The 109,272-nt window shown below is 41.9% G+C and overlaps 7 protein-coding genes, 2 long non-coding RNA genes and 5 pseudogenes across 13 annotated transcripts; 4 read left to right on the top strand and 10 right to left on the bottom strand.

Annotated features, from left to right (window-relative positions):
• Positions 1-14,636: 14,636 nt before the first annotated feature.
• On the top strand, positions 14,637-16,162 carry LOC148906405 (uncharacterized protein KIAA1958-like; annotated as a pseudogene).
• Positions 16,163-20,724: 4,562 nt separating this feature from the next.
• On the bottom strand, positions 20,725-21,769 carry LOC148906404 (uncharacterized; annotated as a pseudogene).
• Positions 21,770-26,438: 4,669 nt separating this feature from the next.
• On the bottom strand, positions 26,439-28,577 carry LOC148906403 (uncharacterized). The gene has a single exon (XM_089038021.1). The coding sequence runs from the start codon at positions 28,575-28,577 to the stop codon at positions 26,439-26,441; it is 2,139 nt and encodes a 712-aa protein (XP_088894147.1).
• A 567-nt stretch (positions 28,578-29,144) lies between these two features.
• LOC148906402 (uncharacterized) lies at positions 29,145-30,768 on the bottom strand. The gene is made up of 4 exons (XM_089038260.1): positions 30,637-30,768; positions 30,313-30,564; positions 29,915-30,086; positions 29,145-29,814 (listed from the first exon to the last, which is right to left on the bottom strand). Exons 1-4 carry the CDS (start codon positions 30,692-30,694, stop codon positions 29,628-29,630), a joined length of 669 nt encoding a protein of 222 aa, XP_088894386.1. The 5' UTR covers positions 30,695-30,768; the 3' UTR covers positions 29,145-29,627.
• Positions 30,769-30,813: 45 nt separating this feature from the next.
• Positions 30,814-31,758, bottom strand: LOC148906401 (uncharacterized; the record flags this gene model as incomplete). The annotated part of the gene is made up of 3 exons (XM_089038020.1): positions 30,814-30,819; positions 30,927-31,124; positions 31,270-31,758. Coding segments are annotated over 3 exons (693 nt in total), but the record flags the coding sequence as incomplete, so codon positions are not given.
• Positions 31,759-45,754: 13,996 nt separating this feature from the next.
• On the bottom strand, positions 45,755-49,833 carry LOC148906400 (uncharacterized). Its single transcript, XR_016121364.1, has 5 exons — positions 49,748-49,833; positions 47,328-47,561; positions 47,100-47,174; positions 46,864-47,006; positions 45,755-46,701 (listed from the first exon to the last, which is right to left on the bottom strand). It is a non-coding gene; the product is annotated as an uncharacterized LOC148906400 (long non-coding RNA).
• On the bottom strand, positions 49,486-59,169 carry LOC116294044 (uncharacterized). 4 transcript variants are annotated; one of them, XM_089038212.1, is made up of 6 exons: positions 58,590-58,638; positions 57,866-57,964; positions 57,614-57,777; positions 50,325-50,404; positions 50,045-50,243; positions 49,486-49,917 (listed from the first exon to the last, which is right to left on the bottom strand). In XM_089038212.1, the coding sequence occupies exons 2-6, from the start codon at positions 57,876-57,878 to the stop codon at positions 49,900-49,902; spliced, it is 474 nt and encodes a 157-aa protein (XP_088894338.1). In that variant the 5' UTR covers positions 57,879-57,964; positions 58,590-58,638; the 3' UTR covers positions 49,486-49,899. The 4 variants fall into 4 exon arrangements, with proteins under 4 accessions (XP_088894338.1, XP_088894336.1, XP_088894337.1 ...); XM_089038210.1 differs by lacking the exon at positions 58,590-58,638 and having other exon boundaries at positions 57,866-58,034; XM_089038211.1 differs by lacking the exon at positions 58,590-58,638 and having other exon boundaries at positions 49,486-49,894; positions 57,866-58,034.
• Positions 51,000-57,114, bottom strand: LOC116294997 (uncharacterized). The gene is made up of 3 exons (XM_089037609.1): positions 57,105-57,114; positions 55,670-57,022; positions 51,000-55,582 (listed from the first exon to the last, which is right to left on the bottom strand). Exons 1-3 carry the CDS (start codon positions 57,112-57,114, stop codon positions 51,000-51,002), a joined length of 5,946 nt encoding a protein of 1,981 aa, XP_088893735.1.
• An 81-nt stretch (positions 59,170-59,250) lies between the features above and the next one.
• LOC148906399 (uncharacterized) lies at positions 59,251-60,473 on the top strand. Its single transcript, XM_089038214.1, has 2 exons — positions 59,251-59,489; positions 59,659-60,473. The coding sequence occupies exons 1-2, from the start codon at positions 59,284-59,286 to the stop codon at positions 59,885-59,887; spliced, it is 435 nt and encodes a 144-aa protein (XP_088894340.1). The 5' UTR covers positions 59,251-59,283; the 3' UTR covers positions 59,888-60,473.
• A 3,293-nt stretch (positions 60,474-63,766) lies between these two features.
• LOC148906398 (uncharacterized) lies at positions 63,767-69,216 on the bottom strand (annotated as a pseudogene). The gene is made up of 5 exons (XR_016121422.1): positions 68,652-69,216; positions 67,484-67,605; positions 66,350-67,380; positions 65,211-66,254; positions 63,767-65,117 (listed from the first exon to the last, which is right to left on the bottom strand). The product of XR_016121422.1 is annotated as an uncharacterized LOC148906398 (transcript).
• Positions 69,217-72,425: 3,209 nt separating this feature from the next.
• Positions 72,426-73,593, bottom strand: LOC148906397 (uncharacterized; annotated as a pseudogene).
• A 1,700-nt stretch (positions 73,594-75,293) lies between these two features.
• Positions 75,294-76,582, bottom strand: LOC148906396 (uncharacterized; annotated as a pseudogene).
• A 351-nt stretch (positions 76,583-76,933) lies between these two features.
• Positions 76,934-84,268, top strand: LOC148906395 (uncharacterized). The gene is made up of 2 exons (XM_089038019.1): positions 76,934-80,291; positions 84,213-84,268. Exons 1-2 carry the CDS (start codon positions 76,934-76,936, stop codon positions 84,266-84,268), a joined length of 3,414 nt encoding a protein of 1,137 aa, XP_088894145.1.
• A 16,250-nt stretch (positions 84,269-100,518) lies between these two features.
• On the top strand, positions 100,519-100,989 carry LOC148906394 (uncharacterized). The gene is made up of 2 exons (XR_016121336.1): positions 100,519-100,624; positions 100,703-100,989. It is a non-coding gene; the product is annotated as an uncharacterized LOC148906394 (long non-coding RNA).
• The last annotated feature ends 8,283 nt before the right edge of the window (positions 100,990-109,272 follow it).

Here is a 109,272-nt window from a genome sequence, read left to right as displayed (position 1 = left end):
TTTACGTCGCTCACGAGTTCTACTGATGGCACCGATTTCAAGCCGTCGTCAAAGTTACGGCGCTAAAGCTTTGCTGCTTTTGTTCTGAGGCTGTCTTTATTGTCATCAGCTGTGGTCTTGAGGGCAAAGTTCGCACAACCCGTGATGATAATTGTAAATTTTCATTCATTTAGTTTTTATAATGGTTAAGAGCTATTTATGGCTTTTTTATGGAAATAGGGCTATATAAATAAAGTTATTATTATTATTATTTTACTTGCTACATAAGGCAAACAAATGTAATTCTTGAAAAATAAGTTTGTCCTAATGCGATGCATATATCTTTTGGCTGATCGTTCAGCATTTTTCCGCGCAAGATCTTGTCCTGCGTTTTGGGGGCACTGTAATCACCTGACGGCGGCTTCTGTCACTAACAGCTTCTTCTTTGGAAGTTTCACGAACCCAGATGGTTGGAATTGCTCCCATTTCGAGGTGGCGCCGACTTCCATCCTGGTGACAAGCTCTCGAAAAACAGCTGTCTTTAAAATGATCGGAACAAATAACAAATCTTGTAGTAGGATTGAAGTTCATGCGATAAGTATGCACGGACCGCTTCCATTGGTCACACTCCGGTTTACCTGTCGGTGAGTAAGTAAAAGTTTATGATCGAGAATGGAGGCAATAAGCCATATACATCCGGATACAGGTCCGGATATCCTATGGTATAACGTAAGAAGATATACACGTGAACTTGTTGTTCACGGGAAATAATATACAAAGCCTCTTCCTTGAAAACGTAAAATTTCTATTTGCCAGCAAATATTTTCTTTGCTACACGGCAGGTGAGTTTTTGAATTGACCCAAAATAACTCAGAGTTACTGCAGCTAGCCCATATAACCAAACTATAGGTGACGGAAGACAAGATAACACTAAAATGAAACTTTTCCAACACACTCTTGGGTAAGAATCTCGTTTTTCTCAACAAGTTGAGTTTATTTGCAAAACTCTTTTTAACTTCGGACAAATGTGGTGACCATGTCAGCTTGTCGTCCACGGTTACTCCTAACAAACGTGTTATATCGACCCATTTGATAATGCGCAATATACTGTTGTCTATTATAATATTATAGTACAACTACTAACTTGCTTTTCTCTTCAAGATAACCAAGAACAAGGCTATGTAAATCTTGTTTGTCAAGACAGTCCAAACGTACGTGAGTTTCACAGGAAGAACAAGACACCAGGAGGGAGCACAAAAGGTTTAAAACTAAACGGGAAACTTTAGAAAATATTTCAACACAAACATGGTTTTTGCAAATGGGGCAACTTGATGAGTTTCCAGTGTTCTATAACCATTTGGCTATACATTCATAAAAGAAGTGGCATTTTAAAGCTTGTCAAGAACTTCTTTACAGACTGAACAGACAAGTTCTTATAGTGGCCAGGTTAAATGCTCAAGAGCTGGGATTTTACTAGCAGTGGCAACGGGAATTATTTCCTTTGGTATAACGTTTGTTATTTCTTCTAACTAGTTAAAAGAAGTTTCAGTAATTTATTTTTTCTTGTCAGTCTTATCCCTTGATTTCGTAATTTTTCTTTTTCTTCATCCATTCTAAAATGTTTGAAATACTTCGCAGATGTCGCATGAGTTATGATGAGGAAACCAGTTAAATGCATCTTCGGAGACTTTTAAGTTCTGATGTGTTTCCCGTTTGAAACACTTAATGTAACATTTAATTTATTACACATTTTAGTTGGATAAATACGGAAGCCCTGAAGGGACTTTCGACTTCGGACTTCAGGTCACTCAATCCACGAGTCAAACCACGATCGAGGGAGGGTGAGATAAACCTGGGTAAAGCTAGAAGCTAACGCCGTTCCGTTTCGCCACCAGCTCAAATCTAAATGAAATTCGGAATTAAGTCGATTGGTGTGACGGTGATTCCTGAAGCAGGACAGGATGTTGATCATGCGTCAAATAAAGGCGCGACTGCCCAAACGACTTTTTCTGCGTGGTGGAGGTGACCGATTGGAGACTCCAGGTTGCTGTGGCGGTACCATCGACGACCGGCCCAGGAGTCTAAAAGAAGTCGCAAACGTGTAAGCTTTTTCGTTGGGAGGCGGGCAATTTAATTGCCGGAGTTGAGATACATCCTTAGCACTACCAAGGTTGAAGACGGACCCTCACACTTCTTGGGATGTAAAGGTAAGGCAAGGCGAGAGTAGACCTCTAATTGCAGCTTTATAGATCAGTAATACTGCACAATATATTGCCACCGAATCGCCCTGTAAGGCTCGCACGGCCAGTTGCTATCGAATTGCAAGATACAACGAGCGAAGTGTCAATTCAGAAGGAATGTGTAATGTTCATCCAAACTAGCGAGATGGCAAGCCGTTTAGTAGACAAACGAACAGCTGCGGCATAGGGCACCATGATAGGGGAAACGCAGGAATACTATGCGAAGCGAATGGACGAAGTTTAAGGCAAAGCAGCGCTACGCGGAGAAAGTCGTGGCTAAGTAGTACAATGCAACATGCAGACTATGGAAGGGAAGGGGAACGACAATCAACAAGCAATATGACAAACAAAATTACTTTGCAAAGGCGATGGTCGTAGCGAAGGCAATGTAATACGACAACGAACTGTTGTAGCGATGTAGAAAATATTGAAATACTGTATACAAATAAGTAAGACGCCATGCAAACTGTTGTATCAATAGAGAAGCATATTATCAATGATGGATACATCGATGAACGACAATCAAACCTAGGGATATGGCGACATAGTAAGGGAATCATGTGATAATAATAATAATACGACAAGCAAACTGTCGCAGCAATGTAGCAACAATGAAGAATGCAAATAATAATACGACAAGCAAACTGTAGTAGCAATGTAGCAAGAATAATGAAGAATGCAATAATAATACGTCAAGCAATCTGTCGTAGCATTAGGCAACGGTTGACGCAATATAGAAGTGTCAAAAGTGATGGATACCATAATTATACGACAAGCAAAATAGCCGTAGCAATAGATAAACATAATGATAAGTTATAAATGCGATAATAATTCGACCAGGTAAGTGTCGAAGCAAAAACAGCGACAATAAGTGATGAGTGCAATGGTCTTACGACAAGCTAAAGTGTCACAGTGATAAGCAAAACAAGAGATGACATAAGGACTTACAAGAATGTTTGATTTCTACATTTATGCAAGTAACGGCAAGGAATGTATTAAAGGCGACGCACATCTTCCCTTGTTCCACGAGAATGCAGACTAGTTTGGTTGTAGTTCTCGAAAGGCTTTACTTTAATTGAATTTACTTAGAATGGAATGGATGTCACCGACCAGTAGTCAAAGTAGACATGCACTTTTCTACTTACATTGGGCTTCCTGATGGATAAGCTGTTTCTCACTTGAAATATCATCATCTAAAAGAAAAAATAATAATTTACTTTTAATTAATTGAATTTACTTAGAATGGAATGGATGTTGCGGACCAGTAGTCAAAGTAGACATGCACTATTAATTTCTACTTACATTGGGTCCCTTGATCTACACATTGTATGTTTCTTTCTTGCAATGCCATCACCTCAATGCATGATCATCAATAATTGGTGTGTAATTCAAAAATTAAACGAGTCTTACCCGTAAGGCGAAGTTTGATTGGAATTCTACAAGTGATTGGTTGGGAGTGTAGGAGTAACGGGCGAGAGCGCGCGATTCCGGGAGATCAATATTTAACTGAGAGTAATCATGCAAAATAGATAAAGGGTGGGCATAAAAACAGGTAAGTCTCGTTTAATTTTGAATTCTACTTCACCATTGGTCATTGGTCGGCGGGAGTCACGTGAGGCTTTAAAGCTGTATGATTATGAGCTGAATACCATGCAACAACAATATTAACTGTATAACAGACAAATATTTATTTCCGTGAATCACAAACTTTAAGTAATCCATTACCAAAGTTTTCAGTATTAACAACAGTCATATTGTAGAACTTTATTTACTTAAATAAAAGTTAATCAATGCAAAGTCAAATCATATTAGAAAAAAATATTCAGAGAAAAATGACAAATATTTATGTTGGTGACTGATGTGTAATTAGTAATTATGAATTGTTCTTTTGAGATATTCAAACATGTAGGTAACTACGCACAGGCGATTGTCTGGTTGGTAGGCAAGGAACTCAACTGTGGAGAGATGCCTTCCAGGCCTGGATGTTTTTAGCAATGTTTTGAGTACGAATGTGCACTTCTCAGTGGTTAAGTGCGTGTCAGATACTTTCAATGAATGTAACGTTTGGCTTCTCTGCCCAGATAGCAGTGCCATTAACATAAGTAACTTGTGGGTCAAGTCTTTAAACGTGAGAGTTTCAGGGGGATGTAAAGTCCTCAAATAGTCCATAACATGTTTTACATCCCAGGTTCTTGAATATTTAGGAAGAGATGGCCTGCATTCAAATAACCTTTTCAGTAGTCTGCAGACTAATGAGTGGCTTCCAAAACTATTGTGGCCAGTTGTCTGTATGCAGATAGACAAGGCGCTCCTTGCAGTGTTAACTGCACTAAACCCCACACCTGAGTCATATAACTCTGCAAAGAAATCTACCCCTTCCCCTACAGATGCTGAAAATGGATCAATTTTACTTTTATGACAGTACTTTTTCCATCGGTCAAGGTATGGACTGTACTGCTTTCTAGTGCTATTTCTCCATGATGACATGACCAATGAGGTAGCTTTTTCTGAAAGTCTTTGACCTTTAAAATGTTCCCTGATACATGACATAGGAGCAACACCATTTTTTCCTGTAGTGGGTGGGTTATAGTTGGTTGACTGGGTTGGAAGAGCTTCCCTATTCTCCTGGGAAGTTCCAGTGGGTCTTGAATTAGCATTCTCATAACAGTTGGCCTCCATGGTTGAGTTGGCCACTTGGGAATCAATATTAGACCTGTTGCCTTCTCTTCCTGAATTTTCTGAAGAACAGTTGCCATAACGCTGAAAGGAGGGAAAGCATAAAATAAATAGGACTGCCATAATAAGCTGAAAGCATCTATTGCAAATGTTTCCAGATCAGCTTGGTAAGCTACAAACGGTTTTATTTTGTAATTTAAACTTGAAGCAAAACGATCAATGGTCTGCTTCACTTTCAATTTATTTAATGGATCCTTGAATAATTTTGGGTCTAATGCCCATTCAGTACCATTATTGACATTTCTAGAGTGCTAGTCAGCCAGAGTGCCAGTGAGCAGTAGACAACCACACATTGTTGTCAACACACCAGTCCCAAACACAGCGGGCTAAGTTAAGACATGCCTCTGAATGACTAGTGCCCATATGGGCTAATGTTGGTACAGCAGTCATGTTGTCGATCATAACTCTAACATGCCCATGATATGGTTCCGAAATGCTTTCAGGGCAAAGAATACTGCTAGCATTTCTAGGACGTTTGTGTGATAGGAGGCTTCGGATGGACCCTATTCGCCCTTAGCTGATACAGTGGCCATTACTGCCCCCCATCCTAGCATGGATGCATCTGGCTCTCCATGCTGAACAACATTGTATGCACTACTCTCAGAATCTCGCCATCATATTATATATGCTAAGGTAGCTTCTGACAACGTCATGGAAATATCAAAATTTCCTTTTGCATACTTCAAAGAATCAGTTTTTTTCTACAGTATATCAATGCTTCTAAAGTGTAAGGGTCCCCACATGACTCCTGGCAAACTAGCAGTCATACGTCCTAGGAGTGAGGACACTTCTCTTATAGAAGGATTGCTGCTAGCCAGTATATTTTGGCATGCATCCTCGAGTTTGTTTGATTTTTTTCTTATTGAGGTAAACTTTTATTTCTAAAGAATCGAGGACGAAACCCAGGTAAATGATTCTCTGTGATGGCACAAGCGTTGACTTTTCTGGGTGAATTATAAAAACCCTAATGAGTCAAACAATCTTACTGTGGCAAGGACACAGTCGAACACAGTCCTCAAAGTCCTCACCTTGGAGGTACAAATCATCTTATGTAAGATGATGACAAATGACCAGACTGTCTTAAGGTGGAATAAACAGACTTCAGTCATTTTGTAAACTTTCTTGGACAAAATGCAAGACCATTTGGGAATCATGTAAACTTATAAAGATTCCCTGACCATTTGAACTTTAGGTAGTTTTGGTCACTTTTTGCAATACTAACCTGAATAGTATGCATCTTCTAAGTCTACCGAAGCCATGTAACAATTTGATCTCATCATACTTATAGCTGATTTGAAGGTGTCCGTTTTTAAAATGCTTGTATTTAACATGCATGTTTAGCCGCTTCAGGTTTAGGATTAACCTGTAAGAGCCATCTTTTTTCTATATAGGTGACAGATATTGTCCTTTCTTATGCCAACTATAACACCCTTTTTTAACTCGTGGATACGCGAAGCGTAGAAACGAGTTATTGTGAGGGGTCTGAATATGCAAATGTGTCACTCGCTCACTCACTCACTCACTCACTCACTCACTAAGATGTTAGCAGATCGATAATTAAACGTTTGTCGATCGTCGAATGTTATGAATGTTACACGACACTAACAAGCACAAAGCTCTTATACCATATAGATTACTTTGATATTTATATGAGGAAATGAAATGCTCATGTTCCATGTGGGATACATTTCTATCATTTGTAGACGCCGTGGGGGTCCACTGTGTATGCGCACACTCGCACATAGTTTTATCTTCGAATTATTCATATTAAAAGAATCAAGGAAAGATGCAAGTTGAAGTAAAATTATACAATTAACGCCTGAAATAAAATTTCAATGAGTTAGACCTTTTTTTCTGATGTATTTTAAAAAAGTAAACAAAAACGCTTATTAGGTACGACGTCAACATTTCGATTTCAGACTGAGACTCGTAGATCGAGCCGGTTATCGAAAAAATTAATTAGAACTCAAGAAGAGAGTCTGATTTCAAGCTCTGGAGGACTTTATTTTCCATAGGGACAGCTCAAAGTTACGGCGGTATTCAGCAATAAAATCTCATAAACTCGATCGAGAGAAGTCTCATTATTACTGATCAACAGTTGTATTTACTAAATTAAACTTCTTAAGAAAATAATCAATGTAGATGTATACGTAGATCGTAGAAAAAATAACAAAAGACGCAAAAAAGACCAATTCCAATGGAGTTTTGAAGGAAGTTCGGCCAGTTTTGTCATTTAAATAAGCCGTTCTGAATAAAAAGTAGATTGATCGCCACGCATTACAAGATTACAAACAGCCGAAGCAATGCTCAGATCGTATGTTGAAATGTGCGAAGGTCTAACGAGAATTCGCTACAATAAATGATCATTAATTTACCGACTTGGATGAAGGCAAAATAAATAGCATTTATAAACGCATTTCTATAAAATATTTGCTCAGTTCACAGTGTAAATAAATAGTTTCATCCGAAACAAATGTAGGAGCCGTGACCATTGAAGGTCAAGATAAGTAGTAATGTAAATCAACACGCATAACGCAACGCTTTATGTTTATCGTCCCGATCGACCGATTATCTTGTATATTTAGTTTTTGAGCTCGTAGGTCGAATGTTTGCTGGAATAAAACATACAGCCCGCCTTTGAAATTAAAAACAGAGAAAGCGTTTTCAAATAAATCTTTTTCAATTATACTCGATACTTGACTCAGTTGACTCTATCGAAGTCGTAGTCGAAGTTGTCTTTCATATTAATTGAATCGAAGTTCAGACAATTAATTCATCACAGAAATCGCTTTCAAACTCCACAAAATAGCGAAGAACTAGGTGTTAAAAGGAAACTAAAAAGAACGATTACTCATCTTACTAGATAAATTGAGTATTCAAAATATTAAATCGAGCGAAGTATTTGGAATCCTTTGAGAATGTCAACAAGCTGAGGGCACAGGAAGACCAATCTAAATATTCGAAAAGTGCAACAAGTATCCACGAGTTCGCCTAAGGGCCTTTGATTATAAGTTTACATATTTTGACAAGTTCTATGATTTTGACCTCTGAATTTTTTACAGACTGTCCTAGGGGTTTTCCCTGGATGGGCACTGAATTAAATTCAATCTGTTGGACTCTGACCATTGACAATATCTCAGGGTCTGAAGTTATTTTCTTCCATTTTCCCAAATAGGATACCAGTCTGCCGGCCTTAAAACAGTCTGCTTTTGGAGTGAAATAATCTTTTAGAGCAGCTATGAGCGACATAAAATTATTTTCATTTACCTGTGTCGTCAAATTAATCATTAATCAATCTTTTTCTGGCTGTTGAAGTGGGGATTCCTTCTCCCCATCTGGCCTAAAAAAAGGCCTTTTGCCTCTATTGTTATTGCCAGATTTATCTTGGTGGCGATTTTAGCCGCCTCCAGCTGCCTGGTTACTTATTTTGTTTGAGGCCTTGATGCTGCTCAGTTGAGACTGCAGTTCGTTACCACACAGCATCCCAGTAATTGGGATGTGGGGAGCATACAGGGTGCTATAATTTTTGTTTAAACAGGGTCTGATTAAGTCCCGTCTTTGGCATAGGAGTGCTATGGCATCAATGTTTAAGGTCAGCAATTCCTCCAACTTCAGTGTGGTGGGATCAGCAATGGCTGTCATAATCTTACTGACTGAGGTAGTCAAGATAGCTCCCACTTTCGTGAGTGTTTTTTGGTTACTGGCGACTTGGAGGTCCCTTCGCCAGGTCAAGTGGTCGAGTTTATCCCATATTTCAGGGTTAACTGTGGGCACGACATGCTTGTCACAGTTTGAAGGCCTGGCGTATCTTTCAAGCTTGTCCTTAAGTTTTGTGTCCCCAAGTTTGGTCGAGAAGCACTTATTGCCAGTTTATCCGACACAGCGTTGGTAGTTTTTTCTTCTGTCATAATCTTGTGAAATTGTGCCCAAAAAACTAGTCAAGGGGTCCTCGATTTGGTTTTTCTGGCCGCTTTCCTGACTCCCTTCGCAGTCCGTTGTTGTGTACAAGATGCTTGAAGCAACTTGACTTAGGCTTCATTCTTCAAAGTCGACTTCTTCAAGGCTATAAGGGGTATAAATAGACACAGCAACAAACCAACGCAATTGATCTTCGCGCATTCTCTCACGTGACTCCCACCGACCAATGACCAATGATGAAGTAGAACTTTTTTAAGAATGAGTTATGTCTATATATTAGTACTTAAGGCCCGAGCAAACGAGCGCAACATTGTTGGCCAACAACTTCCAACGTTGTTGGGCCCAACATTTTGGGAGCGCTTGAACACCATGTTGCGTGTTGTTGGGACTTGGTGGATGTTGTTGGGTGAAGTTTGATACTCGTCAAACTTTTGAGCCAACAGGTCCCAACATTTCTTTTGTTTTGCGGTCATCGAAGCGTAGCCCAACAATGTTGCGTTCGTTTGGACAGCACGTCCAACAAAAGAGTGCTGGCACACGCGTACTGCACGCCGTATCCATGGAAATTTCAAACAAACAAATGCAAAGCACAAAAGTTGAACTGAAAAAGCCATAGTTTTCGTTATGGCGTTAGAGAGAGAAGAAGTTCCACGACACTTTTTTTTTTTTTTTTTTGCTTTCTTCGCTTAGGACATCATTTATAACCATAACTGCTATGCATTTTCGTTTCTTTGCGCGTTGTAAGAATGCAGCCATAATGATTTCAAGCAAAATGGCGGATAAACAAACACTAAGTTTGAAAGGTATTGTGGGTATATTTAGTCCAAGGATCCTTTGTATTGTCTTCATAATGCCCAAGATGTTGGGACTTGTTGGGACCGTTTGAACCCAATCGCCAACATTATCCAACAACTGCCTACAATGTTCGGTGTAGTTGCGCGCGTTTGCTCGGGCCTTTACATTGAACTTTCTGATCTTTTCTGCGTTTCTTGTTTCTAAGACTAGAGCCATCACCTACAATGATTAGGAGAACTATTTATAGATTGGTTATTATGATTGCTGGGTAAGGATTAGTCTGCTGAATAAATTAACAATTTTAACTCAGGAGATTTGCAACTTACACAGTCAAGTGAAAAGTAAAAGAAATGCCAATCTTACAGTACCTTTTCCTGCTATTGGCATTGGAATTTAAGCTTCTTCCAATCTTGTAGTTTCTCATTATCATCGTTTACTGTAGAGAAAGTTCAAACATCAAAGGTACATAATTATTTATCAGTTCTGAAATCAGTTTTAACCCGAAATAGTTTTGCATAACATACTTAATTACTGCCTGGAAATTATTTTTGTTAAATTGATACCTTGATTCTAAAAAAAAGTTTCTCTGCAATAGCAAACAGCTCTTTGATGTGTTGCAGAATTTTGAAGGTGACCAGAACCTCTGATCTGATAGCTTTCCTAGTTGCAACAGAATTTAAGAGGCAATGTCTGTAAATATCAAACATCCCACGGCCACGATTTTGTTCATATTTGGTTCAAAGATGTGGAACACCCTCGAAATAAACATCTGACCTCTTACCAATGACATTGCAAAAATTTTCTTCTTGTCTTGAATCTTCCACCAAACAAGTGTGTTGTGGTAAGAATGTCCTCAACCGCACGCAATCCCCACCACAGTTGGTGAGAAACTACTTGGGTTCATTTCATTTTTACTCAATGCTCTTTTAACCAAAAACTGTAAAATATCACATTTTTCATGTTTATTACTTTGTTATACCAAACATCCGTGGTAATAATTGTAATGACTATCTGTAATTCACTACGTTGAAAACAATGGTACCTGCCTACTGAATTGGTCTTAAAATGTTTTAAAATTTCCAAGGACATTTAGCCTACGGACATCGTTAAAACTTACTGCACTGACTGAAAGGATCTGAAAATAGAGTTTTAGATTGACTTTTTTCCTTCCAGCAAACGGCAAAGGTGACCACGTTTTCATCGTTTTCCTGTATTTTACTTAACCTCTTGCAAATTTTCATTTCACAAACAAATATTCTTTTGTTTTTCTACTATTTTGCGATTCCTTTTCAGTTATTTAAAAGATTTTTTCACTGATCAACTGACGTTACACGTTTGCCGTGAACGTCAATCTAAAACTCTCTAATGTACACAGAAAATTCCAAGGACATTCAGCCTATGTACATAGTAAGAATTGACATGAACAACCAACAGGGTCTCAAAATGTCCACGGAAATTTCCAAGGATATTCTACTTATGTATATGGTAAGAATTCACATGAACAACCAAAAAGGTCTGAAAATGTCGACGGAAATTTCCAAGGACATTCTACTTATGTACATGGTAAGAATTCATATGAACAAATTACTGGGTCTGGCTCGTAGTAATTACTGCCTACATTTTGCCTATAGATATACAGGGCAAACAAGGACACTATTGGCAGAGTATGTATATTAAACGGTCTGATTTCATTTTAGTGTTCTAAGGTATACAATTAAACATTTTCGTCAGTTTCAAAACACAGGAGCCAAAAAATTATCAGAAGCAATAAGAAACCGCCTATTGTTATTAAAATTTCTTTGTTTCTTATTGTGAGCGAGTTTCATTAAAGGCCAAGAAACCTTTCAAGATACCTTTCCTACTGGTCAAACGGGGACAAATTGAAAACCGAGACCATTGTTTTACTATATTATATGAGAAAAAGGTTCAACTCTCAAGCTGTCCACGAAAAAGTTTGATGTGCTTTTTTACTTACCGAATTCAGTTACCGAATAATAAATTTTATACTTTAATGTCTACTTAAATATTTGAATTTCTCCTTAAGGAATATATTTTGACAAAATAATAAAGGAATCTTTGAAGTCAGCCATTAATCTTACAAACCAGATGTTGAAGGTGGATATTTGTTAAACGTGCTGGTAGCCTGCTGTGGATTTGGGGGCAAGGAAGGGAATGGCACACTTGGACATCCTTGCATTTCTTGTATAAAGGATGGTCTTGGCTGCTGCTGGTGGTAACTTGAAGCCCCTGGATTGAACATTGAACTTTGGGACAACATACTAAAGAGCTGTGCTTCATGTTGGCGCTGCCTTTCCATTTCATCTTTCATAAAGTCCAACAAATGTTTTGTTGGATCATTGGTAATGACCTCCTTTATCATGCTTAGCACTTGTTGGTTGGTATCTTCTGCTGTTGCCTTCCTCTTCCTACCTGACTTTACTGGAATAAATTGCTTGGTTCCATTTTGTTCTTCAGATTCGCTCTCAATTGTAGCTGATGGTTCCCTGGCCATTTCCGGCTGGCATGAGTCCCTAGACCTCACAATCGGGTAGAGCTGGTCAAACCACTTACCATAACCTTTGGAATCAGCAAATCGCTTGACTCCTGTGGCTGTTTTAATTGTGAGTGCAGCCTTCTCACACTCAGCAACACATTTCTTAAATTTGTTTCTTATTTGAGTGATGTTAAAGGAAATGTTTTCATCTCGCTCCAAAGCTCTCCTCTTCAGCTCCCTCAGGACTGCCTCATATACTTTGCTATTCTTCTGGTTTTTTACATTGACAAAGATGAGGTTCCTCTTGTAGTTCTTACTGTTGACGATGATATCAATGAGGTCATCCGGCCTTATTCCCTACTTTTTTACTGTCAAACTCAGGATCATCTGTTTCTTTCTCTTCTTCTGATAGCTGATCTAACTCGTAATCTACCTCATCATTTACTTCAGTCACAGAACTGCTAAGGAAACATAACAGTATAGAAAAGTGGTTTGTTAGACATGTCATATGGAGTAATCAAAAAAACCATGAGAATATTGTATTGTACTAACTAAACCCATACTACAGTCTCTTTATGAATGAGTGCTAATTAGAAGTTGATTTTAGTATATAGATCTTATAAAGATGTTACATTACATTCGCAACTTGCAAAATATACACCTGTATTACACGAAAAAAAATCTTATGAGCTATTTATTATACAACAAAGTTTTCTTCAAGATTTTATTACAAATAAATAGAGAAGAGTGAATGCTTTTTTAAGAAAAAAATTTTAAGGAAGCAAATGTAGTGCTGTCAAAAGGTGTAATATGGCTGGATATTTGCACTCTACTTTGACCATACATGGTAAAATGATGTAAAAGTCGTATAATAATTGCACTCTACTACAGTGTGATGAACAAGAGGGAAGTATGTCTCCTATTAGGCATTAACAAATCATCCCAAAATGTAGTTCTATATAGTGAGTGGTAAGTGACCAAATATGATTATTAACCATTGTAGTTTAAAGTATCACTTCAATGAAATGTTAATGTATCAACATTGCACCTTTTACACATGTGTAAGTGGTATACAAAAGAAGAAAACTGACAGTTATGCAAGTGATTTTTTTTTTTGCAATTTATATTCATTTGATAATGCAGATTATAATTTGGCAACTTTAAAAGCTCATTTGGACCTGCCTGAACTAAAAGTATCCCAATCCAAACTTAAATTTAACCTAATTATAACCATTATCATTGAAGTATACTATGATGTTGAGCTATTGTGGAGATTATCCTAGAAGAAGAAGAAGAAAAAAAAAGAAATCAGAGACTTAAGTTATTGATATATGTTTACAATATTAATGTTGTCAAGCGTAACAAAAAATTTTCTAGATTTACACACATGTCGTTTAATCGGCTCTTGAGCACAGATATCCTTTAGATTAGTTGTAGTATTTATTTTGTTTCATTTTGGATGGTCATGTAAAATATTTTCACTGACAATTTCATTCATTTGTTTTGATTCTCCCGACTCCAGAAGAAGTTCATGTTTAATAAGTTTCCTTGATTTATCTACATGGAAGTTTAATAAGTAAATAAATAACACGACTCGTTTTGGCAGTGCTTACCTTCCAACTCCAGGTTTGTCTTTCCTTTTCTCCTCAAAACAGACCTGACAGTACCCTACCGACTTTCCCATTGTCCAAACGGGTGTGTTTTCATCATTCTCGAATAATGTACATTCACAGCAGAAGGGCATAGCGCACGATAAACAAAAATACTTTGTGCCCTTAAAGCACGAAGAGCACATATCATCCGCCATCTTAGATCTCTCAAGACCGTATCGCGCATACTCATTACCAAATACCGTCGCTTTTTAGGTCCGGGCTCACCTTATTTTAATGTATGCATTTGATTTGGCACAACAGGAGCTCGACGTTTGAATCAGTGTCGAACTTTTGCCGTGCGGCTCGACTGGCACGGTCGAGCTCAGTACTGTGTCAAACCTAATCCTGTTGTGCCGAACTTAATTGATTCATACGTCGAGCCTTTTATGTGCCAAATAGATACTATTAGGTTCGGCACATGAAAAGCGTGACGTATGAATCGGGCCTTAGTGTTTTTATCGAGACAGAGACATGATCAAAATACAACATATTCTTTGCTACGTCGTTATTATTTTATCTAGCCTTTATACAACTTAAGCGTTGGTTTGGGAGCCGTGAAACGTGTGATGAGTCTACTAAGAAAATATGGAAAAGATAGTGGCATTGCCATATAGCTGAAGGAGAATATAAACTCTAAAGACTGCATGGGTTCGAGCTTTGGTATTGTTACTGTTTAAAAGACCACATTATTGGATGTACGTTAGCATCAAGTGGAAACGTTGATCATACACTTGTATACAATTTCCAGCAAAATAAATTGAAATGATAGATTTCCCAGTAATGGAAATGAAATTTATTTCATACGTACTAAGATTTATCCACGATAAAAAGCCCGCGTAAAATTCGTACCAAATATGCATTCAACCAATCAGAAAAGAGAACGACTATTTTTCACTCTCGTTCGTCCAATCAGAAGCGTGAACGATTGTGCTTCATTTTGGCATCCGAAATATCAATCAAAAGATACTCAGCGAGCGCGAGTTTGCACTTGAATGACAAACATGGCGGAGGAAATGCCGAGATTTGCACTCTTAGAAGGAACGGTAGACGACTTTATCTATGAACAAGAAAACAAAAACACACAAGCTAAGACCAACAGAGATGTAAAATTGCTTAAAGTATTTCTTCAATCCAAGAAAGAGCACAGGGAAGTTGAAAACATTCCTCCAGCTGAGCTCAATGAGTTGCTGAGCGAGTTCATACTTACCGTTCGTACAGTAGAGGGAAAAAATTATGAGCCAACGTCCCTCCGAGGCATGATTGCTAGCTTTGAAAGATTTTTAAAGCGCAAAAACTACCAAGTCAGTATTATCAACGATTTGGCATTTGAAAAAACCCGTAAAACCCTGCAGTCTAAGCAAAAAGAGCTAAAGAAACGAGGAAAAGGTAATAAGCCAAATGCATCAGTGGCATTGACAGAAGATGAGATGAAAGTCCTCTATGAAAAAGGTCTCCTTGGAATTTCAAGTCCTGAGGCGCTTCTTAACTCTCTTTAGCTGAACAATACTCTTCATTTCGGACTTCGTGGGATTCAGGAACATCACAGTATATGCTGGGGCGATGTGACTTTGAACAAAACAGTGGGTGGCGTCGAGTATCTAGAAGACAACGAAAGGCAAACGAAAACACGTACCGGCGCAAACGCAACTGATGTCAGGCCGTTTCCACCAAAAATGTTCGCCACGGATGGCAGTGAAAAAGATCCCGTCAAAGTTTACAAACTGTTTGCACAGAAAAGGCCCGGTAATACAAAAGAACGAGACAGTCCTTTTTATTTGGCCGTAAATAACGTTAAAGTCAGAAGCGCTTCCTCAAGCAAACTTTGGTTCAAAAGCAACAAGGTGGGTGTAAACAAACTGGGCGGGTTGATGAAAGAGATGACAGAATAAGCTGGCATAGAAAATCCTAAACTTAGAAATCATAGTGGAAGAAAAACTATGGTTCAAACATTAAGCGACAACGGAGTTCCACCGGCCCATATAGCACAGCTTTCCGGCCACAGAAATCTAAAAAGTATAGAAAATTACAGTTCGCTTTCTACAAAGCAACAACAATCCATGTCGAATATGCTGGCAAATATATCCAACGAGAAAGTTTTGAGCCTGCCAAACGCAACTTCCGTCCAAAATCCAATCGAAAATGCTGGATTTAGTTCCCTAGCACAGCCTCAGCAATCTAGCAGCAATACAGGTCAACAGTCAGTAGCATTATTTAGTGGAGCCGTTATCCAAGGAGGACAGTTTTCAATCACAATAAACACTCTGAATCAATCGCCAACCATACCATCCCAAGAAATCCGTCCACAGAAAAGAATTCGTGTATTATATAGTAGTTCTGATGAAGATTAAATTGAACAAATTGAATTGTAAATTGATTCTACTTTGTGTCTGTTATTTTTACATCAAGATTTAAGCTAGCTTTTAGTCTGTTGTAAACGAGTTTTCACTTGAAGCTCATATATAGACTTCATTTTCAAACTTGAGAAATTATAATTTCAAGGACACTTCATAAATAAATTAAATTTATCTATATTTATCTATTTATTTATGTATAAATATTTACTTTATTTCATTTGTTTGCTTCATTCGTTTTTCTAATTAAATTGTTAAACAGAAATTGTCGTATTTTTTGCATAATGTCAGTGTGTGTTATTGCACTTGAATGGCTTCCTGCCTGCGGCGCGGCCGTAGATGCACGTATGTAAAAACCCAGAAAATCTTAGTATGTATGAAATAAAAAAATTACACCACGAAAAGTGCCACGAACGATTTTTATTCACTCGTTGCTACGCACCAAAAAACTCACTCGTTCGTTGCGCTCACTCGTTCCTTTTTTTGGTGCTGCGCAACTCGTGAATAAAAATCGTTCGTGGCACTTTCCGTGGAGTAATCTCTATCTCCATGTACAATATAAAAAGAACTACGTTTCTCAGTAGCTAGCAAACAAATTGACTAAAATGTTGGACAAAACCACGCAGTTGTTATTTTTATTTCTGTTGCAGTTGTCATGAGATTGTTTTTGCCTATTCTCAATGCAGTTTATAGTATTAGATGTTTTTCATATTTGTTGAAACTCATTAAAATGATGCTTGAGTCGATTATTACATTTATGGTTGAGTCGTCATTACATTTATGGTTAGTATCACATTTATGGTTAAAGATTACTACATTTATGGTTAGTATTACATTTATGGTTAATTTGTTATTACATTTATGGTTGGTATTACATTTATGGTTTTTTTTTTTGTTTTTTTTGTTTACCTTTTTTTTATTACATCTATTATTTTTTTTCACAATATTTTTTTTACAACATTTATAATTCTTACTTGAAAACAATACAAAATTTTTTCTTTCTTTACAGAGGGTCGTCTAATTTACAATGCTACTAATTTTTTAATTTATTTATTTAAACTATATTTTAGATATCACTATTTCATCTGTTCGATATTCCAATCAACTTACAAAATCACACTATTACTCATCCAGAACCTGCCTTATACAAAGGGAAATGCAAATTAAGATACCTTTTATAATAATTCCTCACTCCTTTGTGCAATATAAATGTTCTGATTGAGAGATGTTTCTCATTAACAACTTTGTTTTAGTGTAATCTCTCTATTAGTTAGCTTATAGTTTCTCAATCTATTCCTTCTTGCCGCAGAAGATTATCTTAAATAATTCAGTAACTTTTCATTTAAGGTCAATCGTTTCACTAGGTGTGATTATTGCACTACTATTGGTATAGAAAAGAGGTCAACCAGAGATAAAGAAGTGGTCAACCATTTTGGCCGGCTGTTTACGTTCCCCAATAATCTTCAATTGTATGTAGAACACATAGTACAGATAACTCTGATAAAAAAAAAACTTAATTACTGGGACACAGATATTATGTATGTTTGCTGTACTGCTTGTTTTAGTATTGATAATTGGCAGTTTTCCTATGTTTTAATTCACAGAATGGGGAACACACTTATTTTAGGGATGCATTGAAATAAAGATCAAATCCAGGGTTTATTCCGAAGTGCATTAAAACACACCCATCATTCGGCCCTATTGCTCTTAAATTATGCATGCCATTCTTTCATGCCATTCATTCTCTTGAGATAACTGAAAGTCACTGGCATTTAATTTAGAACTGATCATAGCAAGAGACAACTCTTTAGATCAAGGCTCTACACGGCACTTGTTGAGCGATTTTGTACGACTAGAAAAACTAAAAATAAAACTAGGTGAAACTACAAAGTAAAGGGTGGTGAATAGCTGTTAATTCAAGTAAATTAAATTAAGATTAAGTCTTACAAGAAGATGAATTAATATAAATTTGTTATATCAGTAAGCTAATGCAACATCAAGTTTGAATTTATGTGAATCGATTGGGTGAAGAAGCCAGTTGTTTTATATTACGTTATTAAACGCCGTCAGTTTTAACCAGTTTTCTAGGCCCATCTGCTCTTGAAGTATTTCCATATTTCAGGAATATTTTATCCACACTTGCACTTTGCACAATGCATTTGTGGGCAGGAGAGTGTTCAGTATCTTTTTTAAATGAGTCGAAAGTGTGTCGTCATGACTTCAGCCATTGTGCATATGACGGCCTGCTTCAAACAGCCAAAACGTTGAAAAATGACGAAAAACTGTCCATGTTCAGCGAGCCGTAATTTTTCAAAGCTTCTCATTCACTATTTCTGGAGAGATTTTGAGTTTTGCAAAAGAAAGCTTCACTTTTGTTAACTAGTATTTCAGAACTTTTCAAAACTTTAAACTATAGATAAATTCATTCAAAATAAACTAAAACTTCTTTTTTGGTCAACTCAAACACTACATGACTTGTGGCACGTACAGGAAGCCCTTCCGTTGCAGTTCTCGTTTGACATGCCTTTTTCTTAATTTAATCTCAGTGCCCATATAATAAATATCTTACTAACCTCGTTTGCCAGGTCCGTGCCGTAAGTTATGCATCCCGGTGGTGTGGACAAATAGTCAAAGACAGATTCGAATCATCTGATTGAAAAACTCCTTCAATTAAAATTAAACACGATTAAAGGTTAGCTTTTGGGGTTGCCGTAGAGTTTCCATGCTAATAGCGTCTCCCGTGGATGAACTCTGCTAGCAGGGAACCGGAAAGTATGAAAGTTATGAAAGAAACAACATCGGTTACCTGCTCTTGCAAGTAGAAGTGTTTGTTCGTCTTTAACAAAATCATCAGCCACTAATTTGCAGGTCTTGAGGTGCTGCGTTATGTCTTTGTCACACTCACTCAAAGCAATACACTGTATATTGTCAGTATTCCTCCAGCTTGCTCCACAAGGTGTAGGATCTTGAAGCAAGAGAGAATAACCGCACGAAGCCATTTCACCAACGCAGCAACCAGCTAGCTCGACATCGCGCAATGGTAAGAAAGTTCCCTATTTCACAATATTTGTAGAATGGAGCCGTCAAACATAACACGCGTTTATTTCTTACGACACAAACGAAGCCGCTCGTCTAGACAACTAGCAAGCTTCACGCCTTGGACAATGCAGTAATGACTATAAGATCACACATAACATAAGATATAAAGCTTGTTTAGTAAATATAAATGTGAACAACGTAAATAGTTTCATCGTAACAAACAGCTGTCATTTTTACTCACATTGGATATGGCCTTTATTATCTATAAATGCAGTATCAATTTTATATAATTTTGAGTTTCAGTTTTGTTTCAATATTTCCTCTTTTGAATTGGTTTTGTGCAAAATTATCATATTAGGCCTTTGTTGTTATTGGATTGCGTTACTGTAGGAATGTAACTTGTAGTCCATTGTTGCAGGTCAGTACCTAGATTCTCGAATATTATCATCTTAATATTATAAAACGTATACCTCTGCTGTCGAATAACAAGCAAAAATTAATACGACAGTCATCTATAAGCACAGAACATTTTTTTAGAAGCCGCTAAGGCCTATCATCTCGGTAACGCTCAAGTGCGAGATTGTGTTACAATAGGTCAAAGTAGTGCTTAGAACTCTTTCTCTAGAAGTAAGGCTTTTAGCGGGCCAAGTTAGAAATTTTGTGGTGACTAACTATGATAGTTGGGCTTCAAGGGAAAATTATTTTTTCTGTAAAACTGTATAGCGCATTGGAGAATTATTGCATTGAATTTACCCTTAATTCAATGTTTTCTCTAGCGGCTCCGAACTGCCCTCAGCATAGTAAGAAAATAAAAATAAATAAAACGTCTTTATAGCTCAAATTATATGTGTTGATAGCTTAAACGTAGGTAAATCAGTTGTGGGATTTTCAGTTTCCAACGGCCTTTCGTCAGGTCGTGAGCGATCATCAAAAATGCTTCATTTTCCACCCATTTGGAAGGCCGCCAGACGCCGTCGTACGGGAATTTCAACTTTTCTCAATTTCGCCAAAAATAAAAATCGGCCAAACTTTTTAATGCTATTTTCGAAAATAGTTTACCATAAGGGTCTTTTGGGCAAAGTATGGAGAAATTGAATTTTTCACAGTTGTCCGACCATTCTCGATTTTTACAGACAGTCGCTCTTAAGGTCCAGTGTGGACATAAAACAATTTGGTCGTATGAGTTTTAATATTGAGTTTATAGTATCCATTTAAAAATGCCAGTGAGTAATACTCTTGTTGAATGACTTTAGATTGAGTATCATTCGGTGTGACCCAACCTTATCTCTGAGGAATATGGATGAAATGTAGTCATAGGGTTCTTGTTTACATTCTTTAATAACCTCTTTAGATTCCAAGTTTTTGATTTCAGACTCAATATATAGATTTTCCTTCTCACAAAATTTTTTTTCCCTTGGTGGGATATTTTGCACTGGCCTATCGTTGAACTCTATGGTTGTACCAGTCACCATATCTAAAATTTCACTGTATGTGGTAATTGACTTCCACTTGGAAAGAAATTATGCAATATTACCTGCCTTAAATGTCTGAGCATTTTGCTCCAGGCTAGCAATAATAGCAGGCAGGTATTTATCAAAGCTACTTACATCAAACTTTGCTTTGTCCAAAATGGTTTGGAGGTTCACTTCATGTCCTCCTTTCTCTGTTGTGGGGTCCACCATTTCTTTCTGTACTGATATTGATTTTTGGTGACCTAAAAAACGTTTATTGTCACCGTATCTCTTGTAGTTATTGTAATCGTTTGATCCTGAGGATCCTGATTTCTCTTGTTGGTGAGTAACAGAATTTGCAATCTTATTACATTCCCTGATAGACTTAGGGCTATTTTGGACATCATCCCCAAATAGGGACTCGGAGACTGGGATCTGTTGGTTACACAATGATCTGAGCTCCTTATTTATGGCTGGTCTCATGGCTTCGCGCCTTCGTAGTGACATGTCGTAGGTCGCGTGGCCTAATAAGGTCATTGCATCTGTCAATGAGGTGATGATTTTTGCTCTGTTATCGAGCTTCCCCTTGAACTTAGTTATGTTTTTGGCCGCTTCAGTCATTGCTACTGTGGCTTTAATCATAGTCTTTTGTATATTTTAAAGTCTTGTGACTTAGTTTGGGTTTTAAGTTTACCCCATATCTCGTGGTTTATGAGTGGCACTTCGGGTTTTTCGCAGTTACCTGGTCGTAACTACGACTCAAGTTTTTCTTTGACCTTTTCGTCTTTGCGTTTGCCAGAAAACCGCTTGTTCAAGAGTGTTCGTTCACGTTTGGCCCTGTTTTGTCTTCTGTATCGTATTCTTCCTCGATTTGTTGAAGTAGACTGTCATCGTCGTCGCCGTGTTGTTTATCCTCGTCTTCCACATCAGCATGTTCTCGTAGCAGAGCATCCACGTCTGAATCATCGTCTGAAATATCCTCAGTTGGGACTTTAACCCTTTTTGATTTAGGTTTCTGATTTCGGTCTTCTTTGGACCCGGATATTTGCGATATTTTTCGCTTCTTTGCATCGTTGATGCTCATGTGTGCGGAATTTCCCGCCAAGTCTTCCATTTTCTTGTGTAGACTTCGAACTACGTACCAAACGGTCTCTCTCTCCCGGTGGAGGGTTCACCCTGGTCTTCATTGTTTTCGTTTGTTTCTATGATTTGTTTTGAAGTTTTTCCCGTGGTTTCACTCAAATCCATGACTGAGAGCTCTGAAGTACAACTGTACTGGTCGAAAGCTACCGCACACTGGTCTAGCTTGCTCGCGCAATCTCACGTTATTCCTATTGTGACGTAGACTATGATGAAGTAGAATGAGGATATCCAGTTAAGAAAAATGCTACCAAAATTTCTTCTGGATTTGGTTAGAACTTTCCAATTTAATTGTTCACATGATCCTATTTATCAGTCCTAACATCTTGGACAGTGATAAGGGATTCAGAATGCCAGTGACCAGTTCTGTTAGATGTGTCTAAAAATTAAAAAAGAAACCTTTCGAAACACGTGCATATATAAAGAGCATAAACAAAGAAATACCTTTTCAAATTGATTTTTTTTTTTCAAAACTCGAACAACTTACTAATCATCTTAATACCAGTACCAATCCCTGAATTGGTATTGTGCTGTTTTTGTGTTGTATATAAAATTTATGCTAACATTCAGCATTTAAATTAGTCCAAAACCAACACCCTCTACCAAGAGTTTTGTTGTCATCATCACAAATTAAGGGGCGTGGATCCAGTCCACTGAGACATGAAACCCAACAATGGCATTGTACCCATGGCGCAGAATGCCCATTGTTTTAAGGGCATATTCAAATTTGGCGCGCTGAAACCAAAGGAGTCCAATGGCATATCGTGATTGGTTATTGCCGTCACGTAAACTGAGCATGACTCATACTGAATCTTTTAGCATATGTCAATCATCTCATGATTGACAAGATACTTGTACTTTAACAAGGTAGGAAAACCAGGCATTATTGTAAACGAAACAACACCAATGATGGCAATTTACAACGCCGGGCAATATTTGAATAATAATCAAGAACCTGAATAACTGCTTCCAAACACTCACAATTCCAGTGATTCGGCTTTGAAACTCCCGTAGGATTCTGATCTAGAATAAACTCGAATACGGCATTTTATATTTTCTTCGCCAATGAAATATAAACTATCCAAGCTTTTGAGTCAGTAATGATAAAAGGATAAATTTTACACCGTGAAAATATGAAAAAACTTACTGACGTTTCGGACGCTAGTCCGTCATTTTCATATTTTCATATTTTCACGGTGTAAAATTTATCCTTTTATCATGACTGTTTCATTAGAAACACCGAAGCAGCTCACACTAGTTTTTAGCTAGTTATCTTTTCTTTTCAAGCTTTTGAATCTTTCTTTTCGCTGTGTGATATTTTTGTGAATTGGTTTTTTACGGCTTTTTAAAAAGACCGCTTCAACTGAATTTAGTGGCAATCTATAAAAGTTTACAGAAGGTTAGACTTGTAAGTTAAATGGAAATATACTTAAAGACTTAAATTCGAATTTAGATTCTGACTACACTTAAATCGACTCATCAAGGTGACAAACGCAGAATAAAGACAACCACAATCGCGTCGGTGCGGCTTGATCATAGAGCTCAATAACAATAGGATTTAATGTGTTAGCGTCGCTGTTTCATATAAAAAGTCTTGATTTATAGCCTTTCGAGTCACTTTTGATATACTACTCTATCAGCGAGAATGTCATTGAAACGCGTAAGACCAACTAAAGGTTTCTACGAAGAAACTACAAGCCTACCGCGACCGAGCAAAGTACCAAGAAGACCACCGGTTCTTGGTGAATTCATTGTCGAAAAGATCCTAGCTAAAAGACGATAGATAGATAGATAGATAGATAGATAGATAGATAGATAGATAGATAGATAGATAGATAGATAGATAGATAGATAGATAGATAGATAGATAGATAGATAGATGATAATAGATCGATAGATCTATAGATCGATAATAGATATATAGATAGATGATATTAAGATAGGATAGATAGATAGATAGATAGATAGAATAGACTCCTCGCTCGCTCGCTACGCTCCTCGCTCGCCTACTCTCGCTCGCTCGTCGCTCGCTCGCTCGCTCGCTCGCTGCTCCTCGCTCGCCCTCGCTCGCTCCTCGCTCGTCGCTCGCCGCTCGCTCGCTTCGCTCGCTCGTCGCTCGCTCGCTCGCTCGCTCCTCGCTCAGCTCGCTCGCTCGGCTCGCTCGCTCGCTCGCTCGCTCCTTCGCATCGCTCGCTCGACTCAGGCGTCGGCTCGCTCGCTCGATCGCTCGCTCGCTCCGCTCGCTCGCTCGCTCGCTCGCTCGCTCTCTCGCTCGCTCGACTCGCTAGCTGCTCGCTCGCTCGCTCGCTCGCTCGCTCGCTCGCCTCGCTCGCTCGCTCGCTCGCTCGCTCGCTCGCTCGCTCGCTCGCTCGCTCGCTCGCTCGCTCGCTCGCTCGCTCGCTCGCTCGCTCGCTCGCTCGCTCGCTCGCTCGCTCGCTCGCTCGCTCGCTCGCTCGCTCGCTCGCTCGCTCGCTCGCTCGCTCGCTCGCTCTCTCGCTCGCTCGCTCGCTCGCTCGCTCGCTCGCTCGCTCGCTCGCTCGCTCGCTCGCTCCTCGCTCGCTCGCTCGCTCGCTCGCTCGCTCGCTCGCTCGCTCGCTCGCTCGCTCGCTCGCTCGCTCGCTCGCTCGCTCGCTCGCTCGCTCGCTCGCTCGCTCGCTCGCTCGCTCCTCGCTCGCTCGCTCGCTCGCTCGCTCGCTCGCTCGCTCGCTCGCTCGCTCGCTCGCTCGCTCGCTCGCTCGCTCGCTCGCTCGCTCGCTCGCTCGCTCGCTCGCTCGCTCGCTCGCTCGCCGCTCGCTCGCTCGCTCGCTAGTCGCTCGCTCTCGCTGCTCGCTCGCTGCTCGTCGCTCGCTCTCGCTCGCATCGCTCGTGCTGCTAGCTCGCTCGTTTCGCTCGCTCGTCGCTCCTCGTTCTTGTCGTGTCCTCGCATATGTCTTTATTAACGTGTCCCGTTCTTTAGCTCGTATCGCAATTGGGGACACTATAAAAGAACCAAATATTATACAAAACGAAATAAATAAAAGAAATATACAATATTTAAGAATATATGTATTCTAAGATATGTAACTATGTAAAGTAGTGGATAACATTAAGTACTATCTACAATTTTCCCTACCCTAACGCATATCCCAAGATCCAAGCCCAACCCCAATTCTCATGTAATTAAAATATAACTTCAGTAGAGAACAGACGATCTCTCGATAGATTTCTGGATGGATAGGATGAAACTGAACAACCAAGTGAACAACATGCTCAACCATAAGTCTCTAGGTTGGGCATGCTATACACTTACAGGATCCATCAAACAATCCCGAGACATCAACTGTTCTTATAGCAGTTCGAAAGGCATTTATGCTGGGTTTGTTCCGTAAGTCCTTACTAATCTTACTCCATAAATATGGACCTAAATATCTGATTGAATGCTTACCATATCTAACTGTACTAAAACTTGGAATAGAAAAATCAGAATGACGTAAATTATACTTATTTGATTGACTCTGAAAAATATTATCTACATAATCAGGAACATATTTGTTCTTCACCTTGTACATTAAAATTAAAATGTCCTGTAGACGCCTATTAAGCAAAGTTGGTAATTTGGCCCATTTAAGTAGTTCATTATAATTTGCACTATGATCATTAAAGACTGCTCTCAACGCCCTTTCTTGTACCCGCTCTAATTTCTTACAGTCTGTAGCCTTCCCAAAATGCCAAACATGACAATATGTTAAGTGAGGTAAAATGGCAGATAAATATAGTAATAGCTTGGCTTGTGTTGGTATTAGATTTCTTAATCGTGAAAGTATTCCAATCTTCATTCCCGCCTTCTTACAAGTAATGCTTATATGAGCACTAAAATTTAGACCGTCATCTAGAGTGACACCTAATAACTTCAATTCCCTTATGGAATTGATATCAACCCCATCTATATTTAATGTTAAGTTAGTTTTAGTTTTATCCCCAATTAGCATAGCATTATACTTTTCATAATTTCCTTGCAGCAAGTTCTCATTATACCATTTAGATATAATTTGTCCTTCTTCATTAAGTGTTCTTTGTATATTGTCAATAGAATTTCCTGAGGTATATATTTGGTGATCATCCGCATAGCTTGAAAGGTTGGCTCTTTTAACTATATATGCCATGTCGTTTGGAAATAAGTTCCATAATAGCGGGCCAAAGGAAGATCCCTGAGGACAGCCTCTGATTGATGTTTTCCACTCACTGTAGGTATCTTGCAGTTTGACTCTGTTCCGTCTATTTTGAAAATAGGATCTTATCAATTCCAAGGATCTATCAGAGAACTTGTAGGCTTTCAACTTATTGAGCATCAGTGATGGATGAAGAGAGTCAAAGGCTTTTGTCATATCTGTTGACAATAGACCTATACATTCCTTTCTATCAAGCGCCATTCTCCATTCTTCTGTTAGTCTAATTAGTGTAGTTTCACAACTATGCCGCTTGCGATACGCAGATAGAGATGGATTCAATACAGACTCAAAGTGTTTGTTGACTTGACTACTTAACAAACTCTCGTAGATTTTGTCTACCGTATTAAGTAATGTAATGGGGCGATAATTCTTCTTGTCTAGCGGATCATCCTTTTTGAAGACAGGACACCATATTCCTTTTTTCCATGAATCAGGTCATATCCCTTGCTGTACGCTTTTATTATAAAGTTTGGTCAACGGTGCTGCTATTCCGTTAACTGCGGATTTCAGTATCATAGAAGTTATGTCATCGTTGCCACACGCTTTCCTTGTGTTCAACTTCCCAATGATAGACTTGACTTCATCGGTGTTTACTGTCTCAAATTGGAGTTCACTCCAGGTAGCTTTACTTGAGAGTACTATACTTCCAATACTTGGATGATTAGTAAGGTCTTGTTCCGTAAGATCGTTAGCATTTGGACCTCCTATGTTGTTGGCCATAGTTGAAAAATAATCTGCCAAGATGTTCGCTACATTGGTTTTATCAGATTCAATGGATCCGTCTACATCATTTTTAATACAAATCGCGCTTTGTCCTTGACTTTTGCCTTTGTTGTTCATAAATGGCTTAAACGTTTGGAAGAACTTGCGAGGTTTGGTTTTCAATTCTTCAGATTTCTGTAGCCAATATTGTTTAATGGCTTTGTGTCTTAATTTCGTTGCATTATTCCTCCATTTCTTCTTCAGATCCCAATTTTCCTGAGAGCGGTCAGCAGCATACTTTTGTGCATAAGTTCTTTTAAGCTTAATAGCTTGTTTCCATTCAGGTGTCATATATGGTACGTCCTTTTCTCCAAATCTCATTTTCTTCAATGGCATATGTTTGTCAACTATCGAATTAAACAAAACCTTCCAATAATCAGATGCATCATCAAGGGTGTCAAAGGTATCCATAACATCCCACGGGGCATTTTTCAGCTCTTCTTGAAACTCATTTATATTCACATTCTTTGTACTTCTAAAGGTGACAACTTTTCTTCTATAATAAACTTTTTCGTTCATTAAGCCGTAAACCATATGATGATCGCTTATCTCTGGTTTTAAAACCCCACTATCCTTAAAAAGTTCATTATCATTAGTTAGGATGACGTCCAATAACGATGCTGTAGTATTTGTAACTCGAGTTGGTTCACTAATGAGACAATTTAAGTTAAATACATCTTCTATATCAATGAGAATTTTACCCCCTTTCTCCAAAGGTTTGAGTCTATCAAGGTTAAGATCACCAGTAATGACAACAGAGCTACAATTTATAGTAGCCCAAATACCAATTGTGTTCAATTCTTCTTCCAGCTTATTGTAGTAATCTTTACCTACCACTTTTGGAGGGCGATAGATGCCAACAACCAGAATATCCCTATTGCTTGATGTTTTTATTTTTATTGCTAGAGTTTCTATAAGGTTGAATTTTCCCGGAATCTTGACTCTAGACTGAGGTGTTATTGACGATGATACGTATGCCATGATACCACCACCTCCCTTCTTTTTATCCTTCCTGTAGATGTTATATCTTTGAAGAGCAAATTGATCGTCGGAATAGGTGGAATCTATCTTGGTTTCAGTAAGGAATATAATTTGTGATTTTAGCTCTTTGTTAAGAAGTTTCAGCTCTTCAAACTTGTTTTGAATGCTGTTAATATTCAAATGCACAAGTACAAGGTCACTTTGATTCTTCGTTCGTTCTAATAGGATACTTGGTACTTGTCTCGATGGACTAGAGTCACTGGACGAGACCCGGACATCATTTTCAAGATCATCAGAAGCTATACTAAGGTTAAATGGCAAAGCATTCAGTAAACATTTAGAGGACATCCAAGATAAGGACGGTTTATAGTCCTTCGGTAGTATACTTGCACACTTCATGTGAAACCAAAGCTCGCACGTTTTACATTGGACAGATCTATGATTCTTAGCAATTGTTCTTGTGCAATGCTGACATTTCGGTTTACGTAATCCCTCAGTTTGAATATTCTTCTTAGGTGGACCAGGATTTAAGGCTACATCACCGCTTTTAGCGATTCTTAAGAGCTGAAAGCATGAATCACTATTGGAATAACGACTTATCTTCGCTCCAAAATACTTCTTCTTTCTTGTATTGCTACTCGATAGCTCTTGGAGTAACGGACGAGACTTTGGTGTAAATATCTTGTCACGAATAAATTCTGGGCCATCCAAAAGTAATGAAGATTCTTCAGTTATATCCAAAGGACTTTTATAGGACATTACAATGAATAAAATAAGTAGTATTAACCAAGCATTTCTAAATTTGGCGGGAGACTCAAAAGGCACCGCCATCTTGTAAGAAGAACATGCGCATGGAACATGTCAGGGCATGTCAGGACGAAGTGGAACGAAGTATGAATTCCTTGTTATCTGGAAAGGATACTCTCCAGAAGACTTTACATGGGAGCCAGAGAGTCATATCCCATCCACTCTGATATACGATTTTGAAAATCCAGCGACAGAAGAATGTATGATCGACACAGCAAAAGAGCAGCTTTCACTGATGTTTGAACGCAGCCTGAAAGTTCCATTGATGACCACACAGACCATAGAGATACGGCATGACGTAATACGTAAACTTTTTCCATCGTTATCTTCCACCGTTGGTCGAGATTACCACCACCTAAACGAAGCTGATCTGGAACGAGCCGGACTTTCAATGTATACAGAAAGAATTATTTCCTTAACACAAAAGCGATGCAAGATTGTATTCCCGGTCCTTATCAAGCTAAGTCTGGGGAAGGCGCCCTATTTCTACGACAGCCAAGGCCACAAGACGAAGACAAGATACATTCAAAGAGTTTCTTTTCGGTTTAGAAAAGAAAGCTTTTAATTTAACTGAATAAAAAAAGTGAAGGCTTATGCAATGCTTTTACAAAAACGGCTCTTTTAGGAGCCACTATATGCCAAAATGTCATGACCATGTGCTCTGCGTGGTAAACTATTAAGCTTGAAAATGTCATAGCCTAGCATGACACCATACAAATATATAAATGAAACAAACAATTATTCTTTTGATTTTTGACTTTGAAGTCTTGGCGGGAGAAATGGTGGTGAGAGTTGAAAGTTAATAAACTCCCGAGCTCTCTGCAGCATTTCCTTCCTATAAAAAATATTAAAATCGCTTATCAGTTTATAAAGCTTTGAGTTGTTATTAAGATTTTTGAAACTTTCTGAACCTAAACTTACGTTCTTTTGTTGCTTTGAAGACTATTTGGATGCTCCTTAAAGTGCATATCAGGGTTCGCTGTTTTTTGTCTAATATGATAGTTTTAACCCTTAAGATCATATAATCACTAAAAATTATTTGATTGTGTTGCGATTTTATTATTATTTTTTCGATCAAAGTTCCCAAAAAACAGCAAAACGCCGAGCGACGTGGAGGCCTGGGACTAGTTTCACATTCCTTACAGTTGCCTCTCCATTCTTAAATTTTGGAAAGACCACCACAACCTGTTCAGAGCCATCTGATCTTCTTTTCAAGTCTCTGTGAAGGTTGCTGTTAAAGTGAAGGGCTGCGATGATGTGCCTGAAATCATAAATAATTGAAATGTAGCTAAACAGTTAACTTATTGGAGTGAAATTGGTAAACATCCATAGAAATGCTGTGATGATGGTAATAGTCAAACCTGCATAACATTCCAACATATGAGAATCCAATCATTTTAGGAGCAAAGTGGTTGACCACAGAATGAAAACCTTCTAGGCAGCTAGTTTGGTCTTCAGTTGATGCCTTCTCAATTGCTGCAATCAGCCGTGGTTTTGTAAGAGCTTTCTCAATTTTCTCATAAACTATGGAATCTAGGAATAAAACAGACAAAATATTCAATGCTCCCATGATTCTCCTTGAACAAAATTCTGGAATTTTTTATACTCTTTGTTATTATTATTATCATTATTATTATTATATCTGCATAACTCAGTTTTTTTAAATTATCTGTAAGCAGTCAGAATTGCAGTATCATTACAGCTTCAGTTTCCATTCTTTGCAATAACTTTGTTTTGGCTGTATTTCAAACTGTGATACCTTTTTGCAACCATTTCCGTTGTGGAATATCTCTCCCATATGCACACTTATTAAATAATGCGTCATCCAGATTTTCATGCTTGTTAATGATGTGGCTTAGATAGGATCTGAACTTAGCCCAGATGACTTTTCCGCTTCCAGTTATAGTCGTAGTGACGCTCCAATAGAAATGGTTAGTGCATGGCTTTATCCAATCAACCACTGCCTCGCACTTGCTCTCCTTTGAGATTTTCAACAAAACCTTGTGAATTTCTGAAGAGAGAAAAAAAAACATATATCAAAATATTTCACTATAAAATATTTGTTAATACCAGAACAGCTTACTTTTTTTAATATGCCATAAATCAAAGTAGTGCTTGATATGTCCCAGTTTTTCTCTCATGTGTTTGGTGATTGAGGTGTGCCTGTCAGATATGAATGATGCTATGGCTATTCCACTTCCCAGAATGAAAGTCATGCGTGTTGAATGCCATGTACTCCATAGCAGTACTACTTCCAGCTTCATTTCTATGAAACAAAATAAAAAATGGATCTACACATTAGGAATATACAGGTATATAATAATTACCAAACCAAATGTTATCAAATATTTTATCAAACTATTATATTTGTACCTGCACCAATGTGAAATGTAAAATGAAAGGCAATGTACAGCAAAATAGTGTGTAGGCACAGTACTTAGCACTGTGCCCCATACTATCATGCCTTCCGTCACCAGCTATTACAACACCTCTCCCAAGAGCCTTGAGTTTTTCAAATAGGGTTTGCTGATACTTCTTCCAGTGGATATAGACAGAGGGAAATAGAATGCTCTAAGATAGGTAATAAATGAAAGAAAATATAATTACATGACTCAAAATTGGTAAAATCTTCTGAAATTATAGCAATATGAAAAATACCACTGTATTACTCCTTTCTTTTGCTTGATGAAATTGCAAGTATTGATATTTTACTTACTTGTTGATGGTGGAAGAAAGTAGTGAGAGTAATGCAAGAAAGTCCCATGTGTCTAAAGACTTGGAATACTTTACTCGCAGAACCTCCAGCCAAAAGAATACCAAAACACAATAATAGATTTCCAGCAGCAATTCTTGTTCCTGGGAAGTTTGGTTGGCTTTTCCATGTGTAGTCTTTCCGGCATTTTGTATTTGAGCATGTTGTCCTCACTTCTACCATTGTTCCAACTTCCCTTGTCTCAGTTAAAGGATTGCCACTTTTGCAAAAGTGACAAAATTGGAACAATAGCAAAAGTTGAGACAAAAACACAATATGCTTTGGTTCATGCCTCAAGTTGTCATCTTTGATGTAGACTTTTGATCTATAATAATTGTACCGTCGAGAAGTTAGCCCGGGATTCAGCCCGGGATTCGCCAGCCGCCGATTCAATGAACGTAAACCAGTTTTAAATCCTTTTTTCCAATTAAACCTCTTCCCTAATTGTCCCAAAGTTGTTCAAAATACACCATTACATTCACCTCACTCAATAAATTGGTAATGCGATGATTCACGTTGGCTCTACATAATAGCGCCGGCGACACTTCGAAAAATTCACACTTGCTGCAGAATTTCGAGACAAATTCTAAGTTTAATAACTTCGCCAATTGTTATCGTCTGGCCTTTAAACTTCACAAACCGGTGAACCTCATGTTCTAAAACCCATTGCAAAAAAATTTCCAGCTCGTAAGTATTTTAGTGTTCCTCTTTTCGAGACGTCTTTTCGGTGATTTTCGCGCCAAAATTACAATTTCGAACCTTAATAACATTTACGCTTTTTACTCTAGAGTCACGAAACTTCTGCAGCATAAGTCCTGTTTACTACTTAACCCATTGCAATGCTTTTTGTGTTCCTTTAATCCGTTAAAGCCATCCAAAATTTGGAAGAAATCCCTTCGTGACTGACCCCATCGCCGACCCGGGCACTTAGAAAAATTCACACTTGCTGCAGAATTTCGAGACAAATTCTAAGTTTAATAACTTCGCCAATTGTTATCGTCTGGCCTTTAAACTTCATAAACCGGTGAACCTCATGTTCTAAAACCCATTGCAAAAAAATTTCCAGCTCGTAAGTATTTTAGTGTTCCTCTTTTCGAGACGTCTTTTCGGTGATTTTCGCGCCAAAATCACAATTTCGAACCTTAATAACATTTACGCTTTTTACTCTAGAGTCACGAAACTTCTGCAGCATAAGTCCTGTTTACTACTTAACCCATTGCAATGCTTTTGTGTTCCTTTAATCCGTTAAAGCCATCCAAAATTTGGAAGAAATCCCTTCGTGACTGACCCCATCGCCGACCCGGGCACTTCGAAAAATTCACACTTGCTGCAGAATTCAAGTAGCTTCATTTTGTTTTCGTAGTAAAACGAATTACTTAGAATCGTTTCAGTTGTAGTTGGAAGTCATATGCTCGTTGTATCTACTGTGCAGAGGCTGCATGCGAAGCCGTTATAAATCTCATACATAGCTAGTAGGGTGCAAACAATCAATCCGTGAAACACTAATAAGCCTGAAGTGAGATGACGTTCTAGTACCCCCAACTCTGCACCATAATAGTTTTTAAAATTCTTTCATATTAAAATTTTTGATTCCTTAGAGAATACAGGAACAATATTCATAATTAAAGATCAAAAGCAGTGTGAAAAGGATTATGGTCTAGAGACAGGGGTAAAACGTCATCTCGCTTCAGGCTTATTCATTGCCCCAAATAGTACAAAATAGTGCTAATTAAACAATAGCAAACAATGGGATTGACATGAAATTGTGCTATTTAGTATTACTAAAGTTTCACTGTTATATTGTTTGCACTCTATATATTAATAATAATAATAGTATAGTTGTATATTTTCATATTTGCACAAAATTGTACATTAATTGTGTAAAACCCGCTTGGGAGGAATGCATATCGCTCATTGTCGTCTGTCCAGTCACTGACACGCCAATTTGTTAGCGATCTGGTAACTACATTTCTCCTTTTCCATAATCAGTTTTATTATAGCCTCGGTGCCCAACACCAAATAAAGATATTGAAAGCCCAAGATTTTGGGGAATTCCGGTCTTTCAAAATCTGACGTCCCTTCTTCGTATAAATTTTGGCCAAATATCTCTCCTACTGCATTTCGAATGGCTTCAACTGTTTCTTCACCAAAATAAGTCTGCCCAATGTTGTCTGTACATTCCTTCAAAAAAGCTTTCTTTTTTCCTTTCGAAATAAAATACTGGTGTCGTCTGTATTGGTTGTGATTGTTTCTGCTGGTTTCCTTTGTACAAACAATATCAAGAAGATAGTCTTTTATTGAACTGACCTTCTCCCAAACTTCGTTTTTGTTAACATCTTCTTCCTGCATTTCCTCTTTGCTGGAAAGGTTTCTCTTCATCATCCAGTACTTCTTAGCCCTGGCCATTAGACTTGCTTTGCAACCAGAATGGACATTGTTAAGAGTTACAAAGTCGGCCAATACTGTCGTCTCGACGATGTCGGTAAATGAAATATTACCGCTTGAGTCTGTCACTTGGCAGTAAAGCTGCATGTTAACTCCTGGGCCATTAACGATTTCTGAATAGCTTTGCTCGTCACTTCGGCTTCCTGACAGCTGAAATCCACTACTTAAGTCATACCATTTATACTCCAATTTTCCTTTACCAGTTGCAACACATTTTAGGTTAAGTTGCTCCTTAGGCAGCAAGAACAGACGCTTTGGGGGGTGCACCACAATGCCAAGATCCTCTCGCGGCTCCAGTTTGAGGAATGACCAGTCAATCTCACCATTCAAAAGGCCTTTTGCTATTTCTGTCCTTGCCCTTGTTGTGTCTACTTCCCTTGCACCGAAGGTCAACAGAGACGTCACCACCCTTGCGTATACCATGCAATACACAGCACAACTACAGCGATCTACCTGTGTTGGAAAATCCTTCTCAGTAGTTATTGAAATTTCTCTGTATGTATCGGAAATCACTGGTTTGCTGTAAAACACTTGACCATAATCTATGTATAAGGATAATAGTTTACAGAAATTTGCGTCTACTGTTCTCTGACCTAAAGGGTCGTAGAACACAATTTCCCGTAAGAGCTGAGTTTTATCCTTAACAATAGTCAAAGTCCAGTGACAGCCATCAACTAGTTGCGGTAGTACAAAATAATTCACCAATCCTTCCTTGCAACTTTTCATTCGGGTTGTTAGCTTTATCAAGGCGATGCCTTTTTCTTCAGGGGTCATGTCGCGACTGCTTTGAATCCCGTGAAGTTGCGCATTCAGATTGGTATCAAACATCTTTACTGTTAGGCCAACTTCCTTTGCTTCTTTTGCAATTAAAGACAAGGATGCACTGAGTATGTTATCGTTGACGTATCCTGTCGGTGACACTAAGGAATAACTGTGGTCAGTTTGGGGGTACTCCAGAGTTTTAAGGTCTTTTCCAAAGATTTTAATTCCAGCAATTTCAGCAAACATTTCATCTCTACCATCTATGTTCATGCATCGCTTTAGCTTTGCTTCACAGGTAAGCGCTTTTTCACAACCATTTAGTGTTTCCTCTTGAAAGTCATGATGGGTGTTTTGTCCGGACAAATTAGCGTCCACGCCCGACAAAGAAGAACATTCCTCCACCTGCGCATCCCTCTCATAAAACAATATATAGCAGCTTGTTTCTACCAGTTTACTGGACAAATAACCTGGCTTCAATTCTCTGACTTGATCGTCATCCACTTCTACTAACTTATCGTCCGCATCTAGGCCTAAAAGTGCCTTGTAATGACCTGTCTGCAGATGCTCACCCACATGCAAGACCACTGCTTTCAAATGATAACGCTTTGTTTTTGATTCTTCCACAGACGTTGTGATATACCTAGATCTTAATTGTATTGTTCCGTCTATTCGAACCCTTTCCGATTTCTTTGTCTGTCCACCAGTATACCTCTTCAACGTCAGGGTTAATACTTCTGGGGCTAATGCGATATTGCTGTATTTCAGGTGGTCTGTTTCTCTTTTACAAGTATCGCATCGAACTTGACACTCTTGCTTTCCTAGAATTTCAGCTTCAAAGAATTGATCATATATGTTTTGTAATCGCAATTCCTTGTGAACCGTCTCCTTTGCATCTGGAATGGTAAGTGAGAAAGAATGCATTGCTTCATCTTGAATATGACATTCCGAGTCACAGTCGAGGCATTTTTTGAATGTGGAAAGTACCGAGCTTGCACGCTGGCACGCCAAACTTCCTCGCCCAGTACAAGATTCTTTGAGGTCGTTCATTAGCAGCACAAGTCCTTCCTCTGCATCTTGTTGCCCCGTACCCCACTTGTGCCTCCTTAAAAATTGGTTGTATAAACCCTTATGCACATCAAGTGGTCTTGAACGGACTTTCAGTTTTCGTAACGTTGTGGCGGCTTCTCGTCCCACATTGCTGCTGTTGAAATTGTAGGTATCGTCTTCGATGTTTTGTGAAAGGTTCAGTTCACAGATACATTGTGAAAGGGAATTGAGCCAGCAACTGTTACCAAAATTTTGAAGACCTTCGTAACCATAATTGGACCTAGGACAGGTTATAGAAGCTGATGATATCGAGGAAGAATTTGCAAATTGCGAATTCCTTCCACACTCTGTTTTACATTCCATTGGCATCTTTTCTCGTTCTGCCTTCTTATTCTCTTTATTTTTCCATTTTCGTTTCACTTGTTTCCTTTTCTCGTGCTTCTCAGTGGATCTTGGTTGTTCGTCGCACGAACGAGAACTATTTAACGCTTTGGCTTTTTCTCTCCAAACTTCTCGGTCTTCAAGAGATAATTGCTTCCATTCCCTCGCACATGCTTTTCTTATCAGATTTTGATTATTCTTGTATTTCTTTTGCATTCTAGAATTAATGCTTCCAGCGAATAAGTTGAATCCGTTCGTTGTGTTAGCACCTTCTTTAGCCTGAACCTGTTTTTCTGGTGTTGGCGGCATACTCTGCTTTGGAGCATTTTGGTACGTCCCAGTCTTTTTGTGGACGGTCTTTGTTGGCTTGCACCATTCCTCTTGCGCCATTTCGTATGATTCATTGAGGATGGAACCGCTATCGTACTCCTTCTTTTTTCGTTTTAATTGCTTCTTATTAGCCTTCTTTGTTGTCCGAAATTCTTCTGCGAATCCAACAAGCCGACTATCAAGGAAGTCATATTGCTGCTTAATAAATTCGTCCACTCTTAACCTTTTTTTTCCCCCGAAGTCATCAAACTTCAAGAGTTTGAAATAATTCTCTATATGACCCTGGGTTTTCGTGGTCACAGCTTTGAAAGTGAGCGGATTCTTGGCAAAAGTCTTTCCACCACAGTATCTTTCTAACGATCCCAAGAGCATTCCTGTCCAAAAGGGACAGATGGGAAGGATTGACTTTATATACTCTAACAGATCTAAATTGAAACATCCGTTCTTTTTGGTTTCGAACTGCATCTTCTGTTTACGTGTAATGACGTCATCGTAAACTTTCTTGAAATGGGCTTCAAAAGGTCCTTTGTCCTTGTCTTGTTCTTTGTCCTTCCCTTTTTGGCCCTCAGTTTTTCCACTGAGTTTCTCCGCGTCTTTCACATCCAACTTCTCTACGTTGACATCTTTACCAAGTGTCTTTATTTTAGCGGACAAGCGATTGTAGGATCCCCTTACGTCATCATTTAAGTGCTCACTTGATAGTAGAAGTACTATGTCCTTATAGTTGGTGGTAAGGTCATTTAGAGTACTTGAGTTAACCATTAGGGAGCAAACATAAAGGAAGAAGTTTGTGAATTGCTTTTGGATCGCTGTCTTCTTGATTATTAACTGAAAATCTTTCATCATGTGGCTGCAACATACATGAGGCACCATTTTGTTGTGGTCGGACTCTGTTCCCTTCCCCGTTACTATTCGATGCGCCCGGAGCAGAAACGTTGGCATGTCTTCCGTGTTAAAGGTTTTAATTACAGACAGCATGAGAGCACGTCCGCGATCCGTGATCACTTGACGTGGAGTCCTTGAATTCCCATAGCCGTATAACTTCAATTCATGGTATCTAAAGCTGTCAAGAAAGTTAGTCAGATTGGGCACATTATGAACAGTGGTCAACATTTCAGCAACAGGTAACGGTGGCATATTCTGCTTTGGGTGCTTTACCACCAAGGCGTAGTAGAGGACCTTTTTACCTTTCCAGTTACCCACAACAGTTCCAGTTGCATCAAGGAAAGAAGAATCTTTCTGACACAGGTTGTGCCATAGACGAACTTGTCGTTCAGTCCACATATGTACAATAAGATCATTGCCGGCAGAAAGGTTCTGTACATATCCCTCTACAGTCGAGCCCATAGGATTTCTTGTCTTTTCTTCAAGGATCAATTCGTTTTGTAACTTAGTTAGGGAGATGTTTACATTGTGATCCGATCGGTGCTGGGTGCTCCTTGCCTCGGTCGCTATCTTTCTTAAGGTGTAAATGGTTGCACCCGCACCAGTTCGGTTCCCAGAAGCCGAAGCACCTGGGGTTCTGTTGGCTAGCCGCTTGTTAAACTCTGTTGTTGGTTTTACAGCAGTTTTTGCGAAATAATGCATAATCTCTTTTCTCTCTACTCCTGATAAATTGTTTGCGTTTCTTTCTGAGACAGAATGTCTCACATTTCCTGTGTGGACTACTTCAACAATATGTGATTGCGTTTGGTGGCTTTTCATTTTTAAATGCACCTTCACAGGGCAATCCTTGAAACTGCACTTCCCCTCAGCACTGAATACAACATCGACAGATTTCTTTTTCCTGCTCTTATACTTTGTCACTCTGTGGCGTTTCATTTCCAAAACGCAGAATTGGTTACACACTTCGCTGATTTTTCTCTTCACCAATGTGGTCCAGTAAGGATTAAGTTTTGTCTGTCTGCATGACGTAGGCTTCAAATAATTCCATTCTGCTTCAGTAAGAGTAAACTGAGAATATTTTGGCACAGCTGCTTCGAAGTATTCTCCAGCGGGTAAATCTCTACACCCTGTCAAGTGCCTCAGCGTATCAAGGGATATTTCCTCACTCTGAAACAAAAAGTATATTAGTTTGTATCTGCTTTGTATTATGAAATAAGTTTGACAACGCATACGAATGATATCATTTCTCCTTGTTTAATGGAATCAATCAAAATAATGTTATTATTACGGCAACAAAAAGGTATGCTAAATTGTTTCTAATGCCATTGTTTTGTTGTTGTTTTTTTGTTTCTTTCTTTTTTGTTGTTGTTGTTTCTTTATTGTTGTTTGTTGGTTTTGTTTTTGCATTTTTAAAGGTAGTTTCGATAGATTAAAGGAAAGTACTTACCGTAGTGTCTGATACACAATCTTCTGCTACCGTTTCTTGGTCTTTTGTTACAGATAATGTATCCAATAAGGTGGTTGCCTGTACTTCTTCACCATTTGACCTCAGGAAATTATTCTCTTCTTGGGAAACCATGTCTTCCATCTACAAATAATGAATATCATTTCTTAAAAAAACATGTTTACACGTGAATGTTTTGAGATAGCTGAAACACGTCACGTACCGTATTTTTAAAGTCAAGATCCTTTTGCGGCTTTTCCTCCAGGGATGGAGTTGAAGGAATATTAAACGATTCATTCTCATGTCCCTTCGCTTCGATAGTAATACCACACTACAAAGAATAATAGTTTGTTTATAAGAATGTAATAAAATTAAATTAAGTTAAATCCTTAATGAACTTACACTGTTTAGGACGCTCACACATATAGGACAAACGAGCGAATCGCCATTGGGGCAGTTACTGTAAGATTCTAATGCCTCGATACCATCGATAGTGCTTAATCCAATGCAAGACGGGTGGTAGAACGTTAGACAATCCTTCGTCTGTAGATCGCAAATAAGGTATTCACCTGACTCGGGACCTTTGCACAAGCAAAATTCTGTTCCCTGCATATAAAAGCACCAATAAGTATCGTTAACCATAAGTATAGTATAGAACACACAGTTACGTATACATAGAACACATACTTCGGTTTTATTCAGTATAAAACCGGAAATATCCCATTTTAACCGAGAGGAAAGGTCAATAAAAAACCGAGCTATACGAAAGTGATATATGGCGATGCACTACATAAAAAGACTAAGAGAAATATAAATCACATACCTGTTCTTTCCTTCTCCAAGAAAAGGCATCCCTTACGTATTCTTTTAATCGTAACGGTGTCTAAATGCAATAATACGGAGGGTATAAGAAAACCGGTAAATAACTAATGCATCAGTGTCTAACATTTTTGCTCTGTTTGGTATGCTTATTTGTTTATTTGTTTTGTTTTGCTTGTTTGTTGTTCGTTTTTTTTGTTGAAATATACGAATTACTTCGATGACTTTGTCGACAAACCTTGGAAAGTACTAATCGGGTTTGCAAATCTAGAAGTACATCACTCCTTGCGAATCTGATACAATTGCAATTGTTCGCCAACCCAGCACGATATGGAAAGTCTTAATTATGTATTTCTTATAAACGTTACCGAAAATTGCTTTGCAATAAGTACCTTTATGTTTCTTCGAAGCAGGTGCTTCGATGCCCCTTGAAAAGTTGTGATCTTCGCAGAAACGGGTACCTTAATACGGTCATTGTTTACTGCATTGCCAACAGTGGGAGTTTCCTTTGCGTCGTTTCCTTTATTATCTGGACCATCTTTGAGGGAAGGGTTACGCATTTCGCCGCTTTTTAAAGCACAGGTTCGACGCGTGTGCATGTGATCGTGATCACGAGAATAATCTTCCAAGTCATTATCAATCAGGTCATCGTCTTCTGGAAAATCACAATGTCCTTCGCAGTTATCAGACGTTAAAGCAGAGTTTTGAGAAACAGAATTAGCTTCTCTCCCTTCAACATCATTTCTTATACTGCGATCCCCGCGATTATACTCAACAATTCCATTATTATCATCCTCATCAACGCCATCAGCATCAGCATCAGTATCATCATCATCACCATCACCACCATCACCACCATCACCACCATCACCATCACCACCACCATCACCACCACCATCACCACCACCATCATCACCACCATCATCACCAATATTAACACCTTCATCATCGCCGTTTTTTTGATCAACACCGACATAACCTTCCTCGTCGGAATTGTCTGTAACAATGTTGATTTTACTGTTATCCACACCGTTATTGTCTATACAGTTGATAGTAACAACGCAGCATTGTTTTCTGGCATCCCCTTCGTAAGATTGAGGTGTGTTGGAGGAATATTCCTTAAAACAAAAACAAAAATAGCATTTAGTAAAGTAAAAAAAATTTCCGGTGTATGCTCAAAAATTGAGCGCTCTGATTGGCTGTTTCAGCAGGCGGTATTCTCTCAGTATCTGCCCTGCGGTCCGGTTAGCTGACGTAGAACGCGCGCGCGCGCTCGCATGGAAAAACGGATTGCCAAACAAGTCGAAAAGTTAAGGGAAAAAGTTATTCACTATCCTAACGTCTGTACTGCTGGGATAGAGAAGAACTGTGCCCTCGGTCTTAAAAACGTATATTTAAGGCCTAGCTCGGGCACAGTTTTTCTCTTTCCGGACCATCTGGCTGGTAAAAAACATATGTTTACATAATACTTATACTTAGATCAGTAATTGATAAATTAAATAAATAATTCTTAGCGGCTAGTTATTTAGCTATTTATTTATCTATTTGTTTATTTAATGGTAATAAACTGGCTTGGACGCCTGTTTATAGATTGCCAATTAATAAAGATAAAGAAGACGAAAAAATAAGGGAATATAGCAGGCAAGAAAGAAATTAAAAGAAAAAAGAAAGAAAGGCAAAAGCAAGTCACTAAAGTTTAATTACCTCAAACATTGTCCGTACTCCCATACGATTACGCCACCAGCTATCGTATAACATCTCCACTTGCCCATGTGACAACTTGTTCCTACCATAATAGGACACAGCTAGCTGCCACCAGTTCCCACCTTCTTTCAGAGTGTCTCCACGGACAGGTTTTAAAGAAGGCCTCTCTCTTAAAATACCAACCAATTTCCAGAGGTCAATTGAGCGGTTTTTCTTTTGCTATAAAAGAAATTATCGGGATCAGTGCCGATTACTTGGTAATGACATTTATAATATGACTGAGAAATTGCAATTGACTTGTGCCCTTATTGACCATGAGGAGATGTCGAAGACATTACGTGTGAAAATTTGACGTGTGTCGATGGGTACTATAAGGTTACTCAACCAATTGATGATATATAATAGAAAACAAGCAAACCCACAAAACTCTAGGTAAATCATTTTAACAATAGTCTGAACGAGCCCAATACCAAGAAAAACGGAAATTTTAAATTTTAGTGAATGTTAATGAATTTCACTTTTTACGAAGAGAATACCCGATAATTGTCCCCTGGAACCCCACCCCCTCCCTTTTTTCTCCTAAGCTTACTTACCTTAACACGGGGCATCTCTTCCAGATCACTTGGGTCACATCGTTGCCATTTGTTTCAGCAAGTGGAAATTAATTCCAGTAGCTTATATCTTGATAACCTGAACAACAGCTTTGTAGCGTTCTGATAAGGGCTTATTTGAGCCGCCGTAGACACTAGTGCGACTTCATCGTGTGATGGCACTATATTTCAAATGCCGCGACAGCGCGAGTTCGTTGAGTTAACGCAGAGGAATGAGAACGGAGAGTAACTTTACCAAAACAATTTATTGAATCGCACGACTGAATAATTTTAACTAATACAACTTGAAATCGTAAATATCACACGCTAGGAAAATAAATATCACTAAGTAGCCAATACCAATCACACGTACTAAGCGATTAAATATAGGATATCACACTTCTAAATGAACTCACTATTTTGGCTACACCCCACACTCGGTAACAAGAGAAGAGGTGCACTCATACCTTATAAAGTTGTTGGAAGCGTACCAAGTTGTTGTAGCATTCGGGTTCCCGACTAACACACCAAACTAGCGTGGTAACTCTCCTTTTATAGTCCAAGGATCTTGAAGGACAGCTGCCAGTATAGCTCGGTTTTATCTTAACAACCAGTATGTCGTGCACGCCCCTTACTTAGCCTAGCTGGTAACTATGCAGTGAGAAATCTTAGTTTTCTTACCACTTCGTAATGAAGTACATAAAAACGTACATACTCCTAAAAAGACTAACTCTTTGTTTACCATCTTATGAAAAGAAATCAAACTTTAACTCAATTTGGTACGGGAATAACTTAGTTAGAATTTCCGAAATGGTAAACAGAAAATATCGTAAACAAGTCATAAACTAAGCTAAAATATTAAAATGATATTTAAGGACAACCCAGATTTTAGCGTCTGTGGCAACTGCGTATCCAACAAAACTAAACTAATTTCTAAAGAGATCGTAGGTTAATGAAGATTTAGCGCTAATGAGCACATGGCTAAACAATACGCGAACTAACCCGAATATTCCCGTGAGATCGTTATAATCGGAACCGATTTGTTAGCGCATTGTTTCAGCCATGCACAATCTATTGCTGCGGATTAACTCGTTATTCTTTGTAGTAAGAAAAGACTTCCTAAAGTTACTATAACTTTTATCCTGCTATTATGACCAACTGGGCTTGAATTTGACTTATTGACTAAATTGAATTAAATATTGAACGGTTGAGCTAATCATTAACTCGGATAAAATTCTCTGTCGTCACAATCGTAAGAAGGTTTTTCGTATTTACAGTGTTTGTAACTCCGAAATTAACTAACTTCGCAAGAATGGCAGACCTATATTTATACTCGTAGTGAGCTATTTCAAGAAACTGATTTCATTACTCAATCACGGAATCATTCACGTAACACTTACGTGAGTTCTACACCCATAATCGTAATCATCAGCTAACGCAATCGCATGCGTAAACTATGATCGCTATCTTGGGAGCGTCAAATCGTTGACAGGTATTTAAAAGATACATAGCGAGATATAGCTGATAAAGAATATCAATTATCAGATAAACAGCAATGAAACATAAATGATTAACCACCATGAAACTTGTGATCCTGGCCACACGCATTTATCAGAGTTTAGTCCAGATAAAATACTTACGAGCTGGAAATTTTTTTGCAATGGGTTTTAGAACATGAGGTTCACCGGTTTGTGAAGTTTAAAGGCCAGACGATAACAATTGGCGAAGTTATTAAACTTAGAATTTGTCTCGAAATTCTGCAGCAAGTGTGAATTTTTCGAAGTGCCCGGGTCGGCGATGGGGTCACGCACGAAGGGATTTCTTCCAAATTTTGGATGGCTTTAACGGATTAAAGGAACACAAAAAGCATTGCAATGGGTTAAGTAGTAAACAGGACTTATGCTGCAGAAGTTTCGTGCCTCTAGAGTAAAAAGCGTAAATGTTACTAAGGTTCGAAATTGTGATTTTGGCGCGAAAATCACCGAAAAGACGTCTCGAAAAGAGGAACACTAAAATACTTACGAGCTGGAAATTTTTTTGCAATGGGTTTTAGAACATGAGGTTCACCGGTTTATGAAGTTTAAAGGCCAGACGATAACAATTGGCGAAGTTATTAAACTTAGAATTTGTCTCGAAATTCTGCAGCAAGTGTGAATTTTTCGAAGTGCCCGGGTCGGCGATGGGGTCACGCACGAAGGGATTTCTTCCAAATTTTGGATGGCTTTAACGGATTAAAGGAACACAAAAAGCATTGCAATGGGTTAAGTAGTAAACAGGACTTATGCTGCAGAAGTTTCGTGCCTCTAGAGTAAAAAGCGTAAATGTTATTGAGGTTCGAAATTGTGATTTTGGCGCGAAAATCACCGAAAAGACGTCTCGAAAAGAGGAACACTAAAATACTTACGAGCTGGAAATTTTTTTGCAATGGGTTTTAGAACATGAGGTTCACCGGTTTATGAAGTTTAAAGGCCAGACGATAACAATTGGCGAAGTTATTAAACTTAGAATTTGTCTCGAAATTCTGCAGCAAGTGTGAATTTTTCGAAGTGCCCGGGTCGGCGATGGGGTCACGCACGAATGGATTTCTTCCAAATTTTGGATGGCTTTAACGGATTAAAGGAACACGAAAAGCATTGCAATGGGTTAAGGCCATAAGCAACGACTCACTCTCAAAATGCAGAGTAAAATATTGTATACAGTACCTTCGTGATCAGTTGCAAACTTCTGTTGTTGCTGCTCCTCTCTCCTTAGTTGAGCTCTGCATTTTCTTAATTTTGTCTTCGCAGAAATCCATTGATTTCGCAGCTGACGATTTTTTCTCTGGAGGGAAGTACAACTCGAGCATTCCTGAACTGGAGTTTGAGTAAACTTACACTACGAGAAAGAAAGAACGCGTCCTTACAAAAAAGCCGTAATACGTAAATAACATGTTTGTAAAGTTTTTAAACATACCAAATCGTCCAGTTCATTCATTTCTGAGACTTCTTCTAGAACTGTTTGTGGATCTTCTACTGGGCTCTGATCTGTCTCATCTGGGCTTTGATCCTTCGCTTGCTCCATATCCTCGGCTGTATTTTGTTTTTCCTGGATGTTGAATGACCGTAAAACTTCCCTCACGACCTGTTTATCATTAGATAGATGGATAAATGAAAGTTAATCGTCTTATTTTACTTAGTTTGAAAGTGGATGGTATTCTTACCATTCGCCTTGATCGTTTTGCAGCCGACTCAGATGCAGGTTTAGCCTTCTTGTTTGTAGTAATGGATGGTATGGCAACGATACCGATGTCATCTCGAACAAGTCTCTGACTGTTAGGCGCTGATTGTCCGTCAATCGCGATAAACTGTCGCGCATAATCTTCCGCTCTAAAATGGTCGGAACAAATCGCAGATATAGAAGTCGCACTCCATTTCTTTCTTGTGAGAAGAACGAAGTCAACCCACTTCTTGCGGCGTCTCACGGCTTCTGAACGATCATCACCAAAAAACGGAATTCTGTGCAACGAGATGCCGTTCTTATGGCTGTTCTCATTACCACAACCTCCGACAACACAACGGTCGGGCATCTTAATAATAAAACTTAAATTTATCTTCAATTTTCAATATTTTCAATAAGCTTCTGTAACACTACGAACGTTTCTACCAGGAAAAACCCTTGAACTGTTGATCAACAAGTCCCGTAAATGACGTCACAGCAACTCGGTACCAATCCCTTTCAACAGCTCCGAAATGTTTCTAAAGGGAGCCCAAATCATGCTTTTTTGCCAACTTTGACCCCCAAAAAATTACACACGAAAAATAATTTTTGAAATTTTAATACCTAAAATCCTCTTTATACAACACAAACTTTATTTTAGAATTGAAACCAGCGAACCCTGATATGCACTTAAAAGGAAATAATAATAAAAATTTTAACAGTAATGATAAAAAGGTAAATTATACACCGTGAAAAGATGAAAAAACTTTCTGACGTTTCGGACGCTAATCCTTCGTCTGAGGGCTAGCGTCCGAAACTTCAGTAAGTTTTTCATCTTTTCACTGTGTATAATTTACCATTTTATCATTACTGTTTCATTAGAAACACCGACGCAGCTCACACTAGTTTTTAGATAGTAATCTCTTCTTATGAAAAGTTTAAGATATACGTATGACATTTATTGTTGTTTCTCTTCTGACAATTTTAATATTCATAACGCTATACCTGGTCCCACTTGAGAAGATGTCCAGAGAGGAAGGACGATAGCTCCTCGAGGAAGGGCCCTAAATCGGGATCACTAACATCAATCTACAATACGGAATTTAATTAATTTTAACAAGGAAGTAAGCAATTATACCTCGTATATAAAAATACATTTTGGATAACTTACTGTCATTTCAGTCATTTTGTAGCAGTCACCGGAAAGGCCGTTCAGTGTCGTGCTAATGTATTGGACCTCTGACCATTTTGCGCCTGCGATACATCGAAAAGACCTTATGTGTATATCATCGTGGACCGTCAGGAACTGAACTAAATGTACGTATAAATTACGAGGTAAGTTTTGTATTTTATTAGCTATTATGTTGCCTTATATCTACTTTGCAAAGTTGTCTTTATGATGTAATGAGTTTTTATGGTTTTATTTGTTTTGATTTTACTTCAAATAGTCAGCATTTTGGTCATGACTTTTTTCCATGTGTTGGCTCTTAAAAGAACCGTTTAAAAAAAATGTTTTTTGTGTTTTTTCTTTCCATGTTTTCTCAACGAGTGTCTACTGGATGCGGGCTGATGAGGAGGAGGTGGCTTGTAATCTTTTATACTTTCTTGCGACCTCTTCTTTGCCGCCTTCGAACGAAAACCCGTTGTCTCTCTTTTGGTATACTCGCTTTCGTGTGGCGTAGTTCTCGAGGACTTCTTGTCTTTTCTCTGTACACAGTATAGACCGGCATGCGTCCCACCTGTTGGACTTTCGATGGAAGAATCGTCTCACGTCATCATTTTTCTTTTCAACTCCTGAAAAAAGGTATGAAAAAACACAACAAAGTTAATATTAACTGTTGCTTTAAAATTATTTCTAATAAACTGAGACAGCGAGAGAAAACTATAGAGCTTAACTCATAAGTGTAAGCTTATAATTTTAATTTGTTTGTTAAAAAACATTTTAAGCTGAAATACCTTGACCAGTAAATGTCTTTATCGTCTGGTATTCGTTCAGCAGGGTGGGCACATGATAAAAAATGTATGTATGGAGTGATTGGGCAGGATTGTCTATATCCAGGGCCATTCATCTCAAGGAGCCTTTTCCCCCACTCAAGTGCCTGTACAAGGTAAATAATATACAGTGAATATAATCTTATAAACTTTCAATTCATTTATGTATATTATTATATTATTTATTGGTTAATTTTTACCTTAGAATGAAATGAAGTAATGTCAGCAGCTTTAGGTTCCCAACTATTTATAATTTGGTACAAGTTTCTGAACTCCTGAAATATATAGATAATATTTAAAATTAATTATCTGATAATGATCATTTTTCATTTTTCATCTTCCATCCAGTTAAAACCATTTGATAAATACTTCGGTACACCATTTGCACACCATTGTTATCTTAATTAGTTAATGCTATTTTTCCTTACCTCCCACAACATTCTTGTTGGTTCAACATTTGCTGGTTTTAGAAAAGTAGAAAATTTCTCTACCAATTGCAAGAGCAGTCTTTTCTTGTCGGATCCAGACAATGATGTCCATTCTTGCTTGTTATCTTTCCCCTTCCACAATGAAAACGAAACACCACATTCCTTGATTGCTTTGATAAGGCTCTCTTCGTGAAGCTTTGTATGCCTGGACTTTGGCTTGTCAAAATTGTCACTCTATGATATTAAACAAGTTTTGACACGGGAAAACGTGTCAAATGTGCTGGGCACATTGGATACTTTGAATAGAGTAGAAGACTATTTGGGATTTAGTCATTGTAAGACAGAAGAAAGTCCGTGGATTCGGTTTGAATATTTTTTTACGGTCAAATTGAACCAGCATAAACGAGTCTTGGTCGCAAACCCCAAAGCAAGCCTCCGTCTCTCTGAGAACCAGTGTTATAGTGGCTCCATCGACTCAAAAACACCACACAAAACATTATTGAACAGAAGATTCTCCATCTATAGAAAAAGTTTGGTCTCGAAAATTTACCTCAGAATACCCTGCGAGCAGAGTCTCCTTTCTCTCTTTCCTTTCTCTCACTCGGGGGAAGGTAAAGGGGACTTTGCTCGCAGGGTAACCTCAGAATGGAAATATTACGAAAAACAAACGTATCTCTTTCCCCACGCTTCTTAGTAAATTTGCCCCCCAAACAATGTGGCGTCGGAAACCGTGAAAGGAACTATAAATAAACTAATATAAAACTCGTGTGAGTACTCTTTTATGTAACTTATGACGCAGTAAATTCCTCGTCCACCCACTCGTTGAAGGTTTCGGCATGAAAATCCCTTTTTCATAAAAATAGTCGACTAGAAAAAGATACGTTTAGCTAACCAAACAAAAATCATTACTTTAGTTAATGCAATAACATATAACTCGTGCGGGTACTGTTACTAAAACAAGGAACGGCCTGAAATCACCTGAAACGACCTAAAACGACCTGAAACGATCTGAAACCGTCTTGAAACCAGCCTAAACATTGAATCTCCATCGAGTTTGTCGTCCAGTTTGAGTATTTTATTGACTTAGCTATGATCGTCCAGTTTGCGTATTTTATTGACTTATTAGCTATGATCAACCGTCCCTACCTATGATCAACTGTTCCTAGCTATGATCAACTGTAACTAGCTATGATCAACTATCCCTAGCTATTTTCACCATTCTCTACTAATGGTTTCCTGTACCTATATATAGATTAATTTCCCCTTATATAGTTTAATGAACTTAAAATCTTGCAGGCAACATGGCTGAATTACGTTAAGGAGGGGCTTATCCAGAATTTGTCATGGGGGGCGTGGGGGTCACACCATACCAAATTGTCACTATGACATCATATCACATACTGCATCAACGGTCAGATGATTTATCTTTGGCTTTGAAAATGGGGTCACAGGCACCCCTGAGCGCCCTAGATAGGCCTATGTTAAGTTTAACAAATTTACACGTTAAAGTATGTAAAAAAATGTTCAAATTGTAATCATAGCTAGGGACAGTTGATGACAGCTAGGGATAGTTGAAAATAGCTAGGGACAGTTGATGACAGCTAGGGGCAGTTGAAAATAGCAAGAGATAGTTGAAAATAGCTAGGGATAGTTGATCATAGCTAGGGATAGTTGATCATAGCTAGGGATAGTTAATCATAGCTAGTGACAGCTGATCATAGCTAGGAACAGTTGATCATAGGTAGGGACGGTTGATCATAGCTAGGAACAGGTAATCATAGCAAGGGAGAGGTGAGGTATAAGTGTGGAATACTTCTATGGGAGACTATACGTATGAGCGACTATATGACATTCTACCATGAAGTACATCCCTTCCAAGGAAAACAAACACTTGATCGATCGATAAAAGTCAATAAAATACACAAACTGGACGACAAATTCGATGGAGATTCAATGTTTTGGCTGGTTTCAGGTGGTTTCAAGATGGTTTCAGGTCGTTTTAGGTGGTTTCAGGTGGTTTTAGGTCGTTCCTTGTTTTAGTAAATACCAATAGTACTATTTTAGATCAATGACGTAGTAGAAATTCCTGGCCCGCCCCCATTCAAGCTTACGGCCATGAAATACGTTTTTGTCATAAAAATATTCGACTAGAAATAAATATGTTTTGCTAATCAAACCAAATATCATTTTTCTTGCTAATAAAATAATATAAGTCTCGTGCGAGTACTATTTTACATCAATGACGCAGTAGAAATTCCTGGCCTGTCCATTTACAATCTTTTGTTTACGTAACTAATTCGAGTTGTATAAAATAAAAATAAAAAATCGCACTTAAAGTTTCTAATTTAGCTCCAGTTTCTAATTATCTGCTTAGAACTACCAAATTAAGTTTAAAGTAAGTTGGATTAAGGCACTCTTACCACGAAAACCACATATGTTCAACCTCTTTCACCTCCTCCGTGTTCCGATCTTACAGATCTCAACGTGCATTTTCACCTCGTGTTTCACCAATGTCAATCATGACGAGGTCCACCAATGGCATTCGTAACACTAAATTCCGATCATACCTAACTCAACAAAAACAAATGTACTGTGCCCATAGGCCCAGCACAAAAACAAGAATAATTTCAATGATTAGTTATTTAATTTATGACTGCCAACAATAAATGAAAATAACCAACTGAGATGAGCTGATCTGGATGTAATAAAAGTCACACCTCATCCCAATCCTGAAATTCAGTTATTATTCCATTTTCCAGTCGGTCCATAACTCTCATAAGTAAGTGCAACTCGTCAATAACAATGTGGTCCATTGGGATGTCGAACAAAGGCTTTCCTGCACATCCTGGCTCTTTGTGCCAATTTTTACACAATTTTCGTTTCACGAAGAAGTCCATGGGCTTGCTCAGATCAGACCTTCAATTATAAAAAACAAATATCTGTATAATCAAGGATCACAAATGAGATCTGATTCTTAAAATCTATTACTTATATTACCTGCTACTCTTAGGCACTTTGCAGTAGATACGACTGTGATTAGATGTTGCAGCCTTCATTCCAAGAGCAAGGAGTAGGAACTACAATTAAATATATTTATGATATAAATAAAATGAAATGTCTTCAAGACATCAATGTTTATACTTAATGACTGTGATTGTAAATGCCGACACGGACGAATGATACGACGACTTTATCGCACGTGAACGGGCTTACGAGTAATTGAGGAGATTTCGGGAATAATTTTACGGACAGCACTTGACGACGAATTGAAGTTTATTACAATCCAAGAACTTGTCGTAAAATAACAGTCCCGCTTGCCGAGGTTAAGATATAGGTTATTGCTCCAACAAAGATAACTAAAAAACTACTCTAAACTCTTTGATCACGAATAGATGTGTTCTCGTCGACTTCATACACTAATACTAACGCTAAGTGGAATTGAGACGTGTTGTAACTAAGTGAAACGTTAAGGATATGACGTAACTAATAATAGATACAAAAATAAAGTGTTCGTGGGCGGGGCTGATAAGCCTTCCTTTACATGGCTCCCCTGAAATGTTTACATTTCACAATAGGGACATGCAATGTTCATTGTTCATAACGTTCTGACTAAACTATCTACGGGTACTTATCGTATGGCTCCTCGACGGGGAATTACCCGGTCTCAGCGTTCTAGTTACAGTCTTGTTTAAGGAGAACTACCAGTTTCTGGACAGGACGTTCCAAGCATCGAGGTTGGCTGATCCGCTTTCCTTTGCTGTCACGATCCCTTTCAGCGAGGGACACCTTTGCTGAGCGTACTCGTCCGTCATGACTCCGGTTAACGCACATAACACGACCTAGTAACCATAAACTGCGGGGCAGGTTTTCGTCTTTGATGATGACGATGTCGTTAACTTGCATTTCGCGACGGGGCCTTGTCCATTTTTGACGTGTTTGGAGTGAGAGGAGAAATTCTTTTCTCCAGCTACTCCAGAACTCGTTGGCCAGGTGCTGGACACGCCTCCACCACTTTCTTGAATACTGATCTGCAGGCTGATACACACCAGGTGGGGCCATGAGTACTTTGGTCTTCATGGTCAGTAGTTGGCTTGGCGATAAGGGCTCGAGGGAGTCTGGATCATTCAAATTGTCCACTGTTAATGGTCGACAATTAACAATCGCTTCCACCTCACACATGAAAGTCCGAAGTGACTCGTCATTCAGTTGCTCACTGTTGGCTTGTAGGATGGCTGATAACACGTTGCGAACCGTCCGTATCTGCCGCTCCCATACACCGCCCATGTGGCTTGCTGCAGGGACGTTCATCTTGAAGGTGAACCAGTCGCAGTTGTTCTTCATGAGCTGCTCTTTGACCTTTGACTGGTCCATTTCTGCTAGGGCTGCTGCGAGTTCGCGTCGTGCTCCCACGAAGTTAGTTCCTTGGTCGCATCTCAGCATTCTGACTGGACCTCTACGGCTTACGAATCGTCGGAAAGCATTGATAAAGGAATCGGTTTCCAGGGTGTTAGCTACTTCAAGGTGGACTGCTCTGGATGCAAGACACGTGAATAGAACGCCGTATCTTTTCATTTCTTTGCGCTTTTCCTTGATGATAAAGGGACCGAAATAGTCCACAGCACAGTTGGTGAATGGTGGTGCTGGCTCTAGACGATCTTCGGGAAGATCGGCCATCTTTTGCTCTTGTACTTTAGCTCGGAGTCTGTTGCACATTACGCAGTTTTCGATTGCGGTAGCAACAACTCTTGAGCCACCAACTACCCAGTATCCATTTGCACGGATCTCGCTCAGAGTAAGGTTGCGACCCTGATGCTTGACTTGGTTATGGAAATGACGTACGATTAGTGTGGTCACGTGGCTTCGACCAGGAAGAATGACTGGAAATTTAACCTTGTCTGTTAGACTTGAATGTCGGAGGCGTCCTCCGACACGCAGCAATCCATGAGAGTCGATAAACGGGTCTAGCTTGCGAAGTGGGCCTTGCGAGTTTGATTGTTTTGAATCTTGAGCATCTTTACTTGATTTCAGTTGTGTTATTTCATCGTTGAAATGGTTTGCTTGAACTGCCTTTATAATCTGGATTTCTGTCACCTCTAGGTCACTGACATTCACCTCAGTAGGCTTTATGTCCGATTGTCTCCCTTTCACTGCGTTGCGGAGCCTTTGAATAAACTTTATGCACAGGGCCATTACTCGCTTAACACGAAACCAGCTGGAATGGCGTTGAGCATCATCTTCGAGAGTAGTTACTGACTTTGCTGGTTCTGTTGACGTGGTTGCTACGCTTGCTGATTTCTTGATCTCTGGATCATTTTCTTGTAGATCATATGGTTGTGAGGTTGGTGCTTCTTGCTCTTCATCAGTTTTCCACAGAAAGGCTGGTCCTGACAACCATTTCGAATCTTTGAGCTGATCTGCACGTAGGCCTCTAGACCCTTCATCTGCTGGGTTATTCTTGGTGTCGACGTACATCCATTGGTCCACCGAGGACTTGTCTTGGATTTCTTGCACACGGTTAGCTACGAATATATGAAACCGTCTGACTGCATTTGCAATGTAACCGAGAACAACTTTACTATCGGTCCAGAAAACTTCCTTTGTTATTTCGATGTCTAGCTCGCGCCTTAACTGTTCACTCACACGAACCGATACGACAGCTGCGGTCAGCTCTAGACGAGGGACCGTTAACTTCTTTAAGGGGGTGACTCGTGCCTTTCCCGCCAAGAAAGAACAATGGACTCTACCAGAGTTGTTGACTAGTCTGAGGTAGCTGCACTGACTGTAGCCTTTGAAGCTTGCATCGGAGAAGTGGTGCAGTTCTGCCTTGATTACTTCACCGAAGTCTTCTGGTTTGTAGCAGCGTGGTATTGTAAAACTTTCCAGATGTGGAAGTTGAGATCTCCATTTACGCCATCTATCGACCATGTCGTCAGGAATTGGATCATCCCAACCGATGTCGAGACGGCATAGGTCTTGTAGTAGCGACTTGCCTTCTAACACAACTGGGGCGAGGAAGCCTAGAGGATCGTAAATGGAACTCACTGTAGAGAGGATGCCGCGCCTTGTAGGTGGACGATCTTTCAAGGAGATTACGAACTTGAATGCGTCTGATTTTGTACACCACTGCACCCCAAGTGCACGTTCCATCGTTTTTTGATTCAGCTCTAAGTCCTTCACATCTTTTGCTCTGTCAGACTCAGGGATTTTTTCAAGCAAGGCTTTGCTATTCGATGTGAACTTGTGAAGGTTGAATCCACCGCGTTTGCACATCTTTACGTCGCTCACGAGTTCAAACGCTTTGTCTACTGATGGTACCGATTTCAAGCCATCATCAACGTAGAAGTTACGGCGCACGAACTCTGCTGCTTCTGTTCCGAGGCTGCCTTCGTTGTCATCAGCTGTGGTCTTGAGGGCAAAGTTCGCACAACCTGGTGACGAGGTCGCGCCGAACAGGTGCACTGTCATCCGATACTCCTTAGGCTCACGAGAAGTATTGCCATTCTCCCACCACAAGAACCGCAGCAGATCTCTGCAACTCTCTGGGACCTTTACTTGATAGAACATTGCTTCGATGTCGCACATTATTGCAACGGTTTCTTGTCGAAATCTGTATAGGACACCCGTCAAGCTGTTCGTCAGATCAGGCCCTTGCAGCAGGTGGTTGTTCAGTGACTCTCCTTCATAGCAAGCTGAGCAATCGAAAACTACCCTGAGTTTGTCAGGCTTCTTTGGGTGGTATACTCCATGGTGGGGAATATACCACACTTTCTGCGAGTTGCTTTCGTTGGTTTCGGGTGCTAACTCAGCGTAGCCCTTATCTAGCATGGAATTCATGAATTCTATGTAGCGTGAGCGGTATAACTCATCAGCTGCGAATCGTTTCTTGAGGGACTTCAAGCGAACGTAGGCCATCGAACGGTTATTTGGCAGTACGAACTTATCATCCTTGGTAGGTAACGGCATTTCATAGTGACCATCGGGAAGGTAGTTAATGCCGTTTTCGACGATATTAAGGAACTTCCTATCCTCCTGAGAGAGTGAGACGCTCGTTTGCTCTCTCTCGCAAAAGTCGAGTTCAAACATTGCTCTAATGTCACATGCGTTGAGTATTTCTTTAGTTTGCGGTTTCGTAGCAAATTTGACGCTTCGACGTGAGGATGCATTAGCTGTAGTGACGACGTGATGACAGGTGAATGTATCGTCCTTCAAGGTATGTTGAAGCTCCGGGGTTGCTGGTCCTAGTACTCCCCATCCCAACAGAGTCTTGATTGCGTAAGGATCATCCTCCCCTCCTAAAATGACATCTCGTGGTTTCAGAGCCTTAGGACAATTACATCCGATCAATACTCCTACTTCCATGTTTCTTTGTAGGGGGAGAAGATGATGTTTTATTGCCTTTAGGTGCGGCCAATTGTCCGCTGACTCTGGGGTAGCTATTTGGTTGGTGGACGATGGTATGGACTCTCTCGTATATGCCTTGGGCAACTCTATTGCACTTCCATTGTTGTCAAAGGGTTTTGCTATCAGACCTTCGATTTTCTTGACTGGTATGTCTTGCTTACCGTGCATTGTATTCAGTCGTAGAGTAATCTCAGGACCGTCGACTTCTAACTGCTTCAAGATAGATGTCTTTACAAATGTGGAATCACTACCATCGTCGAGGAGAGCATAGACCTTAACTTCAACTCCTGGATTACTACTATGACTAAGCACAATAGGCACGATGAGGGAGGTTGTCGTTCCTTCACTAACTGGCGTAGGATCACAGACGTTTGCGTTTGTGTTCGCCTCTTCTCCAGCTGGTTCGGATGAATCATTTTCAGTGGTCGTTGCCGCGATGTTGTTCACCTTGCGTCTGGGTCTAGGCTTTGGTTTTGGCTTGACACCATGTAGTGGGGTCGGGTGTGGCTTTCCGCACTCGTCACATTGCAGTCTGTTCTTGCAAGAAGACGACAAATGTCCAGGCTTTAGACATCCAAAGCAAAGTGCCTTCGATATGATGACGTTCCTTTTTTCAACTTCGGACATACCTTTGAACGACTCGCATCTTTCCAGGGAGTGGCCTTTGTCGCACGCTGGGCATGAGGATGTACTCCTTTGTTGACTTGATGATGTGGTTGTTGCGAAACTGCTTGAGAGAGGGCGAGAGGGTAGTTCCCTTCTTTGCTTGGGCCTAGATTCTCTATCTGCATTCCTTTTTCGTTCTCGTCTTAAGGCGTCGGGTGAAAAGATCGGATCGTTCGCCAATTCAGCTTCTGCCTTAACATATCGTACAAAGTCAGTGAATGATACTCATTGTAATTTTGACTGAATGTCATATGCGTGACGACACCATTTAGTACCACAGTACGACGGAAGCTTTGCACTTAATCTTATAAGAGTTTGCGTACTATCTAGCTCGGCAAGAGATCCTACTATGCGCACTGCTTCTGTACAGCGAGTAAGGAAGTCTGCGAATTCCTGGAGTGCGTTGCTGTTGCCGTCTGGGATGTTTGGCCAGTTGCGCATGCGTGATATATAGGCTTCAGCAACGTGGATCGGATTACCGAAACGTTCATCTAAAAGCTTGCGTGCTTCTTTATATGAGTTCTCACTTGTTAGCGAAAGGAACCCTTTTATTACGTCATTGGCCTTGCCTTTAGTGTACTTCTCCAGGTAGTAAAGTCGGTCCATGTCAGATGTAACTTTAGTGGAAATAATTGTGTCAAATGCCGTGACAAAGCCTGGATAATCGAAAGGATTGCCGTCGAAAGTTGGAGGCTCCTTTGTCGGTAGGTGACTTATTGTTTGCTGGTTTATTAACAAAGCGCTCAGTTCCGTTTGTTTTGTCTGCAATGAAACTATTTGTTTTAATGTTTCGCTGCCGATGCTATTATAATTCCTTTCTTGTTCCGTGGGATCAGGTATTTCCCTTTTGATCCGTGGAGTAGGGATTGGCTTGTGTGCTTGCCTGTTATTTGTGCGGTGTTCATAATCTCGTTCCGTTTTCTCTTCCGGAAGTTGAAAGCCGTCTTTCACGAATTGCGTGACGTCATCACAAAGAGCGTTTTGATCATCGATTACCATTTTCATTGCCAAATTCTCGGCTTTAACGATTGAAATTTCTCTTTCTAGCTCCAAAGCCCTTGCTTGCTTTTCCCTTTCCAAGTTTTCGATTTCGGCCTTAATTCTAGCTTCCTTTGCCGCGGCCTGCATTAACAAACAGCGTGCTGAGCCTGACGATCTAGACGTGTTGTCACTTCGTTTTGAGGATCGACTATAACTAGATCGATTGTCTAATATGTGTCTCTCTTCTAGAGATCTTATTTTCTCTGCTAATTTAATGCGACATTGATTATATTCTAGGTCGCGAACATCGAACCACGAGTAAGCGGCTTGTTTTTGTTCATCTTCTGCAATTTTGGAATGAAGACAAAAATGAGCTTGATCTAGCTCTTCCTTCAGTAGATCTAGCCTGTCTCTCTGCGCCTCGAGTGCTCTAAGGTCAACAGTCACGTCGCTAATTGAGTGATAGGTGGCCTTGATCTCTTTTGATAGATTGCGGGCGGCATTTTGTCGTTTTTGGTTGAGAGTATCGATAAGGTATACTTTTCCTTTCTCAGTCAATTTCCTGTCACGTGGTTTTGGTGGTGAAGGTGCGGTTTTACAGGTTGTACGCCCATCCGAATTCCGAGATTCTGAAGTCGATTCCTTCTCTACAAGTGAAATCTCAACATCACCAAGATCAATGAGTTTCAATGAAAATGAGTTTCGAAACAGTTTCTTTTTGTGACTCACTGTCGCTCATTTTGGAGATAACTAACCTCTTTTCGATTCTGTAATCTCAGCAATATTTGACGATGTTATTTTACTGTAAATGCCGACACGGACGAATGATACGACGACTTTATCGCACGTGAACGGGCTTACGAGTAATTGAGGAGATTTCGGGAATAATTTTACGGACAGCACTTGACGACGAATTGAAGTTTATTACAATCCAAGAACTTGTCGTAAAATAACAGTCCCGCTTGCCGAGGTTAAGATATAGGTTATTGCTCCAACAAAGATAACTAAAAAACTACTCTAAACTCTTTGATCACGAATAGATGTGTTCTCGTCGACTTCATACACTAATACTAACGCTAAGTGGAATTGAGACGTGTTGTAACTAAGTGAAACGTTAAGGATATGACGTAACTAATAATAGATACAAAAATAAAGTGTTCGTGGGCGGGGCTGATAAGCCTTCCTTTACAGTGATGTCATATAAGCATTGTATCATATAAGCATTCTTAGTGACATACCTTATAATCCCCACCAAGAAAGAATTCAAGTTTGACATTGTTGTTGCCAATGAGGATGGACCCTTCCTTAACTAATGAGTTTACTTCCTTCGTAAGATTAGAAAGGCCTGTTTCAAGACACTCATAATCCTCAGATGTCTTGATAACAGCAATTGTGTGGTTTCCTAATAAAACATGTTTATATTAATATGAATCATACCATTGGAATTGCCTCATTTTATCATCTTCAACTTATTATCTTATTATTCTTACCACTGCTTCCCATTACTTTTTGGCTATCCTCAAGCACTGAGAAAGAACAAAGAGATTGCTGCTTCTCGAAATCTTTGCACCATCTCCTTATATTTTGATCTAAGAGCCCAAAACACAGGAATTGGAGTAAATAAAATTTAACCATCATTAGATACATTGTTTTTTTTTGTTTTTTTTTTTGTTTTTTTTTTTTGTAGTTGCATACAATGATGCCTTTTCGATCTAAACAGAAATAAAGAAATGTATTTTAACTTTAAATTATAAAATTTAGATATAATTTTTTTTCCAGTTCTACATTTTTCTGAACAACTCAGTAGGTAGTGGTAGTGGTGCTAATATGAATACTTATCGCTTTTTTAATTCTTTTTCCAAGGTGGTTTTGAAAGATAGTTCTGCTCCTGGCATTAAACCTGGCGTATGTGTTATGCTATCATGCCATTCAGCATCAATGACTTTTTGACAACCTTCCAGGAAGTAAGACCGTGGTAGAGAACTATTTACCTAAAAGAAGCAAATGAAATATAATCAATATATTTTTAAGTTAAAATAGATAAAGATACCTGTTTGCAGAGCATATTTGTTGATGCAATATGCCTTCTTAAACAGGTGCTATCCAGAAACTATTGGCCGTTGCCAATGTGACAACTTATGAGGAGCAAGTTGGTGAGTAAAATATGTATTAAATGCTCTGTGTCTTCATGTTTCCAATTACATGGATTCTAACCTGTGAAAGTTGATGATAGCCTTCAAATGAAATGGAGAAACGGTCTAGGATACACAGGAGAGTTTTGAATTTGTATATTTCATCCTCAGGAAGAGCATTGTATGAACTTTCTTTAGAACCTAGTATGAAAAAAATACATATATTAAAATTTCACAATTTTTTTTAGAACAGAATACTTTCAATTAAACATGATAAAAGCTAAAAGCTGAAAGCAATTATAATTATTCATTTTAAAATAAATTTATTTGACAGATAATAATTAATAGATAACTCACTTTGATTATTTTCTTCTGAGTGTGGAGCTGAGGCAGAATGTTCTGTTTCTTGATGGTTACATGTTACTGAAAAAAAGAGATCCAAACCTTGTGAATACAAAGTTGCAGAATCAATAAACATATCATATTTAAACGAACATTTCAAGTTAAAGGGCAACACCACCTTGAGAGAAGCGCTTGTGGAATAAAAGTTTATATTATACTCAACTTATTCTTAAGGTCTTAAGTCCCTCTCTTTCGTAGCTTTCGAGAAATCCTGCCTGAAAGTAGCAATAAATTGAATCCCAGGAGGCCGCCATCTTGAATACGACACTGAGCCTGCAATAGGTCAGCAGATGCCCTGTGTGACGTCACTGCGTGCTTCGATCATATCAGTGATGAGAAAAAAGTTCAAAACAAAAAAGAAAAACACAAAAATAATGAGTTCTTCTTCCGAGGAAAGAAATTCTAGTGACACAGTCTCATCCAGCGATGGTTCTGAAGAATTTATAAGTCTTGAAGTGGAAAACTTCGGTACAGAAGGCTATCAATTTCAGCCAACACGTGAAATATCTTCTTCAGAAGGAGATTCGCCGTCTGATTCATATAGCAGTTCAACACCTGAAAGACTTAATAATTTAGACTGGTAAGCCGAAATGATTGATTGATTGATTGATTGATTGATTGATTGATTGATTGATTGATTTATTTATTCTTACATTAGCTTTAAAGTTAGTCAGCATTTCAATCTATAATTAATTCCGCTGTAAAACGTGTATAAATTCAAAACTTGATTTCACCTTTTCGACCTTCAGGTGCAAATGTGGACATTGTCAAATCATGGACAGAGAGCTAGAATGCATTTGTTGCCACGAAATACAAGAGAAAGTCGAAAACAATCGTGAAGTTTTTGAAAAGGAAAATTTGGAGAGTGACATTACCTGTATTACGGACAAACCTGGATTTAAAGCTGTGTCTAAATCAATGGGTTTTGGGGGCTGCTTGGCTCCAGTATCGACATCAGTATGGCAACCAATGCCATGAAGGGCCTGAACATAAGAAAAATAGACACACAGCTTACAGACAGTTAGTTAGATGGTGTTGGGGAGTCTTGGGGAAAGAAATAAGGGTTGTTTTGCCGTCTTGTGCTGTCATGTGTATACGAGCCCACTTTCCACCTCCAGGCTTAGAAGAAGACTTTGAATTTGTTGGCTTTCGTTATTCAGATGAATAAATAGATGTATAGAAATAACAGTTTGAATCGGGGTTCGACACTAGTGTCACAGTGGAGCAGTATATTCCTAAAGTCTTTTTTCTTATCCCAACTTCACAATAAGATATTTACTACTGGTCAGAGTTAAACTGGCAATTTAAAAAAATGAGCTTCACTGGTAGTCAGATGTTGAAAAGCTTCTAATCCAGCAGGCTAGTTGATTTTATTTGCACTAGTTACAGTCAAACTACCTAAAGTGTGGACATGTAAAGCTCATTATGATTTTATTTTTGGAATATTGATTTGATTATGTCTTAAAAATTAAAAAGTAGAATGATAAAAAGATAAATAACAATAATAAATACATTAGTGTCAAGCCCTGTAGAACTAAATTAATATACAAAGCAATTATTTTAATTTGATAAGATGTCAGAATTTTTTGATAAATGTACCAAAATTGTTGAAAGAATACCTTGTACACATAATTATAAGAATTAATGATAATGGTATCACTTACCACCAATATTATAATTAATCATGGGAGGCTTTGAGTTTATTTTTTCCCATTCTTGACTTGTGGTTCTTGATCACCTCTTCCTTTGGTGGTTTTGGTGCAGTTGCAATATTTTTTGGTATGTTGATTGGTTTTCTTGTTGTGAATTTGGTCCCAGCTTCATGCTCATCAATCACCTGTTCCATTATTCTTGTTGTGACTTCGTATGATTTATCTTCTAACACTGGCTTTGCTACCCATGTTTTTCTGCCTTTTGGAAATACCACTTTGTATCTGTGGCTACCTTGGTTTTTCCCTTTTTTGACTGTAGCTTGTCTTCTGCTGCAGTTGTTGTTGTGATCTAGAACTGCTAGTTGCGTTCTAGCAATCATTCCCTGGTAGGAAAAATGCTTTCTCTTAGGGGCATACTTCAATAAAAGTGAATGATACACCTCGAGATTTCCTGTGTGATGAAAGTCTGTTAACTTAGTGATGTCTTTCAGCAACTTCTTATTGTACACAATCTCTTCAAGGGCCACATGAGCAGGTGAGCCAGCTTTTAACCAGAGGGTCTTCTTTTTCTCTTGCCTTGTAAGTTTGGGGTGCATACATTTTTGGGTTTTTCTTCCTTCCTTCCAGCTGTGCTTGTTAGCAATATGATTAACAATAGATACCCACTTACTCTTTAATAGCTCAGCATCTCCATTGCAGGTTTGTACGCTCCACCACAAATGGTTGGAAATGGACTTTATCCATGGGAGAAGATCTTCATTTTGCTTTTTTTTAGATTTCTGAGTTAGCTTTTAGCTTTTTAGTCTCCCACTTAGCTATGTGCCATACATCATATTGATGTTTAATGGAGGGATTGTTTTTTTCGTAACTGAGCAGTAATTTGGGTGTGGCGATCTGTTGTTAGGCAGTTTATTGAAACATTTTGAGCTATTAATTTGTTAAGAGATCTCTTGCACCCTTCATATTCCATGGCATGCGATGAGGATACTTGAGAAACATGGACCATTGAAAAATCAAAAATTCTCCCAGATTTTTCATCCATCAAGGTATAGGTACCGTACTTGGCACTGTGCCCAGGGCTATCTGAGCGACCATCTCCACACAAATCGACTGGTCCTTGGGATTTTGTGTCATTGATTATTTCATTTCTCTGTTTTTCGTATGCTCTGTTAATGAGTGGGAAAATTATTTTATTTTGAACATTGTAAAAGTGTGTAGAGCTTATGAAACACAGGTTTAGAGCATCAGCAAAATGAGAATATTCCTGAAAAGTTCCTCCTGTCAAAGTCACTGCTGCAGGTATTAGAAGATTACCAGCTGGTGTGTTGCGTATAATTGGCTGTGAATTCCACTTATATGTATGGTGTCCAAGACATGTGACACTTACTGTTGTCATGCTTCCAGTTTGAGTCTTAACTACTTCACAGACTGGAGAACCACAAATTTTACAATGAGTAAATAGCTCATTTAGTTGACTTTCAAACACAATAAATAACCGATCCTTGTTAAACTTGGTGTCCTCAGACTCAGATTCACTCTGTTCTGACTGTGAATACACAAAATCACTATCACAGTCATCAACACTGGTACATGAATTGCTGGCATCAATCATTTGATCATTATCTTCAATATGAATGGAACCTTCTGGGGCTTCAGGTTCATTTACCTCAGTTCCTAAGTGCATTCCATGGTCAGGCAGGCTAAAACTAACAGCATAATTGTGATCCAAATCAATATGTGTATAGTCTTGGTTTGAAATTTTCTGCTGGTCCTCTGCTCTCAGATTGAAGGTGCTGTAACCTGTTCAGTTGTTACATTTGGAAGTGGAGAGTGTCTGAGTGCCAATGGTCCTTTTTGGTAACACTGTGCATTGTGTCTCTGCATCCACTTTTGTTAAACAACTTTTGTTTAAGAAGTTGATGTCTGGCTCATACTCTATTTTCTCAGTTATATATTCATCACAATTTTCTTCCATTTCGCTAGAAGAGGTCACACTTGCTGCCAATATGTTTTCAAGCTCCTTTAATTTCAAAAAGAAAATATTTATAAGCATGTAAAAGCAAACTTATATGTATTCAATGGTATAAATTTCACAAGCTATTTGTACCCTTTGCTTTTCATTTCAGTTAACAGTAGGACATGACTTTTACTCACCTCGTTTTTCTCTCTTTTTCGAAGTCCTTCAAGTGTTTTTTGGCGTTCCTTTCTTTTACTTGAATGCGGAAAAATCGTTGGAACTGATTCAGATTTTAGGGTTCTTTTGTATCTTTGGCCGCATAAATTTTTAAATGAAGATTGAAAGCAGTCAGGAGTAAAGTGCTCGATGCAAACATAGCTGTATTCAGGCTTTCTAATGTTATGTCTGCGAATTTTTGAGATCCACACCTTTCTTAACTTTTCATCGCTAGGCAATCGATGGTAGGATATTCCTTGAGTTTTTCTCGAACCATTTGTACATCCTGGGACCATACAATGAGGCATAATAGACGTAGAAATAAAACCTAAGAGTGAATGTCAGTAAAAATCAAACAAAATTTGAAAGTTCGCGGACACGGCCAAAAAATCGATTCGGCTTACATTTTGCCTATTGATAGGACTGGATGAGTAGGTAAAGGAAATAGGAGGGATTTGATCAAATATCTATTATTTTGAGAAATTACGAGCAAAAACGATTTCAGCCTGACTTTCGCTCAATCCGACCCAAAGCGACCTCGGTATTTAGGCGTTTTATAAGTGTTCTGTACAAACGCTAAAACAGCAAATTTATTGATTGATCGCATCTATGTTAATTGGACCTAGTACAATCAAGATTTAGTAATTTCAACGGATATGAATTATTTTTGAGAAGAACGGAGGCCTTTTAAAATGACGACATGCATAGGGTGATAAATTCACCTGTAAACCACCTATCATTCGAGCAAAGAATAATGTATGTGGTATTTCATCAAAACTCTCAATATTTTCACCAGATATCCTCGAAAGGAAGTTCTTTAAGCTAAGTAAAAAAAATTCCGGGCTCTTTTTGATTTTGGCAGCATAAGCCCCCTTTAAGTTTCGAAAATATTGAGTCTTACTCCACGCACTGAAATCGACAACAAACTGCATGCGAGAAAGAGGAAGTCAAATAATTGTTTTTCTAGACCGACAAAATACTCAAAAGTACTTCTTCATACCTTAAAACGATTCCTTGGTATGTCTAGCTACTTTATATTTAATTATTTAAAATATTTTGGGAGTCAAACTGGAGTTTGAAATCCGCGCGCGGCTCGACTTTTTGGGACATAATTACGATAGTTAACTAAGTATGCTTTGGTGTATCGTAAGGTTCTGAAATGGCACATCGGTTGTGCTATAATACTAAATGAAAATAATTTATATTCAAACGTTAAGTCAAAAATTTATTTCAGTGTCGTTTGAAGGAACTTTGCCGAGAACTTTCACCATACGACTTTTGATAAAATGCCAGTAATAATAACTTGTAGATTTCCAATTTGAATATTTAAATTCAAATTCCTTTTTACGTATTTGTTCAGTATTCAGTGCGGATACGTACGGATTCAGTATTCTCTTCCTGATTCCGTGGTTTTATGCAAACCTTTTTGGTGTCTTGTTTCAGTACGATCAAGCCGCTTCATAATCCACTCTTCACGAACTCCCGACCTTTTACACGCCGTCGAGCATAGAACACTATTGTGCGGATTGAATAGAATGCAGACTTTACGCAGTACATGAACAACAGTTTTTGACAATATTGTTTATTCGTTCAATGTAGGGCTTTTTCCTTCTTTGGGAAAGGTCTTCAACATCTTCTCCAAGCTCGATGCAAACGTTCCTCAACTCCTCTACACATAGTTTTGATAACTTGTTCTTCTGAACCATTTCACAGATATTGAAATCGAAGCAAATAATCGGGTGATTTAACTGCACCGCCATCATTACATTGACACACAAGGTGGAAAATTGTGTTTCAGTTTCTGCTGCATATATATCTTCATCGTCATTTTCCATTACAACTGGGCAATTGAGACGCTTCTTTGCAGAGAGGCGACTAAAGAAACCGGATATTTGCTGTTTGGTAAGCACTTCATCTGGGGGAAATAATCGGGCTCAGTCGGTACGTCGGGTTACAGCCATTGCCTTGGAAACTTCTTGGGGGTCTACTTTTCTTCCGCTGACTCCTCCTATTTGAAACTGCTCAGTTAAGAAGGCAGTCTGCTTTGATGTGAAACGCTTCTTTTTCTTCGCAGACTTGAGGGCCCAGCCCATTGGAAGAGCAGTTAAATCTTCTTTCCCACCAACCGCTTCACATTGAACGTCTGGAACTCGAGTAGCTCCCTCTGTCAGTTTAAAGGCGTATTCTTTAATTGCTTTATCGTATAGGGTTTCGTGCTCAGGCATTCGTTTGTGCCTTCCTGTATCAAGATGATTTTGAAGAGAAGAAAATCTGCTGTATGCTTTTATACAACCTTCTTCTGGACACGTAAATAACATGGCTTCATCATCATCATCATCATCGTCATCTACTTCTTCTTCTTCTTCTTCTTCTTCTTCTTCTTCTTCTTCTTCTTCTTCTTCTTCTTCTTCTTCATATTCTTCTTCCTTCTCTTCTTCTTCTACTTCTTCCTTTTCTCCTTCTCCCTCATTTTCACCTAACTGAATTGCATTTGAAGTTTTCTTGGTGTATCGGTGTCTAACAACTCGAAAGGCGGGGTTAGATGCCAAAGATGTTGAATTCAGGGTTTCTAAAGCACCGAGTTTTTCAGTAGATACGCCAAAGGTATCCCAAGGCACTAATCGGCCTGGACCAACATTGAATGCTCTCCATACTCGAATACCATTCATTTCGTATTCAAAGTTATTTAGCAGGCTTATACCTTCCCACTTCAATGAAAGTGTGCTAGCAGTTGTAGCAGCAACATAGGTGGCCTTAACTCCAGTTAGTCCTTGTCCTGATTCAATACCAGTTTTGAGTTGTAAAGCGTTGTTTACATCATGGCCTTCATTTACATACCTTCCAATTGCCCCCTTAATTATGGCTGCTTGGCGGTCGCACGCCCCCTTTCCTCCCTGGGGATCCGAAAAGTCATTCCTTATTATAGTCGCGCCAGCAAGATCACCAGCCAGCTTAGCAGATACAATGGAATTTCCGCTATGATAACAGCCAGCGTTGTCTTGTTTATAGTACGCTTTTTCCAGGTAAGGCATTTCCTTTTTCAGCAAACGAAGACAATCTACCATTATGCCAGACACCGTGCTGCTGTCTTGTGTACAGCTTTGAAACACATGAACAATGTTTGTAGACTCAAGCTGCTTGTTATCTTGTGACTTCCGAACAGCAACCGTAATGTGCCATGGGAGACCACGCTTGGCAAACCAGTCAGACTGGGCTTCTCTGAATTTCCGTGGTATATACTTCATTGCCCAGTCTTGTACCAAGAGCACAGATTTGTTATCAAGTTTGTTTAGGACGGAATGCTTTGCCTCATCTTAGTGGACAGATCTTCTCCATCACTACATGATGTAGTGGCGCATTCATTTTCCAAGATGCGAAATACGTTTTTCAACTGAGAGCATTGCGCACGTGAATCAAGGTGGAGATGGTCACAATCGCCTTTGAAGTCTGCGTCGTTCGGGTCACTAAGCGCATAAACGCGACAATGATCTGAAATGGTCGACGATTCAGCAACATGCAACTAAAAAAAAGAGATTAAACGGATCAATTGATTAAATTAAGGTTTCAGTAAATTTACACAGGCAACGAATGTTACTCTATTCGGTAGATACCAACCTTATAATCACCCTTCAGGTACTGTTGTGATGATCGTAATTGTTGCTTGATGTCTCTGCCCCAAATTTGAGTTTTTCCACAATCAATTAGTTTGTCAACAAGGCTGTCAAGCTCGTCAAAGGCGTCACTTCCCTGTGCTGAAAAATTATCAAGTCCTTGGAGAGATGTACGAGTAGAAGCAGAACAAACGGTCAAAACTCTCTGTAGTGTTCGCTTGCTCATGGGCTTAAAGGCTGTTTCCTTACAGTATTGCTCATACTGCTGCACAACACGTTCTGGTATCATTGTCCTGATGACGTTGGGAGTTTTGACGATCTCACCAGTAGATAATTTTAGAAGCCTCTCTCCAAAAGGAACATCCTGGATAGCGTGAGGGCTTGTAATAAAAGAAACAAAATGCTCTGAGACGGATCAATTCTCATTCTTTTGTTTTCCCAACTTGGAAGCGGTGCTGCTCGGCCATGTAACAGTCTGTGCCGACGAGCTATGTTGTAACGATATCGGGTCAGCATAGGAATATGTTGCTTAAGTTCTTTGAAGGTAATTTTGTCAGCCATCATTGACAGAATTTGTCGCCGCGTGCTCCAATGCTGTGCTATTGCATAACTTTCAGCATAGGCTTCGAGCAGTTCTAGTTCTTTATCACCTTTGGGTGTGATTTCTTCTTCATCTTTGCCCACATTGTTATTTTCATACAACGCCCTCCAAAGGCTTATGGAATCTTCCGGAGTAAGAACATCTAACACAGCAGAAATACATTGCTTCGCTTTTCTTACGTAGCGTCGCTTCGTTCTTTCGTGGGCTTTATTCCAGGGTACTAATAGGGAAACGCGAATTGGACTTATATCTCGAAGCTGTAAAAAACCATTGAGCTGTCGACGGGGCTCATCATCATCATCATCATTATCATCATTGTCACATTTAGAAGCTTCGACGCTTTCATCTAACTCTTCCTCTTCTTCTCGAGAAGGCACATATACGCTTTCTCTTCTACACTTTGGAGTAATTGGTGAATCTGGTGTCACACGAGTCTGTGAAACAAAGCAATTCCAAATCAGTGTGATAACAAATAAGAAAAAACATTCGAATCAATAACGTAATTCAAGACTGAAAATCGAAATCTTTCTCACTCACCAGTTTCAGGGATTCCATATTAGTTGTCATTTCTTCTATATACTCCGTCACTTCTACCTTGGACTTTTCTAACTCTTCAGTCTGTAGTTTATCCAGCCACATACGGCATTTTGGACAAATTCCTATCAACAACAAGTAGGGAAATATACCTAAGCAAATTTATAACCGACTTCTACGGATTTTGCATGCGCAAATCTTCATGAAAAGCCACGTGACTGGACGGATTTTTAAAGTCAGAACAAAGAGCCGTATGTCTGGCCCAGTATGGGCCTTTTTCACGCGGCAGCCATGTTGGTTTACACAATAGATTCCACTACGCGTATTCTGGAATTCAGAATACATTTATGCTAATGAAACAAGATTTTTATTCTCATAAGAATAAACATGGCTGCTGAGTGATAAAGGTCCTTAGTACCCGGGTCTTATAGTTTGGTAACCACTAGCTGTTATTACAGTTGACCCCACAATGAGAGAACCTTATTTGTTTTAATGATCATTCAAGCGAGACTACTGGATCGATACAATGCATAATGAGTCATTGCAACCGTAATGACAGCTATTGACTGTGTGGGAGAGCTGAGACAATGGGCCTTTTTTTTTGCAACAACATGTCACGTGACCCTACCCCTTAAAATGAACAGTTGTGTCAAAATCAACATCAGAAATGAAAAGAGCACCTCGATATTATTAAAAGGGCAAAAGTTTTAGCTCATAACGATGACTATAGGAGAAATGGCATTAAATTGCCATTTCTCCTGTGTTACATGTTATAAGCTGAAACTTTGCCATCTTGCTAATATTGAGGTGCTTTTTCCATTGCTGATGTTTATTTTGACTCAACGTCTCTTTTAACGGGAGTTAGGGTCACGTGACCTGTTGTTGCAAAAGGCCTATTGAAAACTAAATAAATAAATAAAATTACCATCAAATAATTTAAAAATTTTAAAGTCTCAACGATCACAAATTTATTAAGTGATATTCTTATGAGCATGACATGCACAAACATATTGGGAGATACCCCTGTCATGAACACTTAGTAACTCATTAACCATTGACTTAAATCAGTATATACCATCGCCTAACAAGCCAACACTATAAGAGCAGTAAACATTTCATAACAGCAACAAATTATAACATCCCATAAATAAATTAGTTTTTCATTGCTTACCAGAACCAACAGGGATAAGCTCGTTTGTTATCTCCATTATTTTGCGAGACTGAAAGAAATTGATTCCCCTTTGTGCCAATGGAGCACGTCTTGAATCTCTTGCGTGTTTGGAAATCGAGGGGGGCATACAGCATGACTTCCTTGTCCTTCTCCAACCAATTCCTAGCCTTGATCGATGCGACGGACAAATAGTCATCTCTTGAGTATTTGAACCCGATGAATTGAACATTCCACATCGAGCAAGTATGAGGTCCACCTCAGTCTCTATACCGAAAAAATCGAGCGATTTCTTATGATTCGCTATTTCTTTACAGCAAGACACTAATGGAATTACGGTTTCAGCTTTTCTCGCACGATTTTCTGCGACGCATTCTCCTCCGCATATGATCTTGAAGGAACACGACATCTTGTTTGTAAGACGACCAAGTGAAAGTATTCGGGGGGAAATTGAATTTAAATATTCACGAAGGTAATTGGAAATCTACAAGTTATTATTACTGGCATTTTAACTAAAGTCGTATGGTGAAAGTTCTCGGCAAAGCTCCTTCAAACGACACTGAAATAAACTTTTGACTTAACGTTTGAATATAAATTATTTTCATTTAGTATTATAGCACAACCGATGTGCCATTTCAGAACCTTACGATACACCAAAGCATACTTAGTTAACTATCGTAATTATGTCCCAAAAAGTCGAGCCGCGCGCGGATTTCAAACTCCAGTTTGACTCCCAAAATATTTTAAATAATTAAATATAAAGTAGCTAGACATACCAAGGAATCGTTTTAAGGTATGAAGAAGTACTTTTGAGTATTTTGTCGGTCTAGAAAAACAATTATTTGACTTCCTCTTTCTCGCATGCAGTTTGTTGTCGATTTCAGTGCGTGGAGTAAGACTCAATATTTTCGAAACTTAAAGGGGGCTTATGCTGCCAAAATCAAAAAGAGCCCGGAATTTTTTTTACTTAGCTTAAAGAACTTCCTTTCGAGGATATCTGGTGAAAATATTGAGAGTTTTGATGAAATACCACATACATTATTCTTTGCTCGAATGATAGGTGGTTTACAGGTGAATTTATCACCCTATGCATGTCGTCATTTTAAAAGGCCTCCGTTCTTCTCAAAAATAATTCATATCCGTTGAAATTACTAAATCTTGATTGTACTAGGTCCAATTAACATAGATGCGATCAATCAATAAATTTGCTTTTGTTTTAGCGTTTGTACAGAACACTTATAAAACGCCTAAATACCGAGGTCGCTTTGGGTCGGATTGAGCGAAAGTCAGGCTGAAATCGTTTTTGCTCGTAATTTCTCAAATTAATAGATATTTGATCAAATCCCTCCTATTTCCTTTACCTACTCATCCAGTCCTATCAATAGGCAAAATGTAAGCCGAATCGATTTTTTGGTCGTGTCCGCGAATTTTCAAATTTTGTTTGATTTTTACTGACATTCACTCCTAATATCTAAAAGACAGATACGGATAAAATACAAATTTTCGCGCGAAGATCGAAGCACGCAGTGACGTCACGCAGGGCATCTGCTGATCTATTGCAGGCTCAGTGTTGTATTCAAGATGGCGGCCTCCTGGGATTCAATTTATCGCTACTTTCAGGCAGGATTTCTCGAAAGCTACGAAAGAGAGGGACTTAAGACCTTAAGAATAAGTTGAGTATAATATAAACCGAGCTGTCCGGTCCTAGAACCGCTAGTCATAATTTTTAATTTTTTAGGACTTTAAATACAAATCCGTTGTGAGTAGAGTTGCTTGTTCGAACGTTCGCTTCCCTTGTCACTAGCAAAAGTTCGCTTTGTGATTTTCCCAAGTTGTGGTACAGCTAGGAAGAAAAAAATGAATTGTATAAACTTGTTATTGTTATTTCTTTTTTTTATCTAGCCTGTATATATGTTTATTTTGCTTTCTTTGTTCAGAAAATAGTCGACAAAAAGTTCAAGTTTTGCTTTATTTAGCCCGAGTTTGAACCGAAAAAGAAGGCGCTTGATTACCGCTTTGAATTTCCCGCCTTTTCGGTTTCAAGCGAAAGTGTACATTTTTTAAAATGAGACAAGTAAATTTTAGTTCAAAAGTTTCCTACATATAAAATTTCTTAAAAATTACGAGTTTTCGAAGAGAAATGGATACTACTTAACTCGTTCTAATTTCAGTTTCTTAACTGGGAAGTATTACTTTGACATTTCAACTTAAGTTTTCAAGTCGCAAACCCGGTATTTTGTTAGCGCAAGTCCAAGAAAAGTTGACTTGTATTGACGTGCCTGTCGCAAAATTGACTCGTTCTTTTGTAAATCGGGTCAAGATTTTCAAACTTCCCGCGCGCTTCAGTGATTACGAGCGTATGCAAATGAGGCGGCAAAGGCAATATGTCCGGGCATTCTGCGCCATGCAAGACTTGGTGTGTTGGAGCCAGGTACTGAACCAGACACTATAATATTATGTAATAATATTAATTTTGTATACAGCAAATCTCAAAATGTTGTCCATACGAAAAGACATCGATTCTAATCGATGATGAAGTCACTGGCATACATCACATTTTCAATTTCTTGAAACAATTATGAATTTCATTAGCAAGACTATGATGCATAGTACTCAAAATATGATATGCATTTCTCTTCTCACATGCCAAATTGCGATTACTTGAGAAAAAAAAAATGAAAACTTCATATGCTAATGACTTTATTATTGACTAAATGTCAATTTTGAGATGACTGTTAATATAAAGAAAAATGAAGTACCTCCCCAGGAGCAATACAACCTACAAAAACTGAAATTCCCCAGCTAAATTTCGAATGCCAGCTCAATTTTCATTTCTTTGACACCTCACCTTCTGTTATCTCAAGATCTTGAAAATCGTCGCAGAAGAATTTGTAAATGTTCATTTCCTCAGTCTTTAAGTTGCTGCCATCCTCGCTGTACTCTGGTTTCAGGGCATTAAGTAGAATATCATGTGGGTTTAAAGGTTGTGTTACCTTCCACTGTGAAAATAGGCTGCATCAGACTTTGATGGGTTCACATATTCTAATAGGAAACCAAAGGTTTGCAGACCAACAATAAGCTGGTCGATAACTGCCAATATTTTTGCTACTCAAGATATCACCAAAGACCTAGAAAAATGATATAATTTGATTAGAGATCGATTTAGACCCACTATACCAAGAAAATTCTACAAAAGGTATATATAGGAAACCACAGGAAGTCCAACTCACGAACATAATCAGTGCAGAAACAATTACCATGCATGTTTGTTGCTGATTATTTCTCAGAATGATTACAATGTCAACTCATTTCTTAGAAACCTTACAAAATTTCTAAAATTATTAATTTCTGGCATGTTTGTCTCACAAATGAAGTTTTCAAAGATTGATTTCGCTAGATTTCATTCATTAATATCATTACACAAATTATACATTACGCATGTTTGGGCTAAAATCGAAAATTAAACGAGACTTACACGTAAGTTGGAGTTTGATTGGGATTCTGCCGAGTCATCAGTAGCACAAGAAGTCACGTGAGAAAGCACTTAGACGCCCGAGTGGTCAGTCTTTAAAGCCATTAGTGTGTAAATCAGCCCGTTAGCACAAGAAATGCGGGTGGGTGAATGTGTGCCCATATTGGGTGTGGAGTGTCTTCTTGTGCTACTGATGACTGGGCAGAATCCCAAACAATGCCTCGTCATCATGCACACTGCGAAGTCACGTGAGATTTCAAAGCAACTGATTGCACACACATGGGTGGAACAAACTTTTTTATTAATTAGTCTGATAGAACACTGTTGGAGAAAGATTGTCCAACTTCAATCACTCTATCATAGAATCGTGCAAATGTTTGAGCTGATGCCCACCCAGCTGCCTTCATTGTCTCAGTAAGAGATGCTTTGTTTGATTTGGCTTTGGATGTTGCTGCTGATCTAACACTATGAGGCTTGTAAACTGTGATATCAATCCCAGAGTTCACCATTACTTGCTGTATCCAGCGTCTTATGGTGTCTCTGCTTGCCTGTTTATGAGGCTTCTGATATGTAACAAAAAGAGAAGTCTCATTGCTTCTGAATGAACTGGTCTTATTTAAGTAAATTAAACATGTATGTACAACACAAAGGGTTTCGTTCTCGGGATAAGCTTTTAAGCTAATTATGAGTTCTGCTGGTGCCTTGGAAGGCTTGCTTTGCTTGATGTTTTCATTTAACATGAATGTGTATTTGTCTTTTTGTTTAACCATTCCCTTTATGTCCATCAAATGTATTGACTGTGCCCTCTGAGCTGTGGTTAAAGCAACCAGTGTGACCAAACTTTAATGTAAGCTCTTTCAATGTTAAATTCTCTGTGTTACACAAGGATTGTATATATTGCAGAACCAAACTTACATCCCAAGTCTTATTGTAACGTGGTAAGGGGGAACGCCCCTAAAAGATGCCTTTCATGAACCTTTTAACATCTGGATGCTCCCCAAATGGGGGACTTGCGGTGTCTGGGACATCCAATATGGCTGATAGGGCACATCGGGCTGTGTTAATGCTGCTATAAGATAGCCCACTCTCATATAACATTGCCAGGAAGTCAACTGCTTCACCTATAGTTGGTTGAATTGGATTAGTTTCCCTTTCAGAACAGAAGAGAAACCATATCTTGATATGCGTGTCATACTGTTTCCGGGAGGATTGTCTCCAGGACTGCAGGATGATACTGGTAGCTTTCTCTGAAAAGCCTCGATTCCGCATAAGGGACAAGCAAGGACATTCAGCTTCTCTCTCAAGGGGTGTAGCTGTTGAGTTCCTGGCAGGGTTAGAAGTGACCTCCTGTGGCGTATTACTAATGGGTGTTCGACCATTATTCTAAACAGTTTGGGGTACCAGCTTTGGCTGGGCCAAAGAGGAACAATAAGAATCTCTTCTGCCCTGTTCTGTTGGATCTTGTCTAGGCATTTCCCTATAAGGCTGAATGGGGGAAAACCATAGAAATAAAAATTAGTCCAGTCCACTGAGAAGGCATCTACAAATGCAGCTTCAGGGTCTGGTTTCCAGGATGCATATGGTAAGCATAATTTGTTTAGCCTGGAGGCAAACAGATCAATGTCGGGTTTCCCTAGCCTCATTGTTATAAGGCTGCATATGTCAGGATCTAGCATCCATTCCGTGCAATCATTGAATTGCCCGGACTCAAAATCTGCCTCAATGTTTTCGCTCCCGGGCAAGTGTGTGGCGCTTAGTCAGAGGTTATGTGTAATGCAGTGATTCCAGATTTCTTTTGTAATGTAATTACAATCCTGGGATTTGGAACAACCCATGTTATTAATGTAGCACACAGCAGTAGAGTTATCACACTGAACTTGTATGTGGCTGCCTGTGCAGTTGGTACACAAAGCCTTTATGGCTAAGAAAATAGCTAAAAGTTCCAAATAGTTGATGTGATGTGTGGCCTCCTCGTTTGACCACCTCCCTCCGGTTTTTGTCACCTCTGACCCCTCCCCAGCCTAGGATTGATGCATCAGTCTGAAGAATAACATCAGGTTCTCCGTGAGAAATAAGCTTGAAGGGGGATGTGACATTGCAAATCCACCATTGCAGGTCAAGCTTTGCTGATTCTGACATAGTCATAAGGGCAGAGAAGTCTCCCTTACTTTCTTTAAGGGCTTGGGTTTTGTCATGCTCTAAACTGCGGTAGTGTAGTGGCCCATATTCCACACCTGGGAAGCTTGAGACAATCAAACCTATTATTTCTGCTAAGGTCTGGATTGTGTATTGGGCTTTGTTAATTAGCTTTTCACATGCTAATTTGGTTTTTTCCATCCGGCAATCCGTGAGTCTGACTGTCATAGACACTGAATTTAGCTCAAATCCCAGGTATGTTAATGTTAGGGAAGGAGTCAACACAGATTTTTCCTCTTGAATGCAGAACCCTAATTTTTGGAGGAGTTATACAGTTTGGATTGCTTTGTTATGACATTCTTCATAGGAGTCACCCTGTAGGTAGCAGTCATCAATGTATGAAGATGATAAAATCCCTTTTTGTCGTAACACAGCAAAAACTGGTTTAAGGAGTTTGGTAAAGACCCTTGGGGCAGATGAGAGTCCATTGGGTAGGCAGGTATATTGAAATAATTTGTCCCTCCATGAGAATTTCAGGAATTTTTGGTGTTCTATGGCAACAGGAACAGTATAATATGCATCTTTAATGTCAACAGATGCCATATAGCAGCCCTGAGTCATTAAGTCAGTTACTGACTTAAGAGAGTCCATTTTGAAATGTCTGTAAACAACAGATTCATTCAACTCCTTGAGAGTAAGTATCATTCGGTAATCAATACCATTCTTTTTAAGTCTCAGAAATATTGGAGAAATGAACTCCCCTATGGTATGAGTAGATTCTATAAGAACCCCTTTGTGTAGCAGTTTTTCTATTTCAGAGTCTATAATTACAGACTCTATGTGATTGAATTTAGGGACTCTATGGCTTTTACACGGAATTGGAGGCGAATCGTTTACGAATTCTATGTGCATGTGTTCTACCCAATCAAGGATATCTGGATCAGAGGTTATTTTCCTCCATGCAGGGACAAAGTTTTTCAATCTACCTCCTTGAAATTCATTGATATTTACCTCATTAGAGGGGCATTTCGCCGGCCCTATTTCTGCCTCCTCCCCTCGTCTTTTTTTCTGTTGTAATGGAGGTTGGGCCTTTTCCCGTTTAAATTCTTGCTAGATTGGGAGTTTTGATCTCTGTGTTTGTAGCCAAAGCCTCTACCTTTGCCATTCTTGAAGCTCCTATACCCCGATGACTTTCGAGAATCACTCTTGGAGTCGTTCCGGATCTTTTTGTTGACCTTGGTAGCCTCAGCAAGGTCTTTAAGCTGCTTAGAGAGGTCTGCATCGTTCCCAAATAGGAATCAGTGAACGGAACTGAGCTTGAGCAAAGGTGTTTGTAGTCTTCGTTAAGCTCCGGACGTATATTGTCGCAGCGCCTCATGTTGAGATCAAAGTTCGCAGCTCCTATGAGAGCTATTGCATCAGTGGCTTTTTTAACCATTGCTGATACCTCTAAGGTATTTTCTGGGATTTTTTCACGAGCATTGACAAGCTCTTCTATGATACTTGCAATGGGAATTATCCCTTTGACAAGATTTGCTTGGACTCTTTGGAGTTTGATGTCTGTGGATCTCGTCTCGGGTTTCAGTTTATCCCAGATTAGATGGTAACGGAATCCCTACCGCTCCACCCCCATTAACCTATGTTAATACTTAACATCACTTAATATCTCTACACAAATTATACAATACGCATGTTAGGGCTAAGGTTCATATTTGGACAATACAACTGCCCAAAAATAGTGGCTCAAATATGAGAAAGAACTGTATATGTAGTTATAAAAATTTAACCTTGACTAGGTGTGTAAGGATTGGCATATTGATATGTCGAGTGTTCTGCGTTTGAGATTTTTTCGGCGATACTGGGGAAAAGGCTCACTGGTGAACGAATATAACGTTTATAACAATCAGTTCCATCTTCCCAGCTTAATCTCGTAGTCTTTGAGTCCGGCAGTCGCTGCTGATGTGGCGCCACCGATCCGAAAGCTATGTGTGCTATAAGATCCTGAGACAATTCCTAGTAGGCGTAAGAGTACCGCGAGATAGTTAGCCATGTTCAAACGAGCTAAGGTTGAGCCCGAAGAAAGGCCGAACAGTGGGCCTTCACTCCTGCCTTGCGAACGTAGACGCTGTAGATGTAAGTTTGACTTCATTGCGCAAACAGCACAGACCGTGTATTTCGCGTGACCGGTGTAGAGTGTCACTCCCTGTCGTTTCTGATCAGTCTTTGACGTTTTTACGTGTAACGCCAGATATTCATCGTTGTTGGCGGTAGTTGTAATGTTAACGTCGCTGAGTGTAAGCATAGGATCTGAAGAATAGGTAATCATGAATTCGCTGGCCCGTAGTAATAGAAAATGAGCCGTAGTAGTATAGGAGATGTATGTTTCAATTCACCCCCCAGCCCGAAGATCACCCGCGCCATTTAGTCCTGATGAAAGAATCCCCGCATCAAGTGGCCTACATTAGTAATCAAATCAAACAGGCTTATGGGGGTTACCCGAGTAAAGTGTCCGTAAATAGTACCGCAGTAATCACTAAATAGTAAAGTTGGATAGTAATCCCAAAACCGCCCCCGGGGAAGACCCGATCCCCATATTTGCGGGGACTACTAGGTCCAAAAATGCGTCCACGGGTATTGCCCGCAAGCTCCACCAAAAGATATTCCTTATATATAGACAATGGACTCGCAATATAATTTCGCATCACACACCCTCCCAGCCAGCTCCACGTTAGATTTGCATAATTACTGGAATGCAAGCGTAAGACGAATAAGAGGATTAGTAGAAAGAGGGATGGAAGAGTTGGGAGCTACTAAGGTTTCCGTTGTGGTGGAGGTTGACTTAATAAAAGGCGACACCGAAACCACAGTTTGGTTGCGCACCAAGACCTTAGTAATGCTGCAATCGACAGACTTGGAGCGAAAGATAGCAGAGCAAATTGGACCACTTTCAGAGTCGCTAGCAAAGTACACCCGAGAAGGTTCCGGGTGGACCGTAACCGCAATCAAAGGTGCGGCAGTTGGGGTTGCCCGTTACGTGCCAATTCGCGGAGGATCCTACGTGCCATTGCCGACTTTCATAGAACGTAAGAGAGCAATAATTAGCGTACGCAACAAAGATAACGAGTGCTTCAAATGGGCTCTGAGGTCTGCCCTATATCCAGTCAAAGAAAACGCATTCAGAACGTCGAAATACCCAAGTGACGACTTAGATTGGTCAGACGTAGTCTTCCCAATGGAATTACGTGCCATACCCGATTTCGAAGAACGAAATCACCTCGCAATAAACGTCTATGGTGTCAGAGAGAAGACCATTGTGCCTCTGTATATCTCAGACTGCGAAGGGCAACGCATACACCTCTTCTACCACGGAGGGCATTATTCATGGGTAAAGTCTCTAAGCCGCTTATTTGCATCACACAGCAAGAATTGTCGTAAGAGGTATTATTGTGACGCCTGCCTATTGCCATTCACAGACGTAAAAGCCTTAAAGAAGCACGAGAAGATTTGCCGAGGGGTTGAAGAACCCGCCCAAAGAATCCAATTACCAGAAAGTAAGAACTTACAATACAGCGACCACAAGCGGGAAAACAAAGTGCCTTATGTGATTTACGCGGACTTTGAGTCCTTAATTACTCCAGAGTACGAGGAGGCCGGTAACACGCAAAAGAAAGGATCGCATGAAATTTGCTCATACGGATACATAGTAGTTCGATGCGATGGAGAAGCCGACGAACGTGTAATTTACCGAGGCCCTGACGCAGCACGAAAGTTCCTTGAAGCCCTGGAGGAAGAGGAGAAAGAAATCCGCCGCCGACTGTATCCACGCAAAGCTAAGGTAACCCCAGAGAACCTCCGAGATTACCACGCGGCCCAGAAATGTCACGTGTGCGACCTGGGAGTGCTCAAATTTGGTCGCCGGGTAAAGAAGGCTTGGAAGGCAAGCGGAGAGTACTTAGGGGAAGCACACCTCACATGCGGACGCTATGCGAAAGACGGGGAAAAGCCCGGCAAGCCCTCTACGCACTGCTTCCACTGTGGCGAACCACTCGAGGAAGACTTTTACATAGACAAAGTAATGGATTGCTGTGAGATTACCGGCGAGTACAAAGGTGCCGCGCACTGGAAATGCAGTCACCGAATAGACCACAACATGGAGATTCCTGTGTTCTTTCACAACCTTCGCGGATACGATTCCCACCTACTTCTCCAGGGAGTAGAGGGTCACGAAGTAAAGTGCATACCTAACAACAAAGAACGGTATGTGTCCGTAACGATTGGCAAGCTGAAATTCCTGGACTCCCAGCAGTTCATGGCAGATTCCTTAGCCAATCTTGCCCGTTACAACGAAGATTCACCCATTTCCGACGAGTACGACGCAGAGAGAAAAGGTGTGTATCCATACGAATACATGGATTCCTGGGAGCGCTTTGAAGAAACGCAGCTTCCACCTAAAGAGGCTTTCTACAGCACCCTAAATGAAGCGGGGATATCCGATGATGAGTATGCCTACGCGCAGGAGGTGTGGGAAAAGCGCGCCTGCAGAAACCTGGGAGATTACCACGACATTTATCTTCTCTCCGACGTCGTACTACTAGCAGACGTATTTCAAAGTTTCCGAAAGATGTCCATGTCTTACTACGGGTTAGATCCAGCGAATTTCTACACAGCCCCCGGGCTATCTTGGAGTGCCCTGCTGAAGAAAACAGATGCCCAGCTAGATCTCCTAACTGACTACGAAATGTATAGATTCATGGAAGACGGAATTCGCGGGGGCGTTTGCGGCCCCAGCCACCGCTACGCGCGCGCCAACAATCCCCAGGTGGAAGGGTACGACCCCGAAAAGCCAACAACTTACATATCTTATCTGGATGCTAACAATCTTTACGGGTGGGCAATGTCCCAGCATTTGCCCGTGCGGGACTTCGAATGGGCAACGCCGCGTGAACCAGAGTACTACATGCGCATAAGGCCTGACAGTCGAAAAGGGTTTATTCTGGAGGTGGATTTGGAGTATCCCCCGGAACTTCACCCCCTTCACGACGATTACCCACTTGCCCCGGAAGCAATTGAAATACCATTCGAGCAGCTATCCCCGCTTCAAAAGAAGTTGTGCCCCAATTACAAACCCTACCGCAAGTTAACCCTAAACTTGATATCTAAGAAGAAGTACGTAGTTCACTATCGCAACCTGCAATTCTACGTGCGACACAGAATGCGCGTGACAAAGGTGCACCGCGCTTTAAAGTTTCGCCAAGAACCATGGATGCAGCCCTACATTGACTTTAATACCCAAAAACGTACTGCCGCCAAAAATGACTTCGAAAAGAATCTCTTTAAGTTAATGAACAATAGCGTTTTCGGGAAAACCATGGAAAACATCCGCAAGCGGGTAAGCATACGTATTGCTAACACCCGCGAGGAAGCAGAGCGATACGTATTCCAGCCTGGGTTTGTGCGCTACGTGCATATGCTGAACTTCTTCGTAATACACATGAAGAAAGCCAACCTTTTCCTAAACAAGCCGGTATACACCGGGTTTACCGTGCTGGAGCTATCCAAGTTGCTGATGTACGAGTTTTACTACGACAAACTAAAACCAAAGTACGGCGACCGCTGCCACCTCCTTTACACAGACACCGACTCTCTAATAATGGAAATAGAAACCCCCGACATTTACGCGGACTACCTCGAAGATCTCGACGAATACGACACCAGCGGTTATCCGCGCGACCATCCCCTCTACTCTGCTAAGAACAAGAAAGTAATTGGAAAGATGAAGGATGAAACTTCAGGCAAGCCCATCGTGGAATATGTTGGGTTAAAACCGAAGATGTACAGCGTCCTCAAAACGGACGGCGCAGATAAGAAAGCAAAAGGCGTAAGAAAATACGTAGTTAAGAGGCAACTTACGCATCAGTCTTACGTGGATGTGCTTCATAGTCAAAAGTCTCAGAAGCATCACATGAATTCCCTGCGGTCCTTTAAGCATCAGATACACAGCATAACACAGGAGGTGTCGTTATCCGCATTCGACGGTAAGAGGTGGATGTGCGACGATGGTATCCATACGCACGCGTTCGGTAATCACACGATAAGCAGTTCTTCTTTGACAAACCCACGCGTGGGACCATCATAAAGATAATACAAGATGGGCTGACCCTTCTTTGCTATTGCACTTCGGATCTGGTAAGTTTCCAAAGACCAATTAGGGTCCGTAGCTCTTTTGGATCCTCCTTCTAATTCACCCGGCTCATAGAGATATCGAACCGTGACATCACCTAATCTCTTTTCCTGGGGGAAGACCGCCCTCGAACTTCTGACGTAGGACTTGTGTTCCACGTGTTTCTTTTTTATGGCATCCTTGGGTTTCATTCCCGTAGCCCTGGCCGCCTCGTCATTTAAAGCCGCGACGACCTGGGGGAGCCTCTGAGTCCATTCCCTGTTGCGCTCGGAGGGATCTTCCAGCTCTTTCCAATACTGGTACCCAAAGAGACGCTCGGCCAGGGTCTTATTGAATCTTTCGACGATGCTCTGACCCCTGTGGTACTCTGCCTTGGCTCTCCTAATCTTGATGCTGTGGTCTTTCAGGGTCTTAGTAACCACGCCCATAAACTCAGTCCCCGCATCCACCTGCAGCAGCTTGGGCCATTTCAAGACGCGCTTATAAATCCTACCTAGGGCTTCTGCGACTTCCCCAGAATCCTTGCTGGTTATGGGTTCGGCGTCCTTATATCTGCTTGCGATATCAACTACGGTCAAAGCGTATCTATAGGTCTTTCTTCTCACCTTGTCGTGCGGTAAGAAAAGCAAATCCGCCTGATGAACTTCATTGGGGGCATTTACGGTAAAGCTGGGCCTGGGAATGTACTTAGGTACGGGAAGATAAACCTGCCAGAGGGTTTGTTTTTTTAACCAGTTCTTAGCCGTTTCTTCTGATACCCTGGCCGCGGTCGCGAGTTTCTTGATAGCTGATGCTCCTCTCCAATAGCCTTCAGGTCCATAGTAAATCCTTTTAAGTTTGTCCTCTACGCGGCCCATTATATGAATTCCAGAACAAGATTGATTTGACGACCGTTAAAGTCTACGGATTCTCCATCCACTTTGATAGAAATGTGAATACTTTCTACTAGGTCATTAGACAAGTCATAGCTCAAAGAAATGGGTGCGTATTCTACCAGGTCAAATGGATTACCCTTAGACGGAAACTTGGACATTAGATTGCTGGGTCCTTCATTAAAGTATGAGCTTACCAAGCTGCAGTGAACTTCGTAGTTAGCGGGGACTTTCCATTTTACGTCAAGTTGACCATTGATTGTGGTACTAGTAAGGCCCAGGAATTCTACTAACGGACTGTCCGTAAGATTGGCACTCCCACTATTTTTCTTGAATGTCATTTCATGGGGCAATCCTGTGGTAAGAGTATATCATCCATGCTTTGCTAGCTCCTTAGCCAGCGTTATAGGGGTGTAATGGGAATCTGGCAACTTTGGTTTGTTGGCGCCCACAACAACAAAGACGCCAATCAAATTGTACCAAGAATTGTATAAAGAGCAACTAACCAACCTTACCTTATGGGCTTTGATGGGGGGATTCAAATAAGTGGTAAAGTCATTCTTGTCGCTTTCCAAAAAGAAGATCATTATATTAGATACGCCAAAGCTGCACCTCCCGCCAGCCCTGCGACTCCTACGAAGATCAACTCATTGTCTTTTTGTTTCTTAGAAGGCTGGTAGTAATTCCTGAACTGAGGCTTTCTCAACCCCGTCGATGCCGCGGGGTGCGCCTGTGCATAGAGCTTAAAGGCGTAGTCTGTGTTTTCGAAGTTCTTATCCGCCTGCATTTTGTCTTGGTAGTTCTTGTCCAACCAATCCCTGTAAGCTTGTCTTTTTTCATTCCAAGCTGCCACGTCCCTTTGATATTTCTCCAGCGCTAAGTCGTGTCTCTTCCTCTCAGCGACCAAATCTCCGCTTTTGTCGCCTCTGACTAATCTATCCAAATACTGACCGCCATAATTAGCTCCAGTGAATGCTAAAGCTGCAATAACTCCGCCTGCGATTAAACTAGCCATTTATATTACAGGGGACAAGTCCCCTTCTAGAAGTAAGCTACGCTTACTGAGGCAGGTACTTTTCCTTCCGTAGGTAATCCTTTACCATGATAGCCCCACCCACGGCAGCGGTCATCTTAGCAAAATTAGCGAAGCTCTTGCTTGGGTCTTCAGTAAAGTCTTCTTTGAGCACTTTCTTACCTACCCAACCAATACCCGAAACGATGGAAGTAATGATAGCTGCCTCTTCAACAGTTTTCAATAACGCGGTTGACATTATATTACAGAGCGAGAAGGTTATTACTCCATCACGGGTATTTTGCTTCTAGGCTCCTGCATTGCATGTACGGGTTCTACCTTTGGCTTAGTAGCCCGCCATTGTAAGTAGAGGCTGCCTGCTGCTATAGCAACTCCCAACGCGCCAATGACGTACCCAGGATTAATAAGGGATTCCTCTTCTTTTTCCTCCACCTTTTCTTCTTTTTTGGCTTTGTTCTTCCTGTTCATCTCCGCGAGCTTCTTCCCCGCGGCAACTCTGCCTGGAGATTTAGCCTTGGTGATTTGTTGCTCGGGCTGCTCTGGTGCTTCACTCATTTATATCTAAGGACTTGAAGGACTTGATAAGCAACTTAAGACGACTTGACTAAGTACTTAAGGATGACTTAACTAGGTACTTGAGGCGACCTGGGTAATTCCCGTGAATGACTTGACTAAGTACTTGAGGTGACTAAGCAAGTACTTGAGGAGGACTTGATAAGTCACTTGCAGGTACTTGACTAGGTACCTCAGCAAGTGCTGCCTGGAAGACCTTTTCGACTTCTCTGTCCTTCTTGAAGTCCTTCCAAGACGTCGTAAGTTCCTTCAAGTTGACATGCTGAGCTACGTGAAGTGCCGCAGAGGCGACTGCCATTAACTTGCCGCACTTCAAAGACAACCACCCGCAGGTTATCTTAAGTTCTTGAGCAATAACGTAGTCATCGCTTACGTCCTTCCGCAGTTGCTCCACGTCGTCTATGGGCAGTGCAAGTCCAAGCAATTTAGTTGCAAGTCGGATAGCGGAATCTGCTACGGCGTCCGTGGTCTTACTTGCAAGGGCAGCCTCATACCTCTTATGGAACTTCTTGACTTCCTCTTCCGACAACTTATTGACCTGCTCATGGGTAAGTTCCCTGCCTATCATTTCTTTGCACTTCCCCGAAGACACGAGGATGTTAAGTTGTTCCTTAAGGTTACTTTCATCTAGCTGTGTGGGGACTTCTATCAACTGCTCGATCTCCATATACATTAGGGATCGGAGATTTTTACCTCGTACGGAAACCTCAAAGAAAAGATAATTTTGGAATGTTGGTGCGTCTTTAAATGTCGCATGTATTCGTGCAGCTGTTCCTTGGATATTTCGCCGCCGTAGTCGCTTAAGATGGTTTCCAGGTCTGACTTACTTGGAGTATAAAATACTACGAGAGATCCTACGTTTTCCCTAAAAGGCTTGGAGACACTGGTAAGCTGCTGCGAGAGCAACCAAACGCTAATGTTGTCATGCCTGCCGCTAAAAGCGAGCTTCACCAACTCTGAGGTGCGTCTTTTTACATCGTGCCCGCAGGCGATGTCATCCAGTATGAGGAGTGTCTGAGTATTCTTGGGGAATTGTTTGTGCCAGAACTTAAGATGGCTGGATAACTCATTGGGGTCTAAGATATCTACAAAGAAGTCGTCATCTTTTACGCCTACACCCGTCCAGGTGCGGTTATTCACGTAGGTGGGGCAAAGTAGCACTATGTAGTCAAATTGGTATCTAAAGGGTCCTAATAGCTGCTCCACCACAAACTGGGTCTTTCCGCAGCCGGTGGGTCCTACTATCAGAGCGTTACAAGGCATGTGATCTGGTTCCATTATATCCCTTCTCTCGAAGGGAACTTGTTCCCTGATATATATGGAGCCCGTGGAAGCAGTCAAAGCAATGGTTAACGTCGTCAAAGAAAAGTCAGACCTACAGAGGACGGTCGAAATGCAAAGGGAGGAGATAGACCGGTTGAACGAACGTGTAAAGGAGTTATATGATGAAATGTGCGGCCTGAAGCGCGTAGAGCGGTTTGGTGCGCTGGTAACGATGGCAACGTGGGCAAAAGAGTCCTTGAAGGACTTTATGAGGTATCCCATTTAAGGCTTATTAAATTCTTATCATATATGGAGTGCGTACACTGCAACAAGAGGCTTAGTTCTAAGCAAATGCTAGAGTATCACGTTAAGAATAAGGTCTGTAGGAAGTCGCGGGAAAGGCGCTGCGAACACTGCGATCGCCTATTCAGTAGCGTGCAGATGTTGAAGTACCACGTGGATAACAGGGTGTGTCTAAAGAACATCTGTGAGCGCTGCGACGAAGACAAAGACGACGAGTGGCATCGTTTCCGCTGCCTTGCGCGGTATGAATTGGACGGCGTAGCCTGCGAGATACACGGCGATATCGCAGCGCGCTGTTGCCCCAAGGAAACGAGGGCAAAATTGACGCGATTAAAAAAGGAGATAGACATGAGCTTTGCCATGTTCGCCCGCGTTGAAGGTGTGCGCTGGGAAGACAGGGAGTATCGGGAGGCGGACTGCCCCCGTTGCGGTCGCAATAGGAGCGATCAACATATTTGGCAGTGTTTGTACGTGCAGGCTGATGGTCCGATTACCTTCAAAGAGTACGTGGATCGATTTGACGAGTGGAGTGCCAATAACCTAAGGATCAAGGAAGCGCGCTAGACTCCCCAAAATCGATCCCTTATTCTTATTTATTATTTATTAGGATTTCCCAAAGCTGCTAGGAAAGGATCCTTATTTTTATTTATTATTATTAATAAGAATAAATAATAATAAGACTCCCCTTCGAGGCAGTTCCGGTAATGAGAATAAATAATAAATAAGACTCCTTTCAAAATAGTTTCCGGGGGGATCTAATAAAATCTTAATAATAATAAGGGATTCCTTCGAGATAGTTCCTTTTATATGATAGCCTACGCAGCTGCATTCCTAATCGCTATTTCAATATATGGACTGCATTACCTGCGAGATATCCAACGACTGCATCATAGCACCCAAGCCTAAGACGAGAAAAAAATACACCTGCCTCCATTGTGGCAGTGCATTCCTTAAGGAATCCTTCGTGGGGCATTGGTGCGCAGCCGACCCAAAGGCACACAGAACTCTACTAGACGTCTCTAACCATGCAGAGGACTCTCAGGCTCATACTTAACTACGTCGAATACCCACCTGCCATCCTCTTTACCATGACTCATAACATGGGTAACGTCCTGCCCTTCAATGGCGTACCTTATCCTATCAGGCGCCCAAAGGGTGTATGTTCTTTTTTTATTCTTTAAGACCAAACGCAGGCGGTCGATGTCTTCGAAGACCACGTAATTCTTTATCTCGTAAATCTCCCCCACCACCAAATCCCTCCAGTGCGTTTGTATGAATTTTAACTCGTTAAATTTATCCTTGTCCATATATTCTATGAAATATCTTTAAGTGTGTTGCCAAAGTCTCACTGGTTTTGAAGGCCTTACAGCACCACCTGCAGGGAATTCGTAGGTGTTCAGCATACGCAGTGATGGCGCGACAGATTTCGTCGTAGTCGCTGCTTATAAGCACCTTATAGCCGTTTTCTTCATACCTCTGTAAAAGTAGTCGTTGACTCTCAGAAAGTTCCCCGGTGCCTTTTGGGGTCTTCAGCTCTATACAGAATCCACGGTAATGGGTGTGCGCATTTAAGATAAGCAGGTCGGGTTGACCTTTTTGGTAGCCCTTCTGCCAGCACTTTATGCGCTTCCCACCCGAGTCCTGTAATTCTCCTAGGCCAGGGGTTACGAGCATTTGGGGGTAGAATCTACGAATGTAGTCAACCACTTTCTTATGTAAGTCAAACTCATTTTCGATCTTAAAGACCAGTTTGTTTGGACTGTCAAAGCGCTTTTCGATTTCATACTTACCCACCTTTCTTAGCGCGGGAAGAACGTCTTCGAAGACCCAATCCTGAAATGCCTCTGCTGTTGGCAGCTTGGAGCTAAATATTAGCTTGTACAACCCGGGCTCCGAAATGAACACGGAATGTGGCTGCGCAGTAAAAGGAGCGGTGATTCGAAGCCCCTTGCAAATCAGCCCATTTTTTCTGGTACTTTTCAGGAACGTGAACTCTAATTGCGTCTCTGGGACGCTCGTAACCCAGCGCTAGCGCCACTTCCTTCGCTTTGAAGTATAGCTTGTCGCCTTGCACTACGCATTGCAGCTTTGTTTCGTTGTTTTCGAAGACTCGTAACATGGTATATCTAAGAAATATTTTAGGGTAACTGAGGCACAAAGTTATCAATAGGCGACGCTTTTCAATTGATTCATTTCCACGCTCAGTTGCGCGTCAGACATCACAAAGATGTACGCGTTCACCTTAAAGTCGGTACCGGTTCCTTTGGTGCGCTTGATTTCCAATGTTATACCATCCTGCGCATTTACTAGACGTAGACCCTGCCCATGTAGGTCTTCGTCGTTGGTCGTGCGCATGTCAATCCATAACGCATACTTATCATTAAAGAATTCCTCAGGGCTAATTTTGTCGCCAAACTTGCGCGCGGCTTCCCGGTACATATCCGCGGGCTTTATCCCCTGGGAGTAAACCTTGTTAGGCACTCCGTTAATACTAACACCTACGTTGGTAACGTTAGGATTAAAGAATGCCTCAGAGTCTCTACCACCTGCGGTATACGTTTTTGCGAACAGCAACATTAACCCCGTGAGACTTCTTCGTGGTATGTTGATGCTTTGGTTAATAACCTCTTCGACGTTGTTTTGAAAGCTGAACGTCTTGTACATTACTACGTGGTCGTATAGGAATGCCTTTCCAGCGCTGTATTCCATGCCGGCGCTACGAGCCAGCTCTTCACTGTATATCGTCTCGTACTGCAGCTCCAAATTGGTGATGGAGTAAGGAGTCGTTGCGCTAGGCGCAGAGCTTAACCCGCCAATGATGTTATTAATATCTGCTAAGGTTACTTCAAACTGTAACTCGGATAACTGTCTGGGGTAATACGCACCATGATTTGTGATTACTTCAAAGTCCAGTGGTATGACATACTTAGTCCCATAGGCGGTCTTTATTCGCTTTGCGTCTGCTACTGCGGTTTCCCCACTGCCGTCAGTAGGTTGCGTTTTCGTAGGTGTGCGGACCTTACGTAGAATGACACTACCAATTCCTTGTTCTATCCTTTGCGCGCGGTCAAATGCTGTTAACCATAAATCTTTGTAGGTGGTGTATAAATCATATCTATTTAAATCCAGCAAGGATTCCCCAGCAAAGTTGATTCTCATTTTAGAGACCAAGTTGCGACCCACGTTGTTAACGATAATCCTTTCGTCTGCGGTATCTGGCTGCACCGCTAAGTCGAACCTTAACGCTAAGGTGCCGGGTACTAAGACTAGGTTATCCGTTAGACGGGGCACGCCCACGTACAAGGTTTCTCCAGGCTTTGCGCTGCTGGGGGTAAATGTGACCCGGTGAAAGGTCCGTTCTGCCTTTAGTCCGCCAACCTGCTTAGGTAATACGTTGGGGTTTAACTTTGAGCTTATCATATATAATGGAAGAAGAAGGAACTGATTTCGATCCCACCACTGAGGAAGGTAAGGAAGACATTAACGACGGCGACGAAGAACCACTGCTTCCCACCCAACAACCTGACGATTCTCTAATAAATAGAATCACAAAGGCCCTAAGACATCCTCTAACACGCGGAGACATATTGGCGGGAACGTCCGAGCACATAGAGCTAGAGGACTTACGTACCGTAAACTCGGCCATGCAACGACTAAAAGATACGTATTCCAACTTTGACTCAGACGAAGTAAGGCTTACCGAGCGTGGCGGCAGAGTTCTCATAAGCGTTAGGGACATGAAGTTTCAAAACAAGGAACGCTGGACGAAACCACAACCCCTTTTCGATGAGAATGGCGAAGTCATGGTCGCAGTGTCAAGATTAAAAGGCTTTCAAGAGGCCACCAGGAGTATGTTGGGCAGGCTGGAGGCGTTAAACGAAAGGGTCGCGTTAGAAAAACGCGTCGAGGAACTGCAAGAAACGTTGAAAGAAAAGGAAACGAATTACGAAAGACAAATACGGCAGCTAACCGATGCTCAAAAGAAAAAAATCAAGGGCAAGGACGAAGTCATACTGCAATTCAAGCGAAAAGCTGAAACGGCCTTAGACGAAAGAGACCAAGCCCGACGCGCCTTCGAGCTCGCCCTGCAAGACTTGGACATGAGCAATGACGTTAGGTCTTCAGTGGACCTCGTGTAGGGCTCCATCGAAAAATGGGCAACTTTCCTGGTGTTCGTTGAAGTTCGATAAGAATATTCTTACCACACTCGTAACACTGTGCTGACGTGTCGTCTTCTATTTGCATTTTCTTACCACAACACCAGAAACCCTTAGGCTTGGGTATGTTAACTTTGGATCTTAGACAAATTATACAAAAGTCATAGACAAATTCTTTACATTCATGCATATATGTTAGCATATTTAATAGCGACTTTTCTCATTGTCTGGGCATTCGTGGGCTATTAAGACCTGCGGGTCTTCCCCGGGGGCGGTTTTGGGATTACTATCCAACTTTACTATTTAGTGAATACTGCGGTACTATTTACGGACACTTTACTCGGGTAACCCCCATAAGCCTGTTTGATTTGATTACTAATGTAGGCCACTTGATGCGGGGATTCTTTCATCAGGACTAAATGGCGCGGGTGATCTTCGGGGTGGGGGGTGAATTGAAACATACATCCCCTATACTACTAGCCATTGTCATAGCCGACCAGTAAACAGTATCATCCGGGTTTGCTAGGTCGATGAAAGTGTACATTTTACAGAGTAGGTCAAATGTTATAGGTAGTTTTTGTTTTACTGGCGAAAAAGTGTTTCCTTTCTATTCCTCGTAATGTCTGTTGTGGTTTTATAGTGTTAGTTAAAGGGTTGTGGTAGCCATTGCTGATGTGCAGTGCGCAAACTCCAGCCATGTATACTTTAATACTTTGGGGTTGAATTCGTTGCGCTAGATGCGTAATGAAGAGTATCAATGGGGTTTCATCTCCAGGTAGTGGTTTGAGTCTATGTTTATCACAAAATTCTAAATATTGACGTTGAGCTGAAGAGTAAGATCGATGAGTTTTATTAGCCAGTCCACTGTGAAAATATTCATTGGCTTTTACTTGAAGGCCTGTAAGTTCAGACGCCTGATCGGAGTGGGACAAACCTGTGCTTCTGGGACGAGTTACTTGAAGCGAGATACCTGCAAACGAGACAAAGCGTCAGATGGAGCATTGTCAATTCCCGGTATATGAACAGCTTTGAGAATTATGTTAGATTTGCTACACACGTATGATAGATAGCGCATGAGTGACATGATAATTCGACATTTACTATAGCCGGACACGATAATATCGACCACAGCCTTGTTGTCGCAATGAAAGATGATATTTTGAGTTTGAAGCTGGGACGACCATATAGGAATTGCCATGGTGATTGCGAATAACTCTTTGAAGGTTATGGAGCGGCGATTAGGGACTCCCAACGCTTCAAATGCTCCACACGATTACCAAATAGTCCACCAAAGCAGCATCTGGTGCATGCATCTGTGTATAGATGTAAGCAGTCGTTGGTGAGCCACTGATCGCCGTAGAAGAGGCTGCGGCCATTCCAATCGCGAAGAAAGGTTAACCACCATTTGACGTCCTTGAAGACAGTTTGACAGTTGTTAGAAGGTTCTCCTTGGACGACAAATGAAACAGGTGAAGTTCAGCTTTCCAATCAGAGATTGAAGCTCCCGTTTTCTACAGGAAGTGCGACTTTGCCATGTTGAGAGTAAATCAATTGTCTCTTTGAGGCGCGTTTCTGATATGCGAGCTTGAAGTGTGATAGTGTCAAGTTCGATAGTGTCAAGTTCGATTCCTAAAAGTTCTAAGTTTGTACACGGTTGAACTGTTTTCTTTGGATTTACAGAGAAACGCAGATCGTGACATACGTTAAGCATAACATCCAAGTTGTGTTGACAGTGATTGGCAGGGCTTGTAGCACCGCACGTCCAGAAGTCGTCCAAATAATGCCACACAGGAAACACCCCGCGGTGATGCATGACCGTGGCCAGTGTATAAGCGAATTTTAAAAATAGTGCTGGTGATGAGGGTAGTCCAAATGGTAAGAAGGTGTCGAGAAAATATGCTTGAGAAATTGATCCGTTGATATCGATGGGCCATGTCGAACCTAATATTTCCCAGTTGTGGGGATGCACGAGAATATGACGAAAGGCGTCCGTCAAATCCAGCTTACTCATTAAGGTATCTTTTCCGTATTGTCTTAGATGAGTTATAGCGGTGTCGATCGTATCGTATGTGCATGAGAAGTTTTCTTTGTTTATCCCGTCGTTAACTTACTGGCCGGCGGGCCATGATAAGTCGTTGATTATGCGCCATTTGAGAGGCGTCGAGCGCTTTTTGGGGATAGCGCCCATCGGCGATCCGATAAAATGTTGGCATGGAGGGCTCAGAAATGGACCGATCTTGCGACTAAGACTAATTTCGCGTTCAAGTTCCTGAGCGATGACTTTTGGGTTAGATAAGGCAGATTTGTGGTTCGGTGAAATGAGGGAAGTGCTGACGCCATCGTAGCCGATGCGTACGCCGTGTTCAATTTGGTACAATAGTTCATTGGTAAAGTCGGAATCAAAATAATCACGTAATGAGTTCGTCCATTGTTCGGCGTTGAAGGGGGAACTAAGTTTTGTTGGAAGAGACCTTGCAATCGGCCATTGCATGATCCCCCCGACAAGCCGAAAGGGACAATCGCGCACGAGATGGTATTCCGATCGGCAACGTTGACATGTTATTGCTTCTCTACGGACTGCAAAAGAGTCGAGGATCGTTGTGTAGAGCGTTGTGTCGATTTGATGGAAAGGCCCTGGCAACGTAGAGAGGTTCTGACGATACTGCACATCAAACTCGTAGACAGCTTTCCATTGACATTTCCGATTAGCTTTCTGTACTATGATTCGGTAACTCGAAAGTTCCTGATAGAGTGATGGGTCGGTCGTCACTAGTTTGCGTTCTTAGCTTGACCAGGCTTCAAGCCAATGATCGAAGGATTCAATCGTAGGGCTTTTGCGTTTGTTGGCGTCTTCCCAGGTTGAATCGTGGGGTTTAGGTAGGAGGGTGGACAGGTCGACATAGTTATAGCTAGAAAACGTTTCGTTGAAATTACCTGAGCTCGCGCTAGCTCGTAAACCTGTAGGAATTGTCGGGCCATTTTGTTGCAGTTGGTCACGGAGATCCTTCTGGTCGAGTTGTAGCTTCCCCACTTGTTGCCATAGAAGCCTCATTGCATTGAGCAACTCTCCATTGGTCTGTGTTGGGGAAGTCTAATGAATATTAGCCTCGTGGTCGCTGTATTCGTCGTAATCGCTACTGGGTCCCTGCCAAGATTTGTGCATCTTACCAAAGCGATGATTTTCCTCTGTCGTGTGACACCCTGGACAGTAGCGCTGTCGCTGTTTCTATTTCGATGACATAGTGAAACGATTATTGACTATATTGAGTATTGACTATAAAAAAGCGGTAGACTACAGAACGACGAACACTGCAATATGAAACACTACACTTAATGTACGTGATCTAATTACATAGTTATGTTCTTGTGACAGGTAACCGAATCCCTACCGCTCCACTCCCATTAACCTATGTTAATACTTAACATCACTAAAATGCTAGAACTGAACTCGAATGGAAAGTAATAATGTCAAAAGACAAAAAACCCGAGTATAACTTGAGTCGTTTAACATAGCGTTCCCCAGTTTTTAGATTCAAAAGGGGGAAAATTCAACTTTAATATCATAAAATTCTATAATTTTGTATTACCTTGTTATGTCTTTAGCTGAATCCAGGGTCTCTCTGGAAGGTACCCCTCGGTATCCAGTCAGCTGGAGGGCATCAAGCATTGATTCTTTGCTAAGAAGCTGCCTTACATCCTCATCACTTTTGCAGGCTGTGATCTATAATAATGATGGTTATTATAAAGCTTGTTAAGAACTTGTTCAGTAATTCAACATAAACTGTGCACAAAATACATCGCAGTTATTATAAGTAATAAGTGGTGTTTACAACATGGGTGGCCATGTTGTATCTGATGTTGAACACAAGCAGCAAGGTCCTATGTTATACTTTCATTCTCATTATGTTTTAACTCTCAAGGGTTTGACTAGTCACCGAATTCACTCTAACCCCTGGATCTGCACTTAAATTTCTTCTAGTTGTTTTGTGGCCACCCAATTGTGCAGGAGCAAAATAATAATAATAATAATAATAATTTATTGAGTATTTAACAAGTTTCAATACTTTACAATAGAAGAAAGAAATTACACTAAAAATGACAGGTTAACAACTATATATAATATTACAATTTCTTTAAAAAGATAATATAATACATGGAATAAAATGATTGCTAGGTATAAACTATAAATGATAATATTTACGAAATAGATAAGTTTTTAATTTAGATTTAAACAAACTAAGTGAGCTCAAGGCTTTTATCTCTTGAGGAATTTTGTTCCAGAGAGCGGGGGCGGCAGCTGAGAACGCTCTGTCACCGTAAGATTTACTGGCAGTTTTTGGAATGATTAATTGCTTTTGATTAGCAGAACGTAGTGTGCGCGTTGGATTGTATCTTTTAAGAAGTTCAGTTATATAGACCGGAGCCATGTTGTTTAGTGCTTAAAAACAGTCAGGAGTATTTTGTAATCAATACCAGCTTTGACTGGAAGCCAATGGAGACCAATAAGTACAGGACTGATAGATTCATATTTCTTGGAGCTAGTGATAAGTCTTGCTGCAGCGTTTTGGACGCGCTGGATTTTACCTATTTCTTCGCCTGGAAGGCCATAAAGAATACCGTTACAAAAGTCAATTTTTGAAGAAATGAATGCATGAACAAGACGCTTAATGTTGTCACGATCGAGGAAGTTTCTAATCATGCCAATGTTCTTTAGTGAGAAAAAGGCAGACCTGCAAAGCATGTTAACGTGATTTGGCATCTGGAGGTGAGAATCCAGGGTAACACTAAGGCTGCGTACTGAACTGGATGGTGAGATACTGTAGCCATTAACATTGAAAGATTGAATTGGTGGTACTTTAGAGAAACGGGATGACAGGTGGATTTTCTCGGCCTTATCAGGGTTACAGGATAAGCCGTTGATGGTACACCAGGTAAGAACATCCTTTGTGCATGCTTCAAGCTGTGATAGTGCAGAAGGACGATCACTTATCGATTTCATTGATATATAAAGTTGTGTATCGTCAGCATGCACCATGACTTTTAGCTCATGTGCTAAGATGACGTCTTCAATGGGCGCGAATAACAGAGCAAACAGCAAAGGTCCTAAAACTGACCCTTGGGGAACGCCGAAATGTAGTGGCACCGAACGAGATGGGGTTCCATGAATGACGACCTGTTGGTGACGGTCAATAATATAGGATCTGAACCATTCGATAGCAGTTCCACAAATAGTCCATTTCACGGTTACCTGGACGCCATCTTGGATTTAGATGAAAGCGAGGCTGACCTTGAGTTGTCTGGAAAGGCTTGAAAAGTTTATACGGTAGTTCCGGTGACTGTTCAAGTAAAAATGAGCTCAAAATGTTTGAAAAACGAAAGAAAAAGCGTAGGTCCGCAATGTCGGTGCTGCCTATGGCTGTACGAATGCTTTTTATAAGAACTTAGACTTGAATTTTTTCTGTTTCCCGAGTGACAAATCAAAGCGAAATCGATGGTGTAATCAAGAGAAAATATTTGCTCTGTCATTTGATTTGTCACTCGGGAAACAGAAAAAATTCAAGTCTGGGTTCTTATAAAAAGCGTTCGTACAGCCATAGGCAGCACCGACATTGCGGACCTACGCTTTTTCTTTCGTTTTTCAAACATTTTGAGCTCATTTTTACTTGAACAGTCACCGGAACTACCGTATAAACTTTTCAAGCCTTTCCAGACGACTCAAGGCCAGCCTCACTTTCATACAAATCCAAGATGGCGTCCAGGCAACCGTGAAATGGACTATTCCGTATCTAGTATGAAGTCTGTCTAAAAGTGCCTCATGGTTGAAGGTGTCAAATGCGCACGATAAGTCTAAGAAAACCAACACAACTTCTTCGCGTCTGTCAATCGCAGTCTGAATGTCATTTACAACACGCAGAATCGCTGTTTCGGTGCTATGGAGAGGTCTATATGCTGATTGGAATTTCGATAGCAAGTCATTGGATTGGAGATAAGCTAATGTTTGTGAGGCTGCCACGCGACCAGTTAGTTTTGAGACAAACATCAGAGTGGTAATGAGCCGGTAATTACTAAGCTCTTCACGGTCAAGAGATGCATTAAGCGATGCATTAATGATGTTGGTCAGGAAAGGTGTCACGATAATCACTGATTGTTTAAATAGTGGAGTTGGTACAGGATCCAGTTTACAGGTTTTTGGTTTGGACTTGCCAATATGTTTGATTATGTAGTCCACTGCTACCTCAGAGAATTTATTGAAGCGTGTAGAGCATGGTGATTGATTTGTCGTAACAGAAAGATCGCTGTCTACGAGGTTAGAGGATTGAAGTTGTTGCTTTAATGAAATGATCTTATTGTTGAAGAAGTCAGCAAAACTGTCTGCTAAGGCTTGTGGGCTGTCGTGAGATGGTAATGACGGCGCAGACTTTACTGTAAAGAGACCGTCAATGAGGTTGAAAAGTTGACCTTGATCAGAGTTGGATATACGACTACGATAGTAATCTTGTTTAGCAGCCTTAATATTGTCATAGTAAGAAATGCAATGATCACTAAAAATTTGGAGATGTACCTCCAGACCAGTTGACCTATATTTGCGTTCAATTTGTCTCTTTCTACGCTTTAAAGATTTTAACGATTCATCGAACCAGGGAGCTTAGGGGCGCAGAGTCACAAGACGTGTACGCATAGGCGTATGTTTTTCCAATGTATTTTGAAGCGTTCGATTGAAATGATGACATGCTATATTTACGTCGAAAATAGGACAGATAGCGTTTGATAGTTCTATTTTCACGTCGTCGTGCCACGCCTTTATGTCAATGCTACGCAAGTTACGACGACTTATCTCTTTTTTAGTTGGTTGTGATTTCTGTATGTTTAAATTACAAGTGATAGGTAAGTGATCAGAAATGTCAAAAGAACAGTTTACGATTTTAGGAGGGTCTGCCGTGATCCGGTCACCTTGACGAGTAATGATAAGAAGTAGTGATATATGTCTACACATAGGGTCAGGTTAATTTATTCATGCATTACATATTCATGTATTCCGGTTACCATGGCAAATCACCGGAAACGGAAGTAATTGGGGTGATGGATCGCCCAAGGGGAGGCGGGAACGGGTGACGACGCGGGTGACGTAAGTGGGTATTTGATATTTGATATTTTCCTTTTTTATTTTATTTGAAAAAGTATTAGGTCCCGCGAGCGGGGGTCGAACCAGCAACCTTCGGAACTATAGTCCGACGCTCTACGCGTTGAGCTACCGCGAGCACTTACTTAGGGAGGTGTTTAAAAAAGGTAGTCAAGACGTGGGTTTTGAGATTAACGGTTTTTTAATAGGAGGGGTATTCATGACATTTACATGTACAGGTGTTACATGAGCAAACGCAGGTATGACCCTTAGAGGTCATCCATCGGTCACGACTTTCTTTGATGTATTTCTTGCGCTGTTCCCTGCGCTCTTCTACTTTGCGCTTTTCTTCCTTTTGCTCGTACGTGCGGAGGGCATCGTTGGAAACCTTGATCTTCCATTGGGCATACGCTTCGATGAGGCTGGGATCGCCAGAGTGAATGTGAGGTCCTTGAGGAGGATTGACCATGGCAAAGGTATAGGTATTCCAGGCGGGGAGAAAGCTTATGCGTCGTAGGATGCCATGATTGGTGACGAGGACTTTGCCAATGCCTCGAGCAAGGTCGTTGGCTATTTCCTTGGGAGTATCGGGGCTGTGGATGAGGTATTTTTTGTGGGTTTCAGAATGAACGAACCACTTGGCGCTTTCCTCTTCTTCGAGGGTGGGTCTGGGTTTTGCTTTGGAGAGGTCGTTCCCACGAACTTTAATGAGACTGGCCGTGACTTGGTCGTCGACGGTGGGGACAGGCTTGGCTTCTTTGGAGACCTTAACTTGAGCCTTGAATTGAGCGTAAGCTTGAATGAGGTTAGCTGAGGATTGAGCCTAAGAAGGTAAGAAAATAAAAAGGAAAAAAAGTTTTTTTTTAAAAAAAAAGAAAAGCTCCCCTGCGAGGAGTCGAACCTCGATCTCCAGCCAGCTAGGCCAGTATCATACCATTAGACCACCGGGGCTGCTATGAAATAGAAGGGTGAAGTTAAGGTAGTCTAGGGTAGGGATCCGGAAGGAATTAGCATATAAACTCGAGTCATAGGTGTGTTAAAAGGTTTTTATTGACCAATGAAAAAGCAGTACATAAATTTAACAAACGAAATGTTTTTTAATTAGATAAGTCGTGTCGTCGGACGCGTTTGCCATTACGAAGAGTTTGGAAAGGTGTGGTACAGTTTCTACATTGGGGGAACCATCCAGGAAGGTAAGCGAGACATGCATCGCAGCGTTTGTAGCGAAGGACGTAACGAGCTAGGCCAGGGAGAGGATTGAGGTCGAGTGAGGTCAGGTAGCGACGCATGTGGGACTGGTAGTCGAGGGAGAACTTGACGTGGTTGAGAGGAGTGTGGGGCGGATGGATTCGTTGATGAAGTCGGACGAGACGGAGTCGTTGTTTGTGGAGGAGGATGACGTGGAAGGTGTTGGTTTGAAATTCTTGGATGCACAGGCGACTGGCCCATTTGACGGCCGCGGCGTCTCGGGTGTGACGAATGAACGTTTTAAATAAGGTGTCTAAGCGAGTGACGCAGATTTGGTGTGGAGGTCCAGGGAGGGAGGAACAAGGACACGGCATGGGATAGTGATGACGGTGTTGATCCATGTAGCGCACGAGGCAGAGGGAATGACAGGCTTGGACGGGGACGTGACGAGGTGCCGGAGGCATGTACCCTCGGAGAGCGAATTGACGGCAGTTGAAGATGTGGTATTGACCCGTGTAATCGATGGTCCCTTCTTGACCCGAATAAGGGATGGGCTTACGGCAGAGCAGGCACGGCGGAGGCTTGATGGTGTTGTGGAAGTTGACGTGAGCAATGGGTCGGATGTGGATGAGGTCGTGAACGTGACGCAAGAAGAGGAGCATGATGCGGGCCATGGTGGGTTGAGCCATTTCCCAGACGGGGTCGCCGCTGTACACTTGAGAGAAGTGGCCTTCGAGGTAGTTGACGAACAAGGAACCGGGCCATTGAGGCAGCGCGTGAGGGGCACGACAGTAAGGGCAGGTGTAGTTGAAGCCCGTGCTGAGGATCCACTGCATGAGGCACTCGGTGTGTATGGGTTGGGCACAGCAGGAGGTCGTGTTGGTGTCGGAGTAAAGTGTTTCGGTTGGAAGGTGTCGTTGAAGCGGATGATCGGGAAGAGGCGAGTAACAGACGCAGCACTGTTGAGGAGCAAGAGTAGTTTCAAACGTGAACGAGGGGAGCAGTATTGGCAAAGGTCTTCGTCAGGGTGAACGCGTCAGTAGGTCTGTATGGAAAGGAAAGTATTAAGAAGTGCACCAGCCACAGGGGCTGGAGTCCTTTTTCTTGTTGAAGATGGATAAGAAGTTGAGGAACAATTGGAAGGTGGGACATGCATCCAGAGCGTCGGCCACGTCAGTGATGAGGTGTGAAGGAGTGCGTTTTTGGAAGTCAGGAGGGAAGAAGAACCTTTTGTTGTCCACTTCGGAGTCCTTGACCGCTTCGTTGCATTGGAGACAGTCAGGATCTTGAGCCTCTTGACACGTACATATCAGATGAGAGGGGTCGTACGGGGTGTCGGGGCGTGTAGTAGAGGCCTTCTAATGAGGGAAAAGGACAACGTGGAAATGCTTTTAGAAAGGAGGCTTTGGTAGCGCGTAATGTTTTTTTGGTGCTGACCCCCATGATGTAGATGCTGGGATCGTTGTCGTCCGTGTGGAAGTAGGGAGCCACGTAGACGTAGACGGACGTGTGGGCATTGAAGTGGGATAGGGGAAGGTCGCGATTGAGGCCATCGACTAAGGGCAGGTAAGTAAAGATGATGTTGCTGTCGTCCTGGTACGTTCTCCACATGGCCGAAGCGAATAAGTAGTGGTTGATGGTGGCCGAGGTGGAAAGTTGAACGCGGATGAATCCTGAGGGCGGGTATTCGCGGGCCTCGTGGGCGATGAGTAGGTAGCGTAGAGGCGTGGAAGGAGTTTGCGTGAACTGGAAGTTGTGGAGACGCGTATAGGTAGAATGGAGGACGATGGGACCATAGGCATTGGGGGTACGGTGGTGACAGCTGTAATCTTGGGCATCTTCGAGGGCGATGGTGGTGGAGGGGATGATGGTAAAGGGGTGCGCTTGGTGGTCGATGTCGTCCTGTGAAGGGGTGTCGTTGGCTTGGTAATCGTCGTCCTCGTCAGAGGAGTCGAGAGGCAAGAGTTCCAGGGTGGTGAGGAAGGGTGGATCGGTGTGGATGGGCCGGGCCCTGCACATGGGACACTGAGTGTTTTGACGAGTACGCCATTGGTCGAGGCAGTCGTAGTGAAATTGGTGTTTGCAACAAAGGGTCATGACGGTGTTGGGGCAGTTGGGGGGTACGTTGGAGAGGCAAATGGCGCAGGTGACGGCAGCGGCCTGAAGAAAACACAAAGTGAAGTTCACAAGGTAAAGGCAAGGGTATCGAGCCAGAACATGCCGGTGACAAAGTCCCCTCCTTCGAGTTCAATGAATCTTTCGATGTCGATGCCGGCGACTCTGAGTTTGTTTTGGAGGCATCGTTTATAGCATTGCAGTTGGTGAAGGAGAGGGTGGGTATCGCTGCTGAGGCGGGTATGAAGTAACCAGAGTTTTTTGTCGTAGAGGAGGTCGTGAAGGTTGTCGAGCAGTTGGGTAAGGACTAGGGTTCTTCTAATGTGTTTGCGTAGGACGTTTGTGGCGGTGGTAGCGATTGCGGTCTGAAAGAATAGAGGTCTTTTAGGTTCTGGTGTCTGGAGGAGCGAGGCCTAGTTTAAGGATGCTGCAGGAATGAAGTTGCTTTTGAAGGAGTTCGTGGATGCCTTTCAAGTCGCCTCGAAAGAGTTTCCACTTTTTTTCGAATGCGGTGACTAGTCGTTCTTGGCGACGGAAGAAGAGGTAGAGGTCTCGGGTGTCTTGTTTGTTTTGTTTGTAGCCGTTAGAGATGAAGTCGATGACGCGACGAAGCGCTTCCTAGGGGTGGGCAAGAGCATGTGAAACATTGGAGCATAGGTATGGTAAGGTTTTCTGTAGGTTTCGTCATAGTACTGTTCGTAGCACGAACGGGGCAAGCGAAACATGACGTGATTGTGGATGACGTAGTTGTAATTGTCTCGGTCGGCCACCCCGTCGGGGAATTGGTCGGGCGTGATGTAATCAGGACCCACGCATAAGTTTTGGGTGCAATGAGGACACATGATGCTAAAGTGGGTACGCTTCATTTCCAAGTAGTGCAGGATGCAGGCGCCATGAAGGGGATGATTGCAGCAGGGTGTCATGACGAAGGGTTCTGAAGTATTGCATTCGCAAGGCAAGATACAAATGGTACATACCAGGGTTTCGTCCTGACTGGCCTCGGCTTCAGGCTCATCATCCTGATCCTCTTCTTGTTCCACGTCCTCCCGCTTACGCTTAGGAGCAGAAGGACCTGCTTCTCCTTCGGTATTGGATTCATTATCCGAATCATGATTGTTGATGTAGGCATTACGGGCGTTAACCACCACGGAATCATAGGGATCATCAATGTTGAATCGATTGAACTGAGGCATCGGTGCAGGGACGCCGGCGTCGGTAGGCAATGGTGGTGGTGGCGGTGTTCCTGGAGGAGTAGGCGCAGTTTGGTCTACTTGGTTGTCTTCTGGATGGGGGATGACCATGCGGCGGTTGGATCTCTTGGGAGGCATGATGAAGGTTGGCGTTGGCTAAGTAAAGTAACTAAGGACTAGGTATCTAGGCATACGATTTGGTGATTGGGTACGAAAATGGACTTGAATATATAGGGGTAGGGAGGGGAGGGTAGGGGGTCCCCCCACCCCCCTAGGTGGGGTCTATATAGGGGGACCAGGATCTGTGATTTGTATAGGTTTTGTATAGTGAATCACCAGTAAAGCCAACGTAGGATACGAAGATACCAGTGTGGTAAGTACGATGAAGCGTTACGTGTGGGCGTGGCTTATTTTAGGCATGAGCTTATGTTTTGCTTTTTAAACACTGCAGTACTCATCAGTATGAAAATGACAAAGAGATGCGATCGAAAGCAAAGAATGAATAAGAGAATGAAGGATACCATTTATCAAGCCTTGGATGCAGTGCGACAAGATGATTATAGCAATCAAGACATGTTATCAAGCACGCAATACATCCTAGTTCGAAGAACATTTTTTAATGTAGTGGAGTTGTTAAAGACTAGAGGCATTGAAGAGTTAGATAAATTTGATGTACTATTGCTGAAACAATATGTAACCGAATACGTGAATAAATACGGGTACACCGTTGAATCTTAACTGGGTGTCTTTTGCTTTTTGTTTTCTGAAGGAAGGCTTTGCGAAGGCATTATCCAAACATTATAAGGAAGGCACGACTCCCGATCCTCAGTTTTTGCGAGACGCGAAGGAATACGTCAAGGCGGTACACGGCTTAGCCAATACGTTAACGGGATGGATCGATGCTATTGAAAAGCAGCAGGAGCGGAAGAGGAGGGTGGCGTTCGTGTTAGCGCGCCGAGCCAGGGAACGGGCCCGAGTGAAGCAGGCATTGGTGGATCCAGAACGAGGGCGTACGAAAGTGTATGTCATAGAGGAGTACGGTGTAGGCAATCGTTTAGTGTTTTCGCACCATGGCATCAGGCAGGAGCACCAGGAGCTCGTCTCTGATTAAGAGTTGTGCTCGCTCGGTGTTTGCAGTGAACGTGCCCATGCGGACGCGGGTCATTTCGTATCGGATCGAGACGAGGTCCAGTTTGGAGCAGGCCGGTCGCCAACGTAGGCCGTACGTGGGTCACGACGACGATGATGACGACGATGACGGTGACGAGGACTTGGACGAGGGAGGAGAGGAAGGAGAAGACGAATGGGGGGTGCGATGGGTGGAACGTTTATTTGATCAAGTCATGGAACGCATTGCCGGCGAGGAAGGATTGACGGCTCGGGATCAAGTAGGCATGACCCTGTACGGTGGGGACTTGGAATACCCGGTGTCGTTGGCCATACGTCCGTACCACACGCCTCAATTTCAAAGGTTGATGTTGACCAACGCCATCGAAATGATTCAACAGTCCAAGAGGGAATGGATGTTGGGTCGATCGTTGGACATTACGGTGACGGTGATCAAAGACGTGAAGGGACGAGGACGGGTGTGCACGACGACCATCATGACGCCCGAACTGTTGCGAGATCGGCTGGAAAGGGGAGTCCTACGCAAACCGCCGGCGGCGGTGGGGTCGAAGGTAGCGGAACACGTGATTCAGATCTTAGCGTGGCGAAGCGTGAGAACGAGAGACGAGGTGAGGCAAGAGTTGGAGGTGCAGCACGAATGGACGTGGGAAGAAATATTGACGCGTTGGTGCGTCGTGCACCCTACCACGAACATCTTGGTCCTTTGCCAAAAGGGAGGCCCGGGGGCGCATCACGAGGTCATCTGGAAGAGCACGTACAGCAGCGAAACGGAGGGATGGGTGATGTGGCTGGACGAAGAAGACCCCGCGATGCTGGACGTCGTGTCGCCCAACGTGTTGTATGGGGAGGCCGAGTTTTTGCACCATCGGTTGTGTTTGAGGTGCGGCGTGATTCATCGTCATCAAAGAACGCATGCCTGCAGTGAAAAAAAGGCCTTAACCAAGTACCAGTTGGGCAAGAAGAGGCCGCACTACAAGGCCACGGAGGAAGTCAAGCGGCGTAAGGTCTCGTGGGTCTTCGACGACGAACACGAGAATTGTTTGGGTAGGGCCTTGTACCGGGCGCTGAAGGGGATGGGGTTGGAAGTGACGGTGGAAGGAGGGTACGAGAAGTCGCTGCAAGATTGGTACGGCGAGATGGGCATGGAGGACACCTGGGATCGAGCGTGCGGGTTGGACGACGTGAAGCGGTGGTGTGCGAGCATCAACGAGGGCTACGCGACGGACGAAGAACACGGCTTTGAGGTGTGTGTGTACGACGAGAAGAACCGGTACGTGGTGGCCTCGTTTGGGAGCAGTGTAGGAAAAGGCAAGGGCACGTTGACCCCCATTTACTTGAACTGGATGGACGAGCACTTCACGTGGATCGAGTCCATGACGGGGTGGTTGGGACGATCGTACTTCTGCACGCAATGCAATAAGGGGTACAGCAATAAGGAAACACACAAGTGCGTCCGCCCTTGCTTGTGGTGTGGGGAAGAGCGGAACGACCACTACATCAAGTATTCTAACGAACGCATCACGTGCGACGCCTGTCACGTGGGGTTTTGGTCCGGCGTGTGTTACCGTTCGCACCTGATGCGACGTCACAAGGGATCGTTGACCTATACCACCTGTGAACGACGGTACGTGTGTCGGGAGTGCAAGACCGCCGTGGATCGGATGCGCTACGACCAAAAGACTAGGGTGTGGTACATGGTCGACGATCACGTCTGTTACGAATACGATTGTTTGGTGTGTCGGGAGAAGAAAGTAAAGCGAGGAGAGCACTTGTGTTACGTCAAGGGCGTGAGCAGCGATCCTACGGAAGGGAATGCACGACCCAAGAAGAAGGAGAACGAAAAACGTAAGTTCTTTCTGGCGTTTTTTGACTTCGAGGCTCGGTGCCTGGAGGAACGTCACGTGGTCAACAAAGTGGTAGTGCTGCTGACGTGCCACGAGTGTGCTTCTTACGTGGAAGAGTACCGGACGCGAGGGTGTGCGGGAACGTGCGGCCGTCAACGGATGTTCGTGTTTGACGATGCCTCGGCCTTCATGGATTGGTTGTTGGGTCCCAAGCGCGACGTGCACGCCTTGTACACGTTTATGGCCCACAACCTCAAGGGGTACGACGCGTACCCTATCCTGGAGGAGTGCGTCAAGCGAGGCATCAAGCCCAAGTGCGTGTACCAAGGGAGTAAGGTCATCACCATGACGCTGGAAGGGATCGCGTTTAAAGATTCGGTGTGCTTTATTCCCATGGCTCTACGCAAGTTCCCGGCCACCTTCGGAACCTCGGGAGGCGACAAGGGTCACTTTCCTCACTTCTTTAACACGTTGGAGAATACGCAGTACGAGGGCCCTTTCCCCGCTCCCGAGTATTACGGCGTGGACGACATGGACGTCCGCGAGAAGGAAGCGTTCATGGCGTGGTGGCACGAGCAGGAGGGCAAGACGTTCGTGATGAAGAAGGAAATCGAGAAGTATTGCATCCAAGACGTGATGGTGATGGCCCGGGGGTGTCTAAAATTTCGGGAGCTTTACGTCGACAAGTTCGACGTGGACCCCTTTGCGGAGTGCGTCACCATTGCCTCGACCTGCCTGACGGTCTTCAAGAAGAACTTTTTGGAATCGGAAGTGATGGGCGTCGTGCCGCCGTTGGGGTATCGTCAGCGGGACATCCAATCGGTCCAAGCCCTGGAATGGTTGCACTCGTTGGGGCTGCCCGAACTGCGTTGGGCCGGAAGTACGCAGGGCGAGGTGACCTTGCAAGGCAGCAAAGTGGACGGGTACGATCGGCGAACCAACACCGTCTACCAATTCCACGGGTGTTTCTACCACGGGTGCGAAGTGTGCTTCAGGCGAAGTCAGGTTCATGCTCATTTGGGGGTGACCATGGGCGATCTGTTCGACAAGACGCGGGAGAGAACGTTGGAACTGCGTGCCGCGGGACATCACGTGGTGGAAATGTGGAGTCACGTGTGGGATGCAGAACGCGAGTATCACGTATTCCCCGAGTGGATTAAGGACTTGGACCCCATACAGCCTCGCGAAGCGTTGATGGGCGGACGTACCAACGCCGTGGGACTCTACGCGTACTGCGAGGGGGAAGTCCAAGTCGACGAGTCGGACGACGAGGCCATGGCCTTGATGTTGTGCTCGGACCCCGTGCATCGCATACGGTACGTGGACGTGGTGTCGCTCTACCCTACGGTGATGTGGGAGGAAGAGTACCCCATAGGCCACCCCATGGTGTACTTGGGTGACGATTTGGATTTAGACCCCGAGGAGATTGCGGATTGTATTCTGGACGAAGAGTGGTTTGGCTTGGTCAAGTGTGACGTCGACCCTCCCCGCGGACTGTTCTTTCCCGTGCTTCCGCGCATCGCCGACCACAAGCTGATGTTCACGCTGTGCGCGGCCTGCTGCGACGAAAAGGACGTGGACGAGAACGGAGAGTGCACGCACACCCTAGAAGAGCGTCGCTTACGGCACGGCGTGTGGACGACCCCCGAGTTGAAGGAAGCGCTGAATCAGGGGTACGACGTGGCGCAGGTGCACGAAGTGTGGCACTACCCCGAACGCAGCAGCGACTTGTTTCGATCGTACATTCGTGACAATCTGAAAATGAAGATGGAAGCCTCGGGGTGGCCGTCCGATTGCGACACGGAAGACAAGAAGCGGGACTTCATGCGGTCCGTGAAGGCCAGTCAGGGCATCGATCTTCAGTACGAAAACGTCGTAAGGAATCCGGGGCTGCGCTCGGTGGCCAAGTTGAACCTCAATTCGTTGTGGGGCAAGTTCGGACAAAATCCGTTTCGCGGTAAGGTCGAGTACGTCACGGAACCTTGCCGCTTCTTCGAACTGCTGCACGACGATACGGTCAACGTGAAGACGGTGCTGCTGCTGACGGGCGACATGGTACAAGTCAACTACGACGTGCACCGCGAGTCCACGGTGTGCAACCCCAACGGCAACGTCGTCATCCCTGCGTTCGTGACGGCCTGGGCCCGTTTGCGGTTGTACGACAAGCTGAGTGCTCTGGGGGACCGCGTGCTGTACCACGACACGGATTCCATCATCTACAAGACGGTGCGGGAAGGCGACGAGGAACTGGACACGGGGGATCAGCTGGGGCAATGGTCGGACGAATGCGGCGATTCGGACGCCAACTGGATCGTGGAATACGTGTCCTTGGGCCCCAAGACGTACGCGTACCGTACCAAGAAGGGCGAGTGCGTCGTGAAGTGCAAGGGCATCAGATTGACCCCCTGCGCTAAAGAACTGGTCCACCTCAAGAGCATGAAACGTCTGCTCGTCCAAGAGAACGAAAAGGTAACGGTGAGTTACCCGCGCAAGATCGTGAGGGACGGCGCGCACAAGGTGCTGCGAACGGTACCCATGGACAAGGACGTGCGCTTGGTCTATACCAAACGACAACGTATTGACCAAGGCCTGACCACGTTGCCTTATGGTTATTAAAGGTCCATAAAAGAAGGGGGGCATAAAGGCAGACGTGTTCATCGTCATGACTCAAATCGCCGCAGGACGAATCGGGCGTTGGTTGGCCAAGAAAGCCGCCGCCATCGTGTCGGGAAGCCACGGAGAAGACCAGCCGGATGGCGACATCAGCAACAACCGCATCGGGTGCGGACGTCAAGCGCGCGTCCGATGCTGCCTCTCGTCGTGCTGCGGGGGATCCATCGTCATCCACGCGCAAAGGTCGATCCGCCGCTGGAAAGACGAGAGGGAAGAAAGGAAAGAAGAGCAGCATCGGAGCCGCCGCCACGGTGGCCAGCAAGAAGCAAGCGTCCAAGTGGTACAGTCGGTACTTCGAAGTGGGGGCGGAACACCCCCAAGCCCTAGCGGGAACCTCCGCGTTCTTGTCCGACCCCGGCGACGTCTCCAAGGGGTCTCGAGCGAGAGCCATCAAGAAGAAGTGGCTGGAAGCGCAGACGACACACCAAATTCATCGCCCAGCACGGCGTAATTATCCTCGTCGTCCCTTTGTCGTGTTTTCCATGGACGAGCAATGGCAGATGGACTTGTCGGACATGACGTGGGACAAGCCGGCCAACGATGGGATGGGATGGATCTTGTTCGTGGTCGACGTGCTGTCTCGGTACTGCTGGGTACGGCCGCTGAAACGGAAGACGGGGGAAGAAACGGCGCGGGGCATTCGCGAGATCTTTGAGGAAGTGGCCCAAGACCCGGACAAGAAACATACGTTGCCACGTACCGTGTACGTAGACAAGGGGAGCGAGTTCTACAACAAGGACGTGAAAGACTTGTTTGCCAGCTGCCCCCTTCCACCCAAGCTCATGTCGGGAGAGTCCACCACCAAGGCCGCCATCGTGGAACGGTTGCAGCGAACGTTGAAGGGGAGGCTGTGGAAGTACTTCTACGAAAACGGGACTCGACGGTGGGTGGACGTGATTGGCCCGTTGGTCGAGTCGTACAACCATCAGCGACACGGCACGTTGAAGCAATCGCCGGCCTCGGTCCATCGCGGCAACGAAGGGGAGGTGTGGAAAAAATTGTACGGCGAGTACGGTCCCGAACGAGGAGCACGACAAAAGCTCAAGGGGCCTTACAAGTTTAACCTGGGCGACGTGGTCCGGATCAGCCGTCAAACCACGATCTTCGACAAGGGCTACTTGCCTCAGTGGTCGGAAGAATGGTTCAAGATCCGTGCCCGCGATCCCGGCCCTCCCGCGTACTACCGCTTGATGGACTACGACGGCGAGGACATATTAAAGGGCACGTTTTACGAAGAGGAGCTGCTCAAGGTCGAAGACGAAGAAGTAAAGCACATGCGTTATCGCATCGAGAAGATACTTCAACGCAGGACGGACCCCGCTACAGGTCGTCCCCAAGTGCTGGTCAAATATCAAGGGTGGCCTGAAAAGTACGCCAATTGGATCGACGAACGCCAAGTCGAAGACTTGGGTCCTAAAAAGAAACCATGAGGTTGGAACGCAAACCGTTTGTCTACTGGTTCAACAGCAAGCCCGATCCCGAGTACCCCCAGACCCACGACAACACCGCCTCAGAATTCGTGGTCCAGTTGCCCATAGGATGGCACTTGCCAGGCGTGTGGTCGGTGGAAATCCAAGCCATCATGACCCCCGAAACCACGCAGACCAAAGGAGACTTGCTGCTGTACACGAATCTCATTCGCTACGAGATCGTGGGCCACGATTACTTTCCGCTGATCGAGCGCATTACCACGTCTTCCGCTCAAGCATCCGCTACCAAGAATCCAAGCATCCCTTCCGCGACGCGTCAACCGCAGTTACCTCGAGAGCGTAGGCTTTAAATTGGCCGACACCAAGGGCCGACCTCCAGTCTGGCTGAAAGACAGACCTACTAAGGACACCACCCTCTGCCTTCTCTTCACGCCTCAAGTCGACGAGTACGATTCTTCCTCCATGAGCTTGACGCTTCTGTCCAACCAATCCAAACCTCGCTTTCCTTCCAACCGACCAGGGAACTTTACGGGCGAACTACCGGCCTCTCAAAGAATGAGTGATCAATGGAGTACAGTAGGATTTTTTCCTATTTTTTCTCAGTAGCGACCTTCCTTCTTCCATGGACCATCAAGTGCACGATGACAGCCCGTGGCCAGCACGTCCAAAGTCAACGCAATGGGACTCCTAGGCTGGATGCCGGCGTGCTCTCTCCCGCGTACCCATCTCTGAAAAGCCAGATATGCCCTTCCTGGGGCTTCAGCCCATCCTCGCTTCTTACCCCTTAGACAATGTTACCAGCACTTAAGGACTGGTGTTGCTCGATCCCTGTAGGACCAGCAAGGCTGGACTGCCGTGATTCGATAGATTTCCCACAAACGCAAGCAAGCCCGGCCCAGTGGAGGCGTTGCGAGCGGGCGCTATTTCAAGGGGTCGCATAGGAGGGCCGAGTACGGGCCACCATAAACCGGCCAATCGGGTGCGATGACTCCTCAGGGTCATGGACGGGCCTCATCAACATGACCTCCAGAGGATAACAGAACGGAAACATCCGGCACGAACGCTCTTTCATCAAACTGATTTCTGCCACTGGGGTCAAGATGGAGGCCCAGACCAGCTTAGCAAAAAACAATATGGGTTACTTCATCGTGCCATCATATGACTTTTTTTCTCTGTGTCTCGGTTAGGACCCCTAGCTTGACGACGACATACAGTCCCTGCCCGACTTCAGGTTCTAGGGTTTTTGATTCGATGAATACCCTAGCCTCCCATACAGGGAAAGCCCTTCTAACCCAGGCGCATGGCCACCTACCATAAGGGCACATGTCTTTGGTTCCTTCATTTTATACCAAGGACTTTCTTGGTTCTGGAGGCGGATCACCTTCTCACCGTGTATTCATTCAAACACGCCTGACCGGTAAGCACCGTAAGCCGCTCGGCTGTTTTTACCTAAGAGGGATTCCTTTGAAGGGCTATGGATCATATTCCGATATCGATGTGACCGCCTATCGCCCTACATGGACGGTCCATAGAGTACGCACCATTCCCACCCAAGCGTATTGTCCTGTTACATCACCATGCCAAGGGGTTTCATACGACCTGCGGAACCTTTAAAAATGGACGGCTGCTTCCCCCCCCCCCCCCCGCCCGCCCCCACCTCCACCCCGGGCTGGGAGTTATCAGAAATTAGTGTGGATTGGCTGCCCGTCATGCCAGCGATCTGTCAGAATTCACGGCAAGGTTAGGGATGGAGACCTCAGGACACGTCGACGTCTTGAATAAGTCTTTAAACTCCCTTCCCCCAAAGACCACAATACGAGCCGCAGTCCCCCAATCGCGTGGCCGCTATCCCGGCCGCCGTTTCCCCCCTCCGGTATCAGTTACCAAGCTGTCGACGCGGCAAAGAGGACGTCCTCAACCTGTTCCACGAGTCGCGTCATACGCCA

Source organism: Actinia tenebrosa, unplaced genomic scaffold (genome assembly GCF_029948245.1).
Source record: "Actinia tenebrosa isolate PJP-AT-01 unplaced genomic scaffold, QUT_ActTen_1.0 PGA_scaffold5__44_contigs__length_20552954, whole genome shotgun sequence".
NCBI lineage: Eukaryota > Metazoa > Cnidaria > Anthozoa > Actiniaria > Actiniidae > Actinia > Actinia tenebrosa.
This window is presented reverse-complemented; position numbering and strand designations above follow the sequence as displayed.

What these genes read in the sequence shown, in the direction of transcription:
- LOC148906403 (XM_089038021.1), bottom strand. Translation starts at nt 28,577, where the DNA reads ATGGCGGTGCCTTTTGAGTCTCCCGCCAAATTTAGAAATGCTTGGTTA.
- LOC148906402 (XM_089038260.1), bottom strand. Translation starts at nt 30,694, where the DNA reads ATGAGAGAAAAACTGGGACATATCAAGCACTACTTTGATTTATGGCAT. An exon ending in TTTATGGCATATTAAAAAAA is followed by an intron (nt 30,565 to 30,636) that starts GTAAGCTGTTCT and finishes TTCTCTCTTCAG; the next exon opens with AAATTCACAAGGTTTTGTTG. An exon ending in ACGGAAATGGTTGCAAAAAG is followed by an intron (nt 30,087 to 30,312) that starts GTATCACAGTTT and finishes TTTTATTCCTAG; the next exon opens with ATTCCATAGTTTATGAGAAA.
- LOC116294997 (XM_089037609.1), bottom strand. An exon ending in AAAGCTTCCGTCGTACTGTG is followed by an intron (nt 55,583 to 55,669) that starts GTACTAAATGGT and finishes ATGTTAAGGCAG; the next exon opens with AAGCTGAATTGGCGAACGAT.
- LOC116294044 (XM_089038210.1), bottom strand. Translation starts at nt 58,022, where the DNA reads ATGTATCTAATGATGGTTAAATTTTATTTACTCCAATTCCTGTGTTTT. An exon ending in AAAAGTAATGGGAAGCAGTG is followed by an intron (nt 57,778 to 57,865) that starts GTAAGAATAATA and finishes ATGTTTTATTAG; the next exon opens with GAAACCACACAATTGCTGTT. An exon ending in TTCTTGGTGGGGATTATAAG is followed by an intron (nt 50,405 to 57,613) that starts GTATGTCACTAA and finishes ATTTAATTGTAG; the next exon opens with TTCCTACTCCTTGCTCTTGG.
- LOC148906399 (XM_089038214.1), top strand. Translation starts at nt 59,284, where the DNA reads ATGAGTTCTTCTTCCGAGGAAAGAAATTCTAGTGACACAGTCTCATCC. An exon ending in AGACTTAATAATTTAGACTG is followed by an intron (nt 59,490 to 59,658) that starts GTAAGCCGAAAT and finishes TTCGACCTTCAG; the next exon opens with GTGCAAATGTGGACATTGTC.
- LOC148906395 (XM_089038019.1), top strand. Translation starts at nt 76,934, where the DNA reads ATGGACTCGCAATATAATTTCGCATCACACACCCTCCCAGCCAGCTCC. An exon ending in GTCGTTATCCGCATTCGACG is followed by an intron (nt 80,292 to 84,212) that starts GTAAGAGGTGGA and finishes CTTCTCTCGAAG; the next exon opens with GGAACTTGTTCCCTGATATA.